This window comes from Anomaloglossus baeobatrachus, chromosome 5 (assembly GCF_048569485.1).
Source record: "Anomaloglossus baeobatrachus isolate aAnoBae1 chromosome 5, aAnoBae1.hap1, whole genome shotgun sequence".
Classification (NCBI taxonomy): Eukaryota; Metazoa; Chordata; class Amphibia; order Anura; family Aromobatidae; genus Anomaloglossus; species Anomaloglossus baeobatrachus.
Genome location: NC_134357.1, coordinates 401,678,476 through 401,822,654, shown reverse-complemented (window position 1 = coordinate 401,822,654; position 144,179 = coordinate 401,678,476). Strand labels below are relative to the sequence as shown.

The window sequence follows — 144,179 nt, the reverse complement described above, 5'->3', positions numbered from 1 at the left end:
ATGGTCACCCGGATCATGACCTGCTACCCGGCGACTTGGTCCAGTATACCCGTCATTGTGGGGAGAGGGGCTGGTTTGCCCTGGATGTCCGCCTGAGAGAGGGTCGCAGTGCCCCGGAGCGGCCCCAGTCCACTCCCCCGCCGTACAGCCTTGGAGTGACCATTGAGGCTGAATACGAGGAGGATGAAGAAAGTTAAAGACAGCAGAACCCGGCTGCCCAAGTGACACAGTCCCCGTTGGGACCCTACTGCCCCTTTTGCCCCTGTTTTTACAAAAGACAAGATCGAGAACTGGCAGGCCATCCAAAAACTATTGGCCATGTAAATAACCCTTCCCTTAACCGGTCGTCCGGTTTCACCGCCTCCGGAGAGGCAGACTGGAGGATGGGCCTGTGGGAAGCTGTTGGCTGAGGCCCGCCACCACTACAACCGGTGGCCATCCTCCGAGTCAGGGGTCCCCTGGACGTGGGTCCTCTGAAAGGACTGTGAAACCTGCACCCGTCCCGTTAAACACACCTGGGCCCGTTCCTGGACTGGGGAAAAGGGGTGCTGCCCACTTCTTAGGGGCAGCATCAAGGCTAGGTTGTTTGGGTGGGTAACTGGAGGACCCGGTTCCCGTATTAATAAAAAAAAAAGTAAGTGTTGAAAAGTTTGTACAAATGTTAGTATACTTGTACTATGTTGCCGTTTTTCTATGTTTCAGAAACAAAAATAAACCGGTGATGGACGGGCAGCCCGCGGATGGTCTGCATTAAACCAAGGGGGAATGTGACGCCCTGGACTAGTCAGGCCATCCCAGGTAGTCACACACAACACCACACCCCCTCCCGATTAGGTGACATCAGTCAAACTAAAAACCTTGTCACCACCCTCCTCGTTTGATGTCCACACCAGGGGGTGGAGCCAGGTGGTTGGCTCCGCTCACCGATGAGTTCACAGGCCTGGAGGCGGGAAAACACAGACACAAGTTCAAGTTGACAGTGCAGAGTAGTTTTGACAGTGAAGGAGAGAGGTTGAGTCCAAGGGAAGACCTGCGCCCAGGCCTGCCATAGACTACTCTGGTGGCTGGGTCGGAGCCCAGTCACATTTGGCAAGGAGGCAGACAGTGGTGGCCGCCTGCAGGAGCTGGGATTACAGCCGGTGGAACCGTAAAGACCGGGGTCGGACGGTGGCCCGCCGGTACCGAAACGGGGAACCAATTGGAAACCGGAGCACCAGGAAGGGTACTCAGACCCAGACAAAGCCCCGAACCGACAGGGCCGAGTCGAATCAACTGATTGCGGACTGGACTTAAGGACCTATCCCACACAAGTCCCGTTAGAAGACAACAGCCCAACCATACAGAGTAAATTGGTCTCCCCCTAACTAGACTCTCTCCTCTACAGTCCATCCTTAATGCAGCGACCAGGGTCACCTATCTGGCTAACCGCTACTCGGATGCCTCTGCTCTCTGCCAGTCATTGCACTGGCTGCCCATGTATCACAGGATCCAATTCAAACTGCTTGTTCTCACCCACAAAGCTCTCCACAGTGCGGCACCCCCCTACATCTCCACCCTCCTCTCTGTCTATCACCCCACCCGTTCTCTACGCTCTGCAAGCGACTTTCGACTAACATCCACACTAATTCGAACCTCCCACTCCCAGATCCAAGACTTATTCCGAGCTGCACCAACCCTCTGGAACACTCTACCCCAAGAAGTTAGGACAAATCACAACTTACTCAGCTTCAGACGCACCCTAAAGACGCATCTTTTTAGGGTGGCCTATCACACTCCCTAATCAGATTCGATTCACATAGTCCCTCTACAACTTCTCACAACATAATTCCACATCAAACTCCATGGCACCCAAAGGCATCTCAAGGCTCGGGCCCACTGGTCGAGGAAACCACTATCTAGCCCCCAATTCCGTGAGATGGCTGGATTGTCATTGTAAATAAGCACTTGTCCCTTGCCCCTCCCCCCATCTCATTGTAGATTGTAAGCTCTCACGAGCAGGGTTGTGTTTTTTTCTTTTTTTTTTTCCTCTAAATATTGTATTTCTATAACTGTTACTTGTTTGTATATGATCCTCCTGAATTGTAAAGCGCTGCGGAATATGTTGGCGCGATAGAAATAAAGATTATTATTATTATTATTATTATTATTATTATTAAAGCCACCGCCAAGGCATAGAGACCCAAAGGGCCAGCGTCTGAGGGCAAATGGGCTCCTACGGCATATACAAGTCGGGGAGCGGACTACCGGTGTCTAGGCATAGGAGTCAAACATTTACACACAGAGGTGCAGGAGAAAGGCGGAAACCACCAACCTATATCGGGAGAAGCTGCAGCCGGCTGCGGGCCCCGTTCATCACTCCGTTTGGTTTACCAGAGACTCCAGTGTATTGTGTAACAGTGAGTACACCAGTGCCTTCGGGCCGCGCACTGCACCAGCGTCCAACCCGCTCCCCCTCCTTAGCACCTCCCTCGGGCCCCCGGGACCATCGCTCCCCTACCCACGGAGGGGTCAACACCAAGCTGTGCAACACTGTCCCCGGGAGGCCTAGTTAACGGCAGCGGTGGTGTCCATCCATTCACCACAACCCGTGGGTGGCGTCACGAACTTACAATCCAAACCAAACAACCGTGGCCCTGGCCGTGGAACTCCTCACCCAAGTGTTATGATCCGGAACCATGGAAGACCACCATAAATCATTGGTAAAAGGGGACAAGAGCATTGGCAACTAATCTGGCCGCCATCCCCTACTAACCATCAACACTAGAAGTAGCCGAGGGGTGAAATAACATCCTGTGCACCGCGAACCCAGCCGGAGAACTAGCTTATCCTAAAGGAAGGAAAGATGAATAACTCTCTGCCTCAGCAAATAGATAAAGAATAGCAAGCCCCCCACATTCAAAGACTGAGGTGATATAGGAAAACACAATACACAGATAGATGATAGGATTAGCAAAGGTGAGCCCCCCAGTAACTAAATAGGAAAGGATAGGAAAGGGACTGATGGTGGCCAGAGAAAAACCCTGCAAAAATCCAAGAACCTGATAGTACAAAAAGCCCTCAGATCACTAGATCTGAACTCCGTCCTATACCAGGCACTCTTGTCATACCAATGAACAGAAAGCAGGGGTCAATACACATTCAAGAAGCAACAAACACATGGACTCATAGGAGCAATACTCCAAACATAGCTGCAGGGAGTTTCCTAGCTAAGCAACTGAGAGGGAAGATCCCTGCATGCAAATAAACTGGAAACAGCCACAGTAAATGACAAACTCAGATAAGAGTAAAAGAACCAAACAACAAAATAAAGAGCCAAGTACTTATCTGGGGTAGATGTGGTCTGGAGCAGGAAGAAGCAGGCTGGTGAACAAAGAACAAATGACATCCGGCATAGCCTGCTATCAGACCAGGATTTAAATAGGGAGAGAGTTAGCAATGGAAACGCCCATTGCTCAACACACCTGGTCTCTGTCCAAACCATCCCTGGCCACAAGAGGGAGCCTAACAGCGGCAAAAGCACAAGTGACATTCACAACACCCAAGTCCCCGCGTGTAGCGCCAACTCCCTTGCAGGGCGACGTGACCCCCGGGTCCGTGAGAGGCTCGAGCCACCAGCCGCAGTACGAGCATGGATCCGAGCGGCTCGGCGGTCGCAGCCGAGCCCGTGGGGCGGTACAATCACACCTTCAAGTAAGTTACAAGTGCTTGGTCACATGAGTCATCATTAAGTACCGATGTAGGGCACGGCTATTGGTAGAGCTTACAAAGAGTGTGAAGCAGTTCTACAGATACCGAGTTGTTGCCATCCTTTCTGCTGATTGTTGGTGACCAGATATTTTGAGGAAAGCAGTGACCTAAAAGACTTGTGGGGGGGGGGGGTTAAGGGTAAGGCCCACTCCTTCATCTGTACCTGGCACACTACTGTCATCTGTGTAGTAGCTGTAAAATGTCATTGTAACTGTAAATGCCTTGCTTGTGTGATTTCGCCACCAGGTGGCATTGTTGCTTTGGCTATGTCCTGGCACCTGGGTAGGCAGGGAGAGAGAAGTAGGAGGAGAGTAGGTTACATATAAGGAAGTGTTAGAGGGAAGGAGACAGAGGAAAGGGACCATAGAGATGTAAAGTTAAGATGTCCCAACGAACAGTCGACCTTATGGGTCACTACCACGGGTGCAGCACGCGGGATCCTGGACAGATGGTAGAACCGCATCCCCCACGCAGAGGGGTTTAGTCTGATAGTCGGATGTCTAGCGTTGGTGCCTGCTGGTGATAATAGGAGGAAGCCCTCACCCACAGAAGTGGTCAGTGTGCCCCCTGGAAGTGGGGGTATGTCTGGATGGCCTGCCACTAAGGGGAGACCCCTGAATGGATGTGGACCCCTGTGCGACATGAAGTGGCGTGAGGGAAAGGAAGGGCTTAGACTGTAGATGGTGCCCAGGTGCCAGAGGACCGACTGCTATAACTGTGACGTGTGAATCGGAGAAGACACCCTTGTGAGATGTATACTGGTGCCGGAGAGATGCGGGCCGAGACTGTATCCCAGAAATAAAGTTGAAAGTGTTTTTGAGAAAGAACTTTGCCTGAACTTTTTGTCTGACAAAAGGAAATGAATGTGCAACGCCTGAGACTGTAATGGAGTCCTCCTGTGTGTGGCATTGCCACATAGACAGCGGTGGACACCGCGTCATACCTGACTACGCCAGTTGCCAAGTTGCTATACCTTCTTAGGACCCCCTGCATGTACACTGATGAAGGTTTTTGACCGAAACGTCTGTGCTTGTGCTGGTTCTACAAGTTCTTGTCAATAAAAGACCACTATTCACATTTATCTTGAGTGCCAAGTTTCTACATCAACCACCACAAACTGACCAGGTGGGAGTACTAACAGAGGTGACCTAAAACTACTGACTGCGCTTGTTTGTCCAAGAGACGCTGGGTGGTGCTATGGCTTAAGACAATAAGCGCTGCTGTGACCTCAGACCATGAATGAGCGGTGGCCTGCACTGTGAGCCTTCTTTGACCTAAGACAGCAAAAACAACCGTCGCGTGTTCCGGAAGATCTATTAATTGTGTTCTGCAATGGAGAGGGTGCTGGGGACTGATCTAAGTGTAAAATACTGCAAGTGTGGCAAAAAGCGAAGCTCACCGGCCCCAGATCATATGACTGTTCAGATCTTTGCCTTATAATACATACGCGGTCAAAATTGTTGGTACCCCTCGTTTGAAATATGAGTATGAAAATAAAACCCATAATGGTCACAGAAAGAACTTGAATCTGACAAAAGTTATAATAAGTAAAAAATCTATGAAAATGAACAAATGAAAGTCAGACATTGCTTTTTAACCATGCTTCCACAGAATTAAAAAAAAATAAAACTCATGAAATAGGCCTGGACAGAAATGATGGCACCCTCCTCCTTAACTTAATGTTTTATTGAACAACCTTTTGAGGCAATCACTGCAATCAAACGATTCCTGTAACTGTCAATAAGACTTCTGCACCTCTCTGCAGATATTTTGGCCACTCCTCAAGAGCAATCTGCTCCAGTTGTCTCGTGTTTGAAGGTTGCCTTTGCCAGACGGCATGTTTCAGCTCTTTCCAAAGATGCTCAATAGGATTTAGGTCAGAGCTCATCGAATGCCACTTCAGAATAGTCCTATGTTTTCCTCTTAGCCATTCTTCGGTGTTTTTAGCTGTGTGTTTTGGGTCATTTTTCTGTTGCAACACCCATGACCTGCGACTGAGACCAAGCTTTCTGACACTGAGAAACACATTTCTCTCTAGAATCCCTTGATAGTCTTGAGATTTCATTGTACCCTGTATATATTCAAGACACCCTGTGCCAAATGCAGCAAAACAGCCCCAAACATAACAGAGCCTCCTTCATGTTTCACAGTAGGGACAGTGTTCTTTTCTTTATATGCTTCATTTTTCCGTCTGTGAACATAGAGCTGATGTGCCTTGCTAAAAAGTTCCATTTGTGTCTCATCTGTCCATATGACTTTCTTCCAGAAGCTTTGTGGCTTGTCAACATGTAGTTTGGCAAATTCCAGTCTGGCTTTTTTATGATTTTTTTCAACGATGGTGTCCTCCTTGGTCGTTTCCCATGAAATCCACTTTGGCTCAAACAACGATGGTTGGTGCAATCTGACACTTATGTTCCTTGAGCTTGAAGTTCACCTTTAATCTCTTTAGCAGTTTTTCTGGGCTCTTTTGTTACCATTCATATTATCCGTCTCTTTGATTTGTCATCAATTTTCCTCCTGCGGCCACGTCCAGGGAGGTTGGCTACAGTCCCATAGATCTTACATTTCTGAATAATATGTGCAACTGTAGTCACAGGTACATGAAGCTGCTTGGAGATGGTCTTATAACCTTTACCTTTAACATGCTTGTCTATAAATTTTCTTTCTAGTCTCCTGAGACAACTCTTTCCTTTGCGTCCTCTGGTCCATGTTGAGTGTGGTACACATCATGTCACCAAACAGCACAGTGAGTATCTGTAGCCCTATATACAGGCCCACTAACTGATTACAAGATTGTAGACACCTGTGATGCTAATTAGCGGACACACCTTCATTTAACATGTCCCTTTTGTCACATTATTTTCAGGGGTACCATCATTTCTGTCCAGGCCTATTTCATGTTTAATTTTTTTTTTTTAAATTCTGTGGAAGCATGGTTGAAAAGCAATGTCTGACTTTCATTTGTTCATTTTCATAGATTTTTTTTGTTTACTATTACTTTTGTCAGATTCAAGTTATTTCTGTGACCATTGTGGGTTTTTCTTTCATTACATGAGGGGTACTAACAATTTTGACCACGTGTGTATAACTACCAAGCTCTGTGCCTCCTAATAGTGTAACTTCCAAGCTCTGGGCCTCCTAGTAGCATAACATCCAAGCACTTTCCCATCTAATAATATAATCACTAAGCTCTGTGCATCTTAGCACTATAACCAATAAGCTCTGTGCCTCCTAGTAGTAACTTCCAAGCTCTGTGACTCCTAGTAACAATTTCCAAGCACAGTGACTTCTAGTAACATAGCTTCCAAGATCTCTGACTCCTAGTAATATAACTTCCAAGCCCTGTGACTCCTACTAACATAATTTCCAAGCTCTATGAACCCTAGTAGTGTAACCACCCAGCTTAGAGACTGTTCCTGTTATTGTCTAGCTACTAGTTACACTGCCTTAATTTTGATGTGCAACCAACAAAAACTGTACTGCCATACTATTGTATAACTATGAAGCCTGTGCCCACAGCTATCCTTACCTGCCTCACCTTAAAGGGAACCTGTCACCAGTTTTTTGCCCTATAAGCTGCGGCCACCACCAGAGGGCTCTTATATACAGCATTCTAACATTCTGTATATAAGAGCCCAGGCCGCTGTGTATAACATAAAAAACACTTTATAATACTCACCTAGAAGGTCGCTTCGGTGCACAACAGTCGGATGGGTGGTGCCGTTCTCCGGGACCGGCATATCCCCTTTCGGCCATCTTGGTCTTCCTTATTCTGAAGCCGCTATGCATGAAGCGTCTACGTCGTACACACGCGCAGGCATTAAGGTCCTGCGCAGGCGCACTACAATATTTTGATCTGCCCTGAGCTGGGCAGATCAAAGTGCGCCTGCGCAGGACCTCAATGCCAGCGTGTGGGTGTATAACGTAGACGCGTCATGCACGGCGGCTTCAGAATAATGAAGACCAAGATGGACGAAAGGGGAGGCACCAGCAGTAAGAGGAGAACCAGGGCCTGGAACGGAACACCGACCCTACAGGGTTCACACTGCCCGCCGTACGGACAAGAGACTGAGAGACAAACAGGCGGGTAACCCCAGGCGCTCCAAGCCGTGGGTACCCCCAGACGCTCAAAGCCACGGGGACCCACCAACTTGAAAGAGGTGCAGGGGAAAGAACCACCAGGTCATCAACCCGGCACTGGGACTAAGGGAACAAGAGGTGAACACCAGCCTTCCTCCGGGTACCAGATACCATCCACTGTGAGTAAAGAGAACCAATTACACAGCAACCCCTTGTGTGTCCTACCTTCTTTCCATGCCTAACTCCATCACCTACCCCCCTGCTGCCCTGGCCCTACTTGCGGGGGCCCAATATCCAGGCTGCTGTCAACATCAGCCCCAGTGGAGAGACTGTGCAGCGTCGGTTCTATCTCCATAAATGCAACCCGCAAGTGGCGTCAAGACATTAACTTTATTAAACATGTCCCTGTATGTAACTCCTGTTAAAGCAACCCCCAGGGTCACGGAACCGGAGAATCGTCACCTGGTGACACATCCCAGTAGTACACCGCCCGGAACCGAGTACCGCATAGCCCTGGGGCGGGACAGATCCTCCTGCTCTGTGATGGTGGAGCTCTAGGTACACTTGCCTATTGCTGGAGGAGCACTGGGTACATCTTCCTGCCCTGTGATTGTGGCACTTTGTGTCCTCTGGACCTGTAATGTTACATAAACTTTAGGTTTCTAAACAAAAGTTCCAGAACTTCAGATCCAGAACGTCTTTTAAAATTGTAAAGCCTGAGGCAAGTTGGCACTATATCAATGAAGGTAATCATTACGAGCATTGTTATTATTACCTACTGATTTACATATTGTGACACACAATGTCAACATTTCCATCTGTTTCTTAGAGATGAGGAAACCTCTAGGGAATGTAATTCAGCCGAGCAACTGCTTCATTATAGGCATATCATTATCGATATACTCTTCTGATTATATATGTAGACACAGTGTGTTGCATCCTGTCCAAGGATCTGTGTTCCATGAAGGTCATAAATCTTTGTAAATTAAATATTTCATAAATAAACTCGTTATGCAAATGTGGCACTTTTATTTCCATTGATTTTAAAGGGGAGAAAACAAACATGTCAGGACAAATTATGGCTTATGGGATGGTAAAAAAAAATCCATAAAATATCATGTGTTTATTGTTTCCATGTGATGTCTGAACTTATGGAAATTTAAGGGGTATTCCTAACTAAGATGTACAGCCCTTCAATACTTTTTCTTCATCTTGTCATCTGAAGTGTAAAAAAAGAACCACAACTTTATTTAAATTTCTTAACCGGTTCCTACCCTTGCCATGTATATGTACGCGCTGGTGGGATGTCCTAAACATAAGCAGCATACATGAATGCTCAGTTATGCAGTCTTATAGGTAGGGTCCATGTAGCACCCCTGAGGAATCAGGTGCCACAAAATGTAACCTGTGGAAACCCAAACCACGGAATATCTGCGCCAGTCAACACACCAGCACCCTCAGGCCACATACACAACCCCAATTCCAGACTGGGAGACTGCTTAGCAACAGGTAAAAGGGATGGGCACTTATTGGCTAATTGCTACCTAATCTGTAGGGAGAGATCCAGCAAGGGGAGGGGTCAGTGGTCAGTTGGGAAGTTGGCGGGAGGAAGTAGTCAGAGTGAGAGTTCAGAGAAGAGAGTTGGAAATGAAGGAGTGAGGAGTGAAGTAGAGAAGGACAGGTGTAAAGACCTAAAGTAAGAACGGGACGCTGTAAAGAAGACAAGGACTGTGGAGTAAGGATCCAGGACTCCCGGGACCGTGAGTTACGTATGGAAGTATAATACTCCAGCGACCACAGGGCGTCTGTGGAAGTTCGGAACCAAGGCTCATCACAAGGCGGGGTGCAGACCCTAGGACAGTGGGACACTTTATGGTCAACAGTTAAATCAAAAATCGCAACAAAAAGAGGAGATAAAAACTCCCCCAAAAATGTAATACTGTATATACTCACAGCAGAAAAGAGGGCAACTAGTCCGGTTAGCCCAGGCCAACACATCTAATGCCCAAACAGGATGCATACAAACCTCTCAACATGATGGACACTTCACACTAGTGGTGCGCATAGGGCGCTGTTCACACTTGTATGCGCATGGTGTCCAGCCAGCAACCCATTACCACGCCCTTACTATTAGATTAGGCAGGTTACCCGGACACTACTCACTGCAACACACAAGGGACAGAGACATTAGATGTGTTGGCCTGGGCTAACTGGACTGGTTGCCCTCTTTTCAACTGTTAAATCTGCCAGGTTAGGGGGGGATCTCCAGGGTCCCTCACCAACCAAAGAGTCTGACGCATCAACAGCAAAGAGGGGACCTGGCACAAGGGACAGAAGTCCACCCATTAAATAGTCCAGGCTGCCTGCACTAGGACCAAGACTGAAACGGAGGGGTTCCCCAGAAGTGCTAAGCCACGGGAGCCCAATACACACCAGTGTGCACGGAGGACAGCTACCCCAGGCCACAGCTGGCACAGAGAACAAGGGGAGCAGGAACACCTGAAACCGGCACCAGCGGGTCCAGTTACCAACCACAAGTAAAAAAAAGGCAAGTTGAAACTGCAATACCGGTGTGGACTGTTTCCTTTTCACCTCCGTACACATACATTGACGGTCCCCTTCTATAGCCTCCCATTATCCACTGCTGGGGCCTAGCCCTACTTGTGGAGGGCCCAAAACACCTAAGCTGCACTACTTCATCAGCCCCAGCAGGACCCTGCAGCGCTGGCTTCAATAACCTGGCTGCATACCACAAGTGGCGTAGTCGAAAAACTCTTATTTTATTTTTCTTCAATTTTTTTCACCGCTTTTTTATTGGACCGAACCCCAGGGTCACGGAACCTGGCTTCGGCCGCGACCACGACTGCCCCCCCCCCTGCGCACCACACCACTGAGTACTCCACAGCCCTGGGGCGTCACACCCACAACATCAAAAGTGGGCCGGGTCCACAACATCAACAGTGTGCTGGATCCACAGCATCAACAGTGGGCTAAGTCCACAGCATCAACAGCGGACCAGGTTCACAGCAGTGTCGGATTGGCCCAGCGGAGCACCGGAGAATGCTCCGGTGGGCCCCCGGGGCCCCCCGTCCCCAGTGGGCGCCCATGCTTTATATGGTGCGGGGGACAGCAGGCTTGTTACCGCGGGCTGAGCAGGGGTGTGTAGCGGGAAGACTGGGCCCCCATGCTCTGATGGGCCCCCAGCCTTTCCATCATAAGCTGCAGTGATCGCACAGAATAATCACAGGATCTCTGCAGTTTCCGTGGTTGTAGTAGGACCTGTGGTGACACCACAGTCATGTGACTCACCACAGGTCTTTGCAGTGCAGGAGTCCTCAGGCCTGCACAAAATGAGGTGCACGCAGGAACTGCAGACTGCGGCTCTCAAATTCAAATGTACGCACATCTTTTAGGCCTGAGGCATAGGAGTTCCTCAGCACCACGCCGACATCCATCAACCCCGGGGCTGCACGGAAGAAGAGGACGCGCAGGCACCAGGTAAGCACTTTTGCCTCCCCCTGCAGTGAGCCTCCCCCTTGCTGTGAGCCTCCAGCCTCCCCCTGCTGTGAGCCTCCCCCTGCAGTGAGCCTCCCGCTGCAGTGAGACTCCTGCTGTGAGCCTCCGCCTTGCTGTGAGACTCCCCCCTGCAGTGAGACTCCCCCCTGCAGTGAGACTCCCCCCTGCAGTGAGACTCCCCCCTGCAGAGAGACTCCCCCCTGCAGAGAGACTCCCCCCTGCAGAGAGACTCCCCCCTGCAGAGAGACTCCCCCCTGCAGAGAGACTCTTGCCTCCCCCTCCAGTGAGACTCCCCTTGCTATGAGTCTACCCTTGCTGTGAGCCTCCTGCTTCCCCCTGCAGTGAGCCTCCCCCTTGCTGTGAGCCTCCCCCTTGCAGTGAGCCTCCCCCTTGCAGTGAGCCTCCTGCTTCCCCCCTGCAGTGAGCCTTCCCCCTGGAGTGAGCCTCTTGCCTCCCCCTCCAGTGAGCCTCCCCTTGCTATGAGTCTCCCCTTGCTGTGAGACTCCTGCATCCCCCGGCAGTGAACCTCCCCCTTGCAGTGAGCCTCCCCCTTGCAGTGAGCCTCCTGCCTCCCCCTGCAGTGAGCCTCCCCCTTGCAGTGAGCTTCCCCCTTGCAGTGAGCCTCCCCCTTGCAGTGAGCCTCCCCCTTGCAGTGAGCTTCCCCCTTGCAGTGAGCCTCCTGCCTCCCCCTGCAGTGAGCCTCCCCCTTGCTGTGAGCCTCCCCCTGCAGTGAACTTCCCCTTGCTGTGAGCCTCCTGCCTCCCCCTGCTGTGAGCCTCCCCCTGCAGTGAGCCTCCCGCCTTCCCCTGCAGTGAGCCTCCCCCTGCAGTGAGCCTCCCCAGCAGTGAGCCTCCCCCTGCAGTGAGCCTCCCCCTGCAGTGAGCCTCCTGCCTCCCCCTGCAGTGAGCCTCCCCCTGCAGTGAGCCTCCCCCTGTAGTGAGCCTCTCCTGCCTTCCCCAGCAGTGAGCCTCTCCTGCCTTCCCCAGCAGTGAGCCTCTCCTGCCTTCCCCAGCAGTGAGCCTCTCCTACCTTCCCCAGCAGTGAGCCTCTCCTGCCTTCCCCAGCAGTGAGCCTCTCCTGCCTTCCCCTGCAGTGAGCCTCTCCTGCCTTCCCCAGCAGTGAGCCTCTCCTGCCTTCCCCAGCAGTGAGCCTCTCCTGCCTTCCCCAGCAGTGAGCCTCTCCTGCCTTCCCCAGCAGTGAGCCTCTCCTGCCTTTCCCAGCAGTGAGCCTCTCCTGCCTTCCCCAGCAGTGAGCCTCTCCTGCCTTCCCCAGCAGTGAGCCTCTCCTGCCTTCCCCAGCAGTGAGCCTCCTGCCTCCCCCTGCAGTGAGCCTCATGCCTCCCCCTGCAGTGAGCCTCCTGCCGCTGTGTATGCCCCTAGCACTGTGTGCCACCAACCCAGTGCTGTGCCACCCATGGTGTAGAAATTGGGGGAAAAGTGAGGAATGTGCTCTGGGAGTAATCAGCTATAGGTGACTGTATGTTATTTTCTGCAGAGTCGCGTCATGGCAGGAAGACGTGATGGCGGTCAGCGACGCATGAAGAGTAAAAGCAAAGATGAATAACGTCAGATAGAGACGTCACTGGTAGATCAGTGTATTACATGTACACACAGACACTATACACTGTATAGAGAGCTCCTGTATATAATGTCACTAATTAATGTCACCGGTGATCACTATATTACCTGTACACTGACACTATATACAGAGCTCTTGTGTATCATGGCACTGATGGTAATATTAGTGTTATTAATATTGTGTTTTTTATGATCATTATTGTAGTATTATTGGGGAACTGTGTGGTGGTAATATGTGATCTGTTCACAGTGTGGTGGTATTTGTCTATTGTATGTGGTATTATTTGGTCATTTATGTGGTCTGGTCATAGTGTTGAGGTATTTCTCCCTTGTATGTGGTAATATTCGGTCATTATGTGCTCTGATTATGGTGTGGCGATATTTCTCTCTTGTATGTGGTTGTATTCGGTTACTATGTGGTGGTGATATGTTGTCTGGTCATTATGTGGTGGTATTTCCCACTTGTATGTGGTATTATTGGTCTTGGTATAGTGGATTGTGTGGTGTCTGGAGGTCACTTTTCTCTCTATCAATAAAGGGAAGATTATTTCCAGTAGAGATTAAATACTTGAATGTTTAACCCCTCCCTGTCCTGTGACTATTACACTGTAGCAAATATGCTAAGTAGTTGCCTATTCTTAAGCGGGCTTTACACGCTACGATATATCCAACGAGATGTCGGCGGGGTCACGTCGTAAGTGACGCACATCCGGCATCGTTAGTGATATCGTAGCGTGTGACAGCTACGTGCGACGGTGAACGAGCAGAAATACTCACCTTCTCGTTCATCGTTGACACGTCGCTCATTTTCAAAAAAAAAAAAAAAAAAAAACGAACGTCCGGTTGTTCATTATTCCTGAGGCAGCACACATCGCTCCGTGTGACAACCCGGGAACAATCAACTGCAGCTTATCTGCATCCCGCCGGCAATGCGGAAGCAAAGAGGTGGGCGGGATGTTACGTCCCACTCATCTCCGCCCCTCCGATTCTATTGGCCGGCTGCCGTGTGACGTCGAACGTCCCTCCCCCTTCAGGAAGTGGATGTTCGCCGCCCACAGCAAGGTCGTTCGGGAGGTAAGTGCGTGTGACAGGGGTTACAGCATTGTGCGACACGGGCAAGAAATTGTCCGTGCCGCACAAATGATGGGGGCGGGTGCAATCGCAAATGCGATCGCACGAGAAATCGACACATGTAAAGCAACCTTTAGGCCATGTGCTCATGTTGGGTATTTGGTCAGTATTTTACCTCAGTATTTGTAGCCAAAACCAGCAGTGGTAAAATCAGAGGAAAAGTCTAATAGAAACACCTCTGCAATTTTAACTAAGGCTAGTTTCACACTTGCGCTATTTTGACGCAAACGGAATCCGTCACTAATGTAGTACAGTTCATTTATTTACAGTGGAAGTGCGTTACTATGGCGCGTGTGTGTGTCATGCAGTACCCGCTTGTGTCCACATGATGTCGCGCTTCCACTGTAAATAAATGAACTGTACTACATTAGTGACGGATTACGTTTGCGTCAAAATAGCGCAAGTGTGAAACTAGCCTTAAGGCTGCTTTACACCAGGCAATCTATCGTGCGATAGATCGTCGGGGTCACGGTTTTTGTGACGCACATCCGGCATCGCTGGCGATGCCGGCCTGTGTGACACCTCCTAGCGACGCAGTATCGCTCACAAATCGTGAGTCGGGTACTGCTCGTTAGGTTCCATAATATCGTTTACTTTAGTTGACCATCGTTTCCGTGGTAGCACACGTCGCTCCGTGTGACACCACGGGAACGATGAGCAGCTCACCTGCCTCCCGCGGCCGCCGCCGTCTCTATGTGGAAGGAAGGAGGTGGGCGGGATGTTTACGTCCCGCTCATCTCCGCCCCTCCGCTTCTATTGGCCGGCGGCCGTGTGACGTCGCTGTGACGCCGAACGTCCCTCCCACTCCAGGAAGTGGACGTTCGCCGCCCACAGCGAGGTCGCACGAGAGGTAAGTATGTGTGACGGGGGTTACTAACTTTGTGCGACACGGGCAGCGATTTGCCCGTGACGCAAAAAGGACGGGGGCGGGTACGATCGATTGTGAAATCGCACAATCGGTCGTACCGTGTAAAGCAGGCTTTACTCTTAGTTTTGTCTTAGAAATACTGATGTAACATACTGACCAAATACTGAACGTGTGAACGTGGCCTAAGCATAGGTGATAACTTAATTATCTGTGGGGACCGATTGCTGGGACCTGCACCGATCGTGCAACTTTTATGCCCTTGAAAATGGAGCTGATGTCTGACTCGCTGATCCATTCATTCAATAAGGTCGGTGATCACTTGTTTTCACCAAAGACCCTCTACTGCAAACTACTGTAACTGTACATCAGTAATTGTGTGTGCACAGGAGATGTGCAGGAGCCGCCTGTACTTCACAGTCAGCGCTCCACTATAACAGGGATAAGGGCTAACAGGTATTTGCATATCGCTGTAGGGTGGGCCCCTGGGGTCAATTGCTCTGGTGGGCCCAAGACACCCCAGTCCGACGCTGGTCCACAGCATAAACAGCGGGCTGGGTCCTGAGCATCATCAGTGGGGTAGGAGTCGCTATATGCGGGGGTCTGTCCTGGACACAGAGTAGTGCTATATACGGGGCCTGTCCTGGACACAGAACCGCACTATATACGGGGCCACTCCTGATACAGAGCAGCACTATATACGGGGCCTGTCCTGGATACAGAACAGCACTATATACGGAGCCTGTCCCGGACACAGAGTAGTGCTATATACAGGGCCTGTCCTGGATACAAAGCAGCGTTATATACGGAGCCTCTCATGGACACAGAACAGCACTACTGTATATACGGGGCCTGTCCGGAATACAGAGCAGCGCTATATACGGGGTATCTCCTGAATACAGAGCAGCGCTATATACGGGGCCTGTCCTGGATACAGAGCAGCACTATACACGGGGCCTCTCCTGAATACAGAGCAGCATTATATACGGGGCCTGTCCTGGATACAGAACAGCACTATATACGGGGCCTGTCCTGGATACAAAACAGCGCTATATACGGGGCCCATCCTGGATACAAAGCAGCACTATATACGGCGCCTGTCCTGGATACAGAGCAGCATTATATACGAGGCCTGTCCTAGACACAGAGCAGCATTATACACGGGGTCTTTTCCTGGATACAGAACAGCACTATATACGGGGCCTGTCCTAGATACAAAGCAGCACTGTACAAGGGGCCTGTCCTGAATACAGAACAGCGCTATATACGGGGCCCATCCTGGATACAAAGCAGCGCTGTACATGCGGCCTCTCATGGACACAGAGTAGCACTATATACGGGGCCTCTCCTGAATACAGAACAGCGGTGTTCACAGGGCCCTTCCTGGATATAGAGCAACGCTGTACACGGGGCCTGTGTGACGCCCTTGACCTTATCAGGGTGTCACAGGGAACTGCACTCTTTTCTCTTATGGTGCAGAACTCACCCTCCATGGTTCTGGGATCCTAACTATTGGTATTGCTTCCATCAGCATTCAAATCCTAGCCACACCTCACACCACACTCTGTCAGGCACACCAGTGGGTGGTCTAGCTGGAAAAGGGCCACCCGCCTAGGGGTCAGGCAAACTTGTGGGAGGGACATAGTTAGTTGAGAAGTAGCTCCCAAAGAGTGAGGAGCTGGGAGTAGCAGCTCCCTGAAGTTTGAGAGTAGCCCTCAGGCCCCCTTCACACGTCCGTGATACACGTGCGTGTTTGGTCCGTTTCCGTATATGCCGGAGACACGGCCAAACGTGCACCAATGTTAATCTATGATTGTGGTCACACGTCCGTTATTTCATTATGTCCGTGTGTGCGTGTCCGTGATCCGTATGTGTTTGCGTTTTGCACGGATGCATGTCCGTTATCTGCACGCACACGTGGACACAATGAAAGTCTATGGGTATGTGCACACACGTTAGTAAACACGTATGCATCTACCTATAGTCCGTGTCCGTTTGGTGTTTTTATTTCTAGTGATGTCGGCTATTCTTTCTATTTCTGTGTATGTCGGTCAATCTCCCTGAGTCCGTCGGTCGGTCTCTCTGTCTCTCTGTCGGTCTCTCTGTCGGTCTCTCTGTCGGTCTCTCTGTCTGTCTGTCCCTCTCTCACAGTCTGTCGGTCAGTTTCCCCCCCTCTCTCATACTTACCGTTCCCCGATCTCCGGCGCAGCGCTGCACGGCATTTACACTGCTGCGGCGGCTTTTACTATTTTGAAAAAGCCGGGCGCTCATTAAACAATCTCCTATTCCCTGCTTTCCCCGCCCACCGGCGCCTATGATTGGTTGCAGTGAGACACGCCCCCACGCTGAGTGACAGGTGTCACACTGCACCCAATCACAGCAGCCGGTGGGCGTGTCTATACTGTGCAGTAAAATAAATAAATAAATAAATAATTAAAAAAAAACGGCGTGCGGTTCCCCCCAATTTTAATGCCAGCCAGATAAAGCCATACGGCTGAAGGCTGGTATTCTCAGGATGGGGAGCTCCACGTTATGGGGAGCCCCCCAGCCTAACAATATCAGTGTAATACTATTGTATGTTCTGAGGATTTCGATAGCGTTAGGGCAATGACAACCAGAGACGAGTTCTTGGTACAAAGATGTTTATAATATGTAACCACGATAGGTACACAAACGGAACAAACACAGTAGAACAATAACACACGAAATACCTTCCCGAATCGGAGCGAAGGGAATTCCCGGGGCCACGCACCGGACTCCCCCAGGGAGACCACCAAGAGCGAACCCCTATACAGGGACTGTCTGGCAATCACCCCGGAAGGCCTAAATGCGCAGCAGCCGGGACACAAGGGGCAAGAGGTAAAGTCCAGAAGTGTCCGTACGGGATGATAGTCCAGAGTGGTTACGAACCGGAAGGAACCGGGCAGAAGTGCTGACCAAAGACGGCAGACGGAGTCCGGGCACAGCTTGAAGAAACCGGGTACGGTCCAGAGTCGGTGTCGGTAGTCTTTCAGGAGGATCCAAATGGCAATCAGGAATTAGGAGCAGCAAAGCAGGAGCACACAGCAAGCAGTATACTCAGGCACTGGACTAGGCTTAGAGGCGGCCTTTTAAGCAGCTGGACAGGAAGTAGGGCAACAGAACAGTAAACTCCATGTTAACCGAGGGCAAGCTCTTTCAAAAGAGAACTGGAAATCCCGGAAACCTGACAATCAGTCAGCAGCCGCCCAGAATTGCCGCATACATTATATGCGACAGTTCTGGGGCTGTACCCGGCTCTTCCCGATTTGCCCTGGTGCTTTGGCAAATCGGGGTAATAAGGAGTTATTGGCAGCCCATAGCTGCCAATAAGTCCTAGATTAATCATGTCAGGCGTCTATGAGACACCCTCCATGATTAATCTGTAAATTACAGTAAATAAACACACACACACCAGAAAAAATCCTTTATTAGAAATAAAAAACACACACATATACCCTGGTTCACCACTTTAATCAGCCCCAAAAACCCCCCCATGTCCGGCGTAATCCAGGATGGTCCAGCGTCGCATCCAGCGCTGCTGCATGGAGGTGACAGGAGCTGCAGAAGACACTGCCGCTCCGGTCACCTCCACGCAGCTAATGAAGACAGCCGTGCGATCAGCTGAGCTGTCACTGAGGTTACCCGCTGTTACTGGATCCAGTGACAGCGGGTGTCTTCATTAGCTGCGTGGAGGTGACCGGAGCGGCGGTGTCTTCTGCAGCTCCTGTCACCTCCATGCAGCAGCGCTGGAAGCGACGCTGGACCATCCTGGATTACGCCGGACATGGAGGGCTTTTTGGGGCTGATTAAAGTGGTGAACCAGGGTATATGTGTGTGTTTTTTATTTCTAATAAAGGATTTTTTCTGGTGTGTGTGTGTTTATTTACTGTAATTTACAGATTAATCATGGAGGGTGTCTCATAGACGCCTGACATGATTAATCTAGGACTTATTGGCAGCTATGGGCTGCCATTAACTCCTTATTACCCCGATTTGCCAAAGCACCAGGGCAAATCGGGAAGAGCCGGGTACAGCCCCAGAACTGTCGCATATAATGTATGCGGCAATTCTGGGCGGCTGCTGACTGATATTGTTAGGGTGGGGGGCTCCCCATAACGTGGAGCTCCCCATCCTGAGAATACCAGCCTTCAGCCGTATGGCTTTATCTGGCTGGCATTAAAATTGGGGGGAACCGCACGCCGTTTTTTTTTAATTATTTATTTATTTATTTTACTGCACAGTATAGACACGCCCACCGGCTGCTGTGATTGGGTGCAGTGTGACACCTGTCACTCAGCGTGGGGGCGTGTCTCACTGCAACCAATCATAGGCGCCGGTGGGCGGGGAAAGCAGGGAATAGGAGATTGTTTAATGAGCGGCCGGCTTTTTCAAAATAGTAAAAGCCGCCGCAGCAGTGTGAATGCCGTGCAGGGCCGCGCCGGGGATCGGGGAACGGTGAGTATGAGAGAGGGGGGGAAACTTCAGTCACTCGGGGGATTGCAGGGCACTGCGGCCGATGCCGCTGCCCCTGACTGCTGAGCCCCTCGCTACGTCCCCCATGGTCACCTCTCCCTCCTTCCCATTGTGCAATGCCCCCCGCTGACCCCCCTTCCCTGCTGGGACCTCCTCCAGGGCATATAAACAGCTGCCGGAGTCCCTCCTTCCTCTTACCACATCTGCCCTCAGGGTGAGCATCGCCGATGGACCCCCTGGAAGCAGCGGTAAGAGAAAGGAGCGGACGGGAGGGAGCCGAATGGCTTGCCTCCCTTGTGGGCACCAGCTCCCTCCTGCCGGTTCCCAGCAGTGGTGGGCGCAGGTCTTCCAGACCCTCCCGTCCACCGCAGCGTCTAAGCCCCACCACAGATTCCAGGCGCAGGGCGGCCCGGTCCAGAAGGTCCGGTCCGCTTTCACCTCCTGCTCCCGGCCCTAGCTCCCGGCCCTAGCCCCTGATCCCCCCCAACATCACGCCGGTCGCCATGGCCACCTCGCGCACCTCCCCCCGCCGGGATGACGCGGCCCCGTGTGACTCCCTGTGGCATACGGAGGTCGCGTCACATCCTGCTATCCATGTTCGCCGCGTCACTTCCTGTGATGCGGCGATCACATGATAACTCGTCACTTCCGGTTTCGGGTCCCGGACCGGAAGTGACGTCAGAATCCTGAAAAGCAACAGAATGCGGTGTTCGGTGCACATATCAGCTGTTTTTAACAGCTGACATGTGTGACTATAAGTTACGGGTGGAATCGCTTCCACCTGCAACTTGTAACCCCTTACATCTCGCTGCCAAAGTCTGGCAGCGAGATGTATATGCGCGGGCATTCTATCACTTACCACCGCCCCCACCGAAAGTCACGTGCGTGATCACATGACTTTCGTTGGTTGCCATGGTAGCACAGGGTCATGTGATGACGCCTGTAGCTACCTTGAGTCACTTGCTCTCAGTGCCGGCATACTTCCGGCATTGAGAGTAAAGCAGTGTATCTGCAGATCTCAGCTGTGTAGCTGAGATCTGCAGATAGTGCAGAGCGATCGAATTGTTGATCCATACATCCCCCTAAAGGGACAAGTTTAAAAAAAAAAAAAATAAAAAAATAAAAAATAAAAAAAAAAATAAATAAATAAATAAAATAAAATAATAAAATAAAAAAAAAAAAAAAAAAATAAATAAAATTAAAAAATAAATAAATAAATAAATATGTATACATATATACACATATTTGGTATCGCCAAGTTCAGAAAAGCATGATCTATCAAAATATAAAGTCAATTAAAGAATAATAATGCTATAATGCTAATAATTTTATTCACTTGGGTAGCGCTGTCCACGGCGCTTTGTATGCATTGGCGACGCAGTCCCCATTGGAACTCACAATCTAGAGTCCCTAATCTGATTGTTAAATTCCGTAGCAGCAAAAAAAAAAAAAAAAAAAAAAAAAAAAAAAAAAAAAAAAACACAAACACCCAAAATTACGCTTTTGGTCACCGCGTGTTTTGCGTAACATCCAATAACAGGCGATCAAAAGTAGCATCTGCGCAAAATGGTACCATTAAAAAATGTAAACTCGAGACGCAAAATAAGCAGTCATTGCGCCATAGATCCCAAAATGAGAACGCTACGGGTTTCGGAAAATGGCGCAAAACGTACGCCACTTTTATTGGGCGATCTTGTTAACACCATCAGGAGTAGCTCTGGTTAACCCCGCGTTTGTACAACATCAGGATGTAACGCAGCAGCGCCCGACTTACACAGGGACGTGTTCTACTGCTGTGTATCACAGCTGGAAACTCACCTAACACCAGATACAGTAAAAAAATAAATAAATAAATAAATAAAAAATTCGCGCAAACGAATACGTCGATATCTGTTCCCTAATATCAGTGGACCAAAACACAGTCAACAAAGAAAAGAGTCAATTCGCAAAATACTGCAATACCATTTTCAACTCCTATAAAACCCATTGGGGTTCTGCGTGGTGGAAGTACGACGAAGAATTTAGAAGATGCTTGGCATTCCAACCGTTGGGAAGTTAAGGCCACCGATTCGTGGCTTATGATGGCGCAAAAGTCCCACCAGTCCTTTCCAGGCCCACCAAACTTTTCCTCTCACCACGCTACACCTGGAGCTGCAAATGTCCGTAGACCAGGTCGCTGTTGGCTTTTCAATGAAGGCCATCGCAGGTTTCAAGGACTCCGCAAATACAAGCACGAATGCTCATCGTGCGGAGGCAATCACACCTCCTCCAAATGCGATAAGCAACCAGACAGGCGTCACACTAAAAATGCACCACCAAGTCCCAAAGACTCCAGTGAACGTGCACGTGGTGGAGCCATTGCTAGAACGTTACCCCAATAAGGCTGCGGCCAACGCTATTAGGGACGGTTTCAACCACGGTTTCTTTATCCCCCTTTATGTTCTCCTCAGAACTAACCTTCGCCCCCAACCTCAAATCGGCCCGGGACCTCCCACAGGTCCTGGCGAACAAACTACTGAAGGAAGTGGCGTTAGGCCGACTAGCAGGCCCATTTATAGATTTACCATTCTTAAACCCTCGCGTTTCACCCCTAGGGATAGTGCCTAAGAAAGAAAAGGGTGAATTTCGCCTCATACACTACTTGTCCTTCCCGGCTGGGCGGTCAGTCAATGACGGTATCCCCACAGAGGACTCAGCAGTTTCCTACGCATTTTTGACAAAGCGGTCGCACTGGTGCGAAAAGCAGGGTAAGGAGCACTAATGGCAAAATCGGACATAGCATCTGCTTTTCACCCGCTACTAGTGCACCCCGATTGTCCCACCTGCTAGGGCGCTATTTCAACAAAAAATTCTGTTACCACATGTGAATTACCATGGGTTGCTCCATATCCTGCTCTCACTTCGAGCTCTTCAGCTCTTTCCTGGAAGGGGTGGTTAAGGACGTGGCAAAGAATAAATTGGTCACCCATTATTTGGATGATTTCTTGTTCGTTTTCCCACACCAACTCTAAAGCATGCTCAACCGCGTTAAAATCTGTCCAGGTCATAGCGGACAAGTTTGGTTTCCGCTGTTGGCCGAAAAAACAGTTGGCCCTGTGACCTGCCTTTTCATTTGAGAATCGAAATAGACTCAATTATCATGATGTTTCGGCTACCACTCGAAAAGGTTGAAAAAACCACATCGCTCATTGACGGGTTCTGCGCGGTTCGTAAGGTAACCCTGGCGCAAATGCAATCTCTATTAGGCTTGCTCGCCTTCGCCTTTAGAGTCATGCCCATGGGAAGGGGCTTTTCCCTGAGGCTCTGCCTGGCCACTAGGAGCATAACTGCCTCCCATCAAAGGATTTGCATCACCAGCGCTCTACGTGAGGAGCTCGGTGTATGGAGGTCCTTCATAGCTACTTACAATGGGCGTTCATGTTTCCAGGAACAGGAAGTTTCCAGCGCTGATATATCTATTTTCGGATGCTGCCGGGTCCACCGGATTCGGCCTTTACCTTGGTCCCAATTGGTACGCTAATCGCTGGCCCAACACATGGCACCTGTCTGGGTGGACAAAAAAAAAAAAAAAACTTTACTCGAGCTGTTCCCTATAATAGTAGCTACAAGTCTTTGGGCAGAAAAGTTGGCGAACAATCGGACCCGCTTCAGGACTGACTACATAAGTGTCGTCCACGCCGTTAACCACCTCGCATCTTCCTCACCACCGGTGATCAGCTTGCTACGATACTTAGTTCTTAAGTGCCTTGAACATAATATCTGGGTCAGGGCCATCCACATACCGGGGATTGATAATACTATCGCTGATGCCTTATTGCATTTGATTTTCAGAAGTTTCGAGCATTGCACCCAGAATCTGACAACAATGGCCAAAAGTGTCCACAGTCCCTCTGGACGGTCCCTGTGGACAGTTGATTCCGCTGGTTAAGGCATCCCATCAACGTGGCATTTGTATGGTAAGGCTGGGGACGAATGATTTCAATATAGTTCAACCGCCGCCTAGCCAGGTGTCCGCGGGTTTTCTTAGCAATTCCGTTGCTCGAGACATAACGCATCTACATACCAGTGGCTTGCCGGGCACAGTAGCGTAGTTGCGGGTTGCAGGAATAGCCTCTCACTTTCAGGTTCGTGGATGGACCGATGTCACCAAGGCCTTTCTGTTCAAACAGGCCGTTAAAGGCTGGAAGCGCTGGTGCACGGAGAACAGGAAGGCCAATTCATTCGCCATCCTTTCCGGCATAATAAACCAGCTAGGTGACGTTTGCACCAATGACAGCGAGGTCCTCTTGTTCTCGGCCGCCTTCTCGCTAGCATTCTTCGGAGCCTTGACGGTCAGCGAATTAGTTAGCAGGTCCCTAGGTCGCACCGGTGGTCTGTTACGCGACAATGTTATAGTTTGCAATGGTGGAGTACGGGTTCGCATAAGGCGCTCCAAAACAGATCAGCTCGGTAGAGGAGTTTGGTTCCCTATTTTCCCGTTTTCAGGTATCCTATGTCCCATCCTTACCTTGCAGCGACACTTAGAGTCTTGGGTTCCCAACAAATTCTTCTTGGAGCACGCAGAGTGATGCCGCTCATGGCGACACAACTTTCGGCATTGCTCAAAATGTCTATTTCCTACCTGGACCTACAACCAGGAGATTATGGCATGCACTCCTTCCGCATCGACACGACAACCGAGGCAGCAAGGGCCAGCTTCATACCTATCCGTGCAGTCCTGTAGTTCCCTGCCACCAGTTGTCCACTGTTTGGCACGTTTATATATTACACAAAAAAAAAAAAAAAAAAAAAAATTGTTAACCGAAATGATATACATATATTTATTTATCTAAGCACCTTCAAACCTAAAGAAACATTAATACAATGATGTTTACTGACACGATGATGGAAAATGTTTTGCATACAAGAGAGGTAACCGTTTTTCTTTTAGATCTGTCGAGACCTAGCATCTGGATCCTAGGTCACTCACACATATTCTGGGCAGCACGGCGGACTGAGTCGAGACCGGGTGGAAGCGTGCTGGGAGTTTGTGACCTCAAGTTTCACTGGAGAAGAGTTCGGGGCCTGGCCTGGGCCCAGGTCCTGCCCGTGGTAGTGAGCATATCCAGAGTAGCCACTGGCCTACTGGTGCTGGTCATTCACGGGTGGAAATGACCTAGTAAATGTGAGGATCCAGGATCTGCTTGCGGTCATGCAAGTGGTCCTAGATAAGTTCAGCAGCTTGTTTCCTAGATAAGTTCAGCAGCTTCTTTCCTAGACAAGTTCAGCAGCTTCTTTAGCAACGTAGTGGGGGTACGGTCCAGTATATTACCGAGATTGAGTTGTACAGGGGCAAGGAACATAGCAGCTGTGGAAAGGTCAAGGCAACAAGTTAATATGCAGATCGCCAAATTTATAGCGTCAGGAAGAGGGATAGTGCCTGGACACGAGATGCTGGAATCAGAGGTCAGCCGTTTGGTGCTAGAGGATGGTTTTAGCCTTAATGATATAGGCCTAGACAATTTCCTGTCGGACAGTAAGGACGGGGTTGAGCGGGCCATAAGGGCCCTGTGTGGGGTCGCAGCTCAGGCTTGGGCCTTCGCCACTCCGTGGCCGGTGGAAGAGGGATTTGGTGAGAGCCAACCTGCCACGGACGGCCGTAGGCATCGGGCCTCCTCCCTCAGGTTTAAGGCGGATTTGTGCCTGTGGTTAAAGCTGTGGCCAAAATAACAAGCAACCCCCTTTTATATCAACATTGAATGGTGTTACGTGGATACCTTCAATAAAGTACAAAAGAAAGATATTCCATGTGTGGTCTCATTCATTGCGCGGTGGGGAGGGGGAACCGGTTGGTGGGTCTCGGCAGTCTAGCGGTCACCGGTGAATCCTTCACAGGTGACCGCTAATCAGTACTCGACACAGACAGAGCCGCGGTATGAGGATGAAGTCGGGTGAAGTTCACCCGAGTTCATTCTCATCGCGCAACTCTGTCTGCTGTCAGCCGACATTTATAAACGACATTGTGCATCACACACACGGACATTCCACACGGACATTCCACGTACACATACACGTTAATTCCACACGCGCACACGGACGTTCTGCACACAAACACGGCTAGCATACGCAATTCACACAGGTGCCACACGGACCATAAAAACGGACACAAAAACGGGACACGGACCCGAAAAACGGCCCGTAACACACGTGCGTGTTTTTCACGGACGTGTGAAGGGGGCCTCAGAGAGTGAGGAGCTGAGGGAGTTGTAGCTCCCTGAGAGACGTTGGTTAGGTTAGGTCGCAGACAGTGGTCTAGGACCGGAGGAGTTGGACACCTGGTCGCAGGGTATTGGAGAAGGGTGCCCAGACTTAAGGCTGCTTTACACGCGTCGATTTCATGTGCGATCGCATGTGCGATCGCACCCGCCCCCATCGTTTGTGCGGCACGGGCAATTTGTTGCCCTTGTCGCACAAAGTGAGTAACCCCCGTCACACGTACTTACCTCCCGAACGACCTCGCTGTGGGCGGCGAACATCCTCTTCCTGAAGGGGGAGGGACGTTCGGCATCACAGCGACGTCACACAGCGGCCAGCCAATAGAAGCGGAGGGGCAGAGATGAGCGGGACGTAAACATCCCACCCACCTCCTTCCTTCCACATTTCCAGTAGGACGCAGGTAAGCTGCAGTTCATCGTTCCCGGGGTGTCACATGGAGCGATGTGTGCTGCCTCGGGAACAATAAACAACTGGACGTTCGATTTTTTTTAAAATGAGCGACCTGTCAACGAGCATCGATAAGGTGAGTATTTTTGCTCGTTCACAGTCGCTCATTTGTGTTACACGCTACGATATGTCAAACGAGGCCGGATGTGCGTCACTAACGACGTGACACCGGCGACATATCGTTAGATATATCATAGCGTGTAAAGCGGCCTTTAGTTTTGGAGAACGGTCGGCACCGGAAAATCTAGTAACCGGACCGGTACCGAGCGCTGCAGGGTACTGGACCCTAGATCAGGAAGTAGCTTCACGCAACCTGATAATTTACCTGTGGAGGATAGTCTCTTTATGAACGTTCCCCAAGAGCTCAGAGATCGAAGGCACCAACACAACGAGGGGGATAGGGTTTTCCAGTTTATGCGGCCTACAGAAATCCCACGTGTCAGCCATCGAGAGCACAGCTCCTCTATTTAACTATAGGGAGCGGGACCCCGACAGCTTCAGGCCGAGGGGTCACTCAGAAACGTCTAAACACAAGTGCATGGAGGCAGGCTCCAGACCGGCAGCAGTACCAACAGGGACGGATTCCCGGACGAGCTCCCCAGAGTGGCAGCGGCACCCAAAGACTTGGTTTACTCCCGTGTCAGAGTCTGCTTAATAGTTGCACCAACATCCACACGGCCTAAGTGAGTACGCTGCTTTCCCTGCGTCCTGCCCGCACAGCCTGCACCACGCTTCCCTACACCTCCACCATCCAGAGTACCGAGGCCTTCCCTACCCGTGGAGGGAACGTCATCTGGCTGCCCCACTCCATCTCCCCCGGGTACTCCCATCGGCAGCGGTGGTACTCCTCTTACCGCGAACCACGGGTGACGTCACGAACACTAATCCACTGTAAATAACCCCCTTTAATTTTCGAGTGGCCACAAGACCAAGGGGCCGGAGACCCTCGAGTCATGGCAACCCCGGATCCGAGCAGTCCGACTGCTGCAGGGGCGGTACACCTCGAAAACTTTGGCGTCACAAACAGGATCGGCCTGGGCCCACTAACTTGGGTGACGTGCGCCTTGAAAAATCCAAGCGGTGGTGTCAAAATTCGGTTCCTGCCATTTTTGGCACCTAAACGCCATCTTCCCGACCAAAAGAGTGCGAAACTGAAGCTCCACCCCTCATCCAGAGAACGCAGCCGGAAGCTGGAGAGCTAGCTGCCGAAAACCAAGGGGGCGTGACGGGATGTAACAGCGGAAGTGGAGTGGGGACGCCAGGACTCTGCTCATAAAGTTCCTGGAACCCGCAGAGGCAAGATGTCGGCAGAAAGGGACTCGTCACCGGAGTGTGCTGCTCCTGGGACAGCGACCTGGATCGAAGAAGGGACAGAGCAGCTCTGCAGGAGGATGCGGACGCAGTTCCTCTACATACTGAACCACTGGAGAGAGGAAATAAGGAGCCTGGCTGTGGCGGTACGGGCCCGTGAGATGGAGGCCCCGCGCGTGGAGCGGGTAAGCAACTACCCAGTCCTGGTTGACCCAGCCTACCCGGCCGCGGGATCAGGTCTGCCCCCGGCCATTGCAATCACCCAGCCACCGTCACCCTCGGCGGGCGCCGAGACGCTACCCCCAACACCGGCAGCGGAACTTCCAGCCCCAGTAGAAAGCGAGCAGGCCGCAACGCCTCCGGCCTCACCACCGGCCAGACCAGGCCACAACGTTTCCAGTCCCATCATCGGCCCGACCAGACCCGGCCTCATCACCGGGCCCGTATCTCGGTACGGAGCACCCAGACTCTGCTATCCCGGCTGCGGAACAGCCGGTTCCTTTATCTACCACAGCGGAAGCAGAGCCTGTTGAGATGCTGGTTCCACCGCCGCGCAGCCCCCTGGTAGCCGCCGGGGCCGCATGAGTCTACCTACAGCCAGTTCCCATAGAGGAGGCGGAGCCTGATGCCAGTGCCCCCTATTGGGAAAGACAGCAACAACGGCTGCACACTGAGATTGCCACTAGAGAGCGGCGCCGGCAGGAGATCGCCGCCCGCACCAACCGAGAAAAAGATCACTTGAGGAAAGCCACCTTCCGGGTCAGAGGGCTGCGGTACCGTGGCCTGGTTGAGCGCTTTGACCCCATTAAGGGGTGGGGGTTCATTTCCAGGAGGGATGTAGCCGAGCACCTCCCTAGGGGACACCCTGACAAAAACCTGGAACCGGGTGACCTGGTTTCCTATACCCGGCATTGCGGGGAGCGGGGCTGGTATGCCCTAGAGGTCAAGAAGCACGTGATGATGGGCGACAAAGTCATGCCAGCTCCCGCCACTGCCCCCGCCTACTGTAGAGAGTAATGGTAGCGGAACCCGGCTATCTTAAAGTTGAAAGTTATGTTTACCTTTTTACCATTGCAATGATTATATGCAAATGTTGAAAATTGTTGATTTACCTGCCTGTCAATTACCCGTAGATGTTACCTGATTTGCAGTTCAACTTTATTATTAAACATGGACCATCTCTGCAGGACTGGCAGCAGCCAGCCCGAACTTGTGCTTATTGTATATAGTTGCGCCTCGTGCGCCTACCAGTCGTCTTTTACACCTCCAGGACTTCAACGCTGTCACCAGGGACTGGCAAGGTGCCTGAAAAAGGGGTGTCCACCAGGATTAGAGGTGGTATCAAGGATCCAGATTGTTTGGGTGGCAGGTTGAAGGGAGAGAGACAATGGGAATGGATTATTGCATGAAGGGGCTGCAGCAGAGCAGGCTGAGCCACTGACTACCGCTACAACCGGTAGCGTTCCCCGTTGTTCTCGTAAATGAACTCTGAGAGTTTAAGTAACGTTCAAGAATATTGCCTCCCCTGTGTGGGATGAATGAGTATGCATAACTTGTTATTCTTTCTTTCAGTTAAAAAAAAATAAATAAATAAATCCTCTGGGTGTCCTGTAGCTCGGGGACGAGTTACGTTTAACCAAGGGAGAATGTGACGCCCCTGACGTTATCAGGGTGTCACAAGGAACTGCACTCCTTTCTCTTATGGTGCAGAACTCACCCTCCATGATTCTGGGATCCTAACTATTGGTATTGCTTCCATCAGCATTCAAATCCTAGCCACACCTCACACCACTCCCTGTCAGGCACACCAGTGGGTGGTCTAGCTGGAAAAAGGCCACCCACCTAGGGGTCAGGCAGACTGGTGGGAGGGGCATAGTCAGTTGAGTAGTAGCTCCCAAAGAGTGAGGAGCTGGGAGTAGCAGCTTCCTGAAGTTTGAGAGTAGCCCTCAGAGAGTGAGGAGCTGAGGGAGTTGTAGCTCCCTGGGAGACGTTGGTTAGGTCGCAGACGGTGGTCTGGGACCGGAAGAGTCAGAGACCCGGTCGCAGGGTATTGGAGAAGGGTGCCCAGACTTAGTTTTGGAGAACGGTCGGCACCAGAAAATCTAGTAACCGGACCGGTACCGAGCACGGGAGGGTACTGGACCCTAGATCAGGGAGTAGCTTCACGCAACCTGATAATTCACCTGTGGAGGATAGTCTCTTTATGAACGTTCCCCAAGAGCTCAGAGATCAAAGGCACCAAGACAACGAGTGGGATAGGGCTTTCCAGCTTATGCGGCCTACAGAAATCCCAAGTGTCAGCCATCGAGAGCACAGCTCCACTATTTAACTATAGGAAGCGGTACCCCAACAGCTTCAGGCCGAGGGGTCACTCAGAAACGTCTAAACACAAGTGCATGGAGGCAGGCTCCAGACCACCAGCAATACCAACAGGGACGGATTCCCGGACGAGCTCACCGGGTGGCAGCGGTATCAAGAGACTTGGTTTACTCCTGTGTCAGAGCCTGCTTAATGGTCGCACCAACACAGTCTAAGTGAGTACACTGCTCTCCCTGTGTCCTGCCTGCCCACACAGTCCGCACCACGCTTCCCTGCTCATCCACTATCCAGAGTCCCGGGGCCTTCCCCTACCCGTGGAGGGAGACGTCATCTAGCTGCCCCACTCCATCTCCCATGGGTACTCCCATCAGCAGCGGCGATACTCCCCTTACCGCGAACTACGGGTGGCGTCACGAACACTAATCCCCTGTAAATACCCCCCTTTTATTTTTGAGTGGCCGCAAGACGCCAGGTCCGGAGACCCTCGAGCCACAGCAGCCCCGGATCCGAGCAGTTCGACTGCTGCAGGGGCGGTACACCTCTATAGACCAGCACTATATACGGGGCCTGTCCCGGATACAGAACAGCGCTATATACAGGGCCTGCATAGACCAGGGCTATTTACAGGGCCTGTCCTGGTGGATAGAGAGCAATGGTGTACACGGGGCCTGTATAGACCGGCGCTATACACGGCGCCTGTATAGACCGGCGCTATATACGGGGCCTGCATAGACCGGCGCTATATACGGGGCCTGCATAGACCGGCGCTATATACGGGGCCTGCATAGACCGGCGCTATATACGGGGCCTGCATAGACCGGCGCTATATGCGGGGCCTGTATAGACCGGCGCTGTATACGGGGCCTGCATAGACCGGCGCTGTATACGGGGCCTGCATAGACCGGCGCTGTATACGGGGCCTGCATAGACCGGCGCTGTATACGGGGCCTGCATAGACCGGCGCTGTATACGGGGCCTGTATAGACCGGCGCTATATACGGGGCCTGTATAGACCGGCGCTATATGCGGGGCCTGTATAGACCGGCGCTATATGCGGGGCCTGTATAGACCGGCGCTATATGCGGGGCCTGTATAGACCGGCGCTATATGCGGGGCCTGTATAGACCGGCGCTATATGCGGGGCCTGTATAGACCGGCGCTATATGCGGGGCCTGTATAGACCGGCGCTATATGCGGGGCCTGTATAGACCGGCGCTATATGCGGGGCCTGTATAGACCGGCGCTATATGCGGGGCCTGTATAGACCGGCGCTATATGCGGGGCCTGTATAGACCGGCGCTATATGCGGGGCCTGTATAGACCGGCGCTATATGCGGGGCCTGTATAGACCGGCGCTATATGCGGGGCCTGTATAGACCGGCGCTATATGCGGGGCCTGTATAGACCGGCGCTATATGCGGGGCCTGTATAGACCGGCGCTATATGTGGGGCCTGTATAGACCGGCGCTATATACGGGGCCTGTATAGACCGGCGCTATATACGGGGCCTGTATAGACCGGCGCTATATACGGGGCCTGTATAGACCGGCGCTATATACGGGGCCTGTATAGACCGGCGCTATATACGGGGCCTGTATAGACCGGCGCTATATACGGGGCCTGTATAGACCGGCGCTATATACGGGGCCTGTATAGGCCGGCGCTATATACAGGGCCTGTATAGGCCGGCGCTATATACGGGGCCTGCATAGACCGGCGCTATATGCGGGGCCTGCATAGACCGGTGCTATATGCGGGGCCTGCATAGACCAGCGCTGTATATGGGGCCTGTATAGACCAGCGCTGTATACGGGGCCTGTATAGACCGGCGCTGTACACGGGGCCTGTATAGACCGGCGCTATATGCGGGGCCTGTATAGACCGGCGCTATATGCGGGGCCTGTATAGACCGGCGCTATACACGGGGCCTGTATAGACCGGCGCTATATACGGGGCCTGTATAGACCGGCGCTATATACGGGGCCTGTATAGACCGGCGCTGTACACGAGGCCTGTATAGACCGGCGCTATATGCGGGGCCTGTATAGACCGGTGCTATATGCGGGGCCTGTATAGACCGGCGCTATATGCGGGGCCTGTATAGACCGGCGCTATATGCGGGGCCTGTATAGACCGGCGCTATATGCGGGGCCTGTATAGACCGGCGCTATATGCGGGGCCTGTATAGACCGGCGCTATATGCGGGGCCTGCATAGACCGGCGCTATATACGGGGCCTGCATAGACCGGCGCTATATACGGGGCCTGCATAGACCGGTGCTATATGCGGGGCCTGCATAGACCAGCGCTGTATATGGGGCCTGTATAGACCAGCGCTGTATACGGGGCCTGTATAGACCGGCGCTGTACACGGGGCCTGTATAGACCGGCGCTGTACACGGGGCCTGTATAGACCGGCGCTATATACGGGGCCTGCATAGACCGGCGCTATATACGGGGCCTGCATAGACCGGCGCTATATGCGGGGCCTGCATAGACCGGTGCTATATGCGGGGCCTGCATAGACCAGCGCTGTATATGGGGCCTGTATAGACCAGCGCTGTATACGGGGCCTGTATAGACCGGCGCTGTACACGGGGCCTGTATAGACCGGCGCTATATGCGGGGCCTGTAAATACCGGCGCTATATACGGGGCCTGTATAGACCGGCGCTATACACGGGGCCTGTATAGACCGGCGCTATATACGGGGCCTGTATAGACCGGCGCTATATACGGGGCCTGTATAGACCGGCGCTGTACACGAGGCCTGTATAGACCGGCGCTATATGCGGGGCCTGTATAGACCGGTGCTATATGCGGGGCCTGTATAGACCGGCGCTATATGCGGGGCCTGTATAGACCGGCGCTATATGCGGGGCCTGTATAGACCGGCGCTATATGCGGGGCCTGTATAGACCGGCGCTATATGCGGGGCCTGCATAGACCGGCGCTATATACGGGGCCTGCATAGACCGGCGCTATATACGGGGCCTGCATAGACCGGTGCTATATGCGGGGCCTGCATAGACCAGCGCTGTATATGGGGCCTGTATAGACCAGCGCTGTATACGGGGCCTGTATAGACCGGCGCTGTACACGGGGCCTGTATAGACCGGCGCTGTACACGGGGCCTGCATAGACCGGCGCTATATACGGGGCCTGTATAGACCGGCGCTGTATACGGGGCCTGTATAGACCGGCGCTATATACGGGGCCTGTATAGACCGGCGCTATATACGGGGCCTGTATAGACCGGCGCTATATACGGGGCCTGCATAGACCGGCGCTATATACGGGGCCTGTATAGACCGGCGCTATATACGGGGCCTGTATAGACTGGCGCTATATACGGGGCCTGCATAGACCGGCGCTATGTACGGGGCCTGTATAGACCGGCGCTATATGCGGGGCCTGTATAGACCGGCGCTATATACGGGGCCTGTATAGACCGGCGCTATATACGGGGCCTGTATAGACCGGCGCTATATACGGGGCCTGTATAGACCGGCGCTATATACGGGGCCTGCATAGACCGGCGCTATATACGGGGCCTATATAGACCGGCGCTGTATACGGGGCCTGCATAGACCGGTGCTATATACGGGGCCTGCATAGACCGGCGCTGTATACGGGGCCTGCATAGACCGGCGCTCTATACGGGGCCTGCATAGACCGGCGCTATATACGGGGCCTGTATAGACCGGCGCTATATACGGGGCCTGCATAGACCGGCGCTATATACGGGGCTTGCATAGACCGGCGCTATATACGGGGCCTGTATAGACCGGCGCTATATACGGGGCCTGCATAGACCGGCGCTATATACGGGGCCTGTATAGACCGGCGCTATATACGGGGCCTGTATAGACCGGCGCTATATACGGGGCCTGCATAGACCGGCGCTATATACGGGGCCTGTATAGACCGGCGCTATATACGGGGCCTGTATAGACCGGCGCTATATACGGGGCCTGCATAGACCGGCGCTATATACGGGGCCTGTATAGACCGGCGCTATATACGGGGCCTGTATAGACCGGCGCTATATACGGGGCCTGTATAGACCGGCGCTATATGCGGGGCCTGTATAGACCGGCGCTATATACGGGGCCTGTATAGACCGGCGCTGTATACGGGGCCTGTATAGACCGGCGCTATATGCGGGGCCTGTATAGACCGGCGCTATATACGGGGCCTGTATAGACCGGCGCTATATACGGGGCCTGTATAGACCGGCGCTATATACGGGGCCTGTATAGACCGGCGCTATATACGGGGCCTGCATAGACCGGCGCTATATACGGGGCCTATATAGACCGGCGCTGTATACGGGGCCTGCATAGACCGGTGCTATATACGGGGCCTGCATAGACCGGCGCTGTATACGGGGCCTGCATAGACCGGCGCTCTATACGGGGCCTGCATAGACCGGCGCTATATACGGGGCCTGTATAGACCGGCGCTATATACGGGGCCTGCATAGACCGGCGCTATATACGGGGCCTGTATAGACCGGCGCTATATACGGGGCCTGTATAGACCGGCGCTATATACGGGGCCTGCATAGACCGGCGCTATATACGGGGCCTGTATAGACCGGCGCTATATACGGGGCCTGCATAGACCGGCGCTATATACGGGGCCTGTATAGACCGGCGCTATATACGGGGCCTGCATAGACCGGCGCTATATACGGGGCCTGCATAGACCGGCGCTATATACGGGGCCTGTATAGACCGGCGCTATATACGGGGCCTGTATAGACCGGCGCTATATGCGGGGCCTGTATAGACCGGCGCTATATACGGGGCCTGTATAGACCGGCGCTGTATACGGGGCCTGTATAGACCGGCGCTATATGCGGGGCCTGTATAGACCGGCGCTATATACGGGGCCTGTATAGACCGGCGCTATATACGGGGCCTGTATAGACCGGCGCTATATACGGGGCCTGTATAGACCGGCGCTATATACGGGGCCTGTATAGACCGGCGCTATATACGGGGCCTGTATAGACCGGCGCTATATGCGGGGCCTGTATAGACCGGCGCTATATACGGGGCCTGTATAGACCGGCGCTATATACGGGGCCTGTATAGACCGGCGCTATATACGGGGCCTGTATAGACCGGCGCTATATACGGGGCCTGCATAGACCGGCGCTGTATACGGGGCCTGTATAGACCGGCGCTATATACGGGGCCTGTATAGACCGGCGCTATATACGGGGCCTGCATAGACCGGCGCTGTATACGGGGCCTGTATAGACCGGCGCTATATACGGGGCCTGTATAGACCGGCGCTATATACGGGGCCTGTATAGACCGGCGCTATATACGGGGCCTGTATAGACCGGCGCTATATACGGGGCCTGCATAGACCGGCGCTGTATACGGGGCCTGTATAGACCGGCGCTATATACGGGGCCTGTATAGACCGGCGCTATATACGGGGCCTGCATAGACCGGCGCTGTATACGGGGCCTGTATAGACCGGCGCTATATACGGGGCCTGTATAGACCGGCGCTATATACGGGGCCTGTATAGACCGGCGCTATATACGGGGCCTGCATAGACCGGCGCTGTATACGGGGCCTGTATAGACCGGCGCTATATACGGGGCCTGTATAGACCGGCGCTATATACGGGGCCTGTATAGACCGGCGCTATATACGGGGCCTGTATAGACCGGCGCTATATACGGGGCCTGCATAGACCGGCGCTGTATACGGGGCCTGTATAGACCGGCGCTATATACGGGGCCTGTATAGACCGGCGCTATATACGGGGCCTGCATAGACCGGCGCTGTATACGGGGCCTGTATAGACCGGCGCTATATACGGGGCCTGTATAGACCGGCGCTATATACGGGGCCTGTATAGACCGGCGCTATATACGGGGCCTGCATAGACCGGCGCTGTATACGGGGCCTGTATAGACCGGCGCTATATACGGGGCCTGTATAGACCGGCGCTATATACGGGGCCTGTATAGACCGGCGCTATATACGGGGCCTGCATAGACCGGCGCTGTATACGGGGCCTGTATAGACCGGCGCTATATACGGGGCCTGTATAGACCGGCGCTATATACGGGGCCTGTATAGACCGGCGCTATATACGGGGCCTGCATAGACCGGCGCTGTATACGGGGCCTGTATAGACCGGCGCTATATACGGGGCCTGTATAGACCGGCGCTATATACGGGGCCTGTATAGACCGGCGCTATATACGGGGCCTGTATAGACCGGCGCTATATACGGGGCCTGCATAGACCGGCGCTATATACGGGGCCTGTATAGACCGGCGCTATATACGGGGCCTGCATAGACCGGCGCTATATACGGGGCCTGCATAGACCGGCGCTATATACGGGGCCTGTATAGACCGGCGCTATATACGGGGCCTGTATAGACCGGCGCTATATGCGGGGCCTGTATAGACCGGCGCTATATACGGGGCCTGTATAGACCGGCGCTGTATACGGGGCCTGTATAGACCGGCGCTATATGCGGGGCCTGTATAGACCGGCGCTATATACGGGGCCTGTATAGACCGGCGCTATATACGGGGCCTGTATAGACCGGCGCTATATACGGGGCCTGTATAGACCGGCGCTATATACGGGGCCTGTATAGACCGGCGCTATATACGGGGCCTGTATAGACCGGCGCTATATGCGGGGCCTGTATAGACCGGCGCTATATACGGGGCCTGTATAGACCGGCGCTATATACGGGGCCTGTATAGACCGGCGCTATATACGGGGCCTGTATAGACCGGCGCTATATACGGGGCCTGCATAGACCGGCGCTGTATACGGGGCCTGTATAGACCGGCGCTATATACGGGGCCTGTATAGACCGGCGCTATATACGGGGCCTGCATAGACCGGCGCTGTATACGGGGCCTGTATAGACCGGCGCTATATACGGGGCCTGTATAGACCGGCGCTATATACGGGGCCTGTATAGACCGGCGCTATATACGGGGCCTGTATAGACCGGCGCTATATACGGGGCCTGCATAGACCGGCGCTGTATACGGGGCCTGTATAGACCGGCGCTATATACGGGGCCTGTATAGACCGGCGCTATATACGGGGCCTGCATAGACCGGCGCTGTATACGGGGCCTGTATAGACCGGCGCTATATACGGGGCCTGTATAGACCGGCGCTATATACGGGGCCTGTATAGACCGGCGCTATATACGGGGCCTGCATAGACCGGCGCTGTATACGGGGCCTGTATAGACCGGCGCTATATGCGGGGCCTGTATAGACCGGCGCTATATACGGGGCCTGTATAGACCGGCGCTATATACGGGGCCTGTATAGACCGGCGCTATATACGGGGCCTGTATAGACCGGCGCTATATACGGGGCCTGCATAGACCGGCGCTGTATACGGGGCCTGTATAGACCGGCGCTATATACGGGGCCTGTATAGACCGGCGCTATATACGGGGCCTGTATAGACCGGCGCTATATACGGGGCCTGTATAGACCGGCGCTATATACGGGGCCTGCATAGACCGGCGCTGTATACGGGGCCTGTATAGACCGGCGCTATATACGGGGCCTGTATAGACCGGCGCTATATACGGGGCCTGCATAGACCGGCGCTGTATACGGGGCCTGTATAGACCGGCGCTATATACGGGGCCTGTATAGACCGGCGCTATATACGGGGCCTGTATAGACCGGCGCTATATACGGGGCCTGTATAGACCGGCGCTGTATACGGGCTTATACCACACAGTGTCCCGCACTTGCCTCTCTCAGCCCTTCCCTAGTAACGTGCACTGTGCTTAGCGCGCATGGAACGCTCAGACTGCCGAGTGCTGTGATTGGCGGACGGGGCGGGATGTTTACTCGTCACCTAGGAGACCGGGACCCTTCTCGTAGCGGTGTGTGGATGGCCTCCCGGGGTCAGGTGAGGGCCCCGCATCTCGGGAGCGGGCCCCCTGGTGGTCGGCTGGTCACGGTGACCGTGCGGCTGCGGGAGACCGGGGAGACGTTCTGTGGAGTTCGGTGCAGCCCGCTGTGGACGGTGGGAGAAGTGAAGGATCGGCTGGAGCTGCTGGCGGGGATCCCCAGACCCCTGCAGACACTCTCCTACCTGGACGAAGGTGGGTGGGCTGTGCTCAGGCTAATGGGGGAGGGCTCTGTGCAAATAGATAGGGCTGGGCTGCAGTACCAGACACTGCCTACACACCGAGGTGGCGCTGCTACAATACACTACAATGAGAAATGCTGCTGTGTGATGCTTTACCTGGAGCCGAAATCTATTATATTCGGACCAAATTAACCCCTTCCCACCATGGGCACCTTTCCCTTTTTTCACTAGTTTTTCACTTCCCTTCTTACAACATCCATATCTTTTGGTCTTGGGGTTCTCTTTTGCAGGACGAGTTCTAGTATTGAGTGACCCCCTTCATTTACCCTGACATTGATCAGAAGACCGGGGGAAATCCAAATACGGGGACATGGTGACAATAAGCGCAGCACGGCCATTGTACAGACTCTAGCCCTGCGCGGCTCCGGCCATCACCACAATCGTATCGTTTCTTGTTTGTTTTAAATATAAATCATGAAACAAATGTATAATATTTGTAAAAAGAGAGTCTGGATTGTGCAGCTTCTGTGTGTCAATGGGGGCGCGGGGTTTTTGGTGCTGAGCTTTTATTGGTGCTATAATGGGGGCAGCAGATGTTGTCCCTTTCTATTGTATTGTGTTCGGGGAAAGCAGTGATCCTGGCTCTTCACTTCTGATTGGCTTCATTTTCTTTACCGTACCGCTGGAATAATGTGGACAGAAACTCCAGTCTGAGCTTCGGAACTCTGCAGCTCCTTCAGAGTTACCTTTGGCCTCTGTGCTGCCTCCCCAATTAATGCATTTCAAAGTAGAAAAGAGGAAACAGGGCACTACTCAGCAACAACCATAAACATTTGGTACAGTCCAAGCATATGGGATGAATCAACGCTGATCCAGGGTGCACGTGTGTATGAAGACCAGGTTTTATCCAATATAGGAAGAAAAAAACGGCACTCACCAAATCGTTGCTGTGCAGGTAGCGGCTTTATTTCAAGCGCAGAGGTAACATGTGCGGTGGGGGCTGGTGGGGAGGGAGAGCACGCCGGACACATCAGACGACGGCCGTTTCGCACTTACACAGCTGAAGCACTGTGTAAGTGCGAAACGGCCGTCGTCTGACGCGTCCGGCGTGCTCTCCCTCCCCACCAGCCCCCACCGCACATGTTACCTCTGCGCTTGAAATAAAGCCGCTACCTGCACAGCAACGATTTGGTGAGTGCCGTTTTTTTCTCCCTGATTAATGCCCTCCTTGCCCGGGATGAGAGTTTAGATGGACGGCCCTCTCTTGGCAGGTTTGTTGTGGTACGATGTTCTTTCCATTTGATGATAATGGATTTGATGGTGCTCCAGAAGGATCCTCAGAGACCAAGATATTTTGTATAGAACCCAACCATGACTTGTACTTCTCAACAACTTTGTCTCGGACTTGTTTGGAGATCTCTTTGATCTTCATGGTGTTGTTTGTTTAGTAGAGCCTCTTGCTTAAAGGGAACCAGTCACCAGGCTTTTCATAACTAACCTAACCACTGAGCCACCACAAGACTGCAGTGCTAACCACTGAGCCACCGTGCTGCCCATAACTTAAAGCCAGTGCTATACTGGCACTATCAGGCTGATTCCATACATACATGTAGTGGTCAGCTCGGATGTTTAGGTTTTCAAATCCAAGAAAGTAAAGTTTATAAATTCAGCAGCTTCTTGAGTGACAGTTGCAACAAAGCAGATAATCTCTGAGTGGGTATTCATATGGATTCCCCCTGCCTGTTGTTCCTCCCTCTCTCTGTTCTCTATGCTAAAGTTACTATTCATCACTAAGATGGCGTTGGAGTTGGCACCTGCGCATAGCACTTATCTCTGGCGCCATATTTGTGAAAATCCTGGTGTCCTGGGGCGGCACGGTGTCTTCTTCTGCAGCTAATCACTATGATCAGCTGTTCTCCACTCCTGTTGTGACCGTTCTCACTCCCGCCGTCACAACGAGAGCTGAAGAAGCGAGGGAGCATGCACCGCCCTCTCAGCCGTAAGACTAGAATAACAGGGGGTAACACGATCATCACAAAGATGGCGCTGGAGATAAATGGTATGCGCAGGCGGCAACTCCGACGCCATCTTGGTGACAAAAAAGATGAATAGTAACATTAGCATAGAGAACAAAGAGAGGGAGGAACAACAGGCAGGGGGCATCCATATGAATACCCATCCATTTATTATTTGCTCTGTTGCAACTGTCACTCAAGAAGCAGCTAATTTTATAAACTTTACTTTCTTGGATTTGAAAGCCTAAACATCAGAGCTGACCACTACAGGTATGTATAGACTCAGCCTGATAGTGCCAGTATAGCACTGGCTTTAAGTTATGGGCAGCACGGTGGCTCAGTGGTTAGCACTGTAGTCTTGCAGCGCTGAGGTCCTGAATTCAATTCCCACCAAGGACACTATCTGCAAGGACTTTGTATGTTCTCCCCGTGTTTGCGTGGGTTTCCTCTGGTTTCCTCCCACACTCCAAAAACATACAGATAGGGAATTTAGATTGTGAGCCCCAATGGGGACAGTGTTGCCAATGCATGTAAAGCGCTATGGAATTAATAGCGCTATATAAATGAATAAATTATTATTATTATTATATACGAAAATCCTGGTGATTGGTTCCCTTTAATGGTGTTGTAACCTCTGTGGCCTTTCAGAAAAGGTGTGTATATACTGACAGACCACAGGACACTAAAGTGGGCTTTACACGCAACAACGTCGCTAACGAGATGTCGTTGGGGGTCACGGAATTCGTGACGCACATCCGGCCTCGTTAGCGACGTCGTTGCGTGTGAAACGCAGGAATGTCCCATTAACAATCAAAACTACTCACCATATTGTTGATCGTTGTCCGGTCGTTCTAATCCCGATTATCGTTGCTGGTCGGTTTACAAAGTAGTTCGTCGTTCCTACGGCAGCACACATCGCTATGTGTGACACTGCAGTAATGAAGAACATCACCGTACCTGCGGCCGCCCGCAATGAGGAAGGAAGGAGGTCGGCAGGATGTTACGTCCCGCTCGTCTCCACCTCTCCGCTTCTATCGGTCGGCCGCTTAGTGACGCCACATGAACCTCCCCCTTAAAGGAGGCGGTTCGCCGGCCACAGCGATGTCGCTAGGCAGGTAAGTATAGTGTGACGGGTGTTAGCAATGTTGTGCGCCACGGGCAGCGATTTGCCCTTGACGCACAACCGACAGGGGCGGGTACGCTCGCTAGCAATATCGCTGCGTGTAAAGCCCGCTTTAAAGTGAACACAGGTGGTCTTCCTTTTACTAAGCGTGTGATGTATGAAGATAATTGCTTGCACCACAAATTTGTAGGGGCTTCATAGCAAAAGAGGTGAAGACATCTGTACATGGCATTTTGTATTTATTTTATCCCATAGCCTTAGTTTTTGCCTATATTTTTCTCATTTCACTTCCCAAATGTAGACTATTTAGTGCTGATGCATCACACACAAATCAGGTAACAAAAATGTTTAAACACAGGTAATATAACAAAATAGGTAAAAAGCCAAGGGGGTGAATACTGTCACAAGGCACTGTATGTCCGGCAGATGTTGGGAAGGGGTTAATGGACTTGGAAAGCCCCTCAACTCAAGGGGCGCCATGTGAGGATCCATGTAGTGGAGTCAGGTTAGGCGATTGTCTTCGCTGATCACCAGGGGCGGACGCAGACAGAAGAGGCCCTGTGCAGGCACAATATTCCCCGTGTAATGTCCGGTTTCTTTCCTTGTAGGGGACATGCCCGACAGCTCAACATTGAAGTATAATGCAGTTATTCCAGGAGGAACGCTGTCTATGAGCGTCTGGCAATATGATGGCTTAACTGATCTGGTTACGTGTGCAGCTAAAGGAGACTTAGCCAAGGTAATGATTGTTATAGGGGTTCTTCAGAGGTCAGACTCCCACCGATCAGACATTGAGGGCCCATCCTAATTGTCAGTCCTCTGTTACACTTTATGTTCTGGTCTCGTGGCTTCTGGAAATACATACAGTGAAAGAAAATTATAAGTATTTTGTCCCTTGCTGATTGTGTAAGTTTACCCACTGACAAAGACATGAACAGTCTATAATTTTAAGGGTAGGTTAATTTTAATAGTGAGAGATAGAATATCAAAAATAAAATCCAGAAAATCACGTTGTATAAATTATATAAATTTATTTGCATTGTCCAGAGATAAATAAGTATTTCATCCCTGTGGCAAACAAGACTTAATACTTGATGGCAAAGCCCTTGTTGACAAGCACAGAAGTCAGACTTTGTTTTTGTACTTGATGAGGTTTGCGCACATGTCAAGAGGAACTTTGGTCCACTCCTCTTTGCAGATCATCTCGAAATCATTGAGATTTTGAGGCTCTCGCTTGGCAACTCAGAGCTTCAGCTCCCTCTATAGGTTTTCTATGGGATTAAGGTCTGGAGACTGGCTAGGCCACTCCATGATCTTAATGTGCTTCTTTTTGAGCCACTCCTTTGTTTCCTTGGCTGTATGTTTTGGGTTATTGTCGTGCTGGAAGACCCAGCCATGACCCATTTTTAATGTCCTGGCAGAGGGAAGGAAGTTGTCACTCAGGATTTTACAATTCATGGCTCCATCCATTGTCAGATTGATGCTGTGAAGTAGTCGTGTGCCCTTAGCAGAGAAATACCCCCCAAAACATATTCCCACCTCCATGCTTGACAGTGGGGATGATCTTCTTTAGGTTATAGGCAGCATTTCTCTTCCACCAAACATGGCGAGTTGAGTTAATGCCAAAGAGCTCAATTTTTGTCTCATCTGACCACAGCACCATCTCCCTATAACTCTCAGAATCATCCTGGTGTTCATTGGCAAACTTTTACCGAGCCTGCACATGTGCCTCCTTGGTGCGGGCACTGCAGGATTTTAAGCCATTATGGCGTAATGTGTTACCAATGGTTTTTTGGTGACAGTGTTCCCAGCTCTCTTAAGATATTTAACAAGTTCCCCCATGTAGTTTGAGGCTGATCTCTCACCTTAATCAGGATCCTGGATACCGCACAAGGTGAGATTTTGCCTGGTGCTCCAGATCGATGTCGATTGACACTCATTTTTTATTTCCTCCATTTTCTTACTATTGCACCAACAGTTGCCTCCTTCTCACCCAGCATCTTGCTTATGGTTTTGTATCCCATTCCAGCCTTGTGCAGGTCTATGATCTTGTCCCTGAAATCCTTAGAAAGCTCTTTGGTCTTGCCCATGTTGTAGTCGTTAGACTCTGACTGATTAATTGAGTCTGTAGACAGGTGTCTTTATACAGGTGACAATTTAAGACATGTGTCTTTAATGCAGGTAATGAGTTGATTCGGAGAGTCTAACTGGTCTGTAGGAGCCAAAACTCTCAATGGTTGGTAGGGGATCAATACTTATTTCTCTCTGCAAAATGCAAATAAATTGATATAATTTATACAATGTTATTTTCTGGATTTTATTTTGGATATTCTATCTCTCACTGTTAAAATTAACCTACCCTTAAAATTATAGACTGTTCATGTCTTTGTCAGTGGGCAAACTTACAAAATCAGCAAGGGATCAAATACTTATTTCCTTCACTGTAGTAACATTATTCCATTCTATCATCAGCTAATTGGTGTGGGGGTAACCCCTGATTCTACATACAACACCGAGAATTCATTACGCTTGGATGCGAAGCAGAAGAAGGACTGGCTGGCTACTAGAGCGGGCATAGCCCTGTACATCGCAGCCCACCGGGGACACCTGCACATAGTGCGATTTCTTTCTCGAATTGGTAAGATCATTGTTGGGATCGAAAACCTTATATCTATGGGGGTCTCCCAATTCAGATGACATGGGATGAGAAACGGATCCATCCATGGAAATTTCATGGGCTGATCCTTTTGTTCGGCAGGGAAATGAGCCAGAGGGGCCTGGTCGCAGCTGTCTCTCAGAGAACACAGCCAAACCGGCAGTGCCCGAATCTGGGGGGGGGTCAGGAGAGATAGCTGTAGGCCGAAATATCCAATGTGTTTGGGGGTCTTTTAGCCAGTGGGGTTCCCAGATTTACAACTTGGCATCTAACCTCAGATGAAATGTCATGGCTGACCTCTGTTGGTATTTTTCTCTGTTGTGTAGGACACAATGTACAGTACAACACTCAGCTTGGTAATACTCCTCTTCACGTGGCAGCAGCCATGGGCCAAAATGACTGTCTCCAAGAACTATTAAATAATAGAGCTGAAACGCAGATCACCAACAGAAGAGGACAGACCGCCCTGGACATGGCACGAACGTGGGGGCAAGTGAGAAGCGAGCAGAAACTCTTCCTGTTCCAGTGGGAGGAGAGAGCGGCCAATGTGACTGTGCAAACTCATCTGGAAAGCTCCGAACTCTTCGCACATCAAAAATTTGATTCGAAACAGAAGACCTGGTTTAATGGATCCTATGCAAAAAAATACATGGCAAATCTCACACAGGAGCAAGATTTTTTCGGGACACACATCAGTGCCCCCCCAAAAAAGACACCTGTCCGGAAAATTGTAAATCAGACAAAAGACATATAAGAGGTAGGATAATTTATAGAAAGACTAAAGCACAGGCAAAAAAGGGGGGAAAACATCATAAAGGACCAGGACAAGCCTGGCACACAATGGTGGACTCCATAGAGGAGATAGAGGCACAATACCAAAGCTGGATCTGCCAGTGCACAGATTTCCAGCAATGTGTCACTTACTAGGCTACGTACTGTAGTTTTGTAAAAAATTACTTTTATCTTCTGCAGATCTACCAATTTTTTCATGCTGAGCACTGTATAACCCCACCCACATCACTGATTGGCAGCTTTCTGTGTACACTGTGCATATGCAGAAAGCTCACTAATGTCGGGGTAGGGTTACACAGAGCAGGAGGACTAACATGGCAAGGGACACCTTGTCTTCTAGTGATAATCTGCTGCTCGTGAGACACTGATTTTATTGAATCTGCACCAAGCAGCCCAATAAGTGACACATCAGTGGAATCAGAGGCTCTTCTTTTAACCCTATATAATACCAGATCTCTAATCATGTGATTGTAACACACAGTACTATTACCATTTAATACGTAAAGGGAGTATGTCAACACAAAATGACTGTTCAAACTAAGCACAGTGGCTCGGTGCGCCCATGGCCGAGCAGTTAATTAAAACTCCCTGTCTACTTGTTTACCCTATATTTCTATTCTTCTCTGGCTCCTATAAAGCCAAAGCTGTCAATCAAGGATGATCTCTTACATGCAGTTTGGTTTTTAATAAAGAACCCACAAGAGTAAAAAACGCATCGCATGGATATTACCACTTGTATCGTGCTGGATGTTTAATTTGTATGTGGAAATGTATTAAATACACAAATAACACAACAACTACAAGGATACTATAATATGTAAAGGAAACTGAGAAATTAACGTGCAATCATTATTAAATTGTTTCCAAGATCAGCGGATGTGATCCCCAGCAACATCATTACTAGTGACAGACAATTGTGAAATATGACAGCTGCCCTTGCTTCTCTTGCGTAGTGATTATAATCTCACTAGAGGGCAGGAGCTTCTGCACAGCCAGAGAAGACAATTTAAAGGGGTTCTCCACTACTAGGACAACCCCTTGTGATTCAACATGTTTCCCCCAGGTAAAATAAAAAGCCTATTCTCACCTCCCATACCAGCGCCATTCCAGCTGTGCTGCTGCTCGCGGTGCGGGGACTCACCTAGGTTGTGATGTCACATGAGCCTTGTGTCCAATCAGCGCTGGCTTTCTTCTCCTCGCCTTCTGTCATGAGTGTGTCCCGCCTGGGGGAGACCTCCGGCGAGTCTGGTATCGGAAGGTCACAGCGCATTACTGCTGGCATATCCACTGCTGTTACTTCAATTACATCTTTTTGCTAGTATTGCTGTAAGGGTTAAGCACCTTTTACTGCTTGGCTGCTGGCTGTAGTTTTCAATCTCAGGTGCAGCTCTTTGTATTCACTCCCTTTCACTATTTAAGGTCATGTGCCCGATCAGCTGAAGCCTGTGATAGAAACTGAATCCTCATTTACTTATGATCCACTTTGGAAGGACCCTGATCTGGAAGACGTTTGTCATGCTGTGTGCAGCGGTGGTGTTTGCTGCATTGAATCTGCCTGGAGTGTTTTCTCTTTTCATGTCTATTTCCCTTGCCTGTTTATCTACTCTTGTGTTTCTGTATTGTAGAGAGACTAGTGATCTCGTCGGCCTGCTCACTAGCCAGGGTGAGTTTAGGACAAACGAGGTCTTAGGACCGTGGTCGGCGACGAGGTGAAAGAACCTCCTATAGGGAGTGCATGGTTCAGCCCTAGTATCAGGGACCTCTGTTGTATCATGACTCATGTGTGTACTGACACCTACTAGAGGTATTTGGTTTCTGGTTTAACCCTGTTAGTCACGTTCGTGACACCTTCAAACCAAGCGAGTAATCAACAGGAAGTGACCGCTGCGGCTGCGTTCACTTCCTATTGATTAACTTGTTTGGTCCGAAGCCAGAGAGAAGGAAGCCAGCGCTGATTGGACGCGGGGTTCATGTGACATCACAACCCAACATGAGTCCCCACACCGCGAGCCGCAGCACCGCTAGAATGGCGTCACTACGGGAGGTGAGTATAGTCTATATTTTACCTGCGCCAAATGTTGAATCAGAAGGGGTTATCCCAGTAGTTTACATCCACTTTAAAGAGGACCTGTCACTTGTCATAAATATGTAATTTTTTTTTTACCTGATGTAAATGCTGCTGTCCTCCTGAGTCTGATAATTTGTTTGTTCCTGCTCCTCTCTACTCTTGTAAATCTAAGATTCTTAGCCAATTGTGATGCTCAAGAAGACTTCAACGGAGTAGAATTGAGGACCATACCTCCTTGGTTACAAAAACTCAGGCCCCAATTCACCAAAGTGCTTATGCCAGAAATCTGCTGCAAAACATTTTGAAAAGTTGTAAGGTTTTTGTTCAATGCACGAAAAATGTGCATATTTTGGCGTTTACTTGCCAGTTTTACCAAAATGGATGGGCTGGGGCGTGCCAATGCCCCCTCGTCTAACTCATTACAAGCTGTGGCATACCTCATACCACAAATATTACTCCAGTCCCTGATTGGAGTAGGATTTGTGCCGAGCAGCCATTTTTAGGATACACCTGATTCAGTTAAGAGGCGCACGTGATGGAGACAGAAGAGCATATGTCTCCATCACTGCCCTTCATCAAGACCAGCGTGAAGAATACCAGTCTGATGAATCTGGGCCTAAATTTATATACAGTGAAGAGGGGAATAGAGCGGAGCAAGAATAGAACAACAATGTCAGCTTCATAAGAACTGCGGCATTTACAGCTGGTAAAAAAGAAATGATTTATTTATGGCAAGTGATAGGTTCTCTTGTTGCGTATGGCTCCTACCCTCTAGTGATACATACAGTAATGCATGGGTAGGAGGGTCTGCGGTCACGCATGTCATTCATACATGCTTCAATCAAATAATAAATAGTGAAACGCACAGATTGTGAACTATGTGGGGAGCAAATGACTATATAATATGCAGAAACCCATATATAGATATGTAGATGCCAATATGTGGCTAGCATTTGTGACTAAAGGCCCTGTCACACACAGAGATAAATCTGCGGCAGATCTGTGGTTGCAGTGAAATTGTGGACAATCGGTGCCAGGTTTGTGGCTGTGTACAAATGGAACAATATGTCCATGATTTCACTGCAACCACAGATCTGCCAAAGATTTATCTCTGTGTGTGACGGGGCCTTAAGGTAGTAAGATTGGAGCACTTTTTTTTTTTCTTCTTTAGTAATCCATTTGTAACGTTCTGAAGACAAGTAGACGCATCCAGTACCTGGAAAAAAATGTGAAACACGATGAGCAACTAGAAGACATGAGTTGGCCCACCACACGTTTCGCAAGGAGTGCTTCTTCTAGAGGTGGTTAGTCAATGATGGAAGGTGTGGGGACAATCAAGGGAAAAGTATCATGCCACCATTGGATCTATAGTATGGGGGGCACTCCTAATGAAGCAATGAGGCTTATATCAGTGAGTTAGTAGACTAATAAAGAATGATTAAAAAAAATTGTATAAAAACATGTTATACTATTGACAAGGTGGCAAAAATAAAGGTTTAACTGTGCCTAGTGCAAAAAAAAACAATAATACAAAATTGCAGAGAAAAGACTGTGGAAGTACTTTTCCAAATCATGAATATAAAGATGAAGAGTGTTTGCGCCTCTGTTGTCCCTGTATACACAGAACGCGGGAGACCATTCAGCTGCCTGCTAGAAGACCACGCTTACTCCATTGTTCTCCTATCAGGCAGTGGGTGTAGGTCCAGTGCAATGGCGGACATATCATTGGTGCAACCTGTGCAGCTGGGGCCCAAGAAGCAAAGAGGCCTCTTTGTACCTCCAAAGCAGGTGGCTTTGCGCATTATGATGATCCATTGGACTTACACAGGGACCCTCTTCTGTCTGTGTCCACCAGTGGTTCACTGATATTTGGGGCCGCTGGTGGGGTACTCATGATGAACTGTAACAGACATTCTAAGCCCCAGTTCCAGAATAATTTGACTAGCGCAATGGTTGACGACACTACCGCTGCATTCAGTATCTATGGGCCAACAGAAAAGCTGCGCACTGTACTCAGCTCTCTGTCAGTCCAAAATGGATCTGTAATGAGCATGCGCATCAACATTGCATTTATATTCCCATTGAGTGGGGATTTGGGACACCCATTCTGGAGGATGAGTTTTAATTACATTTATCACATTTATCAATCCTACCACAGCATCACAATTGATGATTGTCGATAAATTACCAGTTATGGTTATGCAACCTCCATGTCACCATCTTGTATTCCCGGGAGTGGCACTGCTACTGGCGCCTTTATAGAGTTGGAATATTTGCTTCTCCATATTAGGTGCAATCGTATATATATATATATATATATGATTGACTGACAAGTGTTAAGCCCGCTACACACGCTTCAATATATCTCACAATCCGTCGTTGGGGTCAAGTTGTAAGTGACGCACATCCGGCATCGTTTGTGAGGTATCTGCGTGTGACATCTACGTGCGATCAGGATTGAACGCAAAACCGTTAATCGCAAACACATCGTATCATTCTCTAGAATTGAGCGTTTTGTTGCACGAACCTAGTGAATTGTAACGTGTGACATCCCTCATACGATTTTGGTGTCTGATGCTATGTGCGCAGGTCTGCACTCTGCACCGCAGCTTAAAAAAGGTCCGCTTCAGAGCGCAGCTGAAAAGCTGCGTTCTGAAGCGCCTCACAATGTCTGTCATGCACTAATCTCTGTCAGTCGGTCACTATCTCTGTCCCTCACTCTCTGTCCATGTCAGTCTATCCCCCTCTCTCATATACTCACCGATCCCCGATCCCCGGCGCTGCACGACGTTCACACTGCTCCGGCGGCTTTTACTGTTTTGAAAAAGCCGGCCGCCCATTAAACAATCTCGTATTCCCTGCTTTCCCCACCCACCGGCACCTATGATTGGTTACAGTGAGACACGCCCCCACTCTGAGTGACAGGTGTCACACTGCACCCAATCACAGCAGCCGGTGGGCGTGTCTATACTGTGTAGTGAAATAAATAATTAAATAATGAAAAAAAAACGGCGTGCGGTTCCCCCCAATTTTAAAACCAGCCAGATAAAGCCATACGGCTGGAGGCTGGTATTCTCAGGATGGGGAGCTCCACGTTATGGGGAGCCCCCCAGCCTAACAATATCAGCCAACAGCCGCCCAGAATTGCCGCATACATTATATGCGACAGTTCTGGGACTGTACCCGGCTCTTCCCGATTTGCCCTGGTGCGTTGGCAAATCGGGGTAATAAGGAGTTATTGGCAGCCCATAGCTGCCAATAAGTCCTAGATTAATCATGTCAGGCGTCTATGAGACACCCTCCATGATTAATCTGTAAATTACAGTAAATAAACACACACACCCGAAAAAATCCTTTATTATAAATAAAAAACACAAACATATACCCTGGTTAACCACTTTAATCAGCCCCAAAAAGCCCTCCATGTCCGGCGGAATCCAGGATGCTCCAGCGTCGCATCCAGCGCTGCTGCATGGAGGTGACAGGAGCTGCAGAAGACACCGCCGCTCCGGTCACCTCCACGCAGGTAATGAAGACAGCCGCGCGATCAGCTGCTGTCACTGAGGTTACCCGCTGTCACTGGATCCAGCGGTGGCCGCGGGTAACCTCAGTGACAGCTCAGCTGATCGCGCGGCTGTGTTCATTAGCTGTGTGGAGGTGACCGGAGCGGCGGTGTGTGCTGCAGCTCCGGTCACCTCCATGCAGCAGCGCTGGAAGCGACGCTGGAGCATCCTGGATTACGCCGGACATGGAGGGCTTTTTGGGGCTGATTAAAGTGGTGACCCAGGGTATATGTTTGTGTTTTTTATTTCTAATAAAGGATTTTTTCAGGTGTGTGTGTTTATTTACTGTAATTTACAGATTAATCATGGAAGGTGTCTCATAGACGCCTGACATGATTAATCTAGGACTTATTGGCAGCTATGGGCTGCCAATAACTCCTTATTACCCCTATTTGCCAACGCACCAGGGCAAATCGGGAAGAGCCGGGTACAGTCCCAGAACTGTCGCATATAATGTATGCGGCAATTCTGGGCGGCTGTTGGCTGATATTGTTAGGCTGGGGGGCTCCCCATAACGTGGAGCTCCCCATCCTGAGAATACCAGCCTTCAGCCGTATGGCTTTATCTGGCTGGTTTTAAAATTGGGGGGAACCGCACGCCGTTTTTTTTCATTATTTAATTATTTATTTCACTACACAGTATAGACACGCCCACCGGCTGCTGTGATTGGGTGCAGTGTGACACCTGTGACTCAGAGTGGGGGCGTGTCTCACTGTAACCAATCATAGGCGCCGGTGGGCGGGGAAAGCAGGGAATACGAGATTGTTTAATGGGCGGCCGGCTTTTTCAAAACAGTAAAAGCCGCCGGAGCAGTGTGAACGCAGTGCAGCGCCGGGGATCGGGGATTGGTGAGTATGAGAGAGGGCTGCTAACTTCAGTAACTTAGGAGATTAGCGGTCACCGGTGAGTCCTTCACTGGTGACCGCTAATCAGGACGCGACACAGACAGAGCCGCAGCATGACCGTGAAGTCGGGTGAAGTTCACCCGAGTTCATTCTGACAGTGCGGCTCTGTCTGTGTCTGCTGTCATCTGCCATTCAGCTCTGCTACATGGCTGTCTGTGTCTGCTGTTAGCGGCCATGTAGCAGAGCTGAATGGCAGATGACATAGTAAAAACGCATCCCTACACATTACACACGCTTGGCAAGTCAATAAATAAAAAAAAAAAAAGGTGCCCAATGCATACGTCACAGAACACATGATCTAAAGGATCGCACACAAAATTGACCAATTTAACATAGACTACTAACGCACGTGTGACAGCAAATGAACGACCAACGTGCAATCTCATAAGATCCCGTATGCAACCTGGGCGTGTCACATCGCAAATGCGATTGTACAACTAATTGCAACGTGTAAAGTGGGCTTTAGACAGGTTTAATGAATAAGTCCCTTGTATGATATCTGAAATGTATATATGGTAGTATATTTCTGCTGTATGAGCCCTGGACACAAGCCTACATCTAAGGCCTCCTTCACACATCCATATCTCTGGTACGTGTGACGTCCATTATCACATGTACCAGAGACACGGACTTAGGCCCGTTTCACACGTCAGTGAAAAACACTGACGTTTTTCACTGGCGTGTAAAACATGCACATGTCCCTCCGTGTGCCGTGAATCACGGCACACGTGGGTTGTCTAAGTGCAATCCGGGCTCCGTTCTCCGTGGCCCGTGATTGCACTTAGAGATTAACTCACCTGTGCGTGCTCCCGCTCTCCATGGTGCTGATCGCTCCCGCGGTGCAGCACCCGGTCGGCGCTGACCCCCGCAGCAGCTGCTTCCGGGTCGGCTGTGTTGTGCATCATAAATATGCGCGACTGTAATGAGCCAGCACAGAAGCAGCAGGCTGCACGGGCTTTCTGAGGACATCGCTGGAGCCGGGTGAGTAAAAATGATTTTTATTTTAAAAGCACGTTTTTTTCTGGCACGTGTTTCACGGATCACACCACTGCGTGGTCCGTGGGACATCAGTGATGCCAGAAAAAAATGGACATGTCTCCGTGCGGCAATCACGGACACGCGTGAACGCTGCACGGAGACATGGTCAGTGAAAAATCACTGATGTGTGAGCAGACCCATTGATTATAATGGGTCTGCGTATGTCAGTGATTGTGGTACGTAGGAAAAAAAGCACAAACGTACCAGAATCACTGACGTGTGAAAGAGGCCTTACATGGATCCTTTAAAATCAATGGGCTTGGTCACACATCCATGTTCTCACACAAACCGCGTGTCTGTGTGGAGCACACAAATGCCCCTGTATGCCACACAGCATGTCCGCTTTCTCTTTTCCAATTTATTTCCCTGTCAAAGCCCTAATCCTGTTCTGCCATAATCCAAATAGGGGGGCCCACGTCAATCCCATACTGTGGGCACATTCAATGGAGAACCAAACGTTCCCCATTAATTGTGAGAGCAGCCCCTGTAGGCATACACACACACTGCTGTGTGTGCTTCCCTGCAGTGACCTGGGACCTCGTAAGCTCATCCCAGGTCACCACAGGGGCACCCTCAGCAGAGTGTGTGCGACCACAGCATTGATGTCACAGGCTCATCTTAGTATTCAATGAACTCGGATGACCTTCTGACAACACCTCAGCGACACCTGCGGGTGTCGCGGCAGTAACGGCACAGGTTCATCGGAGTTCCCAATGAACTCTTATGAACCCGTGAAGTCACTGTCGTGACACCAGCGGTAGTGTGGGTGTTGCTGGGGTGCCGTCAAGAGCTCATCCAAGTTCATTGGATACTCCGATGAACCTGTGACATCACTGCACACTCACTGGTACTGATGTCCCTGGCGCTGCTGCTTCCAGGTCTGTGGGCTACCTGCATTGGTGGCATGAGGATTACAGCGGTGTCTGGTGTGAGCTGGCGACACATCAGCAGCGGATACCGCTGTCATCCTCATGTCAATGTGATGCCCCAGCGGTAACCAGGTATCACAAAATAAGGTAACAACAAGGCAACAGCTCGGGTCCTACATGACTGTGCCAGACAGTACACACACACTAGCACACCAGGACATTTACACTCAATGTACCCGGCTGGGAGACTCACCTAGCCAGATGACAGGCAGCCAACTGGGGAGGAAGAGACCAGACCTGGGGGAGTAGAAAGTGACCTGGGGAGTGTGGCTAGTCAGTCGGCGGTAGACAATGAAAGAGGAAGGAGCTAGTTAGTTAGAAGGAAGGAGTGAGAGAGGAAGGAGTAAAAGGAAAGGTGTCAAGACAGACCACAGACTCTTGAGACACAAGGAAAGTAGCAAAGAATCCGCAAAGACCTGAGTAGAAAGATCAGCCACTCAGAGGAGAAAAGTAGCTGGAGAGCAAGCTCCAAGGACAGAGGGATCCTGTGGGGTGGACATCCAGGGCTCACAGTACTTTGCACACATGGGATGCAGATCCCAGAACAGAACAGAACTTCAAGCCCTCTGTAAACTCTGCCAGGTGGGTGGGTTTCCAGGACTCATCTGCCACCACTAACGTCCGAGGCATCAGCAGCAAAGAGGGGACCGGGAGAAATTCCCTGCGACAGGACCCAGACACCAGACGGACCTCCAGGAGCTCCACGCCAGGGAGGTCCGACACACACCAGAGTGAATCGGTGGGAGAGTGGCACCAGGTTGGCTGGCACAGCTATAAGGACACTGGCGCACCTGGGATCCAGCACGTCTCCAGGGCGCGAATCCAGTAAATAAAGACAATCAAACTGCCCTCTTTGTCTGGACTGACGTATTGCTGCGCGCCTCCAAGTTAACTCTTCACCTACCCCTGGAGAAAAGCCCTGCTCGCGGAGGGCTCCACCATCCACGCTGCCCCCATCCATCATCCCCAGCGGGAACCTGCAGCGGTGGCCCTACTATCCCTGACGCAAATCGCGAGTGGCGTAGTCAGACTTTTTATTTTATTTTTCTTTTCATTTAAAACTGATCGACGGTGCCCCTGGAACCGGAACCCCTCGAGCCACGGACCGTCCGGGTCCGAGCAGCTCGGCTGCCCTGGGGCGCGACACCACCAATGCAGACAGTTCCTCTCAAGGCAGCACTGACACTGATGACGGCCTATACTGGACCCAAACCTCTTTATTTTTCCCTGAATTTGCCACACAAATAAATTCTCCTCATTTGCATCTATTTGGGAGTGCCCGGCTTTATTTCTTATCTTATGGACTTGGACCCTCCGGTGTACCCCGATCTATGCCAGAAGTGCCACGATATTTCACATTGTCACTAAATTTATGGACACAAACACTTATGCTTGTCCCAATGTGGAAAAAAGTTAATAAAATCAGTTGCCCATAGCAACCAAATTCAGCTTTCATTTTATTATAAGTGATCCTCGTGGTTGCTATAGACAACAGTAACACTTGCTTTCACTGGTCCAAATCAGCACTTATGCCTCTTTGCAAGGGAACATTTACTGTATTTCCTAAACAATTCCCCAACCAACAAAATGGCTGACGGCGCTATCCAGCGACCATAGATCCGCGTCACCCGGAAGTGTTGCTGTGACCCGGAAGTCACAGTCTGCGCTGTGCTCTGTGGGTTGGATACGTATGCGGCACGTGTGCATGTTGTCTGGCGGCAGAGTTCAGCGGTAGTGATGTGTCCCGCCACCAGGGGGCGCTGTGCGGAGTAATCCAGGGCTGGATGCGCTATCAGCCCCAGAGTCCGCTCCTGCTCACAGCGGCCGGTGCTCTCCGGTGCAGTCATGCTGGTGAGTACGGAGCCGCAGTGTGTGGGGAGGGGCTGCCTTATCCACCTGTGTATTGTCATCTACCTGTTTCTCGCCGTCCGTGGAAATAATCTCCAGGGTTCTTATTGCTTTTTGCAGTCCGCCAATGCTCGGGAACATCCTGCAGATCCGAGGCGGAGGTCTGCGCGTGCGCTCCAATCTCTGCAGCATAGGTTCCTGCGAGACCTGGTGCATGTTCACACAATACAGCTTTGCTGCGGTTTTTTTTCTCTGCTTCAATAAGCAGAGTGTTGTCAGGAAAACCACTTGTGTATAAAAGGCACAGACTCATGGGATTTATGGCGTTTGTTTTTTATTTGAAAGAGTATAAGAATTGACCTGTCACATCTTGGGCTGTCAATACGGCAGGGAAAGCCATCCTGTGAGGTTCTGCAGTCACTGATTTCTCTGATACTGTAGACTATAACGAGGGCTGCCCTAGGACTATACCGTGATCCATCTTTTCAAAAAAACTAGTTTTTCTTTAAAGGGAACCAGTCACCAGATTTGGGGCCTATAAGCTGCGGCCACCACCACCGGGCTCTTATATACAGCGTTCTAACATGCTGTATATAAGAGCCCAGGCCGCTGTGTAGAACGTACAAATCACTTTATAATACTCAACGGTCGCGCTGCAGTGGATTTGAGTTAGATGGGCGTCTCCGGCGCGTCCTCTTTTGGCCATCTCCGTCCTCCTTCTGTAGCCGGGGTGCATGACGCGTCCTACATCATGCACACTGGCCGGCATTGAGGTCTTGAGCAGGGCAGATCAAAGGATTGTAGTGCGCCTGCGCAGGACCTCAATGCCGGCGCATGTGCATAACGTAGGAAGTCATGCGCCCCGGCTACAGAAGAAGGAGGACAAAGATGGCCGAAAGAGGCAGCACCGGACAATGCACTGCAGCGCGACCGTTAGAAGAATTCCTTCCGTTATGTTCACACAAAACGGCTACGCTCCAGAGACAAATAATCTGCAGTGTAGTAGTATAGAAATCCATGGGTTTCTTCTGCTGGTTTGTCAGCTTTGACCAGGAGCTTGGTTGCCTCACCTGCCCGAGCCATGCGCTGGATTGGGCCATCACTACCTTCAGGGCAGGGCTTACAAGCGCCATAGAATAGAGCTTGTCAGCACTGTACTCCTTACCTAAGAGACTGACCACCACTGATAGACTGCATAGGTGGCTGGTAACCTAGGCAACGACCAGTAAAGAATCAGGATTTTTAATTAGAGGTGACTTGCACCGCTGCTCGTGACCAACCACAGCACAATATATCTACTATAATGGGCGGCTGAAATCTGCACCATGGCCGCGTAGATCTCTTATTCTGGCGCACAGACTGCTCTAACTCTCCATCAGACGTACGTGCCTGTATGTATAAAGAGTCTTGGCTCACTTTCCTCTGGAGGGTTATAGGTTACAGATCTGCGTTGAGTCTCAGTTCCACCATTTTCACGCTCGCTGCTTGTACAGATAGTGTTGGTTGCTCTCTATGGACTGGGCGCTGCCAAGTTTCGGTGAGGTTCTTGCACCTTTGTAAGGTTCATTAATAGGTTTTTCCCATCTTTAGATGTTAGCTATCCATAGGTGATAACGTGTTGATGGATTGAAGTCCTACCAATGGAGTGGAGCTCTGCAGAGCCTCATCTGAATAGAGTCATGGCCGGACATGTGCACCATCACTCCCTTCATTATGGAACTGCCGGAAAAAGCTGAGCCCACTACTCTCCCCGGCAGTCCTATAGAGTGATTGCAGTGCTGGTGTGGATGTTTGGCCCCCGCCTCATTCAGACGGGGCCATGCAGAGTTCTTGGGATTAGTGAAAGTACCAGTGGTCAGACGCCCACCGATCAGCAAGATCATCTATCTCTTGGAAACACAACTACCAGCGGTGGAACGCGGGGCACAAGTATATTGGACAGGTTCAGAAGTCAAGTTTTCATGTGACATTGATGTGCGATTGGACCACTGAGACCCCCGTCCTTGTGTGATCGGAGGGACGAGGCAGGGGCTGTATAGAGGCCTGTGCGTAGCTCGGCACAGTGAGCAGAGGCTTATCCCAAAATGTTTTTTTCCACAAAACTTCTTTAACTATTGTCCTAATTACATCCTCAGATCCCAGAGCTAAATAAAGACACAGTCCGCATGAAAAATCCAGAAAAGGTCCACAAGGCGATCCTGGCCCTGCAAAATGGAGGAGATAAGAAATTACAGGTCAGTCGCACCGATGGTAAAATCCACATACACTGGTCACACAAGGATCCCCAGCAGAATTACCCACCATCACCTACCTCGCTAGCTTCTGCCCATAGCGCCATGGTCCTGCCCCTCTTCCCCCAGATAACTGAATCACACATACCCATAAAAGTGAAATGGAAAAGAAAATGTGAGTGTTCGGAGCACGTCGTCTTCTTCCACTGATCCTTGGTTCAGTTCTGATGGTCCTATGCCCATTGTCAAGGCTTTCGGAGGTGGACAGGGGTCAGCACGGGCATCATGACTGGCCTGCAACTATGCAACCTGTACACATAGAGCTGCCCTGGACGTGTATTCTCACCTTTCACTCTTACCACCAATTTAGGTTCCAGCGCCTTTTCTGCGAGATTGGGCACATCTTTGTGTATCATTAACCCCTTCACCCCCGGCATTTTTCTGTTTGTATTTTTTTCCTCTCCTTCTTCCGAAAGCTGTAATCTTTTTATTTCTCCGTCAATCTTGCCATATAAGGGCTTGTTTTTGCGGGACGAGCTGTACTTTTAAATGAAACCATAAGTTTTACCATATAGTGTACTGGAAAACAGGAAATAAAATTCCAAGTGTGGAAAAACTGCAAAAAAAGTGTGATCTCAACAGGTTTTGGGATATTTTATTCACCATGTTCACTATATGGTAAAACTGATGAGCCGGTGTGATGTCTCAGGTTGGTGCAAGTTTGTAAACACCAAACAAGTATAGGTTTACTTTTATCTAAGGGGTTAAAAAAAAATTCACAAGTTTTTCCAAAAAAAAGTATCGCACTTTTTGCACCATTTTCCGACACTTGTAGCATTTTTATTTTTCAGGATCTATGGCTAAGCGACAGCTTAATTTTTGCGTCTTGAGCTGACGTTTTTAATGGTACCATTTTTGCGCAGATACTACAATGTGGTCTGTTATTGTATTTTCCGCAAAAAAATTTGCGGCAACATAATTTTAGCATTTGGAATTTTTTTTGCCTCTACACAGTCTACCAATCAGATTAATTGATTTTATATTTCTTCGGCGCTCCATTGGGAGACCCAGACGATTGGGTGTATAGCACTGCCTCCGGAGGCCACACAAAGCAATTACACTAAAAAGTGTAAGGCCCCTCCCCTTCTGGCTATACACCCCCAGTGGGATCACTGGCTCACCAGTTTTCTGCTTTGTGCGAAGGAGGTCAGACATCCACGCATAGCTCCACTGTTTAGTCAGCAGTAGCTGCTGACTATATCGGATGGAAGAAAAGAGGGCCCATACTAGGGCCCCCAGCATGCTCCCTTCTTACCCCACTTGTGGTTTGTAAGGTTGAGGTACCCATTGCGGGTACGGAGGCTGGAGCCCACATGCTGTTTTCCTTCCCCATCCCCCTGAGGGGCTCTGAGGAAGTGGGATCTTACCGGCCACCAAGCCCTGAGGCCGGGCTCCATCCACAGACCCATAGAACCTGCTGGATGTGGAGCGGGAGTGCCGTTCAGGGACAAGGCCCTGCAACTTTCAGGTACTCTGTGTCCCCGTATGGCAGGCCACGCACACCCCAGGCTTGCTGGGTGTGCTAGTGCGCCGGGGACGGTAGCGCTGTGCGCTGGGCTTATAGTCCCCGCAGATTACTGGGGGACTTTATGTGTGTGGATCGCCGCGCCGACCGCCCCTGGAGCGGCGGCGCAGCTGCGACTTGTAGTGCGCCGGGGACGCGCCGACCGCGCTTTTACGGCGGCGGCGCTTCTAACTTTAGTCCCCGGTTTTCTGCGGCCTAGCTCCGCTTCGTTAACGCCCCCCACCCTGTCAATCAGGGTAGGGGAGAGACGTTGTTCAATCGGCAGCGCCGAGGGCTGGAGCACGATTTACATGCTCCAGCCCTCTCACTGAGCACAGTAGGACACAGGCTTCGCGCTTTTTCTCTGTGCACGCCCTAGGCCCGCCCCCAGGCTTGCAGCTCCCCAGGACGCCGGCAGCCATTATACACATGCAGTCTGGCTGGAGAACGGACGCAGGCTCTGGGGGACCCAGGCTAGGGGTTTCTGGCGACCACACACCCGCGCTAAGCGGGCGGTAAGCAGCACATACGTGCGGCCCCACTAGTGCCTCCTGACGAAACCGGAAGCGGTGAAACGCGCGTCGAGGTGGGAGTGGCTACACGGGCAGGTGCATACCGAATAGACACATGGCTGCAGGTAACTTATTACTATAGTCCTGTATCAGTGTAGGGGCACAATAGATGATTAATAGAGACGGCTCAGTGATAGCGCAATTCTGAGGATCTCGGTTTAACAAGGGATGATGAACCTTAATTAACTATGTGTGTATTGATACCACCAGTACCCTCAATGTTAATCAGAGCCCATAGATAATCTGCCATTATACATTTGTGTCTACGGAGTGCACTAGTCCCGTGTGGTCACCCTGAGTAGTGCGACTCTTTCCCTATTCCATATCTGTGTAGCTTCTATCTATGAATTTGTATTGTCACAATTTTATATGTATGTTTTTGTAACATTTAATAAATTGAGTATGATCACACGTATATTTGCTGTGTGGACCTGATTGTTGTTTCTGGGGGACCCAGGCTAGGGGTTTCTGGCGACCACACACCCGCGCTAAGCGGGCGGTAAGCAGCACATACGTGCGGCCCCACTAGTGCCACAGTGTTATATTTTTCGCTGTACCAGATATATTTATATACTGCACTGTAAGGTCGCTTCTTGGCTGTACACCCTATATTGCTTTGAGGAGACAACAGCATGTCATCCGCAAAACGCAAGGGTGCCAAGGCACGGGCTGTATACACTGCTTGTACAGCATGTGGGGCTAATCTACCAGCAGGCTCCAACGACTCTCATTGTGTGCAATGTTCAGTCCCAGTGGCACTTCGGCAGCCAGAGTCTATGGTGATGGTAGCCCAGGCAGAGACGCCTGTGAACCCTGCCCCGGTGACGGGGACAGAATTTGCAGTCTTTGCTGATAAAATGTCTGTGACTATGTCAAAAATCCTGGAGACCTTGCAGTCCAGGCCAGTTGCTCAGACCATAGACACTGCTGTGTCTATGTTCCCCGGTCCCCCTCAGTTGGAACTAATCCGTACTTCAAGGGGGTCCCAGGCATCACAGGCTGAGGGCTCTGACTCCGATGACAGTCCCAGTCCGCCTAAGCGAGCTCGCTGGGAGAGACCCTCCACGTCATCACGCGGATCAGGGTCTCAGCGAGAAGGGTCCCTATATGATGGTTCAGAGGTGGGTGATCAGGAGTCTTGTCCTGACGCCGCACTCAATTTGGATACGCCAGATGGTGACGCCATGGTAAATGACCTTATAGCGGCCATCAATAGGCTGTTGGATATTTCTCCCCCAGCCCCTTCTGCAGAGGAGGCAGCTGCACAGCAGGAGAAATTCCATTTCCTGTATCCCAAGCGTAAATTGAGTACTTTTCTGGACCACTCTGACTTCAGAGAATCCATCCAGAAACACAATACTTATCCGGACAAGCGTTTTTCTAAACGCCTTAAGGATACACGTTATCCTTTTCCCCCTGACGTGGTCAAACGCTGGACCCAGTGTCCAAAAGTGGACCCTCCAATATCCAATAGTTGCAGTGGAGGATGGGGCTTCACTTAAAGATGCCAATGACAGACAGATGGACCTTTGGTTGAAATCTGTCTATGAAGCTATCGGCGCGTCGTTTGCTCCAGCATTCGCGGCCGTGTGGGCGCTCCAAGCTATTTCAGCTGGTCTGGCACAGGTGGACTCTCTCATACGTCCAGCAGTGCCGCAAGTGGCGTCCCTAACTACGCAAATGTCTGCGTTTGCGACCTACGCTATCAATGCGGTACTGGACTCTACGAGCCGTACCTCAATGGCATCCGCCAACTCTGTAGTTTTGCGCAGGGCCTTGTGGTTAAAGGAATGGAAAGCAGATTCTGCTTCTAAAAAATGTTTAACCAGCTTGCCATTATCTGGAGACAGACTGTTTGGTGAGCAATTGGCGGAAATCATTAAACAGTCCAAAGGTAAGGACTCCTCCTTACCCCAGCCCAGATCAAGCAAACCTCCACAGAGGAAGTGGCAGTCAAAGTTTCGGTCCTTTCGAGGCTCGGGCAAGCCCCAATTCTCCTCGTCCAAAGGGACTCAGAAAGAGCAAAGGAGCTCTGATTCCTGGCGGGCTCACTCACGCCCCAAGAAAGCAACCGGAGGTACCGCTTCCAAGGCGGCTGCCTCATGACTTTCGGCCGCCTCCCTCCGCATCCTCGGTCGGTGGCAGGCTCTCCCGCTTTTGCGACATTTGGCTGCCACAGGTCAAAGACCGGTGGGTAACAGACATTTTGTCTCACGGGTACAGGATAGAGTTCAGTTCTCGGCCTCCGCCTCGGTTCTTCAGAACTTCCCCACATCCCGACCGAGCAGATGCCCTTCTGCAGGCGGTGACTTCTCTAAGAGCAGATGGAGTGGTGGTCCCTGTTCCTCTTCAGGAACAAGGTCAAGGTTTTTACTCCAATCTCTTTGTGGTGCCAAAAAAGGACGGCTCATTCCGTCCTGTTCTGGACCTAAAACTGCTCAACAAGCATGTGAACGCCAGGCGGTTCCGGATGGAATCCCTCCGCTCAGTCATTGCCTCAATGTCTCAAGGAGATTTCCTAGCATCAATAGACATCAAGGATGCTTATCTCCACGTGCCGATTGCTACAGAGCACCAACGCTTTCTACGCTTCGTGATAGGAGACGACCATCTTCAGTTCGTAGCTCTGCCATTTGGTCTCGCGACAGCCCCACGGGTGTTCACCAAGATCATGGCGGCAGTGGTAGCAGTCTTGCACTCTCAGGGACACTCTGTGATCCCTTACTTGGACGATCTACTGGTCAAGGCACCCTCTCAAGAGGCATGCCAACTCAGCTTGACTGTTGCACTGGAGACTCTCCAGACGTTCGGGTGGATCATCAACTTCTCAAAGTCAAATCTGTCACCGACCCAGTCACTAACGTATCTTGGCATGGAGTTTCATACTCTCTCAGCGATAGTGAAGCTTCCGCTGGACAAGCAGCGGTCTCTACAGACTGGGGTGCAGGCTCTCCTTCAAGATCAGTCGCACTCCTTAAGACGCCTCATGCACTTCCTCGGGAAGATGGTGGCGGCAATGGAGGCGGTTCCGTTTGCGCAGTTTCATCTGCGCCCACTTCAATTGGACATTCTCCGCCAATGGGACGGGAAGTCAAAATCCCTGGACAGGAAAGTCTCCCTTTCCCAGACGGCCAAGGACTCTCTGCAGTGGCTTCTTCCCACCTCATTATCACAGGGAAGATCCTTCCTACCACCGTCTTGGGCGGTGGTCACGACAGACGCGAGTCTGTCAGGGTGGGGAGCAGTTTTTCTCCACCACAGGGCTCAGGGTACGTGGACTCAGCAGGAGTCCACCCTTCAGATCAATGTTCTGGAAATCAGAGCAGTGTATCTTGCCCTACTAGCCTTCCAGCAGTGGCTGGAAGGAAGGCAGATCCGAATTCAGTCGGACAACTCCACAGCGGTGGCATACATCAACCACCAAGGGGGGACACGCAGTCGGCAAGCCTTCCAGGAAGTCCGGCGGATTCTGATGTGGGTGGAAGCCACGGCCTCCACCATATCCGCAGTTCACATCCCCGGCGTAGAAAACTGGGAAGCAGACTTCCTCAGTCGCCAGGGCATGGACGCAGGGGAATGGTCCCTTCACCCAGACGCGTTTCAGGAAATCTGTCGCCGATGGGGAAGGCCGGACGTCTACCTCATGGCGTCCCGGCACAACAACAAGGTCCCAACCTTCATGGCACGGTCTCGCGATCAAAGAGCGCTGGCGGCAGACGCCCTAGTGCAAGATTGGTCGCAGTTCCGGCTCCCTTATGTGTTTCCACCTCTGGCACTCTTGCCCAGAGTGCTACGCAAGATCAGATCCGATTGCAGCCGCGTCATACTCGTCGCTCCAGACTGGCCGAGGAGGGCGTGGTATCCGGATCTGTGGCAGCTCACGGTCGGCCAACCGTGGGCACTACCAGACCGACCAGACTTACTGTCCCAAGGGCCGTTTTTCCATCGGAATTCTGCGGCCCTGAACCTGACTGTGTGGCCATTGAGTCCTGGATCCTAGCGTCTTCAGAATTATCCCAAGGGGTCGTTGCCACCATGGACAGGCTAGGAAGCCCACGTCCGCTAAGATCTACCACAGAACGTGGAGGATATTCTTATCCTGGTGCTCTGCTCAGGGAGTGTCTCCCTGGCCATTTGCATTGTCTACCTTTCTTTCTTTCCTGCAATCTGGGTTAGAAAAAGGTTTGTCGCTCGGCTCCCTTAAAGGTCAGGTCTCGGCGCTATCCGTCTTTTTTCAGAGGCGTTTGGCACGCCTTCCTAAGGTGCGCACGTTCCTACAGGGGGTTTGCCATATCGTACCCCCGTACAAGCGGCCGTTAGATCCATGGGATCTGAACAGGGTACTAGTTGCCCTCCAGAAGCCGCCCTTCGAGCCTCTGAGGGAGGTTTCACTTTCTAGACTATCACAGAAAGTGGTTTTTCTGGTAGCGATCACATCTCTTCGGAGAGTGTCTGAGCTGGCAGCGCTATCATGCAAGGCTCCCTTCCTGGTCTTCCACCAGGACAAGGTAGTGCTGCGACCCATTCAGGAGTTTCTCCCGAAGGTGGTATCCTCTTTTCATCTTAATCAGGATATCTCTTTGCCTTCGTTTTGTCCTCATGCAGTTCATCGGTATGAGAAGGATTTACATTTGTTAGATCTGGTGAGAGCACTCAGAATCTACATTTCCCGCACGGCGCCCCTGCGCCGCTCGGATGCACTCTTTGTCCTTGTCGCTGGTAAGCGCAAAGGGTCGCAGGCTTCCAAAGCCACCCTGGCTCGATGGATCAAAGAACCAATTCTTGAAGCCTACCGTTCTGCTGGGCTTCCGGTTCCATCAGGGCTGAAGGCCCATTCTACCAGAGCCGTGGGTGCGTCCTGGGCATTGCGACACCAGGCTACGGCTCAACAGGTGTGCCAGGCAGCTACCTGGTCGAGTCTGCACACTTTCACCAAACATTATCAGGTGCATACCTACGCTTCGGCGGACGCCAGCCTAGGTAGAAGAGTCCTGCAGGCGGCAGTTGCCTCCATATAGGGGAGGGCTGTCTTGCAGCTCTAACATGAGGTATTCTTTACCCACCCAGGGACAGCTTTTGGACGTCCCAATCGTCTGGGTCTCCCAATGGAGCGCCGAAGAAGAAGGGAATTTTGTTACTTACCGTAAATTCCTTTTCTTCTAGCTCCTATTGGGAGACCCAGCACCCGCCCTGTTGTCCTTCGGGATTTTTGGTTGTTTTTCGGGTACACATGTTGTTCATGTTGAACGGTTTTCAGTTCTCCGAGGTTACTTCGGAGTGAATTTGTTTAAACCAGTTATTGGCTTTCCTCCTTCTTGCTTTTGCACTAAAACTGGTGAGCCAGTGATCCCACTGGGGGTGTATAGCCAGAAGGGGAGGGGCCTTACACTTTTTAGTGTAATTGCTTTGTGTGGCCTCCGGAGGCAGTGCTATACACCCAATCGTCTGGGTCTCCCAATAGGAGCTAGAAGAAAAGGAATTTACGGTAAGTAACAAAATTCCCTTCTTTTATAGCTCGGGCGTTCCTGAATGCGGTGATACCAAATGTGTATATTTTTTATTTTATTTTTTAACCCTTTAATTTTCAGTGGGCCGAATGGGGGGTGATTTGAACTTTAATTTTTTTTTTATTATTTTTTTAAAACTTTTTTTTTTTTTTTTTTAACTAAACTCCTTGGGGAACTATAATGATCAGCAGTCTGATCGCTCTTCCATTTCTCCAGATCACAGCTACACAGCTGAGATCTGGAGAAAAGTGGCTTTACGCTCACACACTGCTCTCTGCCGGCAGTGAGAGAAAGTGACTCATGATAGCTACAGGATTCATCACATGACAGCAGGCGGTGGGGATTATCCTCACACAATCCATGATGCACCCAGAACGTCATGTGTCGTGACGAGGTTAAACTTTGGGTGCTATGACCCTGTTACCTGTTCACCCATTGTCCTTTTTAGGATCATATTTAGTGGGCATTATCCATGAGCACCACATAACACCTACTGATTTTGGATATGCTCTGACTCATCTTGTGAATTTTGCTTAGATTCTAACTGTTGCCCTTTTTTCCTGCTTCCAGTGCATCCACTTTAAAAGGAACCTGGCAGGTCCTCAAACACTATTAAGGCCCGTTTCACACATTTGGCATTTCGTCGGATCTGGCACATTCCAGTGTAATACTGTACAATGGCATCGTGGCAACCTCCGGTCACATGCTTCGGTCACATGACAGCATGTGACCGCAGGTTGCCGCGATGCCATTGTACAGTATTACACTGTACTGGAGTGTGTCGGATCCGGCGAAATGCCGAATGTGTGAAACAGGTCTAACCTGTAGGTAGGGGGTTGCTTTGCAGGTTAATTAGAGCTTTTCACGTCGTCTCTCTGGTTTCTATAGTCCTAGGTGATCAGTGTATATATGCGGCAGTGCTGTAGGGTAAGGTAATACATAGCAGTCGGCACACGGGTGTGATACGGGTGACTTACTGACAGTCAGGTCTGCTGTAAAATTATAAGTAAAGGTAAATAGATTGATGCAGTTTATTTAACCATGTGTCTTTGATGCGTCTTTTTTTTACCATGTATTTTTGGTGCATTTTTATCACCAATTTGTGAAAAAGAATTGACATGTTGCATTTTTGTGGTCACCACAAAAATGCAGCCCAAAAAAACGTGCACACAGCAAATCTGAAATCTCCTAGACTTTGCTGGAGAAGGAAAAGCATGCAGTTTGTGATGACTAAGGCCTTGTGCCCACGCTGCATTTTTTTCCTGCATTTTTTGGGTGCAGTTTTGGTCCCAAAACTGCATGCATTTCCTTCCCCAGCAAAGTCTGAGATTTCATTTTTGCTGTGCGCACGTTGACGTTTTTGGCTGCATTTTTGTTAAACCATTAACTAGGACTAAAAACTTATCGTATGCCGTTATATCCGAACTCACTTAATGTATGCATTGTAACTGCAAAAAACTCTCCAGATTGTCAGAACTGTTAACCAAGTGTAAAAAGAACTCTGATCTCTGTGTATAAATTGCTTTGTTACCCCCCCCCCCCAGTTAATCCTATACAACCATGACCCTTTTTTTTTTTTTTTTTCCTACTGTTACCCCATGCTATCCCAACTCATGCCTCCCCATTTTAACTTGCAAAATCAATAAAACATTTGACTCACAAAGATGCAGCATGTCAGTTCTCTTTGCGTTTTGTTTCTGCATTTCAGAGGACTGGCAGATCAATCTCCTGCTGACTTCGGGTCGGCAGGGGATTGACCTCTTGTATCTGGCCAGATGCCGGTCCCCATATAAAGTCTGTGGACGAGAATCCGACGCAAAGGGGTAGGAACATGCGACTCATACTTTCAGAGTTACCGTGACTTCAGCGGCCTTGCTTCCCGGGCCACTTATTAGGCTCATGCATATTCACTGTTTTCCCCACCCACCAGCATCTGTGATTGGTTGCAGTCAGATGAGCCCCCACGCTGAGTGACAGCGTGTCTGAGGCTTCCAATCACAGACGCCAGTGGGTATATATCGTACAGTAAAATAAATAACACTGACGTACGAACCGGACAACTCCTTTACACGTTCACACCTTAAATATTTGCGGCACAAATTTTCGCATCTCTTGGCAGGAAAACGCTACAGAAAATAATTGTTTTTGTCCTGTTTTCCCACTCATTAGTATGGATGACGTCTGCAGCAATATGCTGAAAGAAGTGACATGCTGCAGACTTAAATCTGCAAGGAAAAAAAGCAATGTGTGCATGAGACTTCAGGAAAGTCATTCACTTTGCTGGGTTTAGGAAATCCTTCAGATTTTGTGACAAATCTGCACTGAATAAAAAAAAGTGTCAAAACCTCAATGTGTGCACAGATCCGAAGACTTCTCGTATCCTTTACTACTAACCCGTGTCTGATCCTAGATATGTATATGCAATCTTTACAATGGGTTTTCACGGGACATTTTATTTTCTGTGTCTTCTATATATTATATTTGCACCACTTATTTGTTAATTTCTTCTGTTTTCATAAACAAGGTGACGATCCTGACTATTCTATACACTCATTTACTGTGTGTCCCTTTGTCTTCATTTTGCAGGTGATCTCTGATTTTGACATGACATTGAGCAGGTTCAAATATAACGGAGAGAGGAGTCCTACGTGCTATAGTGAGTATACGCCTGTCGTCCCCTACAGGCCATCTATGGTTAATAAACCTGCTGCACATTTCATACCGTCTCTCCTACACAGATATTATTGACAACAGCAAGATCATTAGTGAGGACTGCAGGAAGAAGGTAGGTCATGGCTCCCATGGAAGTTTAGGCCAAGGTTCTCCATTTCTGCAGTTAGTAGCGGCTCAGGTGATTTAATGAGATTGAACAGTCATGGCTGCCACTCCTAATCTGAACTAGTGACAGCTATGGTTGGTAGTTGAGAGTTACCACCATATTTGCAACATTGTGGCCCCGAAGGTTAAATTGGGCCAAACCACAGCAATGTAATATTCAAGGAGACCTATATATCCTCAGAGATGCCTCTAGCGTCATGTCCTGACTGTGGTTCTCTCCTCTGGCATCCTTGTACAGTAGGGGGATGCTGTAATCGTCATCCATGTTGTTTAGATTCACAGTTTTATATTTATGTTTTGTTCTTTCTGTAGTTGAAAGATCTTTTTAACATCTACTACCCTCTTGAAATTGACCCAGATCGGACCACTGAAGAAAAGTTCCCGCTTATGGTGGAATGGTAGGAGAGACAGTAGATTAAATTCTATTCAATGCTAAATGGCTGACTTTGAATGTAACCTACAGCAGCCAATTTAACCAAAATGAATGTTGCAATTTATGGGGGAGGGACAGTGTGACTACCTAAACCTATGTCTGACTAAGTCATGATACTACTGAGCTTTGTATCACAGGGAATCTAGCACACAAGAGTGGCATAATGTAGCAAAAGAGACCCTGATATTACGTAATTTACTAGGTGCAGAGTTCTTAGATGTTGCCGAGCTCAGAAAGCTAACCTTGTCCACACCAAAGCTCACTGTTTACATTGTATATGGACAGTAAGCTGCTTATCACAGAAGGTGGTGTGGTAGGACAGCTACTCACAAGCCCTGTAGTCTTGGCAGTGGTAATCACTCAGTGATAAAACCTTCGTTGTAAGTAAACCGCACACAGCATATTAAATGTCACATTGCTGAAGTCTGTGCTTCTGTGCCTATTTCCTGCTGTCTTCAGATTACAAAGCAAAAACCTGCTGACAAATTCCCTTTAATAGAGTAGTTCTAAAGAATAACCACAACTTCAAAAAAATCAGATGGGGACCATCCAAGGTTTTATTGCATTGTTGTCTTTCCTGTGTATAGTTCACGGCAGAGGAAGAGCATCAGTAAGCCGACCTATGGCCCAAGAATTCAAATCCAATCTCGTTTATGTTTCAGGAGACATTTAACCCACTACCATTACATAGATTTAAACAAGAAAAGACACGCATGCACCCTCTCTGCTCAGGGGTACAGTGAATGGAGTTTGTGTGAAGTTTTGCATCTTGATCTGTTCGTCTTCCAGGTGGAGTAAAGCGCACACCCTGCTCTGTGAACAGAGGATTGAGAAGCAGAAGCTGTCACAAGTAGTGAAGGAGTCCGAGGCTAGACTAAGGTGAAGTGATGATACTAGTTCCGCTATATAGACGACGTCCTGTTCCACTTACTTTCATTGTATATCTCTAGCACAAGTGTCATTGTTTTTCGTGTTTTGTTCTTGTGTTTTTCCAGGGAGGGGTATGAGACGTTTTTCAACAGCTTATACCACAGTGAGATTCCACTTTTTATCTTCTCTGCTGGCATTGGGGATGTTCTAGAGGAGATTATTCGTCAGGCTGGGGTGTATCACTCCAATATCAAAGTGGTCTCCAACTACATGGATTTTGATGATCGTGTAAGTAAGACGCATTTTTTTTAGAGGAACGGTCAGCACATAGGACATGTTATGTGTATTTTGGTAAAATCTTGTTGCTCTAGACCTTCTTTTCCAAAACTTTGTATTGTGCTGATACTCTATTGTGACTCCTGAAAATGTATAGCTACCTTGATACCTGGGTGTTTATCAATTAGTTGTGCCTCTATGCGGACACTTCAATAGGCCTTAAAGGGCTTGTTCGCTACTTAGACAACCCCTTCTCATTCCAAATGTTTGGCGCCATTAAAATAAAAAAAACAAAACCTTACGCGCCTCATGTTCCAGTGGTTTCGGTACTCCCGTTTCCGGGTTCCTGTGAGGTTCTAAAATCACGCAAGCCCACTGCCCAATCACCGCCAGCTTCTCTCTCCCTGCCTTCAGACAAAAGTAATCAGCAGGAAGTGAGACCTGCAGTTGGTCACTCGCTTTTTGTTAATTACTTATATGTCCGATAAAAACAGCATCATGGGCACGGAGTGTTTTATCATTGAAATCAATAGTATGCTTCAGGGCTGTGGAGTCGGAGTCGTGGAGTCGGAGTCGGAGCTCATTTTGGTGGAGTCGGAGTCGGTATAAAATGCACCGACTCCTAAAATATATAATAAATTGGGGACAGGAGTGCAATGCAGAATGTGCTGAATATTTTACTAAATAATAACATTTAGTATAATGCTTATATTTAAGTGAAAAATTTATTGTAGTACAATGTGAACATCAGACATTTAATTGTTTTTATGATACAATAATCAAGATATTTGGATAGAACATAAAATATTTATTGGAATACAACTTTAGAACACAAAACTAATAAATTGTAAATATGTAAAATATATATATACAGTGTATATACACACACAAGATATATATGTAATCTACTGTATATTACATAGTGTATTACATATTTACAATTTATTACAGTTTTTTGTGTTCTAAAGTTGTATTCCAATAAATATATTTTATGTTCTATCCAAATATCTTGATTATTGTATCATAAAAATTATTAAATGTCTGATGTTCACATACACATATTCATGTACTACAATAAATTTTTCACCTAACTATAAGCAATATATGTAGGAGTCGGAGCCGGAGCCGGAGCCGGTGCAAGAGAATTTGAGGAGTCGGAGTCGAAGGTTTGGCTTACCGACTCCACAGCCCTGGTATGCTTAAAGCGTACAGTATGTGAAGCATTTTTTTTGTTCGCCTGGATTTTGTTTCAGAAACTGCTCCAAAATCCATGTAAAAAGGACTGACCATGAGAACAGGTGACCGTTGGATATGCGGTGTATAATTCTGTCCATTCAATCTTTTTCTTCTAGGGCATCCTGACTGGATTTAAGGGTGACTTGATTCACACGTATAACAAGAATAACTCTGTCTTGAAAGACACTGAGTATTTCCAGCAGATCAGCCACCGCAGTAACATCCTGCTCCTCGGAGATACTTTAGGCGACCTCACAATGTCTGAAGGAGTCACCACGGTGGAGAACATTCTTACCATCGGCTTCCTCAATGACAAGGTGAGAACAGGAGTGAGCCCCCCTCCCCAGGTAAATAACATTTTGATGGGCACCGTACCAGTACATTTATGGGAAAGCCCATCATATTTGGGTTGTAGTAACAAATGATAAAATTCACTTTGGTAATCCATGCCAGGCGGCTGCTGCTCAGTCAGATCTAATAGTGGGATGCATCTAAAGATAAAGCTATGTGCACATAGCTTCTTTTTCAAGTGGATTTCACCTGAAGATGAGCATAGTGCACAGCAATGTCAAAAGGATATTGCTTTCCACATGTTCTATCTTATGTCTTTTAACCGCCTTAGCATTTGGAATCCTCAAAGTGGTTAAAGGAGATGACATGTTCAACCTCCGGGCGACTTCCATCTTCTCTCTAAGCACTAACAGATAGGTAGTTGCTTCCTACTTGCCTGTTGTACCCGGAACTCGTTCTTCCGTGTACAGAATGTTCACAGACCTCTCCAGCCTTTGATTCAGCTGTTTACACTGACATTGTGTCAACAGAGTGGCGGCTTCTCATCCGCTCTGCTCTGTAGACTGGGTGGGACAACAGACATCATGCTTATTGACAGCCGGCTCCTCCAGTTAGTCAGCTGAGAACCCGCTCTCAATCAGCATGACGGCTATCCCGCCCAGTCTACCGAGCAGAGCGGAAAAGAAGCCACCAATTTGTTGACAAAGCCATTGTATCACCAGCAGGAGAGGTCTGTGACCACTTTGTGTGCTGGTGAAGAATGGTGCCTGGCACAACAGGCAGATAGGTAGCAACTATCTGCTTGTGAGTGCATGGGGACATTTTTATTTTTTTTTATATAGTCCTCGATATATACCCTTTAACTGCATAGAGAGAAAGCCGTAAAGCTGCCGGTAAAGCCACCTCAGCTAAATGACCGCCAGCATTTTCCTTAAGCAATTTAGTCTGGGGAAAACTCTGCATCTAAATGACACCGTGTGCACATACCCCCAAGAGCAAAGCATGACCTTGTCTCCTTCTATTCATTATAGGTTGAGGAGCTGACAGATCAGTTTTTACAGTCCTACGACATCGTTCTGATCACAGATGAGACCCTGGATGTGGTGAACGGGATCCTCAACTTTGTAACTGCCAAGAACTGATTAGCTCCGCTGACACCTATTAATATTCAGGCTGGTATGGATTCCTTCCAACTCAACCCAAGAATCTTATTGTTTCATTGTCATATTCCCACCGTTCTCTGAAATATGCCCTATCCAGGGAATGTCTTCGTCAGCCATTTATATATACACTCCTGTTCTCTGAGCCTGCATCATTACGCCCCCTTGTGGTTCCTCAGCTTGTTTACGTAGAACACATACCACTAGCTTATAGTGAGAGTGCTAGCTTGAAACAGAGTTTAGGAGAATTTTGGTTTGTAAATCTACCCCAAAATATAACGAGATGTGACCGTTCTAAAAGAGAGAAGTTAAGGTACAGTAGGGACTGCTCCAGTGTTCCTTTATGGTTGGAGTGTTCCTTCAGATTTCTCTTTTACCCAACTATTTAGCGCTAATACTACAGACAGCCTTGCCTCATCTGTATGTAAATTAACTTGGAATCTCTTAGGTGGTTCTTTCCTCTATTTTGGCAACCCATTACCCACCAAAGATTTCAGGAAAAAAAAAATATAAAACTGCTGGTCAACCAAAATAGATCTATAAAGCAATAGGTGGTTCAACACTCGGGATCACTTAGGTTTTAGTGGGCACGAAATAAAGCCTAATTTCCCCTGAAATCCCTTTAATTCTTTAAGTTTTTTTACAGTAAGAATCTGGAGAGATCAGGGCTGTGGAGTCGGTAAGCCAAACCTTCGACTCCGACTCCTCAAATTCTCTTGCACCGGCTCCGACTCCGGCTCCGACTCCGACTCCTACATATATTGCTTATAGTTAGGTGAAAAATTTATTGTAGTACATGAATATGTGTATGTGAACATCAGACATTTAATAATTTTTATGATACAATAATCAAGATATTTGCATAGAACATAAAATATATTTATTGGAATACAACTTTAGAACACAAAAAACTGTAATAAATTGTAAATATGTAATACACTATGTAATATACAGTAGATTACATATATATCTTGTGTGTGTGTATATACACTGTATATATATATATACACTGTGTGTGTGTGTGTATATATATATATATATATATATATATATATATATATATATATAATTACATATTTACAATTTATTAGTTTTTTGGGTTCTAAAGTTGTATTCCAATAAATATTTTATGTTCTATCCAAATATCTTGATTATTGTATCATAAAAACAATTAAATGTCTGATGTTCACATTGTACTACAATAAATTTTTCACTTAAATATAAGCATTATACTAAATGTTATTATTTAGTAAAATATTCAGCACATTCTGCATTGCACTCCTGTCCCCAATTTATTATATATTTTCGGAGTCGGTGCATTTTATACCGACTCCGACTCCACCAAAATGAGCTCCGACTCCGATTCCACGACTCCGACTCCGACTCCACAGCCCTGGGAGAGATGGTTGCATTTTGTATTTGTGGTCTGTTTTCTTGGTGCACATATTTTTGATAATAGAGGCAGTTCTATTAGAAGACATTCTCTGATTAGGTGGTATCTTGCTGACCGCTGGGAGCCCTACCTATCCTGAGAATGGAGCTCTGAAATTTCCTGTGAGTGGTGTTCACACTTGCATTGTCCTGAAACAAATCAATGACTCACAGATGCAGTCCCTGCTTCTTTCTGATGGGACTGTAGAGCTCCATGCTTAAGATGGTTCAAACCCATTAAGCCCACACTTGCCTTTAGTTAGATTCTCCATGGTGTGAGGAGGAGACCACTAACCAATCCAACATTTCCTCATAGAGAAACATTGAGTTGACTCTTGTTTTGCATTTTAATGATCACTCATGTGTGACCAGAAGCCATTGTGTCACATTAGCCGTATACCAAGAACCTACTTTCACCTTTTTCTTTTGTAGGTCCCATAGTCTTAAGAGCAGGGCTGTGGAGTCGGAGTCGTGGAGTCGGAGTCGGAGCTCATTTTGGTGGAGTCGGAGTCGGAGTCGGTATAAAATGCACCGACTCCTAAAATATATAATAAATTGGGGACAGGAGTGCAATGCAGAATGTGCTGAATATTTTACTAAATAATAACATTTAGTATAATGCTTATATTTAAGTGAAAAATGTATTGTACTACAATGTGAACATCAGACATTTAATTGTTTTTATGATACAATAATCAAGATATTTGGATAGAACATAAAATATTTATTGGAATACAACTTTAGAACACAAAAAACTAATAAATTGTAAATATGTAATATATATATATATATATATATATATATATATATATATATATATATATATATATATATATATATATATATATACACAGTGTATATACACACACACAAGATATATATGTAATCTACTGTATATTACATAGTGTATTACATATTTACAATTTATTACAGTTTTTTGTGTTCTAAAGTTGTATTCCAATAAATATATTTTATGTTCTATCCAAATATCTTGATTATCGTATCATAAAAATTATTAAATGTCTGATGTTCACATACACATATTCATGTACTACAATAAATTTTTCACCTAACTAAGCAATATATGTAGGAGCCGGAGCCGGAGTCGGAGCCGGAGTCGGTGCAAGAGAATTTGAGGAGTCGGAGTCGAAGGTTTGGCTTACCGACTCCACAGCCCTGCTTAAGAGTCTCTATAAATTGAGGTATAGGACCAATTTCTATTTTCCATTGGCTGATTTTACCAAGTGGCTGGATTTTGACACCCATCAACTATGCATAGTAATTACCATGTAAAGTATTAGGCGGTTGATCCAGTCGCGTCCTAACATACCTGTTGTAACATCCAAGTTTTTTGTTTTACATAATGCATCTGTTTTAATAAAACTCAAGTCTTTGACCATATTTTTCTTTTTTTTTTTTTTGACAATCCAATGATTTGTTGTTAAAAGGGAATCTGTTAGTAGGTTTAACCCTTCTAACCCGTCTGTATGGGCACGTAGGTTACAGGACTTGAAGAAAAATAACATCTTTGATCTGATGTTTTATTCCAGAGAGACGCACTTTTTTTTTTCTTTTCTGTACATGAGCTGTTAAGGTCTATGGGCCGGACATAGATCTCCCAAAGAATCTGCCTCCAGAGCTTATTTTAACCCCTTCACGACCGGCCGAGTTTGCGCTTTCTGGGGTTTTTTTTTCGCCATTCTTCTTCTTCCGAGAGATGTAACTTTTTTTTATTTTTCAGTCAATTTGGTTATGTGAGGGCTCGTTTTTTGCAGAACAAGCTGTACTTTTAAATGAAATCATGAGTTTCACCATATAGTGTACCAAAAAATCCAAATCCAGAAAAATTGCAAAAAAAAGTGCGATCGCACTATGGTTTCTGAGATATTTTATTCACTGTGTTCACTATATGGTAAAACTGATGTGTGGGTGTGATGCCTCAGGTCGGTGCAAGTTCGTAGACACCAAACATGAATAGGTTTACTTTTATCTAAGGGGTTAACAACAAATCAGAAGTTTATTTTGATAGTTCGGGCATTTCTGAACGCGTCAATACCAATTGTATCAACTTTTTTTTTTTTTAATTCTACTAGTTCCCCTCGGGGACTTTAAGGATCAGCAGTCTGATCGCTCATCCATTTCTCCCGATCAGAGCAGCACAGCTCAGACCGAAAGAAATGATCATCTCTTGTAACAGTCAATACTCAGCTGTTTCTTAGGCTAGTTTCACACTTGTGTTGAACGGCATCCGTTGCATTGCATTGTGTGACGGATGCAACGGATGTGTTGCATATAGTTGCACAACGGATGCAACGGATCGTACAAAACAACGGAATCAGTTTGTTTTTTTTTGTTTTTTAACAGTTTTACCAGCGGCAGATTATTGTGAACGATCAGCTGATCACCTGGCTGCCGGGCGCTCAGCTGATCGCTCACAGCAGCCGGCCGCTCAGCTGATCGCTCACAGCAGCCGGTCGCCGGGCGCTCAGCTGGTCGCTCACAGCAGCCGGTCGCCGAAACTCAGCTGATCGCTCACAGCAGCTGGTCGCTGGGTGATCAGCTGATCGTTCGGCCGCCGAGAATGTGTGCGGGGGGCGGAGTGTGGGGTGGGTGGAGCCGAGCGGGGCCATGGCGCAGAGGACAGGTGTGTGTGCCTGCGTGTGTATACGCGTGTGTACATGCGGGAGGGGGCGGAGCGGGGAAGTGTCAGGCTCACTGCACACGTAGCCAGGGTAAATATCGGGTAACTAAGCAAAGCACTTTGCTTGGTTACCCGATATTTACCTTGGTTACCAGCGTACACCGCTTAGCACTGGCTCCTTGCACACGTAGCCAGGGTAAATATCGGGTAACTAGGCAAAGTACTTTGCTTGGTTACCCGATGTGTACCCTGGTTACGGGTGCAGGGAGCCAGAGAGAGCATGCGCAGTGAAATCCTAAGGATTCTGCTGCTCAAAAAAGTTACATACTGCGTTCCTTCTGCTCGGCGGAAGCAACGCAGCGTCGGCCAGCGGAAGCAACGCAGGTACTTTTAGCACAATCTGTCATCCATACAAGTCTATGGGAAACAGCGGAATCCGTTAACCGATTCCGCTGTTTTCCAAAAGGGCGGATTGTGACGGAAGGAAAAAACCGCAAGTGTGAAAGTACCCTTACAAGACCTGAGTCATGTGAGTTACAGGAGCCATCACATGACCCTGTGCTACCATGACAACCATAGGATTCATCTGATCATGTCACGTGACTTCCGGTGGAGTCCTGTGAGTATGCGATTATCACAATAGCCGTTAAAATGGCGGTCACATCTTGACAGTGCCATTTAAGGGGTTAACAAGGTACGGGTGGATAGCGATTCCACTCGTACCTGCGAGGCCCACATGTCAGCTGTACAAATCAGCTGACGTGCGCGGATCCCCGTCTGCAGCCTGCATCAGCAGGTGGAGATTAACACTATGACCACAGAAATGTAATATTACTGCCCACATTCATTAAGGGGTTCAGTAATTACATTACTAGTGTGAAACACACAGATTAGGAGAACAGACTGTCAGTTATTACATGTCGCACACTGGTAACCTCTTTCATCTAAAAAGTTCTCTTCGAGAATCTGCCTGCCGAGCTATGTTCTGCTTATAGATCTTAACAACTCATGTACATATTAAAACAGATTTCTCTGAAAAAAGACATCAGGTCGCCAATATGAAGGTATCATTTTATTCAACTTTCAATGACCTGTCTGCCAACCCATGTGGGCAGCTTGGGGTTGATTCCATAGACCGACTACCCTACTGTATATGGGGTGGGGGTTAAAGGGAAAGTTGGTGAACCATCTAATGTGCATGGGGGCTTCCTAAAGCTTAATATTTTGATTCTCCAAGGAGATTAGTTTCTGCCGAAGGTGCCCTGGTAGCTGCTTATTCCACTTGCCATGCAAAACACATGAACACTTAGACGAGGGTGCATATGTATGCGGGAAGAGTCTGGAATGAGCCATCTTGTGCGTACGGTCATCTTATAATAAAGTAAAGAGTAAGTCACTGTAAAATTCATCCACTGCTTTTAATAGTGGAAAATCTGCAAAAATAACATTGTGTCCTGTTGTGAACAACATGTAACATTGATGTACTGGGGAGTTGGGAAAGGGCTGAAATACGTCAATGTAATTCTGGATTTCTTTGGACTATTCTTAAAGGTCCATTATTCCCTGGGCAAAAGAAACAAACTATTAAGTCTGTAGCATTAGCAGTTACATGGAGTCCTGTTTACCCCACTTGGTGTCCATCAGATCTGTCCTTGATCAGGTATATAATCTCCACAATTGTGGATTAGATTGTGCAGAGCTGCCAAATAACATCCTAGAAAAGTCTATAAGCCCGTCATCTACAACAGGTCACAGCCACCCCTGTTTGTAGTAGGGTATCAGAAGTCACAGTCCACACCAGCAGTGCACAAAGTATGGTAGGATTGGAAGTGGGACTGGCATCTCTCCTGATTTCTGAGCACGCTGCCTCCTATAGTTCTTCATGAACCCTCTCTACCTCTTCTTCCGACTTCAGTTTCAATTCATCAGCAGTGATTTTTTCATCCTTGTTTCTGTCTTGATTTACAAACATATCAGAGATGGACCTTTCACGGTCTACGCCGGGAAGGAATCTGCCTTTCCCTTCTTCTACTTGAGCCTTCAGAAAGGTGGAAAACTGGAAAAATAACATTATTAGATTAACATCTGTAATTCATGGAATTACACAGTCATTCAAATCAGGAATTGTTTCCACACCTATGTAATACCAGGCTTCACTTCCAGAGATCATTGGTATCAGGCAGGGACCTTATCTGCTTGAGTATTTCTCACTATTAGGCCTAAAGGCCCAGTCACACACAACGACTTACCAGCGATCCCGAAAACGATGCGACCTGATAGGGATCGCAGGTAAGTCGCTGGGAGGTCGCTGGTGAGATGTCACACAGTCAGATCTTACCAGCGATGCAGGAACAATACAGGACGCAGTAGCGACCTGTATAACGATCTCAGCAGTCACTGTGACCCTGTCACACAGTGTCAAACACAGAGATGTGTCCTGCCCACCAGGACATCGCCTTTGAAGAAAATGGCCTGGACCATTCTGCAACGACTAGAGATCTCACAGCAGGGGCCTGATCGTTGGTAGGTGTCACACATAACAAGATCGCTAACGGAATCGCTACTGCGTCACGGAAACCGTGACTCAGCTGCGATCTCGCTAGCGATCTCGTTATGTGTGACTGTACCTTAAGGCACGCGGCATGAAAATCGGACCGAGTGGAATGCCATAAAACATTACATTCCACTCGGACCAATATTAGCCTTTGTGCCAGCAACCAAGAGCGATTTATTTTCTCGGCCCCAATCGGACCAAGAAAACAATCGCAGCATGCTGCGATTGTAATGAGTCTCTCTCTCTCGCACCCATTCAAGTCTATGGGGCGAAAGAAAGATCGCACTGCACTCGCAGTACACCGGTGTACCGCGAGTGCAGGGCAAGAATGGCAATAGCCAGCAACAGAGGAGAGAGAGAGATAATTTCCCCCCTCCCCTCCGCAGCGCCAGCCCTCCTGAGAGCCGGCCCAACCCCAGCAGCTGATCGCATGATCAGACCTCTGTTGCAGTCACACTCGCATGACACTCTGCTTCCGCTGTGCTGCCAGCGTGAGCCGAGTGTCATGCGAGGATCGCATTAGTCCCCGGCCTCATAAAGCCAAACATACATTCGATGGCTGTTGTCCAAACGATGCTTCACCCATCAGCCATTCCAGCCGACTCCCTTATACAGTATCTTAATTGGCCCAGTGCTCCTGTGTTTTCTATAAGAAAGCTGCTGGGTTATCTCTGGAATAATAATGCTATTGGCTTTCTGAAGTCTGACTGTCCGCCGAACACCTAGATATTGGCAACGAGACGTTTACAGACCAATGGAAAATCCCAGTAGCACAAGAGAAGTGTGCTGAATCTGGAATGCAGTGACTGGTATATAAAAGGAAATCTAAGGCTAGGGGTACACGGAAACATTCCATTCTCTGACATAGGATTGCAATATAGCGTCACTGCATTGTAACTAATGATAGTACATATGGTCGCATAGCATACAGCCTTCCTGGATTTCTGCCATATATCGCTAACATAAACATAACCTTCACTTACTTCTTCCAATGGAACCTCTCCATTTTTATCCAAGTCCATTACTTCAAATAGATTGTCAGGAGTTTCTGCAAGCCATATAAACAGATATCCATCCGGCACTCCTTCTTCTCTATGGATTAGTTCTATCTCAAACTTCATCACAGCACTTGAAGGTACTCCTCGAGCTACAGTAAAATATTTGAGAAATACCTCAAATCAGTCAGGCTTACATGATCCACATATTGGGAAGGTTCAGCTACATCACATCACGAAAATACTCTACGTTCTGTTAATACATTATATTAGGCCTGTCATATACATTAGATCAGTGAACAGCCTCCTATTGGGAGATATTGGAAAGAAGGATTGGGTATGTTGGATCTGTTTCTCTGGGAGATGGAGTGGTGTGATCGTCCAAGCATGAAGTTGCCCAATATGGCCAAGGTAAACCGAGCACAGAACTACAAATTAGGACGCAGTGGAAAAGAACCTCGGCCATATGGCCATATATTTGCCAACTTGCAATCCGAGACTTACACCAAAACAAAATTATGGTATAACAGGTTGCAGAAAGTGTGAAGTCCAGCTCACCACGTTGCTAATCCTCATCCCGTATGGGGCTCGGGCAACAGCTTCAATATAGCCAGTGTAATCCAAAAGAATATATTTAGAAGTCCAGCGCTGACATATGGAATCTTCTTTATTTAATGCAGTTCTTATCCAGTGCATCATAAGACAGACAGTGAATGCATGGACAGGGCTTCGAAGACTATCCATGCGTTTGCTGTCTGCCGTATGATGTCAGAGCTGGACTGCTACCTTTTTTTTTCTTTTGGAGTACAGGTTGTATCATGTGTGCATAAAAGGGATAAGGTGGACCTAAAAACTGCATTTTTTCACTTTGGTTCCATCATCATTTTTGCCAGCATGGCAATTTTTGTTTTATTCAGTTGAAAACCTACTTTGTGTCCATCTATTAATAGGAACATAACGACAACGAACAACATCCTGTTTAATAAGACTTGTTCCACTGTCCCTAGCTGTATAAAGTCAATATACTTAGGAGCTGGAAACATCTGCTTTAATGATTTTGAGCAATGAGCTAGGAATTGAAATGAGCTTATATCTTCAGTAGTACTGCAGCCCTTCCTTCAGAGGTGTCCACCTTCTCAGATACTGCAGACAGTCTATTTAGTTACCCATGAGAAAGGAGAGCCAACAATGTATGGGTTCCAAATACAGAAATTACTCTTGTTTTGCCCAACTCTTCATTACAGCCATGAGAGGGCAAAACGTACAAAGAAATGACAATTCGAGTATGACTGAATCTGGATGAGGTCTCATGTCAATGGTGACCACACAAAGTGTTGAAGATGACATCCATGCAAGTCAACTGGGCGCTCAAACTCTACAAAGAACCAGTGATAAGATAAGTAAAGTTATGGGATATTATTTAAAATATATCTATCTATATCTGTCTATATATATATATGTATTGTGTGTGTGTGTGTGTGTATATAATATATAGATAGATAGATACAGTGGGGGAAAATAAGTATTTAATACATTTCCAATTTTCCACCTACAAAGGATAGAGAGGTCCGTCATTTATATCGTAAGTGCACTTCAACTGTGACAGGCAGATTTTAAAAAAAAAAAAAATATATATATATATATATATATATATATATATATATAATGTGTGTGTATAGAAAATCACTTTGTATGATTTTTAAATAATTAGCATTTTATTGCATGAAATAAGTATTTGATCACCTACCAACCAGCAAGAATTCTGGCTCTCACAGAACTGTTATTTTGCTTTTGGAAGCCCTCCTACTCTGCACTCATTACCTGTATTAATTACACCTGTGGCAAATCGTTACCTGTATAAAAGACACCTGTCCACAATCTCAATCCATCACACACCAACCTCTCCACCATTGCCAAGACGAAATAGCTGCCTAAGGACACCAGGGACAAAATTGTAGATCTTCACAAGGCTGGGATGAGCTACAGAACAATAAGCAAGCAGCTGGGTGGGAAGGCAACTACTGTTGGCACAATTATTAGAAAATAGTAGAAATACAGGATGAGTGTCAGTCTTACTTTGTCAGGGGCTCGATGCAAGATTTCACCTCGTGGGAAAAGGATGATTCTGAGAGGTCAGGAATCGGCCCAGAACTACACAGGATGACCCGGTAAACAGCCTGAAAAGAGCTAGGACCACAGTCTTAAAGATTACCATTAGTAACACTACGCTGTCATAGATAAAAATCTTGCAGAGCACGCAAGGTTCTCCTGCTCACGCAAGCACATGTCCAAGCCCATTTGAAGTTCACTAATGACCATCTGGATGATCCAGAGGAGGCACAGGAAAAGTTCATGTGATCAGATGCGACCAAAAAAAAAAAATAGAACTTTTTGGTATCAACCCCATTCGTCGTGTTTGGAAGAAGGAGTACAACACCAAGAACACCTATGTAGCATGGCGGTGGAAACATCATACTTTGGGGGTGCTTTTCTGCAAAGGGGACAGGACTACTGCACCATATTGAAGGGAGGGTGGCCGGGGTCATGTATCGTAAGATTTTGGCCAACAACCTCTTTCCGTCAATAAGAGCATTGAAGATGGGTAGTGGCTGGGGCTTCCAGCATGACAATGACTTGAAACACATCCAGGGAAACTCAGTGGCTCCGTAAGAATCATTTCAAGGTCCTGGAGTGGCCAAGCCAGTCAACAGAACTGAACCCAATAGAAAATTTTTAGATGAGCTGAAACTCAATGTTGCCCAGTGACAGCCCCGAAACCTGAAAGATCCGGAGAATATCTGTATGTAGGAGTGCTCTAAAATCCCTGCTGCAGTGTGTGCAAACTTGGTCAAGAACTACAGGAAACGTCTGACCTCTGTCACTACAAACAAACATTTTGTACCAAATATTAAAGTTCTGTTTTCCTATTATATCATTTATTTCATGCAAACAAATACAAATTATTTAAAAATCATACAATGTGATTTTCTGGATTTTTTTACTCTGTCTTGCACAGTTGAAATGTACCTACGGTAAAAATTACAGAACTCTCCCTTCTTTGTAGGTGGGAAAACTTGCAAAATCGGCAGTCTATTAAATACTTATCTTCCACACTGTATATATAGTAGCCTGTGTGATTCATAAGAGATCTAGCACATCCAGATCTGAAAAACTGGCCCAGGTATTCCAAAAAAACCTGCTTCCCCATCCATGTTTTTCCACACAGTTGCTTTGCTCATGTTTGACCAAGTAGTCACTGAGCTACCTCTGTGGGAATTTTTGTAAATGATCAGAATAAAAAAAATACACTGCTACCCCTGGATCGCTTTAACACTAGAACTACTGAGGTAGTCATTTTGACTACTTTGCACTATGTATTTCTATATAGGTGTCACGAGTCCAGTAGTTCTAGTGTTAAGGATGGGTAACTCATGGTGAGAGGGAGAGTCACAATGGGAAACCCATCCATTCCTCAACCTTTGCCCAGAACCATTTATTTTAATTCAAACAGTACTCACCTCCACTTTCTCCATGTCCCAGATGTGGAGGCACAATGACTGTCCTCTTCTCTCCTATACACATTCCCATAAGACCCATATCAAGACCATCTATAACTTTGTTTGTGCCCAAAGTGATCTGCTGTGGATTTTCATATGAGTGTCTGAAAGACAAAAAGGTAAGCGCTTGCCTTTTAGCCATCGTTTACAATAAAGAGAGCTGTGACTGGACCCAAATATTTCCTTTATAAAAAAAACACTGAGGTTTGCAGGGTCTGGAAATTGTAAAAACAACCTTTGGGTCTACGATTGCATGGTTTCTAGTTTAAAAGAGCACCCTTAATTATTTAAACAGGCCATACAGTTAAAAAAAAAATTATACTCGTAGGTGTCAAGACCTCCAAAAGTTAACAATGAGTGAAAGTACAAGGAACTGTGTTCTTTTGACTTACATTGTAATCTCTTGACTGTATTTGTGCAATATACATTATTTCATCGGCAGCTCAATAGATAGAGCTGAAGGTCTCAGTAAGGGTACTACCCACTGATAGAAACCTCTGGACATGGCTACGTTGGGAGATATTAATGGATCTAACATAGTGGAGAAAGGTCCACTCTTCATGTACTTTGGTTGAAAACACGTGCTCCTTTAAACATAGCCTCCTTCTTACACTATAGAGTATTTGAGGTGGCAATTTGCACCATGACAATGATCTTGGTTAGCAAATTCCTTACAATGAAATGGTTATCATCTCCACGTGATTGATCACATCTTCAAGCAAGGAGTTGACTTGCATGCAATGTGCACATCCAGATACTCACGATGAGAAGAGCAGGGTCCCGTCTAATAAGGAGCAGTTGTAGTGATACTGTATGAAATCACCCGTTTTAGAAGTAACATTACACACTTCCGGCTTGTGGGTCACCTCCACATCGATAGAATCTTTGGGATTATGGAAGTCAATCACATGAACATCGAAGATCAAAACGGCAGATCCAGGAATACTGTTGCCTAGTTGTGGGAAATCGAGAGCATACAATTAAAATGATATGGATTAACCTGTGTTCTGAAAAATAGTGTACAAGGTAGTGTAGTGTCTGTAAAGCTAAAGAATAATTGTTGTAGGAGTCAGATGTTGAGTAGAAATGATAATTACGTCTGAGATACTTGGTCACCTACCTGCTCCTTTTTCTCCATAACCAAGATGTGGAGGGATGATAATTCTTCTCCATTCTCCAATACAGACGCCTTGAAGACCAGCGTCCATGCCTTGAATAATGTAACCCATTCCAATATATGTGTTGTATGTGTTATTTCTGGAGTAGCTGCCGAGGAAGGTTATACAATATATATTAGACATATCATCCGGTATCTTTAAAGTTGGGAGATCATTCAAATGTGTGATAAAACAGGTCTTCACATCCCGAAGTCTCCTCTCTTACTAGAGTAAAACGGGACTGGAATTCCTTAAGACCAGGTATCCTATATGGATTCACATGTGATATGCACAGCATTATATGGGAAAGAGCCCCATTACCGTAATAGAATTGAGGGTTCTCATGTGAAAAGGTAACTTGCCTGGTCATTAGTGCAAATGAGTCATCTAAACATCCAGCCTGGTTTTGAAAATGTAAAAGAATTTTGGAGGATCCTGAGGATGAACAGTTCACTACAGATAAGACTTACCTGGAATCAAACAAAACACCATCCATCAGGGTGCCATTGTAGTGGTAACGGACATAGTCTCCCGTTACAGCCTTTCGCTTGCAGTTTTGGGGGATGACTTGGTTTTGCACTGTAATCCCATCTTTGGGGTTGTGAAAGTCTATCAGCAGAACGTGGAACGTCAGAGAAGCGTGTGGAGGGATGATTGATCCTAGAGTAAAGGCGAGCAAGCGTTAGATGGAGAACATCTTTAAAGGGGTTATCCGGCTTATTTTGAATTTTTTTTTATTATTTCTCTATTGGGCTACATTGGGGCAGGTAAGTAGATAGAGACCACTTACCTGCCCTGCTGTCAGCCCCTCTCCCCCAGCTCAGAGTGGTCATGTGACCGCTCCTGCCGCGATTTTGCTGCTTCCGGTCATTTCATGTCAACATGGGCAGGACCATGTTGACATGCAAATCTGGGAACAGCATGTCGCCGCCCTGCTGGGTGAGTACAGTGCGTGAGTCCCCCTTCCCTGCACCCTCCCACACATTCCCCCGCACCCTGTACTCTCCCCGCAACCTCCCCCCGGCACTGCTGTGGGGTCCGAGAGCTGAGAGGAGGGGCCAGCCTGCGGCTGCCGTGGTGTCGCCGCCAGCACCGGGCCCCCTGCTCAGGATCACACATTCAAATGTATCAGCAGCATCTGTGATGCGGATACATTTGAAAGCACTGATGAGAGGGAGCGCAGCGCTGCTTCTCATCACTGCCCCGCTGTCTGTGTCTGGCAGTTCAGGACAGCGGTCACGTCACTACTGTGCTGATATGTCCAGACCAGACAGCGGACGAACATGCAGGAGCGGCGGGGACCGGGGACGGGTAAGTATGTATTCCCTACATGTGTTCCCTATGGGGGGGGGTCGGTACAGAGCACCGTGTGTGTGGGGCGGGAGGGTTGCAGAGCCCTATGTGTGTATGCGGTGCAGAGCCCTATGTGTGTGTACGGTGCAGAGCCCGATGTGTGTGTGGGGGGGGTGCAGAGCCCGATGTGTGTGTGGGGGGGTGCAGAGCCCGATGTGTGTGTGGGGGGGTGCAGAGCCCGATGTGTGTGTGGGGGGGTGCAGAGCCCTATGTGGGGCTGTTAGTTCCAATGCTAGAGTGATAACAGGTCAGTGCTGGGGCAGAATACCGACAGGGAATGTGTGGGCAGGGGGCGAGGCTGGACACTGGGGCGGGGCTGGATACTGAGGCTGGGCAGTGGCAGCTGTGACTGGGAGGTGTGGCACAGGAAGTTATGTTTGCTGGAGCTAAATGTAAACAAAGATTTTTTTCAGGCTTTACACATCTTTTACACATTAAAAAACATTAATTTCAGTATCATGCATTTTTTTTACTGGTATAAGTCACATGTATGCCAACACAGATGACCATACCAGTACGTGTGGCTTGCACCTGTTTAAACACGGACGTCTGAAAGGGGCCTAATACTGAGCTTTGGGTTCCCCTACATAGCCATACATGTAAAAGATAACATATTGCCTGCCTGCAGTCACTACTACAGGGTGCATTGGCACTTACTGCATATGGTTTTCTATGCTTTAAGAGTATGCAGTTTGAGGGAGTTTAAGCCCAAGAGCTAAGTGCACTGTTATGTCTTCCAACTTGTATGTCAGAGAGCCATGTATCTGACCATACAGGAATTTGCTCTACAGATTCCTCTCTTGGCCATGAACTGTGGTAACAAGAAAGAGTATACAGGCAGGAAACCATGCGATTGTAGCTGCTTCTTTCTGTGAGGTAACACATTTTTAAAACATATAGGGTAAATGTTTTATCTCACAGAATCAGATTTGATCTCGTGTTGTGCTGTCTGTATGCTCTCATTTGCTTCCTCCCTGGCCAGATGATTTGGTATGATCAGACCATGTTCCTTCACCATCAGACACAGCCATTACACAGTATACAGTGTGTCCACCCATATCCTGTCCATCGCCATTAACTTGAGAACGGCGGCAGCTATAGGCATAGAAGTGTTGACTAGGTATAGTAAACTAGCCATGCGCTACGCAATGAAACCACCTATAGCACCACCTGGTGGAAAACAACAGGGTTAGCATTTTTATCTCGAAAATGGAACGAGATAGAGAAAAAAAGTGAATTACAAAGTTGTAGGGCATCATCAATTCAATACGAATCAACACCTTGCATACAGAAATGCTATGATTAGAACGTGTAAAACTCATAAGGCTGCGGACGTGAAGTGATGCCTCATGGAGACCTTCCTACAAGTCATTGGGTATGGTGGCTGCGTGGAGTGGCCTCCACGCTCACCTGACCTGAACCCATTGGACTTCTTTCTGTGAGGTCACATCAAACAGCAGGTGTATGCGACCCCTCCACCAACATTGTAGGACCTACGACGACATATCACAGATGCTTGTGCAAACGTGCGGCAATATACAGTATGCTGTCCAGAGTCCAGATGTGCATTGCAGCTGACGGTGGCCACTTTGAGCATCAAAGTTAAATGAGCGCCACGTGACCAGCATTCAGTGTTTTGTGGGGGGGTCATGGGTTTCATATCATAGCATTTCTGTATGTAAGGTGTTGATTCGTATTGAATTGATGATGCTCTACAATTTTTAATTCACTTTTTTTCTCTATCTCGTTCCATTTTCGAGATAAAAATGCTAACTCCGTTGTTTTCCACCAGGTGGCGCTATAGGTGGTTTCATTGCGTAGCGCATGGCTACTTTACTATACCTAGACACCACTTCTATGCCTATAGCTGCCGCCGTTCTCAAGTTAATGGCGGTGACAGGATATGGGTGGATACACTGTATAGCAGGGGCATAACAGCCATTATGTTATATTTTAGAGGTATAGCTCTGCAGGAGATCTGGATAAAAAAAAACAAAGCTTCAATCACAAAATAGATGAATTAAGGATTTTTGTCATCTCTGTTCTTCAGGAGCAAACTGTTCCCTTGCCTCCTGGCTTCCTGCTTCCCGTATATGCTACTGATGATCGACAATTTGGCCTAGCTGATTGGATGAGAGCTAAATTGCAATGTTTTTTTGGACTTTGTGATTTTACCAATTATAGGTACTGAGAAAACCCCATTTTAGAAACTAATCAGAACAAACCTTCAACACATTTAGATAAAAAAAAAGTTGAGCATTTACAGTACATTAGGAAAATTAGTGAAACTATTTACCATATCCCTTTTCTCCATAGGCTAAAAACGGTGGTACAATGATTTTCCTCCTCTCTCCAGCGCACATGCCCACTAAACCTTGATCCATGCCTTTAATTAGCCATCCTGACCCCACGTAGGTATCGTATGTGCCAGAGCGACTGTAGCTGTAGGAAAAGATTAGATATCTGTTTGTTATAAAGCAATTGAAGATATCAGATGGACTGTGAAATCCCTATGTTCCTTTTTAATGGATGCAAAAGCATTAAAGGCAGAGACAAAAGGTATCGTCACACATAACGAGATCGCTAGCGAGATCGCTGCTGAGTCGCGGTCTCTGTGACGCAGTAGCGATCCCATTAGCGATCTCGTTATGTGTGACATCTACCAGCGATCAGGCCCCTGCTGAGAGATCACTAGTCGTTGCCGGATTGTCCAGGCCATTTTCTTCAAAGGCGATGTCCTGCTGGGCAGGACACATCGCTGTGTTTGACACTGTGTGACAGGGTCACAGTGACTGCTGAGATCATTATACAGGTCGCTACTGCGACCTGTATTGTTCCTGGATCGCTGGTAAGATCTGACTGTGTGACATCTCACCAGCGACCTCCCATTGACTTACCAGCGATCCCTATCAGGTCGCATCATTTTCGGGATCGCTGGTAAGTCGTTGTGTGTGACTGGGCCTAAAGAGATTTATTTTGATCAATCCCTTTGTGCCAGTGGACTAATGCTCACAGTGCAGGAATGCTCTGGAGCAGATTACCTTGAGTCAAAATACGTCCCATCCAAGAGTGTTCCGTTATAATGGTATCTGACAAAGTCCGAGTCCTGGACGGTTCTGTTACATTGGCTGGGCTTCTCTAGGGTTGTGATCTGCACCTCGTCTTTCTTGTTCCATACATCCACCAATATAATGTCGAAGTAGAGCGTAGCATCGGCAGGAATCATTCCAGCTGAGAATGAATAAGGTGTTAGAAGAACCTTCAAGACCCCAATTCATTAAATATCATGAAATGTAATTGATTTTTGTAGTTCCTCAAATATTTTGTGACTCTTGGTGTTTTTAAGCCGGTTCCACCTACTTTTTGAAAAGCTGGTGAAGCTCAGGAAGAATGGGGCATGGGCAAGCAAGCTAACAAAATGAGAATTTTTATGCCATATTTATTCATTTGTCGCGTCTTACTGCAGCTCATTGTTAATCAAGACTTGTACATAATGCCAGTCTTTATGAATCGGGCCATAGATCAGGTGGATTTCTGTGGAGGGAGAGGACACAATGACACAACATGGTGGAGAACACTAAAGATACTTACGGACTCCTATGCTGCCATATCCCAGGTGCGGGGGTACAATCAGTTTCCGTTTCTCGTTCACACACATCCCCAGAATCCCTCTGTCCAGACCAGTGATGAGACGGCCTATTCCCACAAATCCTGCCACAGCAATCCCTCTGTCATGACTGCAAGGAATAAAGAAAAACAATGGAGATCCTAGGTTTTAAGGGCACGTTTATTGTTTTGTGTTACCATAAATAATAACTGGAGAAAATGTTTAAAAAATCAGATTTGTTTTCCCCCAGGTTAGAAATTTATGCACACTGAACCAGCTGCATGATGTGAGAGAAAGTCGTCTGATCTGACCGCCTTCTTCCACTGCTTCCTGGTCCTTTTCTATTACTGGCGCCCCTTGTAGGTGCTTTTGGCAGTGCAAAGGGAATGACACGGGCACTCGAATGAGCCTGTGACCACATAGCTCCCCACAAAAAAAAAAAAGGTGAAATACACTGTGTTCTGACATTTTGCACCATGAGTTAGGTTTTCATCTATCCTCAGGAGAGGTCGCTGAGGGTTCCACCACCCCACCAATCCCAAGAATCGGACTCTGGCATGTCATATTTGTGACACCACTCCATTCATTGCCTATGGGGCTTTTGGGAATAGTAGCAATTTATGCTACACTTTCTCTTCTGTAGGTTCATACAAGATGAGCTAGCAATCCCTCCTTGACGCATCAGTGAATCATGGAGGTGCCCTTGTCCCTTTCTATGGATCACCAGTTGTTCTTCTTTTGAACCACTAGTGGTAAATGCTACAATGGAAACACCTCACAAAACCTGTTTTAACCCCTTCCTGATCAGCTGCAAAGGGTCAGGTCTTGTATACGTGAGTCCAGTGTTTGGTCCTACTAGTGACTGACAACTATCTCTGCATGCTCAGTCATTCAAGGAAGACTGTCAGTCACTGAATAGGACCATCGATTGGACTGATCCATACAAACACCAGGGTTTTCAATGAATAAAATGTAAGTTCTACAGAAATGATCCCACAAATGTATATCAATCCGATCAGCTCCTTCCTGGTCTAGAACATCCAGCCTGCAGATCAGACGCCATTTTCAACATCACAGGTTCACTTTCATTTAAGCTGTAACTGATCTCATCCTACCAAAAAGTGTGCAGGTAAATGTACTGAAAAATGCAAGGAGTCATGTAACATTACAATACTTTGGGGGGCAGTCATGCTGGCTCTATAGAAACGTAATGATCCAACCTCAGACTACAGCCCTCACAGATTTGCCCATCATTCACTACCACATCCCCCACCCCCCCACCACTCAATTAAGATTTCAACATTTTTGTGGCGTGAGGATACATGAAGCAGGAGGTCAGGGAAGAGGTTATCAGACTGATCCCCTCTGACTGAACTTCTTTAATGCAAATGAGCTCATTACATGGAGGCCGTACAGTTCTGGACATGCCAAGATGATGCGACTGTGTAAAGTAGGCTCAGGTTCTTACACGTTCACCACTCCTAACTCTGGTATTCCTTCCAAGACATTCTCGGCCATGTATAAGTCCTAGTCTATTGTAATATTAATATCTAGCAAATGTGAGGGGTTAAAAAAAGATGGTGGGTATAAGGAACACCTGATAAAAAAAAAATTATGGGAAACTGAAAATATTCACCTCAGGACTTATGAATCAGTCTGGCTGCCTGTGTATAGGGAGAGACCCATCAAGCTAGGGGAGCAGGGTGAAGCCTCTTGGACTAGTCGGGTCTCCCCATATAGTCCATGGTCACAGCGTTTCAGACTAAAACAATAACTGAGCCTGACTTCATTCCTAGTGAGTCAAGGGCATGGCTTAAAATGACCAGTGAATGAGTAATTTAATGTTGGGAGATATTTCTGTTTTTTTTATTTTTGTTATATGTAGGGTTGTAATGAAATCTAATGTAATGATAGTGGTCGATGACCCATAACTAGTAATTGTCAAACATAAGCACTTCAAGCAGGAAAATGTGATCTACTTTTGTTATACATGGTGCAGAGCCTGAGGGGGCGGAACAAAAAACATATAGAGAATACAAAAGCAGTGTGTCAGTTCCGCCACCTTAGGCCCTGCACTAGGCATAGTATCAGTTTTGCTTGGAGTGTTCCTTTAAGGTCAGGGTCAGTGGTTGATAAATGCTGTTCAAATGTGCAGTGTTAACCCATCACATGCATTATATTGTTCCAAGTTTTCCCCTTTAAAACACAAATTTTGTTTTCCAGGACATGCTGGGCATTGTAGTGTTGCAGCAGCGGGACAATGAAAGGTAAGGCTACTTTCACACATCAGTTTGTGCCTGATGCAACGGATCCCGTTACAGATTGTGGCAAAACTGATGCAACGGATCTGGTAAAAAAACGGATCCGTCGTACCACTTTTTTCACTTTTATTTTTTCTGACCAGAAATGAATTTACATCTCAACTGAGCATGCTCAGTTAAAAAAAAATGGATCCGTGGAATGTGTTTTTTGCCGCATTACGACGGATCTGGCGCCCATAGGCTTTCATTATACAACGGCGCGTTGCGTTTTTTTGCCGGTGACAAAAAGAAAAAAACATTTCATTGTGTGTCCTTTCCGGCAGCTGGACTAGCAAATCCGCACGCCGGATGAAACGCGAGGCTATGCGGCACAATCCGGCGCTAATACAAGTTTATGAGTAAAAAAAACTGATCTGTTTTTTTCCCGCAAATCACCGGATTGTGCCTGACGGCAAAAAACTAATGTGTGAAAGAGGCCTTATGGAAACTGGCGGACATATGATGCTCGTGACTCAGAGCCTGATTCAGAACCAATTAGCCCATTATATGATTTTCTACTAAATATTTTCCGAATCAAGTTGCAGTTCTCTATCAAGTTCCTAAATCACTTTAAGAAAGATGGCTACAACCAAGATGGCCACTACTGGAGCCCACACAGACAAATGCAAAAATTAAAATGGGGTCTGGTGCTGATTACACCACAACACCCTGGAACCAGCGGTCCTGGTGCATTGTAAGGTATGTGGAGTAGGGGAAGTGTGCACTGATTCTCCCCTCCCATTTTTTTTTTGCACCAAAGAGGGGATATTACTCTGCTCCCAGTGAATAATATCTCCTGTATACAGGGCTATTATGGTAGATACCTCCATTATATGACTTGTGATGGAAGATGCCACAATTGTATGTAATTGGAGGCATATGGAGCAGCACGCACATGTAGGTACCATATTATATACAACTTGCTGTAATACGCCTGTAAGTGACACCTTAGATGTGCCTGGGACTATTTGGTTAAATTGCTTTCCTAGAAATAAAAAAAAGCTAAGAGTTCTCAATAACCGAAGACAACCCAAGACTTTACTTGCAATTTACTTATTTTTGGTGGTATTACTCATTAGTATTATATATAGAGGTAACACGGAACATCGTACAGATCCCTCCTGTAACTGGACATCTACAGGCGGCCAGAGCTGCAGGCAATGTTTGGCTCGGCCACGTCTACAAATAGAAGCCTGAATCCCACCCATCACACATGCACGCCTCCCTTACATCCATTTACACAGCTGCAACTCCTGCTAGGCCCAAGCACTTACCACTACACTGTGAGGTAGAGGTGGGCTGCAACATGTGGGACAAAGACAATATAGCACTTACTATAACACCAGTTGGCCAACCTCCACTGGAGACCTCTATTGTGGATCTAGGTTTCTCTATCAGTGAGTTCACATTGAGTTTTTGGAGCAGAAGCTTTCCTACAAAAACACATTTTGATTGGAGAGCAGGAAATCTATGCTCCAAAAACTAAGAAGTGAACATACACAATAACTATTCAAAGCTTCAATTAAGAGACTGATAATTTAAAGGTAGGCATCAAAATTTCCATCCCCCAACTATGAGATCAAATAGACTAATGTCCATCCCATAATTCCAAGATTTTGCGAATCCAAACCTACTAACAACTGAATTGTTTAATTGTCCTACATGGATCAGATGTTACAAAGGGGAAGATGTCCTTCATTGAACTCTAAATCACCATGTCTATGGTTGCCTCACTAGACATGCTGATGGCTTCTCAATGAAATATTCCATTCATGTCTATTTGGTGGAAGTCCCATTACTATGACCCTCACAGATCTCTAGCATGAAGTGGCAGTATAGCTAGGAGTGTGTCGGACCACTTGGCCCCCTGTTGGTTTGGCTCAGCTTTTTATGGTGAGCCCAATTTAATCTACCCACTCATGCGGCCTACAAAAGAGGCAAGCATAACCATAAGGAACTGAATTGGAATTGCACATTCTTAGCAAGGCTACTATCATATTCTAGCAATTAGAAGGGGTCATTATAGTGGTCAAACGCCCACCCATCTAACAATGAATGGAACATGTATCCCATTAATGGCTGTAGATAGACACTAATCTTTACTACATGGAATCATTCCATATTTATAGAAATCTATACAGAAAGTGGTGATTTCCATCACACATCCCAAAAACAAATGACCTTCAATCGTTTCTCCACATAATACATACATTTGATAAGGTCTAGCCTGTCTTTCATAAAACAATAAGGGTACGTTTTACAGTAAAAAATTATATAGCTCATCCTGATAATACTAGGCCTCACTGGTCTTTACATGCCCTTGTGGTCTCATAAGAAAACATCTCAAAAAGGTTCTGACTCCACCACAAAGAAGAAACTAACCTAGGTATCTCCTGCCACTGACCATTAGCATCAATAAGAGGGTTGAGTACCTGGCATCAAACTTCTGTCCATCTTTAAGAGTCCCGTTGTAATGGTATCTTACAAAGTCGCCCATCTGGACTTCCCTTGGACATATCTTGGGAATGTCGTAGCGGTCAATGACGACATCTTCTAAGGGTCCAGATTCAGAAGAGACGCACAAGATTAGGAACTGAAGCCATACTATAAGGCTATTGAAAATCATATTTGCAGGAGATCCTCTGGCCCCACAGACTGTCACTGCTGCCTCTGCTTCCTCTCTACTGTTCCTTCATTGACTGCCAAGTCTCTGGTTATAAAGGAATTTCTGTTAACGTGGAAAGCGGGGCTTCAGGCTGGAGATATCTGAGCCGGGGGAGGAGACTGAACTTCCCACAAAGAGGAGAGGAAGCAGATTCTTCTTCTGTCCTAAAAACTAACATTGCAAAAAGGACTAAATAGAATAAATCGTTACTTTATGGAAAAAGATCGGCGACACTTAAGAAACTAAAGGAACAGACTGAATATTAAGGGGATAGGAAAAAGCTGGAATTTTCCCAAACTTGGGATTGAGGGAGGGCAGAACTTCAGGGTCCTAATGCAGCTTCTATCGAAGGCACAAAGTAGCTAAGAGGTTGTCGGCTGTTCTTCAACTCAACTCCCCTCGCATTCTGAAAGATGCAATTTGCATGTTGGGAGTTGTGGTATCACACATGGTTGTAGATGCACAGGTGAAAGAAGGACTACAATTCACAGCATCTTAACTTGCCCTACTAATGACTGTCTGTCATCCAATTTGACATCAGACACAAAGGGAACTCTGCGGAGTACATGTGGCACTCAGAGAGTATCACACATGGGCCTCGTCTAATTACTAGCACCCATGTATGGTACCCTCCAAAGTCGTACCGTTCCCTCTACAACCTGCATTGTGTCTCTCCACCTATCAGAATCAAATAGGAGAACTTAGGCTGTGTTCACACTGCGACATTATATGAACACATAAATATCAAAAAATACCTTCAGATAAAAAAATCCGTTAGGATTAAATAAATAAAGGAAATGATGGTGCAAATAGCATTAAAATTATTATTTTTATTCAACAATTAAAATAAATATTTCTTACAAATCCATATAAATATAAGGCAGGAAAAATGTCCCATAAATTATAGCAGCGGTTTCACTAGGAAAATAAGGTGCATAATGCCAAGATCACTTAAAATGTCAATCCCTAATATATGACAAAGTGCACAGTGCAAATAGTATCTAAATTCTATGTCATATATAAATAAGATTGTGGTATAATGATCCTATGTAATAACATATTATTAACAATTGTTTAATTTGCAAGGAAAATAATACCTTAAGTGATCTGTAAAAACTCCAAAGTGTACCGCAAAGCCCCGACACGTGTTTCAGCGATCCTTTCCCTGTTACAATTTTCACCCATTTGCTTTTCTGTCCAAGTCTGATCCACAAAACAGATGAAAATAAGACATACTCCAAGTCTCTCAAATCGGACACATTGATCCATTTTGTGTTTTCATGAAACTTTATCGGTCTGTGTGCAGTCTATGGGTCCAGAGACCACAAGGATGTGTGAATGTTGGCTTACATATATATCAGGATGGTACACAGAATTCCTCCCCCAGTCCTACTGATCTGATATTGTCAGTCTTTACTACTGCTCTAGATCACTATTTATGAATCAGGGGGATCAGGATGAACATTACCACACGCACTGCCTATATCGGAACTGCTTGTAATGCACAGTACAGTATATAGTAAAATCATTGCATTCTGCCATATTAGACATAATGTCAAAGGAAATTGGGTCATTTGCTTCGGCCTCCTGCATGAGAGACATAATGTACACCGCCGTCCAGTACATATAAGATTCACATGGGGCTGGTCAAATATTTGATGAGATCTTCTGAGTATTTTGTTGCGTATATTTTTGCCATCAATACGATTTTTCTCATATGCAAAAAATTCTGTAGTACGCAACTACCTATAGCCATGAAAGTTTAAACCCGAGAGCACTTGGATGACACATGGATGGTATCTTAGTACTGTACTGCCGTTTTTTAATGGCTGAGTTTGATCCGTTATTTACATCAAAATGGACATCTTTGTTTTTTTGCAGATATTTGTTCCCCAGAATAACAATTATATGTGAACAATATGTTCTATCCGTAAAAAACAGAAGTCTGAATGAGGCCATAAATGAGGCCATAAACGGAGGAATTACCAGCAGGACCAATATTCATGCCTCAATATTGAAATTGCAACATCAGGAAAAGAATCATGGAATTCTGGAAATTAAAGGATTGATAAACATTCAATAATATGCAAATAATGAAAAAATGGAAACATTTTTTTTTTTTTTTTTAAATCTTGATTTATTTACGATGAAGCACACAAATAGATACTCGTACATGCCTTATCCTAGTATTAATAATAAAGTAATAATAATAATGTTTATTTATATAGCGCCAACATATTCCGCAGCACTTTACAATCCGGTGGGGGGTTGTATAGACAAATACAGTATTACCATATGAACCCTGTGACTTCCATAAGTCCATGACTTTTCCTTCTTTCTTTGAAGGGGTGTAACTACTGCGGTCGCAGGGGTCGCCATTGCGACCGGGCCCTGCAGGTTAGGGGCCCGCGGCCACCCTGCAGATCAGCAGCCACCTCCTTTCGGTGAGAGAGGAGCTGCGCTGTTCTTTCGCAGACCAGGCAGCCGCTATATTATCCCGTGCCGCCGCTGCTGACACCGGACCCCCCTGCCCGGTGTCAGCATCGGGTCTCTGTACCCAGTGATCGCACACAGCAATGATAAAGCAAAGAGCGGCCCGTGCCACTCTAAACTTTATCATTCTCCCCCTGTGCCTGCGCGGTGACGTTACTCCTGTGCGACTGCTTTGCAGAGAGCACAGCACAGGACGGGAGGATGCGGACTGGAGCAGCGGGGGAACAAGGAGAGAGGTGAGTATGGAGCAGCAGTGGAAGGAGGAGAGAGGTGATTACTTGTTTTTTATTTTTATAAATCAGTGAGTACACGGTGGCCAGAGCCTTGGGGTGCTGCATGATACATGGAGGCCTGGGGGGGCTGGCTGCATGATACATGGAAGCTTGTGGGTGCTCGCTGCATGATACATGGAGGCCTAGGGGAGCTGGCTGCATGATATATGGAGGCGTGGGGGGCTGGCTGCATGATACATTGAGGCCGGGGGGGGTTGGCTGCATGATACATGGAGGCCTGTCGGGGCTGGATGAATGATACATGGAGGCCTGGGGGGCTGGCTGCATGATACATGGAGGCCTGTCGGGGCTGGCTGAATGATACATGGAGGCCTGGGGGGGCTGGCTGCATGGTACATGGAGGCCTGGGGGGGGGTCTGGCTGCATGACACATGGAGGCCTGGGGGGCTGGCTGCATGATACATGGAGGCCTGGGGGGGCTGGCTGCATGATACATGGAAGCTTGTGGGTGCTTGCTGCATGATACATGGAGGCCTAGGGGAGCTGGCTGCATGATATATGGAGGCGTGGGGGGCTGGCTGCATGATACATTGAGGCCTGGGGGGGCTGGCTGCATGATACATGGAGGCCTGGGGGGGGCTGGCTGCATGATACATGGAGGCCTGGGGGGGGCTGGCTGAATGATATATGGAGGCCTGGGGGGGCTGGATGCATGGTACATGGAGGCCTGGGGGGGGTCTGCCTGCATGATACATGGAGGCCTGGGGGGTCTGGCTGCATGATACATGGAGGCCTGTCGGGGTTGGCGGCATGATACATGGAGGCCTCGGGGGGCTGGCTGCTTGATACATGGAGGCCTGAGGGGGGCTGGCTGCATGATACATGGAGGCCTGGGGGGGCTGGCTGCATGATACATGGAGGCCTGGGGGGGGGCTGGCTGCATGATACATGGAGGCCTGGGGGGGCTGGCTGAATGATATATGGAGGCCTGGGGGGGCTGGCTGCATGGTACATGGAGGCCTGGGGGGGGTCTGCCTGCATGATACATGGAGGCCTGGGGGGGTCTGGCTGCATGATACATGGAGGCCTGTCGGGGCTGGCTGCATGATACATGGAGGCCTGGGGGGGCTGGCTGCATGATACATGGAGGCCTGTGGGGGGCTGGCTGTATGATACATGGAGGCCTGTGGGGGGCTGGCTGTATGATACATGGAGGCCTGTGGGGGGCTGGCTGCATGATACATGGAGGCCGGGGGGGGGGGGTTGGCGGCATGATACATGGAGGCCTGGGGGAGGCTGGCTGCATGATACATGGAGATCTATAAGTCTGCATTATACATGGAGGTCTATGTTGCTGCATAATAAACATGAAGCACATCTTATACAAGGTGAGACGTAGTACAGCATATTCCCCACTAGGTGGCAGCAGAGTAGTGAAGGAGAGTCAAAGTAACACTGTAACAGAAAGGCAGCTGAAGTACAGCTGAGTAACTTCAGCAGGCAGTTGACAGGCAAACCACCAGGGGACAATAGAGTAGTGAGTCAGGGTCTAACCAGGAGAGTCTAGTCACAGCAAAGGGAGGATAAAAATCAAGCCAGAAAACAGAACCGAGTCAGAAGCCGGTAGATCAGGTATGCAGAGGGAAACACAAACAACAGGCAGGAGCAGGAAGTCAGGGGCCGGGACAGGCAGACGAACGGGGGAGGGTACAAGTCAGGCCACAGTAACAAGGAATCAGATCAAACAGGAAATCTCAGCAGAGCCAGTCACAGGCTGCAGAGCAAAACTATAACCAGCACAGGAATGCAGATTCAGAGACCAGATATAGTGTCTCCTGAAACCAGAATGAGGCTGATGGCAGTTAACCCCTGACATGACCAGGCCGGGGCTGTGAAACTCTGGAGCGGAGAATACCGGTTCTGGATCATGACAACACCTTTATACATGGACTATATGGGTGCATTATACATGGAGGAATATGTGGCTGCATAATACAATATGAAGGTTTATTGGGCTACATTATAATACATATAGGACAATGGGGGCTACATTATAATATATTAAGGACTATGGAGGCTACCTTATACATGGACTATGGGGGTGCATTATAAAATATGGAGGACTATGTGGTGCAGTATAATATATGGAGTACTATGGAGTGAATTATAATATATGGAGAACTATGGGGTGAATTATAATACATGGAAAACTATGGGAAATTCATTATAATAATTGGAGGGCTATGAAGGCTACTTTATACATGGAGGACTATGGGGGTGCATTATAATATATGGAGGACCATGTGGTGCAGTATAATATATGGAGTACTATGGGGTGAATTATAATACATGGAGGACTATGGGAAATGAATTATTATACATGGAGGACTATGGAAGTGCATTCTAATACATGAAGGGTCACGTGGGACCCTTTATACTATATGGAAGGCTATGTGGGGGCCATTATAGTATGTGGAGAACTATATGAGGGGGGACAAAGATACAAGTGGGGGATGGGAATGTTTTGTGCTGAGAGAAAAAGGCTCTTTCCCTCAGCACCCATCTTTCCCATGCTCTGCTATATATCTTCTCTCAGCACCCATCTTTCCCATGCTCTGCTATACTATACATCTTTCAGCACCCAGCTTTCCCATGCACTGATATGGGAAATCTGGGTGCTGAGGGAAAGATGTATAGCAGAGCATGGGAAAGCTGGGTACCGAGGACAAGATGGATATCAGAACATAGGAAAGCTGGGTGCTGATAGAGGGATTTCAGATCATGGGAAACCTGGGTGCTGAGGATAAGAGCCAAGTGTCAGCGTCATTATCCCGTACATAGAGTTTCAGTGTCATTATATCGTACCCCAAGTGTCGGTGTACGTGGAGGGGGGCCTAGGTCCAAACTTTGCACCAGGGCCCATCAAACTCTAGTTAGGCCACTGTTTCTTTGGTTTGAGTAGCCATTATGTGACCAATCATTCATACGCGATTTGCACACTTATCGTCGCGTGCTGACATGCTGCTCTTCATATTTCTCTCAATGTTCAGTGAAAAAAAGACAGAAGCAGGAAGAAAAGCTTTTTGTCATATGACCATAAGTATGAAAACCGCATATGAGTGGAGTGGCCCTGTGATAACTGCTGAAACCAGTGAGCAGAGCTGAATCTTGACAGTGGTATATTACACCCTGTTAGGATTGGGCATGCTGCAGTGCTTAATTTATAATTAAAGGGGTTGTCAAGGTTTGAGATGAAAGTCTACAGCTTCCGAATTCTCACAACGCATGCTCTGCAAACTTTTAGGATTCTCCTTTGCCAGTGGTGATAGTGGACAGTCATGCGAGCTCAAGTATGAGATTTCTATACTTCTGACCACTCTGGCTAGAAATGTCCTGTCATCACTCAATTCATTTTCAAATACAAAATGGATACAGCCGCACACTAAATGCCATCAATGTATAAGGGAACTCTGGTACTGCATTACTGCTATATAAAAAACTGAGATTTTTAGTTTATGAATTGGCCAATGCATGTAAGCCCGGAAACCAAACGGCAAGGTAACTCTCAATATTCCGGGTCCCTAACTAAAATGCCACTATCTAGGTTAAAACCATCCATGTCTGGGCAGCTAGACTAAAAATCTAACTTGAAATGCCACTATCTGGACTAACCTCCATGTTTGGGCAGCTAGGACTCCTGGTATAAGGATTATGAACACAGCCTGGTCACTTATACATTGATGGCATTTAGTGTGCGGCTGTATCCATTTTGTATTTGCTGTGTTTTTTCAGCTGGCACCTATACACACTTGTAGGATGTGCAGGTCAGTCTTTTGAAATATTTGCAGTGAGTTTTTTTCTGACTGAGCACTCCGCCCTAAAAAACAGGCTGTGTTCATAATCCTTATACCAGGAGTACAAAATGGATACAGCCGCACACTAAATGCCATCAATGTATAAGTGACCAGGCTGTGTTCATAATCCTTATACCAGGAGTCCTAGCTGCCCAAACATGGAGGTTAGTCCAGATAGTGGCATCCGGAATATTGAGATTTACCTTGCCGTTTGGTTTCCGGGCTTACATGCATTGGCCAATTCATAAACTAAAAATCTCATTTTTTCATATAGCAGTAATGCAGTACCAGAGTTCACTTATACATTGATGACATTTAGTGTGCGGCTGTATCCATTTTGTATTTGCTAGGTTTTTTCAGCTGGCACCTATACACACTTGTAGGATGTGCGGGTCAGTCTTTTGAAATATTTTCAATTCATTTTCATTAAGCAAGGCAGCACATGTCTAGTTGGCATATGACTGTATGTAACTTGCATAATTGTGGTTTCATGACCTCACATTCACAGTTCCGACACCAAAGCATCCTGACCATGTGCAGTGCGCACGCTGTGAGAACTCAGATGCCTGCAGTCACATAGTGCCTGCAGACTCATCACAAACTTGGCCAACTTAATGCTCCTAACATAAATAAAAACATAGCAACCCTTAACTTGTTCGATGGCACAACACTATATTGACATAGGCATGTATTAAGTAATCTTACAAGTTCTGAATTGTTACTTGTATATATGATCAGAACAAATAACAGCAAAAGAATACATCACCAGAAATACAGAAACACATAACAAAAATAATCCCCATCAGTACAAAAATATATCACTAGAAACACAGCATCACCACCCTCATCAGTACAGAAACACATAATCAGAACCACCAGAGGTACAGAAATGCATCATCAGAACTGCAGGAATTCATCATCAGAACCTCCAGCAGTACAGAAATACCTCGTCAATTCAAGAATATATCACCAGAACCACCAGCAGTGCAGGGTACATCAAATGTAATGTCAGGTCAGTCCCATATACTGTACATTTGTATTGCATGAACCTACAACTCCCAGTACATCTTTAACAATGATAAAGAGATACTGGGAGTTGTTATCAGTAGTCATCAGACTGCGACCATATAGAAACCACAGTACTGATGAGACTAGTCAGTATCATAAGCAAACATTTACATCCGGGTACTTTATAGATGACGTTATCTCTGATCGGATTTGTTTTTTTCTTTTCTTGACTCTCTCCAGACACCATGATGACATTTCACATCCACAGCTCGTTGCTGCAGAATTCCATCTTCTTCCTCCAGGGAAGGAAGGAGCAGGAGTGTTATGGAAACACAGATTTAGACATACAGGGAAAAACAGAAACTCAGACTCACTGCAAGCTCACAGCAACAAACAGTCTAAAACTAAGGAGAAAATCAAGAGAAGTAAGGCAGCAACAAAAGGACAACAAGAGTTAACACCCAACCTCTTACAGCAATAAAGCACTACAAGCACCAGTAAGTCTGGATCAAACCACCTTTCCAAACCAGTATAGACAAGCTATAGCTGGCACTAATGGAAGTGTCCAGCTAGCATATATAGGAGTGGAGTGAATATTACTCGCTCTCCCATAGCATGTGATTACGGGAGATTAACAAGCAGACCAGCAGAGATTAACTCTTTCTAGCCTCCCTATGATCTACAGGTCTCTGGGTTGACGCCCGAGTCTCCCTGTGCTGATCATGGACATCAGAGACGTTAGTTAGAAGGCAGAGTGCAAGAATCTGAAATTTCCACAGATCCTGACACCACCATGACACTCGGTGATGCTTGCAAAAGCCTCCTAGTGACAGCTTCTGTTCAGTACTCCCATCTACTAGATAATGGGTAACTTTCCAATTGCTGGGAGTCCAATCACTGGGGCACCACCAATCCCGAGAACCGTGAATTTAAAGAGCCCCTTGTGAATGAAGCCACGGTCGATCATACTGCTGTTCCATTTAGTTTTGATAAGTCGGCCAGCACTTAGCTGCTCTACGGTATTCCCATTAAGACTGAATCGTGTGGCAGTGCACATGACGGCCCATTGCTCCATTCACAAGGGGTCCTTCAAGGCCACAGTTCCCGAGATGTGCGGGAGTCCCAGCGGTAATCCCCCATATATAATGGATGAGGAATAAATTTCAAAGTTAAGAATAAACATGTGTTACAGCCTTTGGGGTTCTCCATAGCTACTATATATATATGTGTGTGTGTGTATATATATATATATATATATATATATATATATATATACAGTAGATGTGACCCAAAGATCCTAAAGTAAAATGGTCCTGCCATGTTATATTGTACAGCATTTGTAAAATACCTTTGCTGTCCCTGCTTCAGAATGAGCGCTGTCATCCAAGCTCTCACTTTTTTTTACACATTTTCCTAAATATTAAGTATCCAACTGAAGTAGTTAGGACTCGAATGCATGTATTGAATACTATACTATACTATCCTAAAACTATGGGTATAGTTGTTTTATAAATATTTTTCACTTTTTATTTTTTAGTTTGATGTTCATAGGGGTCGCTATCCTACTTGTTAGCATCCGCACCACATTACCTGAATGAGTGGTGCGATTTTGGGCGATGTGGGTAACAATCATTGATTTTTGTCACTTTTGCACAAATAGTGTATTCCCGACTTCTTATCATGCTGCCACTGTAAAATGCATTATTCCTTCATTATTTTTTTGCTACGTGGCAAGGTACTCTGAGGCGTATTGCTATTTTTCATTCATTCCAGTCTCTGTTTTGGACATTATGATTTGCTCTTTAAGACCCTGTGGAATCCAGCGTCTTCCTCCAGCATCCAGATCACATTACTCAGTGTGGATTCCTCTGTATTACTACATTTGTTTAGGAAGATGGTGGCAGCTGTGAGTGGAGTAAAGTTTTTTAGAGATCCACTGAGGACTACTATGTGATCCACAAGATCTGATGCTTCCCAGTCAGATCCAACAAGGAGCTCAGAATCTCTGCATCCCTCAGCGTGGCCTGGAAGGAGCTCTGAGTGTCACCGCCAAGCTGGCAGTAAGCAGTCCCTGCAGCCCCCCTGCTAATCTTCCCTTTTTCTGTCTGAGTCTTCCTCTGCTTCTCTCATTCCTCTCGTCCCCATCTTGAGGTTCGGCTCTGACTAACTCTTGAGGCTACATTCCAGGCTGTCTTCTCCTTCTAAACTTTTCTGAGAAGTTTTATCTGTAGTTTCTAAACTTTTCTGGGACACCTATTCTCCCTAGCACCTCCTGCTGTTTCCATCATGCTGCAGTTCCTCTTATACACATTGGTCATTTTGGTGTCCCAAAGTTATTCCCAGTATGAACAGTACAGTTTTAGAGGTTTTCCCCGTTCTGAAATCAAACCACTAAAACCTACCTATACCAAAGCCATGGAGCTATATGAGGCGCAGTCCTGGAGGGAGGCTAGTCGTATGCTAGAAGCCAGCCTGAGGCTCCACAGACTTCTCCAGGACAGTGAAGCCTTCTGTGGTCAGAGCTGTATTGATGAATCCCAAATTCCTGGCCTGGAGGAGCTGCAGGGAGAAGAGGAACATGGGGACTGGAAGCTGGAGCTGCAGTTGTTCGGACGGGTCCTATCCCGGGCAGTGTGTCTGAGGAAGTGTAAAGCCACCCTACCAGTGTTTCAGCAACCCTACCCTGACAAGGAGACCTTGAACGCCTTCCAGAGACGGGATCCCTACCAGTACCTGCACTATACCTACTTCAAGGTGAGACGTAAAAGCGACGCCTTGTCACTTTCTATTTACCAGTAGATTTATAAGAATTGGTCTTAGGCATAAAGATTTTCATCCGATCAGACAAACGTCCCCATAGTTTGCCATTAACGTATGTAAGTATATTTATGTACGGACCATCTGAATGGATGACACCACCTAAGGCCATATTTACAGAGTTGTCTGGAGCAGATCAGCACCAAAATCCTCCTCAAAAACCACTTCACAAATACCTGGAAAACTTTTCCTATTCATTTGTAATTGAAATCAAGTTGCTAAAGAGTGTTTTGAGAATTTGTTTTCCCTAGAAAGGTTTTAAAAATGCCTGGCGGAAAACTAAAAAACGCATTTCACTTCTTTGAAATATATCGTGACAGAATCTGCTCCAAAATGTATCACTGTCCAATTAAAAATCTGTAAAAAAAATTCCGGTAAAAAAAAAAATAACAAAAAGAAAAACTCCTCCAAAGAAGGAGCAATTCCTGAAGCAGTACCTGCTTTAAAATCTCATAGTTTTTGATCAGTTGCAAAAAAAAAACCAAAAACACGTTATCGTAGCCTGATTATCAAGATTTTGTGAAGGGGGTTCTAATTTGGAAATCCTAACATGTTTGGGACTACATCATCGGACTCAGAATTGTCACTGGTCCATTGGAAGCAGGCATCCCATTTTGGTTGTCCCACACAATTGAGGCCACAACACCTTTGAGGACATTGTAGGTGTGGGACACTGAGGGGCACACAGTTTGACAGCACATGGGGTTCCTACAGGTTGCTGGACTGCCTTGATATTCTCCCCTAAAAACTTAGATACACATGGAGGTACAATACGAGCCTACTGTAGTCTATTGAGGTCAAATTCAGATATGTGTTACAATGATTTGGATAACCATATGCAGGGGTCCTGGGGCTATCATAGTGTCACAGCCACTAGTGCCTCAATGCCTAATAAAACAGCAGAGCTGAGGTTGGTAGGCGATGTGCCCACACTAACCATCATAATGCCAAACACTACCCAGAAAGGGAATTCATTTTCTAGGAACAATGACATTCCCTTTGTCTCCTGTCATACGGATTTTAAGACACAGGACATTTTACTCCGGCCTTGTGCGCACTTTTAGACCTCAACCCCCTATAACCAGCAGATATAGCCTAACAAGAGATTTGCCAATAAAGTTGTATTTGGTCATTTTAAAATGTATACTGTAGTTTTATGTTCTTGCTTATTCTGCTGTCATCATCATCCATGACTCATGACTGGGTGAGACTATGGCGTTAGGAGGCAGTATGGCGTGGAGTGCTATTCAACTCTATATTGATGCAGTATATAAAAAGCTGTTCTCCCTAAAAGCATACAATATATGCTGTAATAACCCATATAGATGCGATGGGTCATACTGTACCTACATGTCCACCCAATTTCATTCTTTGGCATCTAGAAGTCCAGTGACTCCATAACCCCCCAAGGTGCTCTATTATGGCACTGTACAAAACAGATGGCCCCTCTTCTATTACATCATATAAGGTGTGATGATACAATTCCTAGTGAAACTACAAGTACTATCATGCTCTAATGGGCTTTTTCAATGAAATTCATATAAAAAATCATTTGTCGGGATGAAGGTAAATGCGGCAGATGTGAGAGTGTGGTCATGGAAGCATGTGCTAGTCATTGCCAGCAGCACATCTGATTTTGTGTTTTCGTGATCTCCCAGCTGAGGTCGGGGACTGCCACGTCTCCAGACATGCCCTCAATCTGTCTCCACTATTCACACTTCATATCCTACAAGCCATGTGATTCCCAGATGCTTAAACCTGTAACCGCCATTTAGAAATCCATCTGGGCTATATATCATTGATTAAAGAGACTCTAACCAGAAACATGCAATTAATTGTCCTTTCAGGTTGAAAAACGTATTTTACATCCATCAAATAACTGCCCCCTCCCCTCCAGTTACTAAATACCTGGCACCCTGTATACCTGTCTGCTCAGCAAAGGAAAGAGTTAAAACAATATTTTAATAAAATTAATGTGCCAAATAGTAGTTGAACCTGTTGTTTTTTACTTCAGCCATAGTGTTATAATTCTCTTATGTTGTGGCGGCCATTTTTACACAACAGGAAGTGCAGCCATATTGGTTGTCACCTGTATATATGCTTCTTGGTAAACTGGCACTTTGGTGGCATCTTAGGGTACCGTCACACTTTAGCGACGCAGCAGCGATCCCACCAGCGATCTGACCTGGTCAGGATCGCTGCTGCATCGATACATGGTCGCTGGTGAGCTGTCAAACAGGCAGATCTCACCAGCGACCAGTGACCAGCCCCCAGCCAGCAGCGACGTGCAAGCGACGCTGCGCTTGCACGAAGCCGGCGTCTGGAAGCTGCAGACACTGGTAACTAAGGTAAACATCGGGTATGGTTACCCGATGTTTACCTTAGTTACCAGCGCACACCGCTTAGCTTAGCTGCCGGCGCTGGCAGTGTGAGAGTTGCGGAGGCTGGTAACGAAGGTAAATATCGGGTAACCACCTTGGTTACCCGATGTTTACCTTGGTTACAGCTTACCGCAGGCTGTCAGACGCCGGCTCCTGCTCCCTGCACGTTCAGGATTGTTGCTCTCTCGCTGTCACACACAGCGATGTGTGCTTATCAGCAGGAGAGCAACAATAAAAAAAACGGACCAGGGCTGTGTGTAACGAGCACCGATCTCACAGCAGGGGCCAGATCGCTGCTCAGTGTCACACACAGCGAGATCGCTAATGAGGTCACAAAAAACGTGACTCAGCAGCGATCTCAGTAGCGATCTCACTGTGTGTGAAGTACCCCTTAGTTAGTCAGCTTGGTCAGTGAAGCATATTGAAATGTGACAACCATTATGGCTGCACAGCCTGTTGTCACTTTGCCAAAAATGGCGGCCAAGACCGATTTCAAAAACGTTAACTGTATAAGTACATTTAGCTTTCATTTTTGACTGAAAACTCTTCCTACTTCAAAGCAGATGAGCTGTTCCCTTACAAGAAGGGTGGGGGTGGGTACATGGGAGCAACATACTGTACATATGGCTGACAAACACAAACCGAGAAGGGAGGACCCACCAGGTAGGATCGGTGAATAGTTGCCAGCTGGTGGATGACAGGGTCACCTGAGACCCAGCTCTCTAGCCTTCAGAAATGTGCCACTTTTTTGTTCTAAATGCACATAGAGTTTATCAAGGGTCAAGTCTGTCCTAATAGTATATAAGCAGTGCCATTTTTATAGAGATTAGGACCATGTGTTACAAGGAAAGTTGTCCACTCATCCTATAACTTGCCCTTTAGGACCCTGATAATAATGTATCTCAATCATAACATTTCTCCTAGATTAATGAACTGGAAAAAGCAGTATCCGCTGCCCACACCTTCTTACAGAAGAATCCCACTCATGAAATGACACTGAGATACATGAATTACTACAAGACCTTACTGGAGGTTGATGAGTTCCTTTTAGATTTGGAGGCTCAACCGTATGAGGTAAGAGGTTCTTCAGACTCAATCATACAACCTGGAGATACAAATCTGCATTATGGATCTAGAGATATGGACCTTAGTAATTAAAGTAAATTTTTATTGTCTTTACCAAGTGGTTACAGGGTAATGCAAAGCAGCCTAAAGGTACGCCACCAAAGAATCAAGTAAGCCACGCCCCCTTGGTAAAGACGATAGAAATTAGCACTTAATAAAAAAGCTTAGATCTCTGGAACCCTATAGCTGATTGTAAAACAGCAAAAAAAACTGACTACTAAGAGGGGCAGTGGGAATAAAATAAGACCAAAAACTGGCCATTTGTGACCTGGTGACAGGCTGGCCAAACATGAGATGATTCTGACTAGTCTTTAGCGGTCCATTCAGTATTATAAACCGTAGAATGGCATGAACCTTACAAGCGGTAATTAGATATGTGGTTAATCTGCAGGTTAATAGTGATCTAAAGCTGGCAACTTATTTCTAATGGAAGCTCTCACCGTCCACAGGGAGTGTTTGTCAAGGCGGTAAAGTCCTACAATGCCGGGGACTTCCGACGTAGCATTGAGGACATGGAGCAGGCCTTGCCTGTGTACTACAAGGCGTACAACAGCTGTCTCACCGGCTGTGAGGGCGTCTATGAGATGAGGGAGTTCAAAGACTTCTACCCAGCTGTTGCAGGTAAGAAAACGCCAATGCATTTTTTAAAATTGTAAGTGGTGGAGCTGTGAATTATTTTTTTTAAGTGAGGTATCATGCTTGTTCTGTTGTGTCTCAGTAATCACACTCAGTGGGGATCTTCAGGCTCTTTATTAGGTGGTATTGTCAGCCATTACATCTCCCTCTGCTGCCTGCACTCTGTCTGCAGTACCAGCGAGTTCCCACTTGCTTGTGAACACATACAAGAAGAGAGACCCCTAGAGGCCCCTAGGGGACATACAGCATATACATATTGCTACATCCTTTCTCTTTAAACAAGAAGAACAATCAAACTTAATAAACACAACAGTTAATCTGACCAAGTAAAAGAGAATTACAATATATACAGTTAGATATAATCCTTGAGGTGTGCAGGCTTTCTGATCATTCTGCCGGCCCTAGTAACATAAGAAGAGTCAATGTCCACCTCTGGTAGTTGTTCCGATTCTGGTAATGTGCCTTCTGATATTGCCTGTCTCTGGTTAACAGTCTCACCCTGATGGTCAGCAGTCACTATTGGTACTTGGCTTGGACTTGCTGCCTCGTTATCTTGGGTATCAGGATATTGTTCAAAAGGCCATGAATCATCTTGTTCTTGTGTTTTCCTCAAATATCTCCTATTTCTTCTTAGGCGTCTTCCGTCTTCTGTTACAATTTCGTAGGACCGAGGTCCTCGTTTCTGGACAACCTTTGCCTTTTGCCAGTGTTTGTCGTATTTGCTGCTTGGCTGCAGCCGTATGTTGTCATTCCCCTGGAGATCTGGCAGATCCTTTGCAGATTTATTGTAATAGAAAGCTTGCCTATCTTGATTTTTCTTTAGTTCAGCTTTGATGTTTCCCACCAACTGTGGCTTTAACAGATGACTAGCGGTTGGTATGAGTGTCTTTGTACGTCTACTCATCAGCCTCTGTGCCGGACTGCTGTCTATGCCTTGGGTGGGTGTGTTTCTATAATCCAGTATAGACAGATATACATCAGTACCTGCCTGTTTTGCTTTTTTAAGGAGTCTTTTGGCCGTTTTTACTGCAGACTCTGCTTTGCCATTACTCTGTGGATATCTTGGAGAAGACATCTGGTGTTCAAATTCCCATCTCTTGCTGAAAGTTTTAAACTCTTCTGAAGTAAATTGAGCAGCATTGTCAGAGAACACGATATCTGGAATGCCATACCTGGCAAAATGGGCCTTGAGTTTTTTAATCACTGTTCTCGCCCTTGTGTCCTGTAACAAATCAATCTCCCAAAAGTTAGATAAATAGTCCACTGTAATCAGGTATTCTTTGTCATTCCATGTGAACACATCTGTTCCAATTTTTGACCAAGGCCTCTGTGGAATTTCATGAGGTTGCAACGTCTCCTTTTGTTGCTTATCACTGCAGGATGCACATATTTCACATTGTGCTATATAGTTTTTAATGTGGTCATTCATTCCTGGCCAATAAATAGATTCTCTTGCTCGCCATAGACATCCTTCCCTGCCTAAGTGCGAAGAGTGCAGTGTTTTCAGTATGTCTCTCCTGAGTGCTTCTGGTATAACAGCTCTGTCTCCTTTAAAGATGATTCCTTGCTGCACTGACAGTTCATCTCTTATGTGGAAGAATGGAGAAACTTCCCTAGGCACATGCTGCTTGTATTTTGGCCAGCCCTGCAAGATGACAGTCTTTAAGATCTGGAGTATTTTATCCTTCTCTGTACAAGTGTGTATTTGCTTAAACTTGACTTTTGACACCGCCTGATAGTCACACATATTGATGGTTTCAATTTCATTCTCCTCATCATTTGTGACAGGTTGGTATGCTCTGCTTAGAGTATCTGAAATCAGTAAGTCTCTTCCTGGACAGTAACAGATGTCAAAATCGTATTTCTGAAGTCGTAACAGCATGCGCTGTAGTCTCTTTGGGGCATTTAGTAGTGGTTTCTTTGTAATGCTCTCCAATGGCTTGTGATCAGATTGCACTGTTACTCGTCAACCATAGGTGTACTGGTGAAACTTCTCCATCCCAAATACCACAGCCAGTAACTCCTTCTCAATCTGAGCATATCTCTGCTCTGTTGTTGTTAGGGCTCTGCTTGCAAACGTGATTGGCTGTTTGTTCTGCATTAGTGTAGCTCCAAGGCCTTTTTCTGAAGCATCACATTGTACCACCACTTCTCGATCTGGGTTGAAATACTTCAGGGTTGCTGCATCTGCAATAGCCTTCTTTACTGACCGGAAAGCAGTTTCCTGGTTTTCTGTCCATTCCCAGAGCACATCTTTGTGGGTTAGCTGTCTCAGTGGCTCACACATATCTGACAGATGCTTGCAAAACTTGGAGAGATAATTTACCATGCCCAGAAATCGTTGTACTCCACACACATCAGTTGGGGTTGGCAAATCTTGAATTGCTCTCACCTTTTCTGGATCCACTTTTACACCATTTGAGGTCAGAAGATGTCCAATATATGCAACTTCTGTCATTTTCAGTTTTAATTTGTCCAAGTTCAGCTTTATTTGTTTTGCTCTACATCGGTCCAAAAATTGTATCATCTTCTGATCATGATCCTTGATTGCAGATTCCATATCTTCGCCTTCTCCCACTATAAGGATATCATCTGCTATTGTTTTTACTCCAGGAAGTCCTTCCAAAGCCTGCATCAATTTCTGCTGGAACATCTCCGGAGCAGGTTTTAGTCCCATGGGCAGTCTCAGCCATTTATAGCATCCAAAAGGTGAAGAAATGTCAATAAACTTGATTCTTGAGTCAGTTCCACATGCCAGAATCCATTTTTGACATCACATACAGAAAATATTTTAGCCTTTGATAGATCTGGGAGAACATCATCCAATGTTGGCATCGGGTAATGATTTCTTTTCAGCGCCTTGTTGAGTGGCTTCGGATAAATGCATATTCTTAACTTGCCTGATGGTTTCTGCACTATGACCAAACTGCTGATCCAATCTGTACTCTTCTGGACTGGTTCTATCATGCCTCTTTTCTGTAAATCTTATAGCTCTACTTTCAGTGGTTGCATTAAAGCTACAGGCACCCTTCTTGTAGGTAATCTGGTAGGCTGCACGGTTTTATCAATTTCTAGCCTGTATTTACCTTCAAAACACCCATCACCTTCAAATAAATCAGCATACTGCATTTTTATTTTTTGAAAGTCCAAATTGTGCTCTGCATTTAGTTTGGGATTTGGTATATCCTGGGAAACCTCAACAGACATAATGTTCTGAGACTGTACTTTTATTAAGTCCATTGTCTGCACTGCTTTTACTCCCAGGATTGGTACATGGTTCCCACCACGCAGCACGGTAACTTCAACTCTGTAACTTTTCCTGTTACATGGGTTCCGTATTTTGAGCTTACATGTCCCCATAGGTTTCAGAACACTTTTGTTGTCCATCACCAGTACCTTGTCCGTTGGCTCAATGGAAACCTGTTTGTTCAGCAGAGCACTTGGAATTACATTGCAGCTTGCTCCACAATCCATCTGAAATCTAATGGGCTTCTCATCCAACAGGAAGGTTGCATAGAGCTGCTTGGCATCCTTGACTACTGGCTGCCTGATTACATTGACATTCTCTGTTGCAGGTTGCAGCTGTAGCCATGTAATGTCCTCTGCACTGTCAGTGTCTGGTGTCACAGTGTGGACCTGTCTATGCTGTTTGCCTGTTCCCAGCCTGCAGACAGCTGAGAAATGATTCTTCTTGCCACATAACCTGCAGGTTTCGCCATATGCTGCACACTTGGTCTTGTCTCTCTCATGTGTCTTACCACAATATTTGCAGTGGATTGTGCTTATAGGGGAGCTTGGTCTTGTCTTTCCTCTCATAGATACTGCATGTACCTCATCATCATCATTATTATCACTGGTGCCTGCCATCATCTTCAGGCTGCGCTTTGTCAGCTCTGCAGCCCTGCAGATTTGCATGCATCTTTCTAATGTCAGCTCTTCGTCTCTGAGTAACCTTTCTCTGAGGCGAGTGTCTGTGATGCCACATACAATTCTGTCTCTTATGAGGCTATCCCTGATTTCCCCAAAGCCACATGTTGCAGCCAATGTCCTCAGCTCTGTCACATATCTGTCTACATTTTCACCATCCGCCTGCTGTCTTGTGAAAAACTTGTATCTCTCCACAGTCTCATTTCTCTTGGGGTCACAGTGCTTATCAAATGCCTCCACAATCTCTGCTAGGACGAGGCGGTCTGTGTCTGGCAGTAAGGTCTGGGCTAGTTCTCTGCCCTTTTCCCCAATTAAGTAATAAAACAGCTTTACTTTCCGTTTGTCATCACTGGGGGCCACTGTCAGATCCACATACAGAGTAAACTCCTCTTTCCAGTGTCTCCATGTCTGGGATAGATTACATGATGAGACATCCAGTTTCTGAGGGGGCTTCAGACCAGTCTCCATCTTGTATAATGACAGGAAATCTGTGCTCACAGTTGCAATGATGTTCTGTACAGTCCCAGTCTCACACACAAGCTCTGAGGATTTGCAGGTGTCACATGAAGGTTCTTTGCCCAGCTGCCACCATGTTCTGTTGTTGTGTCTCTCAGTAATCACACTCAGTGGAGATCTTCAGGCTATTTATTAGGTGGTATTGTCAGCCATGCATCTCTCCCTGCTGCCTGCACTCTGTCTGCTAGTGATGTGTCGGTCGCGAACGATCCGACACAAAGATCCGGCTCCCTGCTGTGAATGACAGGAGCCGGCTCACCAGTGTGAGCCACTGAAATCACTAAACGGCTCTTTTCGCAGTCAAAACCCCGCCCACCCGCGGCTAAATTCCGCCTACTCAGCAATCTAATTGGCCACTTGTAAGTGGGCGGGGCTTTGGCGGCGTTTCTATAATCTTAAATATGTGTTCCCCTGGGGTGAGCACATATTTAATAAGGAGCCGAGAACGATCTGAAAGATCCGGCTCTTTTTGGTGAACGGAGCCATAGGAACCGGATCACTAAAAAGAGCCGGACTGCCCATCACGACTGTCTGCAGTACCAGCGAGTTCCCACTTGCTTGTGAACACATACAAGAAGAGAGACCTCTAGAGGCCATACAGCATATACATATTGCTACAATGCTGCCCGATCCAAAGGCAGTATAAATCAGAGTTCGGCGCCGTTATTGCAACTGTGTTTCATGCTGCTGCATTTCAAACAAAACATGATTTGAAACAGTAGCGGATATATGTTTATAGTCATCAAAGTTTGATTTCACCCTTAAAACAACAGTGTTAAAAGGTGGAGAACATTCAGTGCCAAACTTGGTGCACTAAGACCCACCAGTAACATTGACGTTGGGCGTGTTGAGGAGAGCCATAAGATGAAATACTTAATTAACCTCTGAGAAGTGTTTTCAGTGAAATCAATTCTCTATATATAAGCCAGTCAGTTTTCAGAGGAACTCAAAGATGGCCGCCGTTGACATCACAGACCCTACCATCAGCATGGATGCACCAGATGACGTCCCTCCCATCATCATGGATTCATGCACTGAAGTCAGACCCGCCCATCAAGAGCAACACAGATCTCCCCATTGGCTAGCCCATGAACTGTCCCACTAAGTGGGCATATCTGAACTTGTGTACGCCCCTAACCTATATCAAGAAGACGCATGCTTGTACTCGCTCTGTTCAGTGCCATTTTTACTGTGACCAAGAAGAGATTTCATATCCGACTGTGTCTGGTGTGAATTCTTTACGCATGCACTTGGTCTATACCAATTAGGCCAGGCAGTAGGCAACTAGTGATCTCTGATTAAGAGTTCACCCCAACAGGCGCACACTGTTTTGGTGCATTGCCCTCATTCACAAATTTACCTCTGAAATGGTGCCTTTGTCTGTACATAGTGAATTAAGTGTATTCTGCCAACTACTGTTCATAAATGGTGGTGGGTGGGCCCACCGGGAAATTCACCTGCTCCCCTGTGGGCCAGTCCAAGTCTGTGCAAATTCATTAATATGTGTATACTTACTCTTCTATATTCCTTACCTTTCAGATCATCTTGCTGATGTCCTAGAGTGTAAGGTGGATTGCGTGTCTAATCTGACCCCTAACGTCGGGGGCTATTTTGTTCATAAGTTTGTGGCGACCATGTATCATTATTTGCAATTTGCATATTATAAACGTAAGTCGATTATTTTCATATCACTTTATTGGATATGTATAATAGCAATACAAAATATATTAGAAATAGAAATATATATATAAAAAATCATCATGTCACATTTCTGATCCAGTGAATGATGTGAAGAACGCGGTTCAGTGTGTGTCCAGCTATATGCTCTTTGACCCAACGGATACTGTGATGCAGCAAAATCTGGCATACTACAAGTTTTACAAGGAGAAGTGGGACCTTGAGGATACCGATTTCAACCCTAGAGAGGTAACGTTCAATGAGAGCGCAAACCTGAGCTGTTACTTTTGGGTGCATTCTTGAAGGTTCTCTATGTATACTCTTCAAAATTGACTTTCACTGAATCAAAAGTAGACAGTTTTTGCTCTTATTTTATTCCCATTGCAGTATTCATTTTTGTTTTTTGTTTCCTTTTAATCCACCATACGTTTCCAAAGATATGGGACTATTTATCGCATGCCCTTGTAAAGACTATTACTATGGTCTTTACAAGGGCATGCGACTCTCTGGATTTTGCTAGGGTTGTGGCTTTAAGCTGCTCAGCATAATTACCCTGTAAGCAACGCCCCCTTGATATAGACCATCAGAATTAACACTAAATTGAAAAGGACTATATCTCTGGAAAAATGTGACAGGTTTAGAAAAACAAAAAACTGAATACATCGGGGAACAGCGGGAATAAAATAAAAGAATAAAACTGACCATTTTTGATCTGGTGACAGGTCGTCTTTAAGGCCCCCTTCGCACATCAGTGATTCCGGTACATATGACGTCCGCTTTCACACGTACCGGAGACACAGACATACGCAGACCCATTAAAATCAATGGGTCTGCTCACACATCCATGTTTTTCATAGATGCGTATCCGTGTGTTCCGCACGGAAACAAGTCAATTTTTCTCCGGGAGCACTGATGTCACAAGAATCACACATTGATGTGATCCGTGTGACATCAGTGTGACACGTAACAGAGAAAACACGTGTCTTTGATATAAAAATTATTTTTTATACTCACCTGTCTCCAGCACTGCTGTTTTTGGAGCTGCTGTCACTTGCATCCAGGCCCGCTCATTATGCTCATGAATATTCACTGCACCGCGGACCCGGAAGCAGCAGTGCCGGAGATAGCAGCGCCGGGCACAGGTGAGTAAAAGGTTCCTGATCTCCGTGTGCTATCTGTGATCCAAAATCACGGCACACGGATGACCATACGCACCTTCAACATGGACCGTGAAAAACGGGTGTTTTTATCACAGACGTGTGAAGGGGGCCTAAAGGGGTTTTCCAGCACTTAGGATAACTCATCAGAATTGGATTAGTGCAGGTCTCCCCAGAAGTAAACAGTTTAAAGAACTGGGACATCATAGCTCTCTACACTGTGTCTAGTAATTTTCGGGAACCTATTCTGCTTAGCCCATTAGTGATAAATATCCATGTACGGTGCTTGTCAAAGCTGGTGTATGGAACAGGCTCGAGAGATGAGCCTGAACTATTCCCAGCAGATGTTTGGCTGTGTTATACAGTCATTATGTACTTCTAACAGCTATATTTAATGGCAAGCTCTGCCCGCCACTGTCAACCTCTTAAAAGCTACTGTTAACCTTTGACAGTGCCATTTGTAGCACAAGGCACGAGGATGCTCCATTCCATGCTCCCATTAGCTCACCTGATAGACAATCTGGTAATCCCGATGGGGGTCTATTGAAGACCCCATGCCTGTCATGATGATGTTCTGAAGAAGACAAGGCTGTGGCTGGCATTCAGTCTTTACGATATATATGCTGCGATACAATAGTATTTCAGTATAGTACAATAGATTGGACAATCACAGGTTTAAAATTCCCTCAAAGGACTACAAAATACAGTGGAAAAAAACCCCATAATAATTAGAATAAATTTTGCCCCATTAATTAGAATAATATATCTATTAAAAAAAAACATGTATGATATAACCACGTGCATAAAAGCCCAATATATCAAAATATAAAGTCAATTAACCCGATTGGTAAACACCATAAATAAAAAAAAATGCAGATTTCCTTTTTTAGTGATTACAACTCCGCAAGAATAGTGGCAAAAACCTCGTATTTATCCAAAAATGGGATGATTAAAAACTGACCTGAAGAATCATTTTTCCTGGTTATTTTAAATGCACATTGAGCACCATAAAAACAAAGCCCATGAAACAGTTGTGGAATTGCATTTATTTTTTGCAATTTCACTGCACTTTACAGTTTTGTCCATGCTTTCCAGAATATTGCATGTTATAGTGGATGCTATAAGCAACAAAAATAAAAAAAACTTTGTCATGTGGAAGAAAATGAGGAAAAAACAAAATTGCCCAGTTCTTAATGTGTTAGCACTTAACATCTAAGGGGCACTTTGCACACTGCGACATCGCAGGTGCCATGTCGGTGGGGTCAAATTGAAAATGACGCACTTCCGGCATCGCATGCGACATCGCAGTGTGTAAAGGCTGGATGATACGATTAACGAGCGCAAAAGCGTCGTAATCGTATCATCGGTGCAGCGTCGGCGTAATCCATGATTACGCTGACGCGACGGTCCGATGTTGTTCCTCGCTCCTGCGGCTGCACACATCGCTGTGTGTGAAGTCGCAGGAGCGAGGAACGTCTCCTACCGGCCTCACTGTGGCTTCCGTAGGATATGCGGAAGGAAGGAGGTGGGCAGGATGTTTACATCCTGCTCATCTCCGCCCCTCCGCTCTCATTGGCCGCCTGCCGTGTGACGTCGCAGTGACGCCGCACGACCCGCCCCCTTAACAAGGAGGCGGGTCGCCGGCCACAGGGACGTCGCACGGCAGGTGAGTGTGTGTGTGAAGCTGGCGTAGCGATAACTTTCGCTACGCCAGCTATCACCACATATCGCTGCTGCGACGGGGGCGGGCACTATCGCACTCGGCATCGCAGCATCGGGCTGCGATGTCGCAGTGTGCAAAGTGCCCCTTAGTCTTGGACATCCACTTTGAGCAAACTTGCCTATTTGTATATTTTCTTGGAGCTTCTTGCAGACACAGCCACCACTAGAGGGAGCTTGTTGCATATATATGTATATTTTTTCAATGAGAGTTGTATCTATTGAGCTCCCCCTAGTGGAGGTGCAGGCAAGAGCAATGTGGTGTTGGGAAGTAAAGGAATTTGTATCTGTATAAATATGTAGACAGTTTTTTTTACCAATTTTCAGTAACTAGTATACATGGTGCTGGTGCCATTTATCAGCGGGTTACTTGAAGAACAATTTTTGTTTATTTTTTTGGTGGGGAGGCTATATTGGGACAGTTTTGGGGCACTTTGGATGTTATTGTGGAGTCTATAGTGGTCAATGGGGACAGATTAAGAGAGTTGTACTGTATATATAAAGGCATCTTTCTTTTCTCCTATGGTGGCCATGTCTCCTTTCAGGAAGCTCTGAGGTACCATAACCAGACCACCCGACACAAGGAGTTGTTACAGTTTGCCCGAGATTTTCTTCACCGAGATGACGATGAGGTAAAAATGACAACCTTAACCTATGTACTAAATGATCTATTTTATAGAGGTAGACCATATATCATTTTTGTGGTGAATGGTCTCATCAAGACATTCACATGAAAGCCCTCATGGAAAGTATATGGCCAGGTACACAAAGGGGAAAATACTCTTACAGACGGCCCTTTGTTCTGGTTTTAAAAGGGAGTCCCAAGAAGGAGACATTTCCTGACATTTAGAATCCTGAACATGGACAAGAGGTGTCTCTATGCATGTTAAATCACATTTGTTCTGCCCAGCTTCTTCTCTAGTACACCCTCTGTTATTACACACAGTAGGATCAGGCAGGATCTTGGTATCTTGGTGGTCATCTAAAAGAAAAAAGATTTTAGTAAAAGTACTAAAACCACATACATCACTAACCTCCCTCCAAGCTGAGGGGAAAAGTAGTTGAGTGCCATTAGGGATCAAGATCAAGGCTCTTACCCTATTGTTCTGGCATGTGGTAGAGGTCTCAGAAGTCACTAAGGGTACCGTCTCACTAAACGACATACCGGTGATTCCGACCACGATACGACCTGGTCAGGATCGCTAGTACGTCGCTACAGGGTCGCTAGTGAGCTGTGAAACAGTCAGATTTTCCCAACGTCGCAGCAACGATACGGCGGTCGCTGGGACCCTGTCACATAGCACGATTCAAATCTTGATTAGTAACATAGGCGTGCATCTACATTGCCTTTTCCGTGCCCCCTCTGCTCCGATTGGTGGTCGTAAATGCGTTGTGACTGGGTGGCCTTGCCTTTAGAGAAGGCAACATAATAGCGCTTCCATCCTTCTCCATCCTTGTCTATCCTACAGTCCCGATGCAGAAAGGACTGTATTACGATCTGCTGCTACACGCAGTCTGGGACAAGTGAATTCAGCCCTCTGAAATGTACTGCGATCTACAAGCCAGAACAGAGGATGGAAGCGACCAATCCGAACGCAGTAGCAATCACCAATCGGAACAGAGAGGGCACAGAAAACAACAAAGATGCACGTCTACGTGAGTCGCGAACGAGGTCGTTGGGTAAGGTGTCAAACACACTGACGCTTGCTGCCTTGCGGGAGCCTGACGACCAAAAAATGAACCAGAACAGTGTGTAACGATCAGCGATTTCACAGCAGGGGCCAGGTCGCTGCTTAGTGTCACACACAGCGAGATCGCTAATGAGGTCACTGGTGCATCACAAAACCTGTGACTCAGCAGCGATCTCGCTAGCGATCTCGCTATGTGAGAAGTACCCCTAAGACCTCATTCTCATCCTCACATTAGTATTTTATCATCAGTGTTCGTCTGCCAAAACCAGAAGTGGAACTTACAGAGAAAACTAAAGTTTAAAGGGAACCTGTCACCAGGTTTTTCCCTTATGAGCTGCAGCTCCCACTAGTAAGCTCTTATATACAGTATTCCATAATAATGAATATAAGAGCCCAGGCCACTTTGTAGAATATAAAAAACACCTTTATAATACTCGCCTAGGGGGCGGTCTGGTCTGATGTGTGTTGCTGCTCATGGGTCCGACGCCTCCTCCATCTTGTACAATCGATGTCCTCTACCCACCCCCGTGTGCATGACATGTCCTACGTCATTCACACAGAAGCTATCATTGTGCTCCTGCGCATGTGCAAAGTACTGTAGTGCTCATGCTTTAGTAGCCATTGACCTTTCCTCATGCCTGTGCATTAAAGTACATTGCTCTGCCCTCAGCCGGGCAGATGAAAGTGCACATGCGTAGGAGCAGGATGCATAATGCACATGGGGCTGAAAAGGAGGATGGCGATCGCACAAGATGGAGGAAGCGCAGGACCGATAGCAGAAACACCCATTGAACCGAACCGCCCCCTATGTGAGTATTATGAAGGTGTTTTTTACGTTCTACAAAGCGGCCAGGGCTCTTATATACAGTATTCTAGAATGCTGTATATAAGGGCTTACTGGTGGTGGCCGCAGTTCTTAACGGAAACTCCTGCTGACAGGTTCCCTTTAAAGTGGATGTCCACTACATGGACAACCCCTACTGATTTCCCTTATTTGTCCCAGTCAAAATAAGGTATCCTATACTCACCTCCGGTGCGGCCATGGTTTCAGCTATGTCTGAAGTCGCATTCTCGTTTCCCACGTGACATTGTTATGACACGCAAGCCCAGCGTCTGTCTCCCCACCTTGGGATATTTGAACAGGATGGGAGCGCTGCGCTGACTTCTTGCTCAAATTTCTGAAGGTGGGGAGACAGACCTAACAGATGACCCCAGAGTTTGCTTAGTGGATCAGAAGCTCTCAAAGTAAATATATTGGAGCGCCGTTCTGACTCTCATAAACTCACATTGAGAGCTTGTGACAGTCCAGACGTCCGGTCAATCAGGAGTTGTACTTACAGGATAGCGCAGTGGGACCGGAGCGGGGTCCGGAAGAGCAGAGGACTGTGGCTGGTATTTTGCTTGGGGCAGTGAACATACAATAATGATAACACTCTGGCAATAAAATAAAAAAGCTGAAGTGATGCTTTAACGCAACTTATTATAAACACCATACAAGGAATAAAGGGACAATACAATAAAGGGAACCTGTCAGGTCCAATATGCACCCAAAACCATGAGCAGCGCTGGGTGCATATTGCTAATCTCTGCATAACCGTCCCTGTATACACTAGCATAGATAAAGAGATCTTTAGAAAAAGTATTTGTAAACATCATTTATGAGATGCTAATAAGGCCAGCGAGTAGTTGCAAGGGCGTTAGTTCCCTGGCTAGACGGCCCACTTAGTATGTTATTACTCCCCTGTGGGCGTACTACCATGCTTTACAACAGCCTGCGCCATGGTAGCGCTACACAAAGCCACGCATGCTTTGTACCTGTCAGCTTTCAGCTTCTTCGTCGCCAGGTGTAAGCATTAGGCTATATTAGCATGGCATTATTAACTCAAAACAGGGCACCGAAGGTCTGGGTCATATGTACAAGTGCATCTCAATAAATTAGAATATCATCAAAAAGTTAATTTATTTCAATAATTCAATACAAAAAGGGAAGCGCATATATTATATAGAGTCATTACACACAGAGCGATCTATTTCAAGTGTTTATGTTGATGATTATGGCTTACAGCCAATGAAAACCCAAAAGCCATTATCTCAGAATATTAGAATATTATAAAAGACCAACTGATAAATGATTTTAAACTCAGAAATGTTGGCACCTACTGAAAAGTATGTACAGTAAATGCCCTCAGTACTTGGTTGGGGCTCCTTTTGCATGAATTACTGCATCAATGCGGCGTGGCATGGAGGTGATCAGCCTGTGGCACTATTGAGGTGTTATAGAAGACCAGGTTGCTTTGATAGCAGCCTCCAGCTCGTCTGCATTGTTAGGTCTGCTGTCTCTCATTTTCCTCGTAACAATACCCCATAGTTTCTCTATACGGTTTAGATCAGGTGAGTTTGCTGGCCAATCAAGCACTGTGATACTGTGGTTATTAAACCAGGTACTGGTACTTTTGACCTTGTGGACAGGTGCCAAGTTCTGCTGGAAAATGATATTTCCATCTCCAAAAAACTTGTTGGCAGAGGGAAGCATGAAGTGCACTAGATTTCCTGGTAGACGGCTGTGCTGACTTTTGTCTTGATAAAACGCAGTCAGGGCCGCCATCAGGGCATTACAACCATGACTGGTGTACCGGACCCAGTGAAGAGGGGGGGGGAAGGGGGGCCTGGGGTAATTACTTTGCTTTGTTAAGCTTCGGATAGGCCAGGCCCCCTTCTTCACCGGGCCCCAGTCACAGCCGCAGCAAAGGGGCCCGGCCGTGTCGTTTCAGCCACTGCACACACAGCTAAATTGCAGACGAAGCTCTTCTAGGGCATCGCATGCAAATTAGCCATGTGGCCAGATGCAAGGTGAATGGAGCAGAGCAGGGAGCCAGCGCGTTATCCCGCAGCCCATTGTGATGAGGTCATCACTCTGCTCCTCATCACAGTGCTGCAGGCAATGTGGAGGTGGCGAGGACACGACATCCGGCTTGGAAAGGTAGGTGCTCGGTGAGCTGAACATCGCCGTGGGTGGTGGAGGGCGCCCCTGCTTGCTTTAGCTCAGGGCTTGGAACTGCGGGCCTACGATGACTTTTTCTGCGGCCCCCGAGCAGATTCCCAGGGGCAGCAGTGCTCGGGTGCTTACACGTAAAAATGTTGTCAGGACTTACTGTGTGGGCGGGTTTAGCTGTGTGCCTGGAGCTCTCCCTCCAGTGTTGTGTGCACGCTCTCCAGTGCTGTCTGCCCCCTCCAGTGCTGTGTGCAGCCCCGTCCAGTGCTGTGTGCAGCCCCCTCCATTGCTGTTTATCACCCCCAGTGTTGTTTCCTCCAATGCTGTGTACCACCCCCAGTGCTGTCTGACTCCCAGTGCTGTGTGCAACCCCTTCCAGTGCTGTGTGCAGCCCCCTCCAGTGCTGTGTGCAGCCCCCTCCAGTGCTGTGTGCAGCCCCCTCCAGTGCTGTTTATCACCTCCAGTGCTGTGTTCCCTCCAATGCTGTGTACCACCCCCAGTGCTGTTTGCCCCCTTAGTGATGTCTGTGCTCTGCCATTGCTGACTGTGCCACCCAGTGCTGTCCGTGCCCCCCTAGTGATGTCTCTGCTTCCCTAGTGATGTCTGTGCGCCCCCCCAGTGATGTCTGTGCGCCCCCCAGTGATGTCTGTGCGCCCCCCAGTGATGTCTGTGTGCCCCCCTAGTGATGTCTGTGCGCCCCCTAGTGATGTCTGTGCATCCCCCTAGTGATGTCTGTGCTCCCCCTAGTGATGTCTGTGCGGCCCCCTAGTGATGCTTGTGCGACCCCTCCAGTGATGTCTGTGCATCCCCACTAGTGATGTCTGTAATGTAATTTTTTGAGAGAAATACTTCTTCTTCTGGAACAACTTCACGGGTGCTAACACATTTGGTCGTGTGTTTTATTTATATTTATATATATATATATATATATATATATATATATATATATATATATATATACACACTAGCTGTAGTACCCAGCATTGCCCGGGATAGTAACTGTCTCTCTCCCACTGTCCCTCTCTCCCAGCCTCTCTCTATCTCACTGTCTGTCTCTTTCCCTGTCTGCCTCTTTCCCTGTCTGTCTGCCTCTTTCTCTCTCTCTGTCTCTGTTTCTCTCTGTCTTTATCTCTCTCTCCCTCTCTATTGTCTCTCCACCGACATCATATTATCTCACACATAAGCTTCTTATACTAAGAATGTCCTTCGTTGCCTATAGCAACCAATCACAGCTTTGGTGAATAACTGTAAAGTGCGGGGTTAAATTTTCCTCTTAAAATATAGTCTATGATGTTCCCTGAGTCACATGAGGTGTCTGTGTAAAATTTCGTGATTGTAAATGTGATGGTGCGGATTCCTTTAGCGGACTACATATACACACACACACACACACACACACACATACACTCACTTTATATATTAGATATATATATTACACACACGTTTTTTCAAGCATGGCGTTGAGAGTGTGGAAGGTTTGAGGGGTGGAGGAGGAGTGGGGGTGGAGCCGGAGCGGAGTCTCAAGGGGGCTCAAAAATGTTGCCAGTATGGGGTCCTGAATTTCCTAGTGGTGGCCCTGAACTCAGTGGACCTACACCAGCAGATGACATGGCTCCTCAAACTATCACTGATTGTGGAAATGTCACACTAGCAGCTTGGATCATGGCCTCTCCACTCTTCCTCCAAACTCTGGGACTTTGATTTTCAAATGAAATGCAAAATTTACTTTCATCTGAGAACAACATCTTGGACCACTGAGCAACAGTCTAGTTCTTTTTCTCCTTGACCACGTCAGACGCTTCTGGCGTTGTCTATTGGTCATGAGTGGCTTGACACAAGGAACGTGACAGTTGTAGCCCATGTCCTAGATTTGTCTTTGTGTGGTGGCTCTTGAATCACTGACTCCAGCAGCAGTCCGCTCAATGTGAATCTCTTCCAAATTTTTGAATGGCCTTTTCTTAATCCTATCAAGGTTACGGTTTTCCCAGTTGCTTGTGTACCTTTTTCTACGACACTTTTTCCTTCCACTCAACTTTTCATTAATAAGCTTGGATACAACACTCTGTGAACAGCCAGCTTCTTTAGCAATGACCTTTTGTGGCTTACCCTTCTTGTGGAGTGTGTCAGTGACTGCCTTCTGGGTATCTGTCAAGTCAGCAGTCTTCCCCATGATTGCATAGCCTACTGAACCAGACTAAGGGACCATTTTAAACACTTATTTTAAACACTTAAGCTGGTGTCACACACAGCGACAACGACAACGACGTCGCTGCTACGTCACCATTTTCTGTGACGTTGCAGCGACGTCCCGTCGCTGTCGCTGTGTGTGACATCCAGCAACGACCTGGCCCCTGCTGTGAGGTCGCCGGTCGTTGCTGAATGTCCAGCTTCATTTTTTGGTCGTCACTCTCCCGCTGTGACACACACATCGCTGTGTGTGACAGCGAGAGAGCGACGAAATGAAGCGAGCAGGAGCCGGCACTGGCAGCTGCGGTAAGCTGTAACCAGCGTAAACATCGGGTAACCAAGGGAAGACCTTTCCCTGGTTACCCGATGTTTACGCTGGTTACCAGGCTCCGCTCTTGCTGCCAGCGCCGGCTCCTGCACTGTGACATGTGGCTGCAGTATGCATCGGGTAATTAACCCGATGTATACTGTAGCAAAGAGAGCAAGGAGCCAGCGCTAAGCAGTGTGCGCGGCTCCCTGCTCTCTGCACTGTGACATGTAGCTGCAGCACACATCGGGTTAATTAACCCGATGTGTACTGTACCTAGGAGAGCAAGGAGCCAGCGCTAAGCGCGGCTCCCTGCTCTCTGCACATGTAGCACAGCGATGTTATGATCGCTGCTTCTGCTGTGTTTGACAGCTAAGCAGCGATCATAACAGCGACTTACAAGGTCGCTGTTACGTCACCGAAAATGGTGACGTAACAGCGACGTCGTTGTCGCTGTCGTTTAGTGTGAACCCAGCTTTAGGCAGCCTTTGCAGGTGTTTTGTGGTCATTATTCTAATTTTCTGAGATAATGACTTTTGGGTTTTCATTGGCTGTAAGCCATAATCATCAATATTAACAGAAATAAACACTTGAAATATCTATTTACTACTGTGTGTAATGACTCTATAAAATATATGTGTTTCCCTTTTTGCATTGAATTACTGAAATAAATTATGGCAACTTTTTGATTATATTCTAATTTATTGAGATGCACCTGTATGTATAAAACACTGGCGTGTTCTGCAGAACATCTGCTGCACATGTTGATGATGACTTATTTGTCACTAGAACTAGGTATGACTTGTAAATGTGATCCCATTTCACTGTCCCACAAAAATACCGTCACATTGTCCAAAATAATATTGTAATATACAGTATCACCTAGATAATGCAGTTCCTACACACCGCCATACACCGCTTAGTAATACTTGGTAGTTTTAGTTTGTTTTTAGGGTTCCTGTCCTCAGGAACTGACCTTATTGCTGCATTACTGGGTCTCTCCATATTTAATTGCAGGTTGAAATTGGAATATTACAAGACACAGAACCGCCTCCATCTGACGCAGAATTTGAAGGCGAGGGGGATTATGAAGAAGGCATTTATGCCGAGTGGTGGACACAACCAAAATCTAAAGGGGATCTGGCAGACAAACAAGAGTAAATGTAGGCAAGGATCAATAGTGAATTCTGAGAGGCCTGTGTAAGGTAAGAACTGCAATACCAGATACAGCCAGTGGATAAGAGTGGCGCTGTTTCTGGAAGGGAGTAGCTATCACACAGCTCATTGAAGGACCACCACACCTTACAATTTGGGACCAATGCCAATAAAATAAGGGACTATTGCCAAGTATAGGAAGACTCCATACTATTCATTGTAGGAGTCAGTCTAAAGTGAAGACAAGATTATATTTTTGATGCCCAGGACCCTGAGGCACATGCCGGCATTTTCACGTAACGACAGATGTGGGCATTGTATGAAAATGAAAGGTTATTAGAAATGGATTATTAAAATGGATGTGGAAAAGGAACCGTAAACCAGCTGGAACGTTACGCATGCCCCCTTATCCTGTGCTTGCATCAACATCTAAAGGGGTCCTCCATGTTGTGTAAATAAAGCTTAATACCCGTATGATACAATTGTCTGCAACTTTCTAATGTACTTTGGGCCCTATTCGTTATTGCATTTTGACCTTTCGTTTGTCTGGTTGTTGTCTTTTTTTTCATTAGCGTCTCATTCTTTTCATTTGTGGGGGGTTCTTCTCTATTTCATATATGTTCTATTGTGTTTTTTTATGTTTGCTATTGTGGGTGGAAATTATGGTTTCCAAAAGATTTTACTCCTGATTGAAAAGTTGCAAATGATCAAAAAGTCTCAAAATGTTTCAGTCTGTTCCCCGCGCCCCTTCCCCCTACTCCCTGGAGGGATTTTGTGTACGTCCTAATTTTTTTGTGCTATTTTGCTAAACAGGAGACTGTTTTACAATAAAAAAATGTTTAAAGCTAAACGATTACCTGCACCAATTAAAAGAATTTGTCACCAAAAAAAAGATAAAAAATATCAAGACAAGAAAAGAAAAGTGACAAAAAACACTATTGAATCAGGCCCCCGTTTTCTAAAATTGTCGTCATTTTTAGGATCTCTGCTTGCTCTTCTTTAATGACACCATTCTTACTTACAGCCAGAGGCTGAAATACATATACTGTGCTAATATTTCCACCGCTGACAGTTTCCTGATACATTACATTGTGGCAAACAGTCCATAAATTGATATAATTGGCAGGATAGCAGAAATGTATGTCACTTTCTTATGCACCAGAATAGGACCTGTAGAAATCTATTGGTTGCTGCCGAAGCAGCCTCATTCAGATTAATGGAACAGATTTCCATATACAGAAAATTCTGCAACATAATCTGTGGCATGTGAATCCACTCTTAAAGGAGTTGTCCGACATAAACTCCAAAAAATGTTTTAAGCTAATCTGTGCTGTATTGTCATATAAAACACCCCTACATTATCTTTTTTTTGTTTTCTAACTTTTGTTCCTCTTGAATTATCCCTTTATTCTTTGCAGCTCTTTGTTTACCTGCAGCTCAACCAAACATGACATCTTCCTATGCCAAACCTCACAGTCACAGCTGGCACCGCCCAGCCTCAGTGTCCAGACCCGCCCCCTGCACTCATTGGCTGCCAGTATTCCGCCCCATCACTGACCATTACTACATTATATGTGCGGTGGATGTGATGTGAGGTGATTGTGCTGTCACAGATGAGATATCACTGCTCTGTATATCCAAACATTGGTAGTACAGAGCAAGAGCAGTGATCCTCAAATCCACCGCACATATAATGTAGTAATGTCCCCTTTCCCTGTCCCCATACTATAGTACTGTGCCCATCCCTGTCTCCATACTATAGTACTGTGCCCATCCCTGTCCCCATGTCCCCATCCCTATCCCCATACCATAGTAATGTGCCCATCCTTGTCCCCATCTATAGTACTGTGCCCCTCCTTGTCTCCATACTATAGTACTGTGCCCATCCCTGTCCCCATACTATAGTACTGTGCCCATCCCTGTCCCCATACTATAGTACTATGCCCATTCCTGTCCCCATACAATAGTACTGTGCCCATTCCTGTCCCCATACTATAGTACTGTGCCCATCCCTGTCCCCATACTATAGTACTGTGCCCATCCCTGTCCCCATACTATAATAATGTGCCCATCCCTGTCCCCATACTATAGTACTGTGCCCATCTCTGTCTCCATACCATAGTAATGTGCCCATCACTGTCCCCATACCATAGTAATGTGCCCATCCCTGTCCCCATACTATAGTAATGTGCCCATCCTTGTCTCCATACTATAGTACTGTGCCCATCCCTGTCTCCATACTATAGTACTGTGCCCATCCCTGTCCCCATACCATAGTAATGTGCTCATCACTGTCCCCATACTATAGTAATGTGCCCATTCCTGTCCCCATACTATAGTAATGTGCCCATCTCTGTCTCCATACTATAGTACTGTGCCCATCCCTATCCCCTTTCCTTCTGCCCATCCTGTAATAATGTCCCATTTCCTCGTGCCCATCCTGTAGTAATGTCCCCTTGGGTCCTCTTCTTGTAGCAGTGCTCTCTCCTGTAGATTTGTCTCCTAGTCTGCCACTCTTCACACACACAAAAAAGAACAAAAACATTTTTCTCACCTGTCCTGGTTCCCTCGGTGCCCTGTGTTCTGCCTCTTGTGGCCGCAGCCCCCTCCTTGCTGATCGCTGCTGGTGCAGGGGCCATGCAGCCAGCGGTTTATAGCAGAGGACTGATTTCCAGGCGCTGTGCAGGACGCGCTCTCTCTGCAGTTTCACCACTGATCAGCTGTTGGCCTCTAATTGGTCGGCGGCTGATCATAGCAGTATACAGACATCGGCTGTGCAGAGCGCCCGGGAATCTGTCATCTGTTATAAAGCGCTGACTGCATAGCCCCCTGCAGAGGCCGCTGACAGCACTTTATATCAGATGCAGATTCCAGGGAGCTCTGCAGAGCCGAACTCTGTATACAGCTACTGCAATGATCCGCTGCTGGCCTCTGATTGGCCGGTGGCTGATCATTGCAGTAGCTGTATACAGCACAGGCAGTGTTCTGCAAGGGGACACTGCCTGCACGCCGCAAGCAGCATCAGGGGCTGCATGCAGCGTCCAGGCAGCGAGACCCCTGCACTATGCAATGCACTATGCACTGTGGGGGGGGCGGTGACTACGGCGCCATGTACCCGCCCAGCAGGGCAGCTACATGATGTCGGCTGTGATGCCAGTCTACAAGGTAGCATAAGCGCATGCCCAGTCATCGTGACATCACAGGAAACTGCAAAATCACGGCAGGAGCGGTCACATGACCACTCTGAGCTGGGGGACAGGGGCTGAAAGCAGGGCAGGTAGGTAGTTGCTATCTACCTTCCTGCCCCAATGTAGCCCAATAATGTAATAAATGAAAAAAATGCAAAATAAGCCGGATAACCTCTTTTATTGGTCAGCAGATTTTTGCTATTTAATCTGTGAGCAACATGATGTAGGGGTAGAGCCTGATTCCATGGATGTGTTATTTGTTGGGCTGTGTGCTGCAGAATCAGTATTTTATTAACAGGAGCTTATCACTGCCTGACTAGGTCTCACACAGAACAGTCCAGCTAATCAGTATAACCCCACCACCACCACTGATTAGCAGCTTGCTGCCGATTCACAGAGTACACAGGAAGTTTCCGGTCAGGGGTGGGGGCAGGTTATACACAGCTCAGTAGTCTTAGATCTGCTACATCTACATCGAACAAGGATTCTATCAAAGCTGCACCCATCAGCCCAGTAAGTGATATATCAATGGAATCAGGCTTTCTTGAGCTATATAATGCTGCTCTCAGAATATATATATATGTGGCGCCCCTGACCTGGTCAGGCACCACTGAGTACTGCACCCATGCTGGGGACAGTACAATACAGGTAATCCAGAAGGCTGACCGAGGTGTGACTACATAGGCGCATAGTGATCAGGTCTCACACATGTACCTATGAGAGGACCCCTGGGGATCCCAGGAGGGGGAAAAGCCTTCACCTTCACTGGAATAGTGGAGGGGGCCAAAAGCCTCCATCTCCTCTCAAGGGGTGTGGTAAGAGAATCTGGTTGCTAGGTGGCGTAGGCAGGCACAAAAAGGGAAAAGAGAAAGAGGAGTAAACAGTCTGCAGCAGAGTGTGGAGGAGTGAGGAGCAGGAAAGTGAAGCTCTGACAGGAGCAGCAGTGAAGGTCCCAGATGTGAGCCGGTTCAGAGCAGAGTCCAGGGAGCTCCGAGGAGAGCTGACCCCTTCCCCTGGGCTGCTGTAGTCTGACAGCGTCCGCGCAGTGGCTACCGACGGGGGAGAACGGTCACCTAGGAGTGCTACCCGAAACCCATCTCCAGCTAGAGAGAGAGCACAGAGTGGGAAGTAAGGAGACTGCTAGGGAGAACCAGGCCCAAACGGGCGGCAGATCCCGGAGCGGGGATAGATCCACCTTTCCTTGCTAAACCTGCCGGTGTGGGGCCCTCAAAGCCCACACCACAACACCACAAAAGCCGCAGCCACGTAGCCACAGTTAGGGCCCATAGCTCACAGGAGGCAAGCAGCTGGAGTGAGCTGGTCCAGGCCACAAGCAAACGGCAAACGAAGGGGAGAGAGGCTTCAGCAACTTCCCTGGGTGACCCCCATAGGGACTAAAAGTCGGGGTTACCCCAAACCACCAAGGGCTAAGGAAGGCGAGTTGGTAGTCACTATCAGAAGTCAGCCTGAAGGATACCTGATTCCCGCCTGGTTCATCCCAGCTACGCCCGGGTTACTCACCCTGCCATCTGAAGTGAGTAAAACCCCTGAAAGACATCCTGCGTGTGTGGAGTTATTCTGCGCCTTGTGGTACTACGCACCTACACAGGGCCCTGGGGCTTGCCTCACTCTCAGGAGGCTATTCCAACTAACTGCACTTACCATCAGCCCCAGGCGTCCCTCAACCTGCAGTGGCGGTCCCCACTGACCGCAATACTGAGAGTGGCGTCACGACAAATAGAAGATCTCCTACCAGTGACAAGATCCAGCCGAGTGGAGTCCCTGAAGGTAATGCACCGACACAACACCTGTGGGGCTTCACATCTGGCGTCACGAACAGGATAAGGACTAGACCTGTTCAGACAGGTGACCATGTGCCTGGGCGGTCCGCTTGAAAAATTGGAAGCGCCGCCATATTGCCACCATGAAAAGCGCGCTGAAAAACAACAGCAGCCCGCGCTGGGAGAAGTTACCGCCCACGAAGAGGTGTGGCTACCCAGAGATCCCCTGCAGAGTCCTGACCTCGCAAGTGAAGAGAGCGGAGGCGTTCAGAGACGTCGGGACAGAAAGGGAGCCAGAAGCCTGCTGCTGGAAGAGGCAGAGCAGAAACTGAAGAGCCTGCAACTGGAGGCAGCAACGAGTCCGCTGCTGGGAAATCGTGCAGAAGAAGGCGCAGAGGAAATGGCGTCTGAACGCAGAAACCCAGAACCAGGCTCCGCTGCCTGGTGGTATCGGGAGCTTGCCCAGTTCTGCGACCGACTGGAGACCCGGGTCGTGGAGCAGATCAGAGAGGAACGCATGGAGCTTCTGGAGATGGCTGCCGCGGTGAAGGCCTATGAGGAAAAAGCTGCGCGACGAGTGCCAGACCGAGCGGCGACGACTCAGACCCCGATGGTGCCACCGATGGGTGAGTCCAGTGTTGCCCCTGCCAGCGCGAGTGCCCCGACCCCTGCTGCCACGCCCGCGGTCCCTGATGAGATGCCCGGCGCGGCGACGCTGAACCAGGCCGCAGCCATGCCAGGTGCGGCCCGCCAAGCCCAGGCCGCCGCAGCGATGCCCTGCTCGGCCCGTCAAGCCCCGGCCGCCGCAGCGATGCCCTGCTCGGCCCGTCAAGCCCCGGCCGCCGCAGCGATGCCCTGCTCGGCCCGCCAAGCCCCGGCCGCCGCAGCGATGCCCTGCTCGGCCCACCAAGACCCGGTCCCTGCAGCGACGCCCAGCCCAGCCTGCACAGATCCCATCGCAGCTGCGACGCCGATCCAGGCCGCCGCCATACAGGGCGCGGCCCGCCAAGACCAGGCCGCCGCCATACAGGGCGCGGCCCGCCAAGACCAGGCCGCCGCCATACAGGGCGCGGCCCGCCAAGACCAGGCCGCCGCCATACAGGGCGCGGCCCGCCAAGACCAGGCCGCCGCCATGCCGAGCGCGGCCCGCCAAGACCAGGCCGCCGCCATACAGGGCGCGGCCCGCCAAGAGATTGCATCACCACTTACTCCGGCCTGCAAGGCCAGAGCAGACACCGCTCCCCAGTCCAAAGAGGTCCCTGCTGGAAAGCCCACGCTGGGGGAGGACCCCGCATACTGGCAGCTGAAGGCTGACATGGAGGTCAAGTTTCCACAATGGTTGGTGGACCAGTACATGCTCCCTCCGCACACCCCCAAGAGGATTCCGGCAACCCCTGCAGCAACCACGCCAAAGAGTCCCCCGCCTGGGCCTGTTGAAGGAAGTTCATCCCCAGCACCGCCATCAAAGGAGTGCCAAGAAGAACTAAGGGGGAGGGGAGGCCAGGAAGCTGAGGAGCTGACTCAGGAGCCACCAGCAGTGGATCCATACCCCGAGCCAGAAATGCTGCCGTATTCCCGCTGGGACGAGGAAGACCTAACACCGTCCGCTGAAGAAGATCTGCCCAAAAGCCTCACCTGGGAGCTTGTAAGCTGTACCTCGCAGAATCCAGCCCGCAAGACACGGCGCCGTAGCAGAACCCAGTTTTTCCCTGCACCGCCATCCCCAGAGCAGAGAGAAGTCATGGCCCGAGACTTAGAAGAAAAACGGTTCCTGAGAAGAGCCAAAGCACAGGTCAGAGGACCCCTTTGTAGAGGAATTGTGGAAGACTTTAGCCTGAAGTCAGGATACGGGTTCATCGTTGCACCTGGTATCAAAGAAGGTATCTTCGTCAATAGAAGAGACGTGAGAGCTCATTTGCCCAGAGGACATCCTGGAAGAAACTTAAAGATGGGAGATACAGTGCAGTTTACCATGCATCAAGGCGAAAGAGGCTGGTATGCGCTAGATGTAGCACCATGTACCAGCAAACCCCACAGCCATCCCATGCTACAAGATAAAGAAACAGATGAAGACAGAGAAAGAAAAGACAAGGAACCTACTGATGAGACAACCACAGATGAAGAAAGAGATCAAGGAAGCAACAGGTGCCGCAGCCCTACAGGCCCAAGCCCTGGTGAAGAGGAGTCTGCATAAGTTCAAGTAAAGTAAGCAAGTTACCAGTTTGAAAAGTTTGTTTTGCAACGTTTTAAAGTTTAAGAATGTGCCCACATAAACTGATGTGAGAAATAAACCTTAAGGCTATGAACTGGCTATAGCCACAAACTCTCGCAGTGTAAATAGTTACACCAGAGGGCACCACCACCACCAGAGTCAGCCTGTTTAGGGGCTTGGCTCGTCTGCAACCAGGGGGCACGTCCGTATATAGGGCCTTGGCTTACCTGCGACCAGAGAGCATGCCTGTTTATGGGGCCTGGCTCTCCACCACAAAGAGGGTACCTGGTCAGCACCAACTGTGAAGGCCGCCTCTGGATCCTGCCAGAAGTGGCTGAAGGCGCGGCTTCACCAGGCCAAGTATACCCTGAAGACCACCAGACCATGAAAGCCGCCTCTACATCCTGCCAGAAGTGGCTGAAGGCGCGGCCAACGTGAGAGGGTTTTGGGTGGGTTAACGGACTTGTGGGTGGAGGGTGGTGATGTATGGTACCTGGTGCTTTTAAAACGTTTTACCATGTTTTAATGTTTTATGCAATTTTAAAATGTTGTCTTGCAGCCCGAGGACGTGCTGGTGATAACTAAGGGGGAATGTGGCGCCCCTGACCTGGTCAGGCACCACTGAGTACTGCACCCATGCTGGGGACAGTACAATACAGGTAATCCAGAAGGCTGACCGAGGTGTGACTACATAGGCGCATAGTGATCAGGTCTCACACATGTACCTATGAGAGGACCCCTGGGGATCCCAGGAGGGGGAAAAGCCTTCACCTTCACTGGAATAGTGGAGGGGGCCAAAAGCCTCCATCTCCTCTCAAGGGGTGTGGTAAGAGAATCTGGTTGCTAGGTGGCGTAGGCAGGCACAAAAAGGGAAAAGAGAAAGAGGAGTAAACAGTCTGCAGCAGAGTGTGGAGGAGTGAGGAGCAGGAAAGTGAAGCTCTGACAGGAGCAGCAGTGAAGGTCCCAGATGTGAGCCGGTTCAGAGCAGAGTCCAGGGAGCTCCGAGGAGAGCTGACCCCTTCCCCTGGGCTGCTGTAGTCTGACAGCGTCCGCGCAGTGGCTACCGACGGGGGAGAACGGTCACCTAGGAGTGCTACCCGAAACCCATCTCCAGCTAGAGAGAGAGCACAGAGTGGGAAGTAAGGAGACTGCTAGGGAGAACCAGGCCCAAACGGGCGGCAGATCCCGGAGCGGGGATAGATCCACCTTTCCTTGCTAAACCTGCCGGTGTGGGGCCCTCAAAGCCCACACCACAACACCACAAAAGCCGCAGCCACGTAGCCACAGTTAGGGCCCATAGCTCACAGGAGGCAAGCAGCTGGAGTGAGCTGGTCCAGGCCACAAGCAAACGGCAAACGAAGGGGAGAGAGGCTTCAGCAACTTCCCTGGGTGACCCCCATAGGGACTAAAAGTCGGGGTTACCCCAAACCACCAAGGGCTAAGGAAGGCGAGTTGGTAGTCACCATCAGAAGTCAGCCTGAAGGATACCTGATTCCCGCCTGGTTCATCCCAGCTACGCCCGGGTTACTCACCCTGCCATCTGAAGTGAGTAAAACCCCTGAAAGACATCCTGCGTGTGTGGAGTTATTCTGCGCCTTGTGGTACTACGCACCTACACAGGGCCCTGGGGCTTGCCTCACTCTCAGGAGGCTATTCCAACTAACTGCACTTACCATCAGCCCCAGGCGTCCCTCAACCTGCAGTGGCGGTCCCCACTGACCGCAATACTGAGAGTGGCGTCACGACAAATAGAAGATCTCCTACCAGTGACAAGATCCAGCCGAGTGGAGTCCCTGAAGGTAATGCACCGACACAACACCTGTGGGGCTTCACATATATATATATCAAAAGCCTACTGACAGCCTTGTCTCAGGATCAATCTAATGATTGACAGTTTGGTCCAGCAGCATGGCTGAGGTGCTGGCCTGAGTATAGCGATCTCTGATACTGCAAGCACATGTAGCTTTGCCTCTGCAGCATTGGAGGAGCGGAGGAGCGCAGTACTGCTGAATAGCAATCCGGCCAGCTTCAGAGCTGCACTCGAAGGGTCACTAGCAGAAATCTCGCAAACTGCTTCATGCCTAGGAGGCTGGTCACCACTGATAGACTGTGAGGTGACTGGTAACCCTGGCAAGGACTAGTAACTTATAGGACTAATAATCCCCCCTGGGAGGACATCTACAAACAAGCAACTTTAATTTACTTATTAGTAAAAGCACTATGCCTTTTTCACCATTTATCATATTTTTTTTTTTTTAATCCAATCAATTTTTATTGTAGGAAGTTATATTAAAAAAAAAGGGAGAAATTCAGGTATCATTGGCAATAATACACAAAGAAAACAACGCTGTAACATGTGGTAGTGTCACCTTTGATTATGATTCACATTTCCTGTCACACCACCACCAATCATGTCTGATGCAAGTTGCAACTTTTTTAGGTTAATCAATACCCAATAAGTATAGAATCAACCTACCAATTTACTCTTTAATCCTTAAAATGAGGGATCCAAACAACCAGAACCAGAGAGTAAGAAAGGAAGATAAGAAAAGGGAGGGGAGAGAGAGGTGGGGGAGAGGGGGAGAACCATGGATGGTTGCAAGGAGGCAACCAGGGAGGGGGAGGGGGGAGGGAGGGAATTGGATGGCGTTTTGGGGTAGCCCGAGCAGTGACAACAACAGAGATTTAAACACCTTGACTATTGACATGTGGTATGGGTGAACTCCCTGCGTAACACACACTTTGAGCCTATTTGACCCGTTTTTAATTATCAACAGTTTGCCCTGGAAACAGATGCCTGACAGGGGATGCATATACAGAGTTTAACCACGTGTCCCAAATCTGAAGTATTTTGTTTTTGGCGCGGATGGAGTGAGCCAGACAGAACTCGTATTGGCATTGGAGATTAATTCGGTTATATAGTTCAACTAATGTAGGCGTCTTTGGGGATTTCCAGTGCAAACTTATGCAATATCTGGCAGCTACTAGAATGTGAACTAATAAACCCCTGGATTCCCAAGAGAACTCCTCTATACCCACGTTTAGCACTGCCAGAGCCGGATTCGGATTAATACGATTGCCTGTCAGCTCACCCATCAGGCCAAACACCTCCAACCAGAATGAGAAAACCTTGGGACAAGCCCACCAGCAGTGACCAAGAGTACCCCTTTGGAGGCAGCCCTTCCAACAATGTGGCGAATAATTTGGGAGGAACTGTGCTAAGTTGGCTGGGGACCGATACCATCGCAGGTGTACTTTTTTCAGTTGCTCCAGATGATTTATACACTTGGAATATTTTTGGATATTTGCTGATGCCGAGTGCCAGTTTGAAGGTGAGGTAGAGACACTCAACTCCACGTCCCATTTATTCATATAAGGAGATTTTTGCTCTTCGGGGGGGTTATTGAGCCATTTGTATGTCGAGGAGATACCTTTGGATTTAATTATCTTTTTAAATACCAAAGCTTTTGTTGTAGGTAACCGAGGCTTTGACTTTGGAGGAAATTTAGAGGCCAGAAAATGACTAATTTGGATGTGTTGATAGAAACAGCCCTTTAAAGAGGGGTGTTCCCGTACTATTTCATTAAAGGGGTTAACACCCAAATCAGAGTATAGATCCGCCAGCACTGTAATGCCCGATCCCTCCCACCTGGCCAGATTCAAAAAGGGGATTTGAGATTCCAACGACTTGAGGGAAATCTCTGAAAGAGGAATCTGAATCTTATGAATCAAGTCATTTCGCCAGACCTCCAGGGAGGCTGACATGGTGGGAACACACGGGGAGAACCGTGAACGGCTCAAATATTCTGCTTCCATCATTCTTCTGACCGAGCCCTGGCGGGACAGGAAATTTTCAATCTGAGCCCATCTATGTGAATTACCTGGACGCCACCATTCCTTTAGTGATTCAATTAGTAAGGCTTTATAATATGCCGTTATGTTTGGGGTGCCCAATCCCCCTAAGTCATATGGGGGGTATAACACTTTACCTGCGACCCTAGCCCTTTTATTACCCCAGACAAATTTGTTAGTCAACGATTGAAGTTTCATCAGGGTTTTGTGAGAAATTTTGATGGGAAGGCATCTGAGCACATACAATATTTTGGGTAAGAAAACCATTTTAAAGGACTGTATCCTGGCCATCCAGGACAATGATATTTTTTCATATCTTCCCAATTCCTTTTCTAAATTTTGGATCAGAGGTTCCAAATTTTCTTTAATTAACATCTGCGATGGTGTCAGCTTAATACCCAAATAAGGTATCCCCCTGTCGCACCATTTGAATTGAAAGGCCCCCTCCAGCGCACTCCTGGCCTCCGCCGGTACATTAAACGGCAGTATCAAAGACTTTGCCGCATTAAGCTTATAATACGACACTTTAGAAAAGTTTGATAATGTGTTCACCACTGCTGGAATCGACACTGCAAGGTTAGAACAGGAAATTATCACATCGTCTGCGTATAAACCAAGTTTATGTTCAAATTCCCCAACTCTTATACCAGAAATGGCTATGTTTTTTCGTATAGCTTCCGCCAGAGGTTCTACCACTAAAGCAAAAATAGCGGGAGACAATGGACACCCCTGGCGGGTGCCATTACTTATTTGAAATTTAGATGACAGAAACCCCGATGCCAACACTGACGCATTTGGGTAAGAGTAGAGGGCTAGAATGGATGACTTGATGTTCCCCAAGAACCCGAATTTTGTTAGAACTCTCTCCAGGTATCCCCAGTGCACCCTGTCAAAGGCTTTTTCAGCATCAAGAGACAGGAATGCACTGGGTTCACCCGATATCTCCACCAGTCCAATCAAGTCAAGCATCCATCTGGTGCCATCCTTAGATTGCCTCCCTGTCACAAACCCAACTTGATCTGGAGCCACTAAGGTCGGGATCACTTTGTGAAGTCTATCTGCCACTAGTTTGGCATAAATTTTAACATCACAATTTAGGAGTGAAATGGGCCTAAAATTACCCGGGGTGTCTGCAGGTTTCCCTGGCTTGGGTAGCGTGATAATTATCGCTTCTAAGTTGTCTGGAGAAATTGACCCTTTATTTTGCCAAAAATTGAAGGTTTTTGACATAAAGGGGGACAGAGTGGATGTAAATTGTTTGTAATATTCGTATGGCAGCCCATCGGGGCCCGGGGCAGAGTTAGACTTAGTCATTTTGATGGCACCTAGGATTTCATGTGTAGTAAAGGGAAGATTAAGTTCCTCTAATTGCTCATCTGAGACCCGGGGAAGATCCAGGGTGTCTAGGAAACCCTGTATATCCACTTGAGTCGGCTGTGACGTATTGGAATCATATTTTAGATTATACAGGGCCTCATAGTATTTCGCAAATGCTTCTGCTATTTCAATGGGATGTCTAGTGATTGTTCCGTTCGGGTCCCTCAGGAATTCTATTTTAGATTGGATCTCACGTTTTTTCGTCCTTCTTGCCAATAAGGACCCCGCTCTATCCCCCATAGCATAAAATGTCGATCTATTTTTTTTAAGATTATGTTCGTATTTTTGCAGGAGTAGGGATCTTAGTTGGAATCTATGGGTTACAATTTCTTTAGTCAAGTTAGGGGATGCTTTGGCTTTATTCAGGGATTCAAGGTGATGAATACGGGTTAATATATATTTAATATCTGCGTCTTTTTTCCGTTTTTGGATGGAGGCTATTTTTATGAGCTGCCCTCTGACTACGGCTTTATGAGCAGCCCACAGGGTCTCGTCAGAAATTTCCCCATTATTATTAAGTTTAAAATATTCTGTTAACACTGACTCTACTTCATCATGTACCTTCTGCCTACCAAGCAAGCTGGTATTCAGTCTCCACCTAGGGGAATTTTGAACATTAAAGCTACCCTGAACAGACAAAGAGATCGGCGCATGATCTGTCCAAGTAATTAAACCAATATCAGCTGCCACACAATTACTTATAGATTTGCTGTCGACCAAAAAAAAATCAATTCTACTGTATGAGCGGTGCCTGGAAGAGAAGAACGTATAGTCTCTTTCTGATGCGTGCAAATATCTCCAGATGTCATGAAAATGGAATTCATTGATGAGATGCTTAAGTTCCTTAGCATGTGGGATGCTGGTGTTGGAGCAATCCATGGAGCGTATTACAGGTATATTAAAGTCTCCACAGATGATTTCCGCCCCTGTGGCAGTATCTTTGAATGCTTGGAAAAATTTCCTAGCAAAGTTCAATTGTGATGAATTTGGGGAGTAGACCGTTGCCAAGGTATAAGGGACGCTGTTGATATAACAAGACAAAATAATATATCTTCCATCCGCTCCATAACTGACATTTATCAATTTAAAGGCCACTGAGTTCTTTATTAAAATGGCCACTCCTCCTCTTTTTTTTGAGTCATTAGCAAAAAAGGTGTGTTGGAAGCTTGGATGAAGTATCCGTTTATTATCTGTGGAAAGAAGGTGGGTCTCCTGAATGCACGCTATATCACAGTTAGATGCCTTGACCTCTCTCCACATCATTGACCTTTTTGCTGGGGAGTTGAGTCCGTTCACATTAATAGACAATATCTTAATTCTCATATTGGAGCCGCAGGGGGGGTTGAATTCCCAGGAACGCCATCAGGGATGAGAGGGGCTAGACCAGCAAGGAATTGAGAGAAATTTCCAGAAAAAATTAAGGAACATTTGTGAGAAGAGGAACAAAAACAAAAAAATTCCAACAACACCGGTTTGCCCCGAGTAGGGTGCCCGGTGTATAACCGCTCGCCATAGGCGAGAACATCAGGGGGGCTACGTGACATCCCGTGTCACAGGAGCAGGGACAGCAGGTGCCATAAGCAGGAAGGAGTCCCAGCTAAGCTACTGACCATTCAGGGTTAATCCTGTCTGGAGGGCCTCTATGATTCTCCTGCCCACCAGGGTTTGGTGGGTGGGCTATTCCCCAGTCATCCAGCAATTTGCCCAGCTGAGAAGGAGTATGACATATGTGAGTGCCTCCATCTTTGAAAATTATCATCTTCACCGGAAACCCCCACTTGTACTTGATGTCTTGATCTCTAAGGAGTTTAGAAAGGTGGGCAAATTCTCTTCTTTTATTAAGAGTTGCAGCAGAAAGATCTGGGAAGATTTTTAGTCCCATGAAAGTGTCTGGCAGGGCTGGATTTCCCCTCAGTGTGTGCAGCACAGCTTCTTTTGTTTTATAGAAATGAAGTCTAGCCAGGACATCTTTAGGCAGAGCTGGATCTATGCCTTTGGCTTTAGGGACTCTATGAATCCTGTCCACTATCAGGTCTCTGGTGTCCCATCCAGGGAGTATAAGCTGCAGAAACTTGTGGAAGTATTCCTGGAGGTCTTTATCTGCTACTGATGAGGGAATCCCTCTGATTTTTAGGTTATTTCTTCGGGATCTGTCCTCTATATCACTGATTTTAAGTTTTAGTGCCTCCACCTCCTTTTCCAAAGCTGTGTTAGCATCTATCAGATTGTTATGTGATGTTGCAAATTCAGCCATCTTAGTTTCTACATGCTCTGTGCGAACCCCTAGAGACCTGATCTCTTCCTTCAGCTCTCTTACTATTTCTCTGAGATCAGCCTGCAAGGAAGCCCTCAGCGTTTTCAGCAGAGCTTGCATTGTTTCCTCTGTCAGTGGAATGGCTGTGCAGCCTCTTAAACAGCCTGTTTCTCCCTGTGAGGAGTGGGAAGAAGCTGAGTGTGAAGCCATCTTGCTTGGTGAGCAGAGATCCCTATCCAGGGGGTAGAAGTCTGTCAGTTTGGCTGGAGTGCCAGTCTTTTTAGGTCTCCCCTTAGGCATAGCTGGGGGCTGGGGTTACTCACACCTCCTGTAGCTGGTAATCCTGTTATCTGTGAGCTGATAAGAGCCGGTTTATCCTGCTGTCAGCACAGAGCTCTCCTTCAAGCAGCCGTCGCCATCAGCGTGCAGGCCACGCCCCCACCATTTATCATATTGAAACAATAGGTTCGGCTGTATGTCTAATGTGATTGGGAGTGCAGGACGACTGATGGGCAAGGGAGACGTCGATCCCACATGACCGACCACACTACCGATCTCATTGTTCTGCGACCGCGGCTTCCTCAAAGAAAACAATGGAACACTCAGCCGAACGAGCACTCCGGGATATGGGAGAGGCGGCAGTAATGGCCGTCCACCAAACAATCAGCTGATAAATCACTCGCCCGACAGCGATCTGATGTTTATGACAGGCTTTAGAAAACCATTGGTCGATCAGCAAGATTTCTATAATGAGGAGAAATGATTCTACACATTAGGTTTTATCAGAGATAATAAGCTACAAGTCCCCTATTATGCTGCTCATCTCCCCTCCCTGTACAAATGCAATATGCCTGTTCAGCCAAGTTCAGCTGTCAAATGGTGGCTCAGTGGTTAGCACTGTACAGTGGGCAGCAAAGTTGCTCAGTGGTTAGCACTGTTGCTTTGCAGCGCTGGGGTCCTGGGTTTAAATCCCACCGAGCACAACATCAATAAGGAGTTTGTATGTTCTCCCTGTGTTTGCGTGGGTTTCCTCCAGGTACTCCAGTTTCCTCCCTCACTCCAATGACATATGTTGCGGGCGGAGGAGGGCACGCTGCGCTCACCCACTGCTCGGGTCTGGCTACTGCTGCTGCCGGGGACTCGAGCAGCGTTCCTTGCCCGTGAGTGAAAGGGGGGGGGGTGTGTGGTTTGGGGATATTGTCCGTGACGCCACCCACGGTTGTGGTGAGATTGTGACTTGTGACACCACCGCTGCTCTGGACGGGGATCCCGGGAGCGATGACAGGGAGCAGCTTGGATGTTGGTTCTCCCCTCCGTGGGTAGGGGGTTGGTTTTCCCGGGGCCCGGTGAGGGTTTTGGGGGGGTGACAGGCGGGTTACGGGGCCTGGTGAGGTGTAGGGTCGTGGGGGCAGCGCTGTGCCGCACGGCACGGTTGTACTCACTCAGCCAGTAATTTACACGGAGTTGCTGGTCAAACAAACGGCTGGATGGACAGGTCCTACAGGCGGCTGCGGTTGTTCTCCTCCCGGTAGGTTGATGGTGACTGCCTTTTCCTGCACCTGTGTTGTGTTTACGGTTCCAATGGCTTCCCACCGGTAACCCGCTCCCCAGCTTGGATGGATGCTGAGGGAGCCCCTTTTGCCCGCAGGCTCTGGCCCTGGGAACTGTAGCCTTGGCGGTGACTGTGTTTCCCTTTACGGTGTGAGCTGTTGCCTTCAATCGGGTCTTGGCTGCTGGGAAACCCCGGAGGTTCCCTTCGCTAACGGATTTGACCAGTTTTACGGCGACTCCTAGCCTGGTCGGGGTCCGTAGGCCCTGCCGGATGGTGCTGGCTTCTCTTCACTCCCGGATCCGGTACCGGCGGGCCACTGCCCGTCCCCGGTCCTTACGGTTCACTCCAGTCAGCCTCTCCTGCAGACGGTCACCACCGTCTGCCAACCTTGCTGTATGTGCCCGGGCCACACACCCGGACACGGTCAGTCTCCTCTACTACCACTTCACTCTCTCCAACTGAACTGACTCCTTTTCCCGCCTCCAGGACTGTGAACTCCTCGGTGGGCGTGACCAACTGCCTGGCCCACCCCCTGGTGTGGACATCAGCCCCTGGAGGAAGGCAACAAGGATTTGTGTTTGACTTAGGTGTGCCTAGCCAGGGTGTGGGGTGTGTTGGTGTAGTACCTGTGACGACCTGGCTTGTCCAGGGCGCCACATTCCCCCTTAGTAAAATGCAGACCGTTCGCGGGCTGCCCGTCCATCACCGGTTTTATTTTTGTTTAACTGCAAAAGAGTAAAAACGGTAAAAACATATAAAGACATCATAAACATTTTTCAACAGTACGGCTTCCGCTCTTCTCCCACCCAAACAACCTGACCCTGATGCTGCCCCTAAGAAGCGGGCAGCACCCCTTGACCCCAGTCCAGAACCAAGTTGCCCGAGCGGGTTCTGTCTCTTTCAGGGGACCCGTGTCCATGGGGACCCCTGAACCCCAGGAGGATCGCCACCAGTTATGGTAGTGGCTGGCCTGGGCCATCCCTTTCCTCCAGGCCCATCCTCCCAAATCAGCCTCTCCGGAGGCGGTAACGGTATCAAGCCAACACATTTTTATTTACATTCCACTAAGTTTGTGGTTGCCCTGCAAGTTCTCGGGCTTGTCTGTAAGCAGTTCCTTACGCAACGGTTGCAGACAGTCCCTACGGGGACAAGTTGCCGGCAACGGCCGGTTCAATCACGGTGCAATCAGGTAAACTTCTTCGGTTGATTATTCTTCACTTATATAGTTACATAGTTACTTAGGTTGAAAAAAGACCTAGGTCCATCTAGTTCAACCTTCCTCCACCAGTTCTACATTTAGTCACTAAGTCATTTATAACCAACAATGTTTTGTGTACTGAGGAAATCATCCAGCCCTTTTTGAAAAGCTGTTATAGTATCTGCCATTACTACCTCTTGTGGTAGGGCATTCCACAGTCTGACCGCTCTAACTGTAAAGAACCCTTTCCTATTTAGGTGTCGGAATCGCTTTTCTTCCACTCGCAGTGAGTGCCCCCTGGTCCTTAGTATTGTTTTCGGAAGAAATAAGTCATGTGCCAGTCCTTTATATTGACCACACATGTATTTATACATATAAATGAGATCTCCTCTGAGACGTCTTTTTTCTAAGCTAAACATATCTAACTTTTTCAATCTGCCATCATATGGGAGGCCTTCCATTCCTTGTAATAGTCTAGTTGCCCGCCTTTGAACTGACTCTAACTTCTATCATTCAAACATTCAAACTGGTACACTCAACACATAAAGCCCCCCCTTTTAAAGAGTAGTTTCCCTGTACCTAAGTGGGGGTCTACCTAGGTTGGGGCGAGTGGACCTTCGGGGTCCGGTGTCAGTGGTGATAGGCAGTGGGGCAGAGGGAACAATCAGTTCCTCCTCCCTGCTATCATGTGGGGCAGGCGGAGGCGTAGGGGAGCTGGGTACAGGTACATCCCTGGGCACTGGCTCGCAGTTAACCATTTCCATCATTTCTTCATCCACGGGTTGTGGGAACAGTATCACTGGAAGGATCACCGCGCCGTTCTGTGTAGGCCAGTCTGCTGGAAAATCACCC

The 144,179-nt window shown here is 47.7% G+C and overlaps 4 protein-coding genes across 5 annotated transcripts; 3 read left to right on the top strand and 1 right to left on the bottom strand.

Annotated features, from left to right (window-relative positions):
• The first annotated feature begins 37,636 nt into the window (after positions 1-37,636).
• ANKRD60 (ankyrin repeat domain 60) lies at positions 37,637-48,021 on the top strand. The gene is made up of 5 exons (XM_075347699.1): positions 37,637-37,876; positions 41,610-41,740; positions 43,474-43,639; positions 43,984-44,414; positions 47,689-48,021. Exons 1-4 carry the CDS (start codon positions 37,663-37,665, stop codon positions 44,409-44,411), a joined length of 939 nt encoding a protein of 312 aa, XP_075203814.1. The 5' UTR covers positions 37,637-37,662; the 3' UTR covers positions 44,412-44,414; positions 47,689-48,021.
• Positions 48,022-54,621: 6,600 nt separating this feature from the next.
• On the top strand, positions 54,622-74,610 carry NT5C3B (5'-nucleotidase, cytosolic IIIB). Of its 2 annotated transcripts, XR_012754286.1 has the most exons (11): positions 54,622-54,803; positions 56,936-57,034; positions 67,261-67,330; positions 67,413-67,459; positions 67,825-67,910; positions 68,735-68,824; positions 68,941-69,103; positions 70,444-70,644; positions 71,650-71,794; positions 73,642-73,659; positions 74,397-74,610. XR_012754286.1 is itself a non-coding variant. In XM_075350199.1 (9 exons), the coding sequence occupies exons 1-9, from the start codon at positions 54,798-54,800 to the stop codon at positions 71,758-71,760; spliced, it is 873 nt and encodes a 290-aa protein (XP_075206314.1). In that variant the 5' UTR covers positions 54,622-54,797; the 3' UTR covers positions 71,761-72,620. The 2 variants fall into 2 exon arrangements, 1 of the variants encoding a protein (XP_075206314.1); XM_075350199.1 differs by lacking the exons at positions 73,642-73,659; positions 74,397-74,610 and having other exon boundaries at positions 71,650-72,620.
• A 2,639-nt stretch (positions 74,611-77,249) lies between these two features.
• Positions 77,250-94,278, bottom strand: FKBP10 (FKBP prolyl isomerase 10). Its single transcript, XM_075347697.1, has 10 exons — positions 93,806-94,278; positions 89,058-89,203; positions 88,508-88,697; positions 87,763-87,908; positions 84,584-84,773; positions 84,077-84,222; positions 83,719-83,908; positions 82,918-83,060; positions 79,388-79,551; positions 77,250-77,906 (listed from the first exon to the last, which is right to left on the bottom strand). Exons 1-10 carry the CDS (start codon positions 93,997-93,999, stop codon positions 77,721-77,723), a joined length of 1,695 nt encoding a protein of 564 aa, XP_075203812.1. The 5' UTR covers positions 94,000-94,278; the 3' UTR covers positions 77,250-77,720.
• A 9,205-nt stretch (positions 94,279-103,483) lies between these two features.
• Positions 103,484-126,790, top strand: P3H4 (prolyl 3-hydroxylase family member 4 (inactive)). Its single transcript, XM_075347696.1, has 7 exons — positions 103,484-104,380; positions 107,749-107,898; positions 108,399-108,570; positions 114,568-114,696; positions 114,809-114,954; positions 118,127-118,213; positions 125,776-126,790. The coding sequence occupies exons 1-7, from the start codon at positions 103,913-103,915 to the stop codon at positions 125,917-125,919; spliced, it is 1,296 nt and encodes a 431-aa protein (XP_075203811.1). The 5' UTR covers positions 103,484-103,912; the 3' UTR covers positions 125,920-126,790.
• Positions 126,791-144,179: the final 17,389 nt, after the last annotated feature.

Coding starts and splice junctions, on each gene's coding strand:
- FKBP10 (XM_075347697.1), bottom strand. CDS start 93,999: ATGATTTTCAATAGCCTTATAGTATGGCTTCAGTTCCTAATCTTGTGC. Junction 84,223..84,583: donor GGTGTTTTGTTTGATTCCAG/GTAAGTCTTATC, acceptor CTTCCTCGGCAG/CTACTCCAGAAATAACACAT. Junction 83,061..83,718: donor GGGACCCTGCTCTTCTCATC/GTGAGTATCTGG, acceptor TTTGTCTTTCAG/ACACTCATATGAAAATCCAC.
- NT5C3B (XM_075350199.1), top strand. Junction 67,460..67,824: donor GTGAGGACTGCAGGAAGAAG/GTAGGTCATGGC, acceptor TTCTTTCTGTAG/TTGAAAGATCTTTTTAACAT. Junction 68,825..68,940: donor GAGTCCGAGGCTAGACTAAG/GTGAAGTGATGA, acceptor GTGTTTTTCCAG/GGAGGGGTATGAGACGTTTT.
- ANKRD60 (XM_075347699.1), top strand. CDS start 37,663: ATGGCCTCCCGGGGTCAGGTGAGGGCCCCGCATCTCGGGAGCGGGCCC. Junction 41,741..43,473: donor CTAAAGGAGACTTAGCCAAG/GTAATGATTGTT, acceptor TTCTATCATCAG/CTAATTGGTGTGGGGGTAAC. Junction 43,640..43,983: donor GCGATTTCTTTCTCGAATTG/GTAAGATCATTG, acceptor TCTGTTGTGTAG/GACACAATGTACAGTACAAC.
- P3H4 (XM_075347696.1), top strand. CDS start 103,913: ATGCTGCAGTTCCTCTTATACACATTGGTCATTTTGGTGTCCCAAAGT. Junction 107,899..108,398: donor TGGAGGCTCAACCGTATGAG/GTAAGAGGTTCT, acceptor CACCGTCCACAG/GGAGTGTTTGTCAAGGCGGT. Junction 118,214..125,775: donor TTCACCGAGATGACGATGAG/GTAAAAATGACA, acceptor ATTTAATTGCAG/GTTGAAATTGGAATATTACA.